Below are 144,179 nucleotides of genomic sequence, written 5' to 3' on the forward strand. Positions count from 1 at the left end.
TTGTTGCAAACTTCATTGTGCAAAGCTTTAACAAACAATCTCATAACCAGCGCGTTATCATTTTTTTAGTAAATGCTGATATAACATGTATATATTTGTAAAAACTCTATGTCAATCATAGGTTATTGTTATGCGCTTATGATCACATGAAAATAACAATAATCTTCCATAAGAATTCTGAAAGTAGTACATTAAGTGATTTTTTATATAAATAATAAAGTTATCTATTTCTTAATAACATTGAATAAGCTCATATCTGCATTTAAAATAAGAGAATGATACAACATACATCTAATACATACTGTTTATTAAAAACTAAATCAACTTAATAAATTTTCAATAACTTCGCTTTGATTGATATCTGCTCTTAAAAATACAATAAAAAATACTTTATATAAACATAACTTTTCCAAAATGAATACTGAAATTAACTATTTACTGATTGCATATGTCTTTTTACCTCAGTAATGTTTGACCAAGCTTCCGTTACAAATATTGTCTTTTCTATCTTTATGTTTTCCTTAGTTTATTGTTTTTCTTTTGTTTCCTTCCACTATATGCAGATTATGCTTATGCTATTTTTCTATGTCTCTATTGGGGACCAGTCGTTTATTATGTTTTTTTCTCAATATTATTTCTTTTTACTTCTTCATTTCTATGGAAATTTCATCTTTTGGTATCCCCATTTTTTTTTTCCAATTTTTGTTTGTATGTATAGACATCTTATGTCTTATTATAGAAACCAACTGGACATGTTTTAAAATAGAAACTAACTGGACAAGCACACGTAAATTTCATTTACATCACCCTCCACCTCATTACATGATTAAAATATGTACTTTAAATGTAAAAGGGATCAACAATAAAGAAAAACGAATGAAAACATTCAAATGGTTAGACGAAAAAAATATAGTATATGTTTATTACAAGAAAGTGACTTGACACATACTTTAGCACAAACCTTAAAAGATGAATGGAACGGAAACATCTATCTCAGTGGACAACACACTAATAAACAAGGCATTGCCTTTCTGATAAAAAATAATATAGGGATCACAGTCGATAACTTTAACAAACTAATGATTGGCATACAAGCAAGTATAGATATCAAAATACACGAAACACAATTAACATTAATCAACGTTTACGACCCTAACACAGATGATTCCATTTTTTACGAAACATTACAATCCTTTATAATTAATAACCAAGATAAAAACATTATAGTCGGTGGTGATTTCAATACTTCCTGAACCCATTATTAGATAAAAAGAATGGAAACCTTTATACTCATACTAAAAATAGAAACATTTTAAATAACATAATTGAAAACTACAATATGATAGACATCTGGCCTACAATATATCCAAACGAAAGCAAATTCACCTGGCACTCAAACACAAAACCAACTATATTCTGTAGATAAGACTTTTTTTTAATATCTGAGTCCCTTTGCAACATTATCGACACATGTAATATTAAACCAGGATTTATGATTGACCACTCTCTAGTTGAACTTAAACTACACAAAATACAACCTGAAAGAGGCCCAGGATACTTTAAAATAAATAACAGCATCCTATTAGATACACAATATCAAACGCAAATAAAACAAGAAATATTCAATACAGTTCAAAATAATAAAGATGCGAACTCAAACACATTATGGGATGTAATTAAAGGAAATATACGTAACAAAACAATTAGATACACATCATTTAAACAAAAAAAAACACACAAACATGAAACTGAAACTATCAAAATCATTGAAACACTCGAAAAACAATTACATGAAACACACACAAATGATAACAAAGTCATTGAAGATGAAATAACAACAAAAAACAAATATTAGAAGGAATTTATCATACACATCTCAATGGTATAATACTACGAGCACGTGCACAGCATGTTGAACACAACGAAAAAATAAAAAATACTTCGCAAACATCGAAAAACGTAGAAGTGAACAAAAAACTGTACACAAATTAGTAGTCAATGGCGAAGATATAACAAACAGAACTCAAATACTAGAAGAACAACGTTTATTTTTCGAAACCCTCTATAAACGAAAACCTGTTGAATATAACACTTTAAAAAAATACACATCATGCTTTAAATCAAGCGGAAAAAACTTATGTGCGACGGATTACTCAATGAATATGAATGTGGGTTAGCACTAAAAAAAATGCAATATAACAAAAGTCCAGGATCAGATGGCATCACAATCGAATTTTATAAAATATTCTGGAATGATATTAAAACACATTTAATTAACTCACTGAACTATTCATTTAACAACAAAAACTTAACTACACTACAAAACGAGGTATAATATCACTCATTCCATAACCTGTAAAAAACTTAGAATCCTTATCAGACTGGCGCCCAATTAGTTTACTGAACAATGATTATAAACTTGCAACAAAAAGTATATCAAACAGAATTAAAAAAATATTACCATCAATCATTTCAAGATCTCAATCTGGTTTCATTAAAGGACGTTACATTGGTGAAAACGTGCGTCTGATACAAGAATGCATATTTTTTTTTAACAGACCAAATAATTCTGGCCTAATTTCCTTTGCAGACTTCGAAAACGCTTTCGATTTACTAGACCATTCGTTTATGCTCTCTTGTTTAGGAAATAAGAATTTCGGTGAAAGTCTTATTAAATAAGTAAAACTTTTTTATACCGATATTAACAGTATAATTATAAACAATGGCTTTTTCTCGAACAGTTTTAACATCGAACGAGGCGTAAGGCAATGATGTCCACTTTCATCATCGCTATTCATTATATGCATCGAGTATCTATCACACTATATCCAATCAAATAAACATATACAGGGAATATCGCTTGAACCCGACGAAGAAATTAAACAGTCCCTATTTCCTGACGATGCAACTTATTTCTTAAATGACAGTAGTGACTCATTTAATCATCTTATAGAATCGCTAACCCTTTTTGGAATGGCATCGGGTCTAAAACTAAATACAAGTAAATGCACTGTTCTACGAGTAGGTAAATTTAAACAAAGTAATAATCATCTTAAAAAAGAAATGAAATTCAACTGGACATCAGATGAAGTAACAACGTTAGGAATAATCTTTCCAAACAATGAAAATGAAACAATTCTAAAAAACATATTGCCTTAATTACAAAATTAAAAAAATAAAAATAAAATCATGGCAGCATCGTAAACTTACACTTATCAGAAAAAACACTGTGCTGAAAACGTTTGCTCTTCCAAAATAAATTTATACACTAACAGTTCTCCCAAACCCACCAAATGACATAATTGAAGATATTAAATCAGAAATATTTAATTTCATATGGGACGGTAAACCTGATAAAATTGAGCGAACTCAATTAATTCAATCAGTAGAATATGGAGGTATCATACCTACGGATATAGATTCATTCCTGAATGCAATCAAATGCAGTTGGGTAAAAAGATATTTAGATAAAACCAAAACTAGTAAATGGAAATTATTCTACCAGAAAATTCTTAAAACATATGGTGACTCCTTACTTTTTGAATGTAATATCGACAATAATATTTTAGATGAAATTTCAACCAAAAAAATTTTTTCTATCGAATGTTCTATCGGCATGGTGTAAAGTAACTCATAATTTAGAAACCAATATAAACAGTAAAATCATTCTATGGAACAATAAAGACATAACAACTAACAATTAAACGTTTTTCTATAAACATTGGTTCTAACGAAACATAAAATATGTAGATCAATTGTACGACTACAGAATAAACGACTTCTATTCTTTTGACAACTTATGCTACATATTCGGCATACCTACAAGTAATTTCCTGATGTACTACGCATCAATCAAAAGTATACCCATACATATTAAATCTGCTTCCAATACAAATAACACACCATGTACTCAAAAAGCATTCAGTAGAAAATTTAATTGCAAAATAAATCAAAACGAACAAAATATTTTGCAATCTTCAAATTAAAAACCCTACCGAAATCTCTAAAGCTCAAACTAAATGGCAAAACCTTTTTGGAGAAAAAGAATTTAATTGGAAACAAATATTTGTCATGCCATATAAATCAGCTACCGATTGCACAGTAAGAAATTTTAATATAAATATATTCAGAGAATCATAGCTACAAATAAATATCTTTTCAAGTGCAACCTTTCCAACACAAATCTATGCGATATGTGTAGTGAACATATTGAAACAATAGAACACCTTTTCTGGGAGTGTAAACATATTCTATCTCTATGGAATCAATTGACAGCCTTTCTAGAGAAACAACAATTAAATGTTAAACTATCGCTCGCAGACATCAGTTTAGGGATAAATACCTTCAAAATACAAGAGGTTAATAACGTTGTGAATTGCATCATTATATTAATGAAATATTTTATATTCAGCATGAAATACAGAAAGCAAATACCTACAATTAACTGTTTTATCAATTATTTAAAACTGAAGATTCAAATTGAAAAAGAAATTGCCCTAAACAATGATACGCTTCATATACTTGAACAAAAATTGAAACACATTAAACTTTCATAACAAGTCCAGTATGGTTTCTACTCTCTTTATGAAAATCATCCTTATTCATAACTATTCTGTTGTCCTTCTTTTTTTCCACTTATCAAAAACAACAACAAAAATACATATTAACCTCTCCTTTTTTAATCTCAAGGAAACCACAATGTCAAAAAACGATATATTTGCATTTCATGTATAACATGTCTGGACATTATTGCCTCTACATGGTATCACTTTGTTTTATGATCATATACATGTATACATTATATGTCTTTTATTGAATAAAAAAAAGGATCTGTTTCAGCGATATGAATATTTGTAAGAAAGTGATAGCTTTTTGACGAGGCAATGACATTGTCAATGGTTAATTTATTTCGAAAATTTAAAATGTTACAGCGTTTTCAGAAGTAAATCTGCCATTAAGGATAAAGATATATATAGGATCTGGCATGAGTTGTCATATCATACCATATTTTATTAAACGAGTTCAGGAATTTTGTTAGAAAGCGAGCCTTTGACGAGCTTACTAACGAATTTCCTTGACGAGTTTAATAAAATATGGTATGATATGACAACGAGTGTCAGATCTTTTTTATCACATGCTTTTAAATAAGCAAATTAAATAAATATTTACGCAAACATAATGATAAATCCCGAATGTTGTTTACATTTCGTGACGTCATTTGACGGTGCAACGTCATTTCAGCAAAATAACAAAATGCGATTGGTCAATAAACGAAAACTTAGCCAATGAAAACGCTTAAAAAGTATATTACACATGTGTAAGATAAAAATATATGTAATGGTTATATTACATTGGAAACAGGGTATGGCATGTGATAATATTATTTTACATATATCGAGAAGCCTTAGTCCTTTGTATTGGTTCTGTGATCCATAGTGGTACGCATAAGTGGAATAGATAGTTGTTCAAGAGTTTTGTATTGGTTAAGATGGCTCTGCAAATCTTCGTCAATATTAAAAAGGTTATTTAAATGTGGATCTGAAATAATGGAATCTTTCATGTTTCCAACTCTGCTGTTAAAGTCCTTTTTGGATTGAGTGTCCCAGGGTCGTTGGATACTATTCGCTGGCGTCTGGGAATGAAAGGGAGCTCTTGGCGATATTTGGGCGTGGCTGCGTGTGTGGACTGCCGTTGTAGGATTGGGAGACACTGATTGTGACCTTCTAGAAACGTGATTAGCTCTAGACACCGGTGGAGGATCAACATTGAACAACCTTGTGAATAATGCCAGTGTTGGAAGCAAGTGTGCTGGGTGCTGAGCCACTGGAAGAAGGCCTGTCTTCCTTACATCTGATGTTTAGCGCTTGCTGTTCGTGGAGATTCCTATTGATGTAGGGTGATCATGGTGACTTTCCTTCGCGGATTACCGTCTCGAATTTGTTTAAATTTAGGCCAAAGGGTTTTCCGTGCTTGTGTTATTTCCTTTAGGAAGTCTTTATTGATGCTGAGGGATGAAATTCGTAGCCTGTTTGCGAGAGAAAGTATAAACACTGTGTTTTGGTAGTCTAGAAAGTTAACAATGATGCCTCGTGTGGCGCCCGTGTTGAATTTTCCTACTCGGTATGCACGCTGAATTTGAGGACATTGCATAATACTTAGTTGTTCAGCGAGGAATTGGGAAATGACATTTTGACGGTTTTCTTTCATCTCTGTGTTCACTGATGCCACTGAAAATGAGATTGTTCCTTCTGCTACGTGCCTCCATGTCAATTGATTTATATTCAAGCAGTTTAAGACGTGCGTTATGGGCTTTAACTGTTAGGGTCGGTTGTCGATCTTTTTATTGCAATTCATCGGTCATGACTACGGATACGACGAAAATAGCTTTTTACGGGGACAGCTACGTGGTTCGTTTGGGGAGATGGGGAGGGATTCCCGAAGTAAGTATATTAAAGTGCTTTTTTTTTATTGCAGTGGAGTCAATGATAGTATTTATTTATTAATACACGAAAGAATATATACATGCATATCATGACACATATAAACTTACTAACCTAGATACATATGAGGGAGTCCATATGTACGTGTATTTGAGAGTGCTTTCTTACTGGAGTGAAGTCATTAATTGCGTTTGTTTATTTGAACTCATGTATAGACATACATACCTAGACATACCCGCACATGCAAACATATGTACCTAGATGTATACACATATAACAATACATACATAAATTATTTTGATTTGTTGTCTGTTTTTAGGTGGCTGGTCATTATCGTTTTTGTTGGGCGTGGAGGGATGTTAACCTACTTTAAATTATACCTTGCAAGATCCATCATGTATTTGTAAATTTGGAGAGATATTTTCTGTTCCAGAATTAGGTCAAATACATTTGATGTTAACTGCTATGCCTCCTTAGCTCAATGGATAAGGCTCTTGCGTTAAAATCCAGAGGTCCCTGGTTCGATCCCGGGTCGGGGCACATACATGCCAGTCATGTTTCAGCGGAATGCTGACTGACAAATAAAGGCTTAGCTCGGCATTAAGACGTGTTTGTTTGTTTGTTAATTGCTATAGGATATCTGCCGAGTTATCCATATAAGAAGGTCATTAGTGCATTTTCTGAGAAAGTTGTTATGATTTTTTTCAAGGATATCTATGTTTTCGAAACCAAATATCTCTGAGCCATAGGTTAGGATTGGTAAGACAGTGTGGTCAAATAGTTTTAGGGTAAGGTCAATGGACATGTCTGCGTTGTTTGCACGTGTGTATAAAAGGTGCATTGCTTTATTTGCTTGTTCAGCTATATGTTTTCTGGCATAAGGAAGGAACCATTGCTAGATAGAGTTGTGCCTAGGTAGTTATAACGGTCGGTAATCTCGATAGGATTGTTACCTAGTTTAAATTAAAGTTCTGTAATTATCTAGCACCAAATATTATGAATTTATGTATGTTTAAATTTACTTTTAGATGCCAGTGATCACAGTAGTTATTGAAGATGTCTAGACAGTTTTGAAAAGCAGTCTATGAGTTTGAAAGGATCACTGCGTTGTCAACATAGAGAAGGACAAGAAGTTTAAGCCACAGGGATAGATCCATGGGAATTTGTTAACTCTGTGCCAATTTAGCCATTGAGATGCAAATTTGTTTGTAAGTCGTTTAAAAAGAGTGAAAAGAGTAAATGTGATAAATTTTCGCCTTGGCTAACGCCTATTTCAGAGATGAAGGGCTCGGATATATTATTATTTGCTGAAATGCTTGATTTGATATTGTTGTAAATAATTTGATTCAATTGCAGAAATTGTTCATTAATATTAAGTTTGAGTAGTTTATGCCATTAGCCAGCACGCCATACTTTGTTGAACGCTTGTGAAAAGTCCATGAATGCACAGGAAAGTTTTTGTTTTCTCTTTTTCAGAATTTCTATTAATGAATATAAAGTGAGTATATGGTCAGAGCATTAATAGGCTTTCCTGAACCGGCTTGATTTTTGTCTAAGCTGTTATTTTCATTTGAGAATAAAGTAAGCCTGTCATTTAGTATAGAAGTAAAGAGTTTTCCTAAGCAGCCAGCTGAGAATAGTAATAGGATCGATAGTTGTTTGGGTCTTTTGGATCACCTTTGTTTTTAAATATGTGGATAATTATGCCATTTAACCAACTTTGTAGGATAAAACCGGTTTCCAGGACACAATTAAATAGTTTAATGTAGACTGGCATTAAATGGTGTTAGGTAGACTTAATAAATTCGTTAAAGATATTGTCGAAATGGCTCAGTGTTTTTGAGTTTTTGAGTTTCTAAATGCATTTTTCTATTTCTGCGTTAGTTATTAGGTTGTTAAGTATATTGCTTGTGTTGGTTGGACAGCTTGAGTTTGTGTCATTGCATCGGTGGTCAATGATGGTCTTGGTGTTAATTTCTTTAAAATGATTGAAAAAATCTTGTAGTATTGGTGTGTTGTTTACCGTATTTTTAGTCTTAAGTTTGTTTAGAAAAGACCAGTATTGCTAGTTTTTTTTGTCATTTATGGCACGAAGTTATGTTTGCAAAGTTTTGTTAACTTCCGTTATGTAATAATTCATTGTGCGCTTATATTCTTTACTTGCGTTAGTCATTCTTAATTTGTTGTCTTGACTTTTATTTTTGTGTACTCATTTTGAGCGTACTGGTAGATAATGCGCGCTTTAAATTTTTTTTGGACCAAACCGAGATTTATTGTTTCCATGGCATATTTTATATATTTTTTTTTGTTTTCAGAGTATGTACTGGTGTAGGCCTGGTTGAAAATCGATTGGAGTTCGCCTTTGATATATTCTACCGTTTGCTGTGATTGGGGGTATGTATTCATTTGTGATAAGATATGGTTGATTTTATCGTGATTCATTCTGTTAACAAATTGATCAGCTAATTCGGGTTTCCATTTTGGCTTCTGCTTGATGTTTGTTTGGTTTGTGTCAGTTAAGTTTGGGGAATCTGTTTCTGGTATAGCTATGGACCAATTGAGTACGCAGGGACCATCTGACAGTAGTAGATCTGTTTCAGTGATATGACAATTTGAAAGACAGTGATAGCTTTTTGACGAGGCAATGACATAGTCAATGGTTGATTTATTTCGAAAGGTTAAAATTTCAGAAGCTTTTTCAGAAGGAAATCTGCCATTAAGGATAAGATGTTATTATTTTTACATATATCGATAAGGCATAGTCCATGTGTACTAGGTGTATTGGTTCTGTGATACATAGTGGTACGCATAAGTGGAATAGATAGTGTAATGTTGCTGATTTTATGATTATTTATGTCTAGACCTTAAAGGGATGGTTTAAAACACAAGACCAAAAGAGGGATAGATTTTACACACGTTTATTTACTACAGCTTCAAAGCGCAACTAACGGAATGGAATACAAGCATATAACATACAACCAGCTTCTATTGGCTGAGGCGGGGCTAATCACGCATGCATCGCTGACCATTACATCCTTCCTTTCTTTTAAGATTGAAGTTTAACAAAGTGCACATATATAGTGATACATGATATACATTCTTAGTTTGCTAAATTTCACATTATTTCAAATTTCAGATGATTACATTATTTATCAACACGTGGAGTTATACGATAATAATGAGATACGGTCATGAATTGCTTTATTTTTGATTAATTGAATTGTTGTTCAACGAAATTCAAATAAAAAGATTAAACATACAAACTATCATACAGTCATGACAACAATAACTGACAAACAAACTGTTTAAGTAGGCTAATATGTTCAAAATGTAATTCCCTCCCTAACTTCCTGGGAAAATGTTCATCTACCAGGTGTGCCTAATTTACAAATGTTTGTAAACGTGACAAATTTCTGATTGAAAATGCCGTGCCATTTCTCCCTCAATGAATGGACAAATGTTATGCAAGTTTATGGGCGCGGTGTTACAACATGTCTGTGATGCAGACTGACTCATTGACCGGAGTGCGTGCAGTTGTTTTCTCTGGAAACGCGGGTCATAATTTCATGTTAACTTTGACATTATAACGGGGTTGATTTCCTCTGGAAACGCGATTCATTAATTTCATGTGAAATAACACTGTTGAACTTTGGAAACATTATGGCCTAAGTCAATCTGATTTTAAAGCACTTTTCACAAAATAATTATTTTAATCGTTACCAAATATAATGCATTCATTTATCACACACATGCACTGAAAGTTTTCGGATATGTTGTGCTACGGTTATTCATAAGGAAGTTGCTCAGACCTTGTCGCATCTGTATTCCTTCCGTACCAGCCGTTTTCAATGCTTTCACAAGAGGCTTCATGAACGCTTTAATTAGACCGTAGGCTTGTGGGTGCAACGGTGTTATTCTGCGATGTTGAAATCCGTAAGTGTTCGCAAATTCTGTGAAATTTTGGCTGTTAAACGGTGCTCCGTTGTCCGACTTTTCTATGCTTGAAATCCCCATCATAGCTAATATTGTCACCAGTCGAGATATCACTGTATGCGCTGATATATTTCTGATAAGATCGACGATTGGGAATCGGCAGTAATCACATGAAACTACCATTGCGTAATCGCCATTCGCAAAAAGACCGCAAAAATCAATTGATACTTCATCCCATGGTCCCTTGGGTGGCGGACTTCATTTTACTGGTTCAGAGTTATTGTGGGGAGACGCTGATTTCACCTTTGGTAACTTAGAAATAGACATTGTGGTCACTGTTTTGAGTCCAAATACAACATCAAAGCCTGCGTCAGCGTCGGTACTGCTTCCGGTTTCGTTTTCGTGAATTTTGTGTTCTCTGGATTTAGAGCTTTTTAGTTTTCTGCACACATCTTTGAAGTTATTATATTTATGACAATATCTGCATTCCTTTCCTTGAGCAGGACACTGTGATTCGTGAGGATATATACCTCCGCAGTTTCTGCAAAAACTGTTAAATAAAAGATTTCGGTCCTGGCGTCCTGATTGTGACTTTGCTGTTGACATATACGTTCTTTGAGTACTACGATTCCGAGGCGTAAATCTTTTTTTTTATTCAATATCATACATACAATGTAAACATGTATATGATCATACAACATAGTGATTGTACAAAGCAATAAAGTTCAGACATGTTTTACAAGATATGCTAATATATATTTATTTTTTAGAGAGAAAAGAAAAGAACAACAGAGGAATAGTTATAAAAATGATGAGTTGTATAAAGTCGGAAGAAAGCATACTGGACTTGTGTGTTTTGTTGTATATTCACAATGATCTTGTCAGATTGAAAAAATAAAAAGTAGAAAATAAACAAAACTATTTTAGAGAGATAAACTAACATTAGAGTGAAATGTTTATAAGTGGACAAAACATTATGGGAATTTAATCCGATTCCATTTTTGTTTAACGATTTGTAATGTGTCATTACTGAGGGGGTATTTCTTTCTCAATCTGGATTTTTAGTTTAAGACTATGGACAAAGCAATTAAAATTTGGTACTTGTTTTTTGTACTTCATGTTTAAGATAAAATATTTCATCAATATAACCATAACATTCACAATATTATTACAGTCTATTGATTTCAATCAGTTAATTCCGAAACTTACATTTAAGAAAGATAGTTTAACGTTTAGTTGATGTTGTTCAAGAAAAGATATTAATTGATTCCAAATAGGCTGGATGTGTTTGCACTCCCCAAAAAGATGTTCTATAGTTTCAATGTTTTCACTGCAGAAGTCACACAGATTTGAGTTAGATAATTTGCATTTAAAGAGATATTTTTTGTAGCTATAATTCTATAGATGTATTTATATTGAAAATTTCTCAGTGTGCTTTCAATAGTTGCTTTATATGGCATGGTAAATATGTGTTTCCAATTAAGTTCATTTTCTCCAAAAAGAACTTGCCATTTATTTTGGATTTTGGAGTTTTATGTAGGGTTTTTAATTTGTAGTGTGTACAATATTTTATTTGTTTTGTTTTTTCTTCCAAGTATGTTTTCTACAAATGTTGTTTGAGTACATGGTGTATTATTTGTATTGATTTCAGATTTAATATGTTTGGGTATGCTTTTGATTAGTGTGTAGTACTTCAGAAAATTATTTGAAGGTATTCCGTATATGTAGCATATATTATCAAAAGAGTAGAAATCCTTAATTCTGTAGTCATATAATTTGTCGACATATTTAATGCTTCGTTCAAACCAGTCTTTATAGAAAAACGTCTTATTGTTTGAAGTTATGTCTTTATTGTTCCATAAAATTGTTTTACTGCTGGTTTGGGTTTCTTAGTTATGAGTGACATCACTCCACGCTTATAGAACATCAGACAGAAATATGTTTTCGTTTGCAATTTCATGTAAGATAGTATTGCTGATGTTACATTCAAAGATTAAGCAGTCACCATATTTTTTTAGGATTTTCTGGTAGAATAATTTCCATTTACTCGTATTGGTATTATCTAGGTATCTTTTAACCCAGCTGCATTTGATTGCATTCAAGAATGAGTCAATGTTCGTTAATTGGATACCTCCATTTTCTACAAATTGAATTAACTGAGTTCTTTTTATTTTATCAGGCTTACCGTCCCATATGAAATTAAATATTGCTGATTTTATATCGTTTATAACATCATTTGGTGGATTTGGGAGAACTGTTAAAACATATATTAATTTAGGAAGTGCAAACGTTTTCAATACTGTGTTTTTCCGATTAGTGTAAGTTTACGATGATGCCATGATTTTAAGCAGTTTTTAAAATTCTGTAATTTAGGTAGTATGTTTTTAAGAACTGTATCCTTTTCATTATTTGTGAAAGTAATTCCTAACGTTGTGGCTTCATTGGATGTCCAATTAAATTTCATTTCTTTTTTATATTGAACATTACTTTGTTTTAATTTACCTACTCGTAGCACAGTACATTTACTTTTGTTTAGTTTAAGACCCGATGTCATTCCGTAAAGGGTTAGCGACTCTATTAGGTTATGGAAAGAATCGTAATTGTCATTTAAAAAATAAGTTACATCGTCAGCAAATAGGTATTGTTTGATTTCTTCGTCAGGTTCTAGTGATATGCTGTTTATGTGTTTATTTGATTGGATGTGATGTGATAGATACTCGATGCAAATAATAAATAGCGATGATGAGAGTGGACATCCTTGTCGAATCCCTCGTTCGATGTTAAAACTGTTTGAAAAGAAGCCATTGTTTATGATTATACTGTTAATATCGGTATATAATAGTTTGACCCATTGAATGAGACTTTCACCAAAGTTCATATTTTCTAAGCAAGAGAACATAAATGAATGATCAAGCGAATCGAATGCCTTTTCATAGTCTGCAAAGAATATTAGACCAGGAGTATTTGAATTGTTGAAATAGTTCATGCATTCTTGGATAAGACGAACGTTTTCACCAATGTAACGTCCTTTTATGAAACCAGATTGAGATTTTGAAATGATTGATGGTTATATTTTTTTAATTCTGTTTGCTATATTTTTAGTTGCAATTTTATAATCATTGTTTAGTAAACTAATCGGGCGCCAGTTTGATAAGGATTTTAATATCCGGGTTTTGGAATGAGTGATATAATACCTTGTTTTTGTAGCGTAGTTAAGTTTTTGTTGTTATATGAATAGTTAAGTGAATTAATTAGAGGTGTTTTTATATCATTTCAGAATATTTTATAAAATTCGATTGTGATGCCATCAGATCCTAGGATTTTGTTATTTTGCATTTCTTTTAGGGCTAATCCACATTCATATTCATTAAGCAATCCGTCGCATAGTGGTTTTTCCTCCTGGTTTAAAGCGTGATGTGTATTTTTAAAAAGGGTGTTATTTTCAACATTTTTTCGTTTATAGAGGGTTTCGAAAAATAAACGTTGTTCTTCTAGTATTTGAGTTCTGTTTGTTATATCTTTGCCATTGACTACTTATTTGTGTACAGTTTTTTGTTCACTTCTACGTTTGTCAATGTTTGCGAAATATTTTGTATTTTTTCATTGTGTTCAACATGCTGTGCACGCACTCTTAGTATTATTCCATTGAGATGTGTATGATAGATTCAATCTAATATTTGTTTTTTTAATGTTATTTCATTTTTAATGTCGGTGGTATCATTTGTGTTTGTTTGATACAATTGTTTTTCAAGTGTTTCAATGGTTTTGATGGTTTCAGTTTCAAGTTTGTGTGTTTCTTTTTGTTTAAATGATGTGTATCTAATTGTTGTGTAACGTATATTTTCTTTAATTACTTCCCATAAGGTGTTTGAGTTTGCATCTTTATTATTTTGAACTGTATTTAATATTTCCTGTTTGATTTGTGTTTGATATTGTGTATCTAATAAGATGCTGTTGTTAATTTTAAAGTATCCTGGGCCTCTTTCAGGTTGTATATTGTTCAACTAGAGAGTGGTCAGTCATAAGTCCTGGTTTTATGTTACGTGTGTCAATTATGTTGCAAAGAGATTCAGATATTAAAAATAGTCTAATCTACAAAATATTGTTGGTTTTGTGTTTGAGTGCCAGGTGAATTTGCTTTCGTTTGGGTATATTGTTCGCCAGATATCTATCATATTGTAGTTTTCAATTATGTTATTTAAAATGTTTCTATTTTTAGTATGAGTATAAAGGTTTCCATTCTTTTTATCTAATAATGGGTTCAGGAAGTATTGAAATCACCACCGATTATAATATTTTTATATTGGTTATTAATTATAAAGGATTGTAATGTTTTGTAAAATGTGGAATCGTCTATGTTAGGGCCGTAGGCGTTGATTAATGTTATTTGTGTTTCGTGTATTTTGATATCTATACTTGCTTGTCTGCCAATTATTATTTCCTTAAAGTTATCGACTGTGACTCCTATATTATTTTTTATCAGAAAGGCAATGCATTGTTTATTAGTATGTTCTCCACTGAGATAGATTTCTCCGTCCCATTCATCTTTTAAGGTTTGTGCTAAAGTATGTGTCAAGTGACTTTCTTGTAAAAGGCATATACTATATTTTTTATCGTCTAACCATTTGAATCTTAAATCTTAATTTGATGACGCCGTCGTGATTTGGCGATTCTTTGTTCCCCAATACCTTTGACTGCCTCATTGCAATTTCCATGGTTCGAGCCATTGTTAGAACATCACTCAACAGCTTGTCGTCTTCAAGACATTTTAACCTTAATTTCTTTGATGTACAACCTTGTATAAGTTGACTTTTGATTTTACCATCTTTATCTCCAAATTCGCAATTTTCGGCTTTTTGCCTTAATATTGTTACAAATTGATCGATTGATTCGTTTTGTGTCTGCCGAATGCTATTAATTCATATCGTTCAAATTCTTTGTTTTTCTTCTGATTAAAATAGTTCGTCAATTGCTGTTTGATGTCGTTGTAATTTCTTCATCATCCGAAAGACCCAACGTTTGATAGATGTCGTAAACGTCGTCGACAGCGTAATGTAGAAGAAGAGCTTTTCGTCGCTTCTTGCTTTCGATGCTTAATCCGACGAATACATTTTCAAGTTAAGATAAGTATTTTGTCCGTCGTACACCGAGGGAACTTTCTTCACCGTACACGTCAAATTTTGGAAACGGAGTTAATCCAGTCATTTTTAAACTACACAAATGTATCCATATATCCTCGTCGCTAATGTTGCTTAATTTATGATTATTTATGTCTAGACTCTTAAAGGGATTGTTTAAAATACAAGACCCACAGAGGGATAGATTTTACACACGTTTATTTACTACAGTTATCAAAGCGCAACTAACTGAATGGAATACAAGCATATAACATACCGCCAGCTTCTATTGGCTGAGACGGGGCTAATCATGCATGCATCGCTGACCATTGCAGATAGTTGTTCAAGAGTTTTGTATTTGTCAAGATGGCTCTGCAAATCTTCGTCAATATTGAACAGGTCATTTAAGTCTGGATGTGAAATAATGAAATATTTCATGTTTTCAACTCTGCTGTTCAAAAACCTGCAAGAATAACATATTTCCATTCATTACATTTCTGGGATATTTCATTTTCGAGGGCCGTAAAATCATCCTAGTTAAAAAAAATCTTGAGTTTTAAGGTGGAATGTAGACAGCACCTATTAAAATATTTTCATTATGTTTTGTTATACTTTTACAAATGGAGACCCAGAGTAAATATTCAGTTTTTGATTCCATGATTTTAACAAAGGGAGTAAGTGTATCTTTAACGAAGATTCAAATGCCTCCAGATTTTCGCTTTATATTATTGTTCTCTGTGTTTAACAAGGAATTTATAATTTGTTAAATGTATTAAGTCATGGGTATCTGTATGGGTTTCTGAAAGGTAAAATATGTCGAAATTATTAACAAGTTCTACAAATTCTGGGTAATTTAGGCGTGTTTTTAATCCGCTAACATTAAATGCTCCTAAATGTATTTTATTTCGTCTCAGGTCAAATAGTGTGTCTATCCCCACTGGCCTAGTGGGAGTGATTGTTAGCCTCGTTGGTAATGTTCATATTGTTGGGCGGTAGGGAGCTCTTGTTTCCAGATTGAGCGTCATTTTTGGATTGAGAGTCCAAGGGTCGTTGGATACTATTCGCTGGCGTCTGGGAATGAAAGGGAGTTCTTGGCGATATTTGTGCGTGGCTGCGTGTGTGGACTGCCGTTGGAGGATTGGGAGACACTGATTGTGACGTTCTAGGAACGTGATTAACGCGAGACACCGGTGGAGGATCAACATTTAACAACCTTGTGAATAATGCCAGTGTTGGAAGCAAGTGTGCTGGGTGCTGAGCAATTGGAAGAAGGCCTGTCTTCCTTACATCTGATGTTTAGCGCTTGCTTTGCGTGGGGATTCCTATTGATGTAGGGTAATAAACTAACTTGGGCACTGTTTCCGTGAAGTATTGTGTTCCAGTCAGGAAAAGCATCTTCAATCACCTTTCTATCCATAACAATCTTTGCCGGGAAGATCATGGTGACTTTGCTTTGCGGATTGCCGTCTCGAATTTGTTTGAATTTAGGCCAAAGGGTTTTCAGTGCTTGTGTTATTTCCTTTGGCAAGTCTTTACTGATGCTGAGGAATGAAATTCGTAGCCTGTTTGGAGAGAAAGTATATACACTGTGTTTTAATAGTCTAGAAAGTTAACAATGATGCCTCGTGTGGCGCCCTTGTTGAATTTTCCTACTCGGTGTGCACGTTGAATTTGAGAACAGTGCATAATACTTAGTTGTTCAGCGAGGAATTGGGAAATGACATTTTGACAGTTTTCATCTCTGTGTTCACTGATGCCACTGAAAATGAGATTGTTCCTTCTGCTACGTGCCTCCATGTCAATTGATTTATATTCAAGCAGTTTAAGACGTGCGTTATGGTCAGTTAAGGTCCCTCCAATGGAATGAATTTTGATGTGCAATTGTAAGCTTCACAAACCTTATTTTCCATATGTCTCATTTGTTGGAACATAACTGACATTTTTGCACCCAAAGATAAAAGTTCAAAGTCGTATAGATTTGGTATTTCTTCACCGCTACTGCACTCACCAACTGTGTGTACTCTATTCCTTTTTCTGCTGTTGTCAGTTTTACATGAATTTCCCACCGATTGGATGACATAACGGTTTTGCGTGACAAAATGTTCCTCTTGAGTGTTCTCATTTGGGCAGCAGTCAAAGCTGTCTAGATGGTCCATGGATACTTATTTAACTTAACCACACCAGTTTCTCGAGGATGGCGTCATTCATTGAGAAACATGTGACTTCTAAGTTTCCAGTCGCCTCTATGATCTACATCAGGGAGGTTGGTACAAAAGGGCATTGGTATAGGGACGGGATTCTTCTGAGTAAGAAAGGGAGGGGGGTAGTGTTCCTTGATAAGTACCTCACAATAAATATCGGGTTATAAGTACTATGCAGTAAGAACCTTGCAATTAGAACCGTCCAATAAGTATGGGGCGATAGGAAATTTACAACAAGTGCTGCCCAAGAAGTATCGGGCGTTAAAACCATAAAGTTTGAATCTTGGAATATATGTATCCCGGAAAAGCAACATTTTTGGGGAAAAAAACACACTAAACTGCTGGTACAAATAAAGTTATAATCCTTTCAAAATCACAAACCGTATCACCGTTACTTTTATTAAAGTATGCTGTAATTAGTATATATAATGGACCAATGTTGTTTGTACCGATGGATTGGTGGGTTTTTCTAAACTCGTGCGGATTCCGGGATTAGTCTAATATTGTAATAACCCAGTGCATAGTACATTATTTAAGTGTGAATCTAAATTTACATTGAAACTTGTAACCTGAATTTCCTAGTCAACAGCATAATTGTTTTCATTGTTCATATATTTCATTTATGTTGCTTTTCCTAGCCTGGTCATATAATTAATAGTGCTGACCAAATATATATTACAGACCAGCCACTAATATCACATGTTTAGGCTAGAATTAGTTTTCCTTTATACTAACGATTTTTACTCCATTGTTATTGTCAAAATATTCCTACTTCCGGTTTGACATTTGTCCGTTAAAGTTAATATCATTATTTAAGAATTCATACAAAATAAGTGGCAGCTATCAAATGTTAGTCCTATTGTGCACATTTCTGCCAATTCTTAATAGTTAGAATTGTTTAAATCCATTGCTTTTTTACTTTAAATTGTCACATTTGTTTCTTAGAAATTAACGGCAGCCATCTTGATTTTTACCGTGCCCGTTACTAAGCAACTTCTGTCAAGCCGACTTTTAAAGTCCTTGAGAATCATTTCGTATTTAAAATAATGGTAAGAGTTCTGAAATGAATCCATTTCAAGACAGAAAACGTTCCTTTAAGGTATTATTATGTTGTTATATGTTGTTGCATATTTTAAAGTTGCTTTTATGTTACAAATTGTCCATATTTAAGAACATTCTATTTGAGCACCTGTTAAGAAGGCACATAGCATACTGTGTCGGGCACAATTTTTGTTGTTGCAGACACACTGTGTCATGTGTATGACACACTGCGTCATGTGCATGACACAGGGCACAGTGTGTCACTGGAAAATTATATATATCTAAGATTTTCTGTGCGAAGGATTCCAAGCCATTGATAGTACAACTCCATTCTGAATTTTTGTTAAGAACTATGGTGCCAAGTTTAATATTTTAACACATTGTAAGTAAATTTGCTCAGTACTACTTTACAGTAAATAATAAAGAATATATTTCATCATATATGTAACTCTTTTAAGTTCCTTGCTGGACAATAAATTACATTGAATAACTTAAGTCTGGGTTGACTTATTTTCATGGACAAAACAATAATTATATTTTAAAGCCACACTGCCATAACCGTTTACTGAAAGTGAGCTACTCATTATACCTGATATAAGACTTGCGCATACCTGATATAAGACTTGCGCCTGAAGCGGGGCACAACATTTGGTGGCAGCGGAGGGATTAGTATTAAAAATTAAAACTAATCCAGTGATTTGAACCAAACGCGTAATAAGTTAGTATAATCAAATAACATTATAAAATGAAGTGCTCTGTATCACAAATCCAATAAGAAAATAAATGACATTAATTTATTTTATGATAAAATTATACGCTACCAATGACTGTATTTAAAATGGGACTTTTTAAATGTGACCGTTTTAGTAAGTGTGCGTGACTGAGCGAGAAATCTAGATCTATAAGTTAGCAATTCAATTTAATAGTGTAACAAAATGTCTGAGCCAAATCCAAGTGATATTGACAGCGAAGTGTTCATTCGGCAAAGAACAAACGAAGAATACGAAGACAGCGACAATGATTCTGTTCAGCCCAGACCTGAAAATGTCACTTGAATACAATAACAGCAACCAAAAAGTAATGTTAACCAGCAAATAGGTTGCCTGATAGACTTGGTTGAAATTATGGCTAAAGATATTCAGGGTTTAAAGGAGTCAAAGAGGCCAGGAATAAGGGGTCATGACAACTTAAACGATAATCAATCCAGACGGTGCAACCTTGCTGAAGATGTGAATCACTGTTATTAACGCAATGTAACAGATCACAACAATGGGCTACAACAAGAATCACAGCAGGTCTTCAACTACTATGGTAGCACCGAATGTGAACAAGACTGGTGTGAACGACAACAAAATGTGGTGAACTCGAGAGAAATTCACAATAAAAGATACCAGCATAACAGTGTTAATAGACCTGAAAATCAGTACAGTGTGAACAACATCTGGAAACAACAGAACGAGGTTAATTCTGGAAACCAATACAGAGGTTCAGTATATGAAGGCCAGCAGTCAATAGCGAAAAACCAAAGGAGGCGAATGACGCCACATTACACAGAGTTCAGCTAACGTCAACCAAGAATACCCCATATCAGGATGCCACCCTTCACCGGAAAAGAGGGCTGTGAAACATGGCGAGCACAGTTTGAAGCCAAAGCAAATAGATATGGATGGGATGAAGAAGAACGGCTAAACCAACTTTTACCTCGACTTGAAGGCGCTGCTGCATAGTCTGTCTTTTCACAGCTCTCCCCCCCCCATGTGTTAAATCACTACCATGAACTTTTGAAGGAGATTGACAGTCGCTTAAGAGTCATTGAGACCCCAAGGACATTCGCAGCAAAATTTAGCTGGCGAAGCCAGCGTTCTGGTGAAACATTAGAAGAATTTGCAGCAGATCTAAAAAGACTGTATGACAAGGCACATAGAGGACGAGTCAGGCGAACAAGAGACGAAGATCTAGTTCGGCGCTTTCTCGATGGTATCTATGATGACGACATTAGGTTCGAAGTGGAGTTCAATAAAGAACCAAGAACAATCGAAGAAGCAGTCTACTTTGCTGTAAACTTGTTACAAATCAGAAATATGCATAAGGACTCTAAAAGGAATAGGTCTGGAGCCAGAAGAGTAAGTGATGATGGCGAATGCATGCAAGACACAAATATAGAAGAAAGCATAAGAAGGTCTTCCTATGATGTCAGTTACAAAACGCATCCTTTTAAATCAAAGGAGAAGAAAGAAGCAGAATCTAAAATTATATAAGATATGAAAGCAAGAATAGAGCAACTTGAAACACTGAGAATGAAGCCAAGAACCATAATAAAAAGAAAAGATGCAGAATGTTATAGCTGCCATGAAAAGGGACATTTTGCAAGGGAATGTCCAACAAAACAGAACAGAATAAGAGGCACCAACAGTCCAATAATAGATCCGACAAACAGCTCACCTTTAAACGCCAGGGGACCAGCTCTTGTGGCCAAAGGGAGGTCCGAGTAGAAAGTCAAGAAGAAAAAGGCCAATTAGAAGTAAACCTTAACATGAGAAGAGCACCAAAGGAGGTCGACATCGATAGAAGACTATGTGACCTTGGAGATGGGCTGTATGTGAAATGCTTTGTGAATGAGAAGCCAATCATATTTACCTTGGTTACAGGAGCTTCTAGAACAATTATCTCAACAAGGGTATACCAAAGATTACCAGAGAGAAGCAGACCCAGTCTTAGCAAGGGGGCAAGTTTGAAAGGGGCCTGTGGAGCTCCCATTACAGACATGGGAAAAGGCATGTTCGAACTTAGGCTTGGTAAGATGGAGAAACTTCAGGAGATTATTGTTGCTGAAATAGAAGATGATGCTCTTCTTGGATACGATGTTTTGGTGAACAAGAGTGGCAAACCAGCAGACCTTTTACTAAGTAGAGAAATTATCATGTTAGAAGGGTATGAAATACCATGTATCAGCAAAGCTAAATGTAGTGAAGCTAGAAGGGCCACAGTAGCAGAAGATATAAACATTCCAGGAAATTCTGAAGCCCTTGTTGATGTGTTTGTAAATAGAATAGAATGGGATGATGCTCTATCGGGTGACTTCTTAATTGAACCATACCAAGCATTCAAAGAGGGATACCAATTAATTATGACCGCAACTATGGTTGACATTTACCGTTCACCAACATGCAAGGTGAGGTTAATGAACCCATTTTCACAAGATGTGGATCTAAGAAGGGATGCAGAAATTGGTGTTGCAAAAAGAGTTGAAAGAGTTGTGAGTGTATTTGCGACAACAGAGAATAATCCAAACGAAAGTGAGCCAGTGAGTGTGAGAAGAATCCAATTAAATCAGGTGAACACAGTGCAGTCGTTGGAAGGTCATTTGATGAAGCTAGCAAGAATGAAGTACCAGGACATTTGAAAGACCTATATGCAAAGTCAACTGAAGGGAAAACTCTTAAAGAAAGGCGTGTTGTTGCAGGGCTACTGAAGAAGTATGGCAATACCTTTCCCCGGGATGAATAGGACATTGGGGTAACAAATGTAGCGTAACATACCATAGACACTGGTGATGCTAAACCTGTGAAACAGCATCCCCGTCGCGTACCATTAGCTTATGCAAGTGAAGAAAAGAAAGCCATTGAGGACCTTCTTCAGAAAGGTGTGATAAGACCAAGTACGTCTCCTTTGGCCTCACCTATTGTACTTGTCAAGAAGAAATCGGGTGCCGTGAGACCATGTGTGGACTATAGGCGGGTTAATGCGCTTGTCAAACCTATTGGCTTTGCAATCCCAAGGGTCCAGGATTGTCTTGATTCTGTTGCAGGGTCAGCCCTTTTCAGTAGTTTCGACCTTACAAGTGGGTATTTTCAAATACCATTGAAAGAGGATGATGTCCAGAAGAGCGCAATTGTTCGCAAGTTTGGCCACTTTGAAATGACACGCATGCATTTTGGTCTTCACAATTCTAGCAGTACTTTCCAACGGACCATGGAGCTGGTGGTACAAGGGTTACAGTGGGAGATCTGCTTGGTATATGTTGATGACATCATTGTGTTCGATGTCGACTTTCCGCAGCATCTCCAAAGAGTACACCTTGTCCTGGATCGCACCATATGAGCCGGCTTGAAACTACAACCAAGCAAATGTCACATGCTTCAAACTGAAGTGATAATTCTTGGTCATATAGTCACTAAAGATGGAGTTCTTCAAGACCCGACAAATGTGGCAAAAATAGCTGGCTGGCCAAGAACCACAGATGCGAAACAAGTCAAACAATTTGTTGCAACAGGATCATACTACAGGCGTTTCATAAAGAATTTCTCAAAGATAGCACGATCCTTGGTTGACCTGACCAAGAAAGATGCAAAGTTTGAAATATCTTCAAGCTGTAAGGATGCTTTCGCAAAGATCAAAGATATACTTATGGGTCCTGAGATAATGGGTTATCCAGTGAATGATGGTGGACCATTTACATTGGACACAGATACCTCAGGATCAGGAAAAGGTGCAGTCCTTTCCCAATTTCAGTCAGGACGAAACAAAGTGCTTTCCTATGGCAGTTGTAGTTTGAGCAAAGCTGATAAAAATTATTGTAAAATATCACGATGGTTGAAAATCTTGGCACCCTATGACTTTTAAGTAGTTTACAGACCTGGGAAAAGCCATGCGCATTTTGATGAGTTATCACGATGTCCTAATCCGCGAGACTTCCAATGCGACCAAGTTATAATGGATAAACCATTGAAATGTGGAATCTGCTTCAAATGCAGAAGAAGGGCAGAATTGATGATGTCAAGTGAACACTCAATGATTGAATCAGACCTGTCAAAAGGTAAGGAAATCGCAGCCTTGGACAAAACAGAAGAAAATAGTGGGGAAACCACAACAAATTGTCCAATACGGGAAATTGGGTCTTAAACGAAAAAGGAACAGAAAGCACCTGAGGCTGGAGGCTCAATCTCGGTATGCTTCAAGTCGTGGGCTGGAAAGTATGCACCAGAAGACATAGCGAAACTCCAAGAAGCAGACGCAGACATCAGCCTCATACGCAGATCAATACTTGAGGGGGTAAAACCAAAGTGCATGAAGGAAATGAGTGTAGCCGTGAGACTCGCCACTATTTGGTACTGTGGGACAATTTAAAGCTAGTCAATGGTTCCCTCTACCGCTTCTCAAGAAAGCTGATCAACAAGATGCATATCTGCAGTTAATTGTACCAAGAGTACTGCGAAAAGAAGTGATTCAGACGCACAGAACAGTGTCACTGCTGGACACATGGGCGTTAAGAGGACATTCAATCGTATCACCCAAAGCTCCTACTGGTTTGAAATGAAGGCAGACATTGCATTGTACATCAGAGGGTGAGAAAATGTGAATCAGATAAGAAGCCACAAAAGACGCCAAGAGCACCAATGGGTCAAATCAAAGCAGGCGCACCATTGGACAGTCTAGCAGTTGATTTTCTTGGCCCTTTACCAAGGACCAAAAGGGGCAATAAGTATGTGCTAGTGCTGACTGACCACTTCACCAAATATGTGGAGGTAATTGCAGTTCCTAGTCGAACAGCTGAAGAATGTGCAAACAAGATCTTCAATGAAGTGATCAACCGATGGAGAACACCTTTAGTTATTCAAAGTGTCCAAGGCTCAGCTTTTGAAGCAGAATTTTTGCAGAATTTTGCAATCTACTGCTATTAAGAAAACGCGATCCAGTCCTCGCAACCCAAGAGGTAATGGGCAAGTAGAGCGCTTTAACCGGACACTAATGAAGATGGTCAAGGCCTACCTGGTTGACGAATGCGATGACTGGGATTTATTCTAAGGATGCCTGGCTGGAGCATACAGAGCCACACCAAACCAGTCAACAGGAGTCACGCCAAATATGCTGACAATGGGGCGGGAAATCAGGCTCCCAGCTGTTGTGATATACGGTCATGTCAACAATTGTGAAGCAATTACTGACATGCAAGCACACATGCACAAGGCCCATGCAATAGCCCGAAAAAACCTAGACAGTGCTACCAATAGAAGCAAAGAAATATATGATACACGTCTTGCATTTCACCAATATGATGTTGGAGATTTAATTTGTTTACTGCATGAAAATAGAAAAGTTGGAGTGTGTACAAAACTAAAAAAAGCCTAAGATGGTCCTTTCCTTAACATAGAGAAGGTTTCAGAAGTTAATTTCACTGTCAAGTTGGATAAATCAGGCGTGAAGAAGTTGTTCCACCATAACAAGTTGAAGCCCTATTATGGAAATGCAGTTCCAAAGTGGTTCACAACTGTTCAAAAGCATTTGAAAATATTTAGCTGCAGTGAATCCGGTGATCTGGTCAGTGTTAAAATGACATCACAGCTTCTTGCCAGCCTACTGAACCTTTGCTCCAATGTGTCTGGAGAAGCTGTGGTTCCATCGACTCTTGCTGCCAACCTATCTTACACCCCGACAAGACCCGAATACCATAGGTGTGAAACAAGTACAGCGGTCACCGCGGAGCAAGACGACGCGGAACAGTTTGAATTGCTACAAGAGCTTTTCATTACGCCATATCCAGCCTCATCATCCCCCTGTTTAATACCCACATTTCCAGCCTATCAGCCTACACCAGTGTCTGCGAATACCACATCTGTGTCGGGAATGGGGTTTCCCAATTATGTGCCAACGCCAGTTTCATCTTCGATGGTAGGATGTCTGCCATCATTCCTGCTGTCCCAGTGTCCGTTTGCAGGCTGAACACGCCACTATTGGATGAGTCAAGGCGCCTACCTGTGACGACAGCAAGTACACAGACCGAGGCAGAACCACGCCGTGAACATAGTGTTCTTGCAACAGCGCTATTCCAAATAGAAATGACTCTTGAAAGCTCTATTGGGAAACTTATGTCTGCTGTTGAATGGAACAGTCGAGCAATAAAGAACTTGGAGACTACAGTGCGAAAGCAAGGCGAATCCAAACGAGGCAATGAAGATGGTTCTGCTGAAAAGGAAGCAAAACATGTTAAAAAATGAACATATATGTTTATTGGTAAACCCAGCCAACATAGTTGCCATAATCCGTTTGTTGAAACCCTTTTAGGACATTTGGCATATTGCTTAGTGAAAGTGTTCATTTTGTTGTTTATGTGTTCAACCGAAAGTGTTCCTAATGTTTATATATGACTGTTATTCTTTGTCTATTACTACAGTAGACTCTCTGTTAACCAGACGGTCGAGGGACTTTATATATAACATTGTCATTAAATTGCCAATATGCTATTTATTTGGCAACGGGAGTTTGCCATAAAAGACAGGAGGGTAATGTAACAACCCAGTGCATAGTACATTATTTAAGTGTGAATCTAAATTTACATTGAAACTTGTTACCTGAATTTCCTAGTAAACAGCATAATTGTTTTCATTGTTCATTGATTTCATTCATGTTGCTTTTCCTAGCCTGGTCATATAATTAATAGTGCTGACCAAGTATATATTACAGACCAGCCGCTAATATCACATGTTTAGGCTAGAATTAGTTTTCCTTTATACTTACGATTTTTACTCCATTTTTATTGTCAAACTTTTCCTACTTCCGGTTTGAAGATAGACATTTATCTCTTAAAGTTAATATCATTATTTAAGAATTCATACAAAATAAGTGGCAGCTATCAAATTTTAGTCCTATTATGCACATTTCTGCCAATTCTTAATAGTTAGAATTGTTAAATCCATTGCTTTTTGACTTTAAACTGGCACACTTGTTTCTTAGAAATTAATGGCAGCCATCTTGATTTTTACCGTGCCCGTTGCTAAGCAACGTCTGTCAAGCCGACTTTTAAAGTCCGTGAGAATCATTTCGTATTTAAAATAATGGTTAGAGTTCTGAAATGAATCCAATTCATGACAGAAAACGTTCCTTTAAGGTATTATTATGTTGTTATATGCTGTTGCATATTTTAAAGTTTCTTTTATGTTAACAATTGTCCATACTTAAGAACATTCTATTTGAGCACCTGTTAAGAAGGCACATAGCATACTGTGTCGGGCACAATTTTTGTTGTTGCAGACACACTGTGTCATGTGTATGACACACTGCATTATGTTCATGACACAGGGCACAGTGTGTCACTGGAAAAGTATATATACCTAAGATTTTCTGTGCCAAGGATTCCATTCCATTGATAGTACAACTCCATTCTGAATTTTTGTTAAGAACTCTGGTGCCAAGTTTAATATTTTAACACATTGTAAGTAAATTTGCTCAGTACTTCTTTACAGTAAATAATAGAGAACATATTTCATCATATATGTAACTCTTTTAAATTCCTTGCTGTAAATAAATAAATTACATTGAATAACTTAAGTCTGGGTTGACTTATTTTCATGGACAAAAATAACCATTATATTTTAAAGCCACACTGCCATAACCGTTTACTGAAAGTGAGCTACTCATTATACCTGATATAAGACTTGCGCATACCTGATATAAGACTTGCGCCTGAAGCGGGGCACAGCAATATTATATGTATCCCGAAAAAGCAACCTTTTGGACAAAACATAAATCATCTAATATACATGCAAGGTTAAACAAGTTTTAAAGTCATAGGGCTTTGTCGGACCGTATTTGGTACAAAAACGAATATGTACAAGTTTGTACCATATTCGGCCGAATATGGTACAACTGTCTAATTGTACCATATACGTATCTGCAGTTTTGGGGTAAAATGCCTGACCGAATATGGTACAAACTTGTACCATATTCGGATGAAAAATGTACCACATTCGTTCCGAATATGATACACACTCATCATCGTAATCATCATCATCATCATCATCGTTATCTCATCATCATCATCATCATCATCATCATCATCGTTATCTCATCATCATCATCATCATCATCATCATCATCATCATCATCATCACATCAATTATCAACACCCCAATGATCATCATCGTTGTTATCTTTACCAACACCACCATCATCATCACCATCAAAACCAACATCATCATATCCATTATCATGATCGTAATGGTGATCACAAAAGTTTTTTTTGTGATGATAATGACAGCGATGTTTTCGGTCGATAATGAGGATGTTGTGATGATGATGACGACGATGAGAATATCATCATCATCATCGGCCAATAAACATCGCCATCATCATCATCACAAATATTTTGTTATCATCATCATCATTATCATCATCGTCGGCCGATAAACATCGCCGTCATCATCATCTAAAAACTTATCATCATCATTATAACCATCATCATCGTCCGATAAACATCGCTGTCATCATCATCCCAAAACGTTTGTTATCATCATCATCATCATCATTATCATCATCATCATCATCATCACCACAATCATCAAACCCCAATCATCATAACCACTGTCATCATCATCACCACCACCATCATCATCACAATTTTTTTACCATCATCATCATCACAAATGTTTTGTCATCATCATCATCACATATTCATTTTACATTTTGTATTTTATAATTTGTTTCATTCAAGAGATTCAACAAACTTGTACTTTTTTCATTTATTGGTATACTGACAGGATTTTTCAAAGTAATATTGAAGAACATAGAACAGCATTTAAATTTTAATCCAACTGTAGCATTTTGACAAGACATAATATACATATATACATTCATTTTAGTAGCAGCCAAAATATCCCAAATGTGCTTCGTAAAAAGTTACCAGTAAATGAGCAAATGACAACAAATTTCCGGTAGAAGAACATAATCATCAATCACAAAAATAACATAACAGGTTTCCAAACACCGATATACATGTATATTTCACCTGTAATGTCTGTACATGACATCTATGATATCATACCAACCGATTCCACTAACACGCAAACGCAGCCATGCGTTTGCCCATTTTGGCCCCTTGATGATTTCTTTTATTGCCGAAATAAGACCGCTGTTTCTGCCCGCTCTTGTTAATAGGAAACGAACGCTAACAGGATTTCTGTTACTAGTATCTAGTCCAATATCCGGCCGAATGTAAATTCTAGGTGTTTGCAAACTCATTGACCTTATTAAATCTCTAAAGGGTTTGCCGACCTTCGCCAACACAAACTGGATTGACGGGTTTGATTGTATGCAGAACTTAAAAATTTCAACTTGAATGTGAAGTGGTAACATCAGAAATGGAAAAGTCGTTCGCTTCTGTGCCCTCCTATTGTTTATCATATCTTGAAGCTCTTTCAGGGCTGAACACACAGAGACGTCACCGTTGTCGCCAGAGTCACCGTTGTCGCCGGAGTCACCGTTGTCGCCAGACGCAGCGTTGTCGCCGGAGTCACCGTTGTCGCCGGAGTCACCGTTGTCGCTGGAGTCACCGTTGTCGCCGGAGTCACCGTTGTCGCAAGAGTCACCGTTGTCGCCAGACGCAGCGTTGTCGCCAGATGCAGTGTTGTCGCCAGACGCAGCGTTGTCGCCGGAGTCACCGTTGTCGCCAGACGCAGCGTTGTCGCCGGAGTCACCGTTGTCGCCGGAGTCACCGTTGTCGCTGGAGTCACCGTTGTCGCCGGAGTCACCGTTGTCGCAAGAGTCACCGTTGTCGCCAGACGCAGCGTTGTCGCCAGATGCAGTGTTGTCGCCAGACGCAGCGGTGTCGCCGGAGTCACCGTTGTCGCCAGAGTCACCGTTGTCGCCAGACGCAGCGTTGTCGCCTGACGCAGCGTTGTCGCCAGACGCAGCGCTGTCGCCAGAGTCACCGTTGTCATACGACTGTTCTAAGCGTGATATTATGTCCTTGTACACGCGTTGATTGATACGGATACTAACGTAATGCATGCCAAATCCTTCTGGGAAATACCCCAATGCAATTGTTCCAACATCACCATCGAACTTTCCATCTGCTGACACAATTGATGAGTGTTCTAGTCCTCGGGTAGAAACTACCAGGCACTGCAAATTATATTCTCTCATAAGTGCAATGAGCGTGAGGTTGTCGCCGTATGTCCCATTCTTAGACATATTCTTAACGTATTCATCAAATGTTTCATCATAGACAAAAGTTTCATAGAAATATCTGTTTTCTACAATGTGATGGACTGCTTCCTTACGTGAAGCATCTACGTCTTTGTATATACCAATTTTACCAAGTTGATGCGATATAGCAGCAAATTGACAATTTCCATCCGGATTTGGGTCCATGGCAATATTCACCCCATCCAACAACTGCAGATTTTCATGGTGTGTTAAAACATGATAGTACTTAGTTCTGTGATTTTGTTTCTCTGAGCGGTTCTGTTTTAATGAATGTTTTTTAATTTTTCGTTGTTTCTCTAACGCAACAGTTAGGCTAGTCATGTTTTCGACCCCAACCGATTTGCTTACGAATCCAAGTTCGGGTTTGTTCGGTACTTGAAATGACACGATATAAACACCATTTCGTTTTACTTTTTCTACCTTGCCTTCGATAACATATATTTTGGTTGGCACCCTGGATTTTCGAAAGGGATAGCGAATTAATACTGTCTCTCCTACTTTGTACTTGCTTGGGGAAGTTGCGTTTTTCAACAGCGACCTGTAAGCCTTTTTATTTGCTCGCCGTATGGTTTTCTTTATTTCACGAGAACTATGACGTTCTTTGGTAAAAACATGACTTCTTCCGTAGTAGGCTTCAAAGGGCGTGAGACCCCCAAGAACTCGTTTGAAACTTGTGTTTATGGCATAGGCTAAATCTTGAAGCCCTTCGACCCAGTTAAATCCACGTTTACTTTTTGTTGCAAATAGAATCTTGGCCTTTATAACACTGTTTGACCTTTCACACTTGCCCTGTGATTGAGGATGATACGGCCTACTATTGATCATTTTGATGTTGTACTTGTTCAACAAAAGTTTCATACTAGGGCCTTTAAATTCCAGTCCGTTGTCACATTGGATGATGTCAGGGGCAAGGTTAACCATCAACACGTCCTCTAATGCCTTTGCAACTTCACGCGAACTCTTCGTTTTCAGGGGTTTTGGCATAACGTACCTAGAATAAACGTCCACGACTTGTAGAATATAACTGTATGTGGACCCCTTGTAGCTAACACTTTGATTTTTCATGTTAATTATGTCAATCTGCCATCTTTTGCCTGGTTCCTCTTCTGTAATCGTCTTTGGCTTTGGCTTGTTTGTAAATCTCGGATACTTCTCATGGTAATACTTGCTATTGTACAGTATTTCAAGGATAGCTTGTTCCGAGAACCCCGTGTAATTTACTTTCAGTTTGTTGTAAATAACCCTTGCTCCACATCCTTTGTTTTCCATGAACATCTTCTCAACAAATCTAGGAAGATCTTCTTTCACAAGGACTTGCTTTCCGCCACACAATAAAGAACCCCGGTCACCAAGCTCGAAGTCCTTACGTTTTCTAATCATGGCCAAACAATTATTCTCTTCAGGTGTCCGTTTCTTCACAGGGACATCGAACGATCCGTTTAAACATCTGACAATAATGTCGTACTTCGACCTGGGCAAGCACCCTAATTGCTTCCTTTTTCTCCTAATTGCTTCCTTCATCTGAAATAATATAATAAGTTATTATACATTTATACTTCATTAGTTAATAGAGCTTGTATTGAACACCGCGTGTCGAAAACGAATGTCTCACGACATGAGCTGAGCTAAAATCACTCGTCTGATAGCTCCGCTAAAATTTACAATCCGAACTTCCGGGCAATATGCGCAATGAAAGTAGCAAGTACTTCATGTAAAGTTTCATTGAAATCCAACCGAATTCAAATTCAGGGGAAAAATAGCGGGCAAACTTATGGCGGTCAACGGACAAACGGTCTGTAGAAACCAATGCTACGTGGATGGAAGGGATATAAAGAAGGGGCCCTGGGGGCCTAGGTCGCTCACCAGAAGTCACGACTAGGCAGGGTTCGAAGGTCAAAGACCTATAAACTCCATAAAATTTAAAATGTTCAAATCTACAGATTACAGGAGCTCGATCTGATTTTGGTGGAAAATACACTTTCGAAAAAATGACTGTAGCTTAAATATTTTAGCAGTTTAGGAGTTACGCACCCGGAAGGAATGCCACGGACAATTGGATAGACGGACGGACAACTGCAAATGCACTCTGAGGGGGGGGGGGGCATAAAACATAAAAATCAATGCATGTTAAAACATCAATGCATATTAAGACAACTGAAAATTAAAATTATGTACAGTACTTACTGTCAAGAATTCTTTTGAAGTTTGAAGAAAGTTTGGATTTCAATTCTTTCTAGTCGAAAATCACAACTTTTCTTGCCGACCGCCAAGTCAAATATGGTTACTGACTTCTGAGTAAGACTCGTGTGCAAAATTCCCGCCTTTTTAAAGCGGCACGTTATCAAAGAAAAAATCGGAAACTTCAAAGCTTTGTCGGCTTCTCAGCAATATGACGTCGGAACGACAAATCAACTTTACAAAGTAATGTTTAGGAATACAGTCACACCTGTCTAAAGCAGCCAGTCAAACATCCTTATTTTTGGAGAGATATATTCATTTAAAAGAGCTCAAAATCTCTTAAATCGGATTTTGGTGAAAATACACTTTCGAAAAAAAAAGTTTTAAAAATTTGAAAATTGCTATTAATGATCTCCACGAAAGTATCTGGCCCGCCCGGGAATCGAACCCCTGCGTGCCAATCTGACGCGCAACCGACTGAGCTAGCCGGCGAAACAGTTACACAACCAGCAAAATCCATGTAAAGTGTGGTTAGGTTAGCTGTTTCTGTTACTGCTTGTTACGACGACGACGACGACGACGACGACGACGACGATGATGATGATGATGATGATGATGATGATGATGATGATGATGATACTTTTGTCACTTCCAATATTAGGTTAATACAATGTATTTGAGTTTGAAAAAAAGTTTACACATCGGCAGACTATTTCATTTATTCAGAAATACATAATTTATGTACCATATACGTAGGCCATTTTCATTTTTATGAGTTTTTTTGGTATGTACCAAATACGTTTTGGCGAGCATAGAAAAACTTATTCCAACCGAATATGGTACAATGTTTGTACCATATTCGGTCGAAAATTGTACCATCTTCGGTCCGAGTATGGTACATTTGTACCATATTCGGCCGAATATGGTACAAATGTACCATATTCGTTTTTGTACCAAATACGGTCCGACAGGGCTTCCGTATAAAACTTCATATTTTCGGAATTAAGTTGTAATGAAAATGCTTTGATATAACTGTTGATAAGTATACATTATAATTGATTATGTTGTTTTTCTAAAATGTTTCTTAGCGTCTTGATAAATGGTACGTCTTTTTGATTATACAAATAATGCAATACACATTCGTTAGTATGCTTGATACGATCTTCCTTTTGTATTTTTCAATCACGGTAAATAAGCAAGTGTTTACGCTATCTGACGAATGGTGATACAAATACATGTACAAATTATGCTAAAAAGTGAAATTGATAGGCTAGTTTCGCCTCGCGATAATTGAAAACAACACCCGGAACGTTTCGAGACAGTTTTAAAGAATGCGAATAATTTTTCCAGAACAGCGAGTTTTAACCTTTGGTTATGTTTCAACAATTTCATTTCAGGTACATGTACTTATATTTAATGATATATTATTTTAAGCTGGAATATAAAAAAATATCGTCAATTTTCAAATATTTGATGCATCAGCTTAAAAGGTTCCGTTTGGCATGCATTGAAGCATGTCATTAAATGCTTTATAATGATAAATTTAAACATTTGAACTAAAAATCTCCAGTAAAAAACAAGAATACAATTTTAAAAAAGGAAAAAAAGTAACCCTCAACAGGGCTCGAACCACTGACCCCTGGAGTCCTGGAGTACAAAGTCTCCCGCCAAGACCACTCGACCGTCCGTGCTCATGCTTAGAGCGGATGTATTGTTTACCTATATAAGCAATCCTCGTCGTTTCCCAAAATATAAGGACAACAACAGAACTTTCCAAATTATTCAATCGTTTCGCGTCGCACGACGATTTATAATTTTCAGGTTTTCAAATCGTCAAAAGATGCATATAATAGATATTTAAGAGCATGGTAAATGGTCAGTATTACTATTTCCTCAAAAATATCAGAACTAAAACGAAAATTTGCGAATCTGAAACAACTTTTTTAATTTTGTCAATTTACCAAAACGTGAAATCTGTTAAACGGCCCCTTTAAATGTTTAATCAATACACACATCTCTTTCTTATTGTGTTGAAAATGATTCACTTGGGTTTACCTGATCAATATAGGTCAAATATGTATACTCAAATTTTATTTGCACTATTTATTGTAATTCAATATAACAATATATTATACCCGTGTGCAATTCGCATACTGCTGTATCAACTGACATGAATTATGGGTGAATAAGGAAGTTTTCCGATTAATTTATTATAGCGTCGAGAGTAGCATATCAAGTTTATACATCATTATGAGGGATAAAATAAGACTAAAATATTTGACAAAGCTGCTGGCGGTTTTTTACTCGTCGGACCATGAAATGATATAGTACGAGTCGATTGAATCCCCAAAACCGAATGGCGGTTATTATTTTCAACTTCCTCATGCGACCCATTATTATAGCGGACGAAGTACGTGTTACTTGATGTCGAGGCGCATTTCTTCCGTGACTCGAAAAATTGGACGTTCATTCATATTGTAGGACACTAGGTCTTTGTACAAAGACCGCAAGGCGAACATGTGTAACGGGATGCTGATTTGGATTCTAAAGCTGTGTTGTATTCACCAGGCCTTCATAGGTAGGAGCATTTTTATTGTACAACTCAGATTACAGAATCATTCGGCGGAAACAGATGTGTGGATGAGGTGAAGCCCGCCTTCGCTTAAAGACACAAAATGCACTATACATGTTTTCAGTTTATCATATCCATGTAGTTTTATACAGTTGTTTTATGTCGATAATCTTTACATCAAATTAATTTTTTCAATATACAGTACAGCTCACGCAAAACCAACAAAGTCCGCGGCTACGCCGCGAACAGATTCTTCTGTTAACGTATTTTCGCCGCGTATTTACTCGGCATGATGCCGAGGCACTCGGCGAAATTTCGCGGAGTGACGCCGCGTCTGTTTTTGCCTCGGCATCGATTCGCGGAGTAACGCCGCGTAGATGCGGCGATTCGCCGAGTATAACTATTTACAAATATTGATTGTATACTAATCTATAACACATGTTATCGAAATATAGAAACATACACAGAAAATACGCTGTGCGATTGTTAACATTTCTCTATATCTGCATACATTTAATTAAATTATCAATCGGACGTCATCTGTCAAAACAATTATTGTGTATGTCGATAACTAGATCTATATTGAGTTAAAGTTAACACAGTTAAATCCCGTAGATTATTTCGGAAACGAGACTTGCTTTAAACGTCTGTCATGTCGCCAAAATTGTTGCTCAATAATTTAAAGAAAATAAATGTAGTATTAGATACACATTTTACAACATGTACATGATTCTAGGCTTGTTATTCTTTAGCAAGGCAACCAAAATTCTAAAGATGGCTGCCAGTGCAGCAACCATCTGCGAAAAACGAGAGACATATTGTTGTTGCTTTGTCTAAGTTATCTCTATAACATTAATATGAGGATAAACAGTGCACCCACATCTCAACCTGTGCTTTGCGACACACTCTTTATAAATTTGAATGGGTTGTGTGCATTTCAAACTTGCGGTATAAAAAGCTATAACATAATTTTGAAAACTAAGATTATGCAATAGCGAACAACTTCAGTGCCTTCAGCGATTTGATATAATGTTTTTTTTGACCGTACGATTATTAAACCTTTAACATAACATATTTTTATAAATCTTAAACTTGTAAAAATTCCAAAGTATGTATGTTATGTTCAAATACCCGTTATAATATAAAAATGGAGCTTGCACACTGGTATATATTGTTGGGACGCATTGGCCATGGCATGTATTACTAGTATGTATTTGTCTATTGTTGAAGATCGTGTACCTTAAACATGATGAACGGGAGGGCTTGTGCGCTTGATATTTCGTTAATGTTAATACACCCAATATTTATAAGACCCATGGCGAACGCCTCATAAGTTTAAATTGTACTTGTGAAATCTGATACGGCTTTGGAAAATCCCGGTCTGTTGCAATCGATACCCCTGCAAAGCTTGTTTTTGTATATGATAAAATAGGTTTGCAAGTACGTCCTTTTATTTTGGGCTAGCTGTCTTAAGATTTTGTGAAATGGGAAGAACATATTTGCAATGCCAATTATTTTCAATGAATAACTTAAGTCGGGCAGACATAGCTGATATCTTATTAACTACTTTTATGTATAAAACTTCCGTGTGTAACGCAAATGCTTGATATATATTTGTTATTCAAATTTTCGGAACTGGACTTACCGATCGTTAAACTGATACTAGATTTGCACACTCTTAAATAAAGAAAAGAAAATTCCCCTTCAAGCTGGCCATTATTTACGTTATTGATAATACACTTAAAGTTTTTAGATGTGTATTTATATTCTTTTCCTACGAGACATGGTTTACTGGGATATACACGTAATAGGATGAGTTATTTTATTAAGTGCGATCAGTTATCATTTTCTGTTTGAAACAAGCATCATAAAATCGATTAATTGTATAAAAGAAACACATAACATATTTTTATTATATATATTTATGGTTTTGAATTCATGTTGCATTTTATTATGTTTGTTTTTTTAATTAAAAAAGTGTATATCCTATGTACTGCAAATGACATTAAGTCTCGTCTTATTATCTACCATGTTGTACTTTATATAATCGTCTTTTCCATAAACTCATTATAAGTATTATGGATATGTGAATAATAAAGCACAAAAATATAGTACCACATATAAATTGGGGACACACCTTCATATATTGGCAATACACCTCATTCGTTTTCTTATTTCATTCAAAAGTGTAAGCTCCCTTTAACAGGCCTACTTTTATCCCCGCATCATATTACAAGCTTAATGTTTACAGCACACAGCGGTAACATGTTACGAAACTGCAACTAAATTGCATGTTAAAACCCTCTTAAAAATGCAATAATTTATGTCAAGGCCTCAATTTCATTGTGGAAAATTATACCGTACTTAAGCATGGCTTACGTGCATGTTAGCGCTGAAAACATGACAGTGCGCCGTTAGTTTTCAAACAAACATTTGAATACGTATTGTATCTTTGCAATCTGATACAACGCCCGGGAATGGCGGTCTGATAAAATCAATATCCCAGCCAAGCCTGCTCTACAATGCTTTACATTCACCGTTCCAATGAGCTGTGCCAACTTTAATCACGTTACTAGTGTTTCGTTTGATGAATTTCTTCGTCCGCATTGCACGCTTGCCTCATCTAAAATCCGGATGTTCATAGAAACTTTATTTGATAGTCGCCGTGGCAAAGCTTCTTTCTTTTATATTACTTTGCGTATAATAGTTTGAAGAAAAACTAACATTGGTTCACAAATAAATGATGTATCTCGACATTTACTCCAAACATGCTAAAACAGAAAGGAAAATAAACTATTTTACACTGAATAAATTTGTTATTTGATCCTTTTTTAACACAGTCAACCGCATCATACAAACATATTTATAGGCTATTAACTGTGACACGGAAATAAATTGTCTGAATCCTACGGTTTCATATTCGCATCATTGTGAAAGTAATGCTACTACCATTTAACTCATCTTCGCCGCATATTTGTTGAAGTTTAAGCATATTTAGCAGCCTTTTCTTCCTATTTAGCCCTTTTACAAGTCTATTACATAGGTTTAAAACATGCATCCTATTTAGCCTGTTTAGCCTATTTAGCACCATTTTCTGCCTATTTAGCCTTTTTAACAAAACTAGTACATAGCTTGACACAGGCATCCTATTTAGCCTATTTAGTACCCTTTTAGCCTATATAGCCTATTTAGCAAGTTAAGTGCAAAAAAAGGTTGACACATGCACAATATTGAGCCTATTTAGCTTATTTGGCATCCTTTTCAGCCTATTTAGCCTATTTATAAAGTTAAGTACATACCGGTAGATTGGAACATGCATCCTATTTAGCCTATGTAGTGCCCTTTTCAGCATATTTAGCCTATTTAGCAAGTTAAGTACAAAGGTTGACACATGCATCATAATGAGCCTATTTAGCTTATTTGGCACCCTATTCAGCCTATTTAGCCTATTTAACAAGTTTAGTACATAGGTTGAAACATGATCCTATTTAGCCTTTTAGCCAATTTAACACCATTTTCAGCCTATTTGCCTATTTAACAAGTCTAGTACATAGGTTGAAACATGCATCCTATTTAGTCTATATAGCCAATTTAGAGGCGTTTTCAGCCTAGTTAGCCTATTTAACAAGTTCAGTACATAGGTTGGAAAATTCATCATACTAAGCATATTTAGCATATTAAGCAGCCTTTTCAGCCTATTTAGCCTATTTAGCAAGTTTGGTACATATGTTGAAAAATACGTTCTTATTAGCATATTTAGCAGTATGTTTCGCCTATAAAGCCAATATTGCAAGTTAAGTACATTTATTTAAACATACATCCTTTTTAGCCTCTTAAGCCTATAAAGTTAAGTATTCTTTTTAGAAAACCATGTAAATCCCATGGTAAAATGTCCGGAACCAATGCCCCTTTCTATCTCAAGTCAGTCATCCGTCTGCTCTCATAAAACTCACTGAAACACATAAAACATAATACTAACATCAACACACAAACAGAGCAAACAAATATAAAACGATTTAAATCAAGTCTTCGCTCTACCCTGTTTGCCTGTCGAATGACTAAACCTACAAATCTGTGCACGAGGAAATATAGATTTCCGCACCATTGGACATGTATCACCTTCAAAAACCTGTATAACCAGTTTATTTATTCATACAACGATAGTAAATACATATATTGGACGGTTACGTGGTACATGTAAAGAATGCCGATTTGATGAATTTATTGGATATAGAATAATAAAAAATATCATACGAGTTTTACCTTGTGGATTGTTCATACTTCTATATCTATCAGGTCAGTTCATTAAAGCGAGCGTTGCATACAATCGGTGTTTAATCGTGACGTGGACTAAAAAATAGCCAGCGACAAAGCGACTGGGGGGGTTTGTCACCATTGGTTCGTTTTTGCTCGAGTCGATGGAGCACGAACACCGATTACGGATATTACTGATAACTTCCTCATTCGACGAACTATATAAGCGAACGACTTAAACTGTGCGTCAATTATAGTTGCGGCGTGTTGCTTCTATGGCACGAAACATAAGACGCTGCTGCACTTAATCGAGAGATTACTTAACATCTCAGATTCTTTAATTCGCTCCAAGCGCTTCAGAAAATAGACGTATTTAAATGTATTTTTTTACAAATTTAATAGAGTTTAGTGCCATGAACCTAATTTTCCGTCATAAGAATTGATTCCATTTTAGTACGAAGTGTATTACTATAGACGGGTAGTGACTTACATAATTATATTATCACTACAGCGTTATGGTATCCTCGTTCTTTTGTTAACAAATACGTTAACTATTTATCTTTAGCGCGACGCATATTCGCGCACAGGGATATGAGCATAGTATACAATCTCTTGCACGACGGTTACATGACATTCATGTATGTGAGAGCAAAAAACGACAACTCTGCATGGAGATTGCATAGTTTATAGAACTGCACAGATTAAAGCTTTATACTAACATATGTATTTTCATGTCCCCCAGTCTATACTGGGGGGACATATTTTTTGCCCTGCCTGTTTGTTTGTTGGTTTGTTTGTTGGTTTGTTTGCGTCAAACTTTAACATTGGCCATAACTTTTGCAATATTGAAGATAGCAACTTGTAGTTGGCATACATGTGTATCTCATGGAGCTGCACATTTTGAGTGGTGAAAAGTCAAGGTCATCCTTCAATGTCAAAGGTCAAATATATGGGGTTTCACAAACACATCTTGTTTAACACTTGCTTTAAAGCGGTACGTAATTACTTTGTTATTGGTCGTATTGCAATTCTTTTGTAATGATGTTACGTTTCTGTTTACGTAAAATGTGTGCATAATTAGTGAAAAAGAGGCATAGTTAACTAATGCAAGATAAACAAGACGTGTTTGTGAAACACTATGTCCCCCATATATTTGACCCTTTACCTTGAAGGATGACCTTGATCTTGACCTTTTATCACTCAAAATGTGCAACTCCATGAGATACACATGCACGTCAAATATCAAGTTGCTATCTTCAATATTGCAAAAGTTATGGCCAATGTTAAAGTTTGACGCAAACAAACCAACAAACAAACCAACAAACAGACAGGGCAAAAACAATATATCCACCAGTATAGACTGGGGACATAAAAATAGGTTTTTTAAGTATTCAGAAATATTTAAACAGTGAGTAATGTATTTTAACATATACAATTATATGTTGACTATTCTTTCAAACGAAAAAAACTTTATTAGTTAGTCAGTTAAACATTCTGTAAGTTTGTCTGTCTGAAAATAATAATAAAAGATACCGACAAAAGAGTCCATTCTCATACAGTCTGTTGACAAGGAAGTAAAAAGGAAAAGCAAACGCCTACGAGTGATTCCTGATTGCAATAAATCGTTAAAGAAAATCTTGAGTATGTGCTACTAGCATTTGATTGCTTGAAGTAATTTTGAATAGGGGTATACGTAAGGGAATGCAATTTCATTAGAAAATCAAAATGCTGAGAGCATTAAAAGACCGTTATCGGGAAAAGATATAAGAAGGTGAATTGTGAGTGCATTTTGTGATCTTAGTTATTATTTCAAACACATATTTTGATAGATAGACTCAGTACAGCATAGGTAGCACAGTATGGGTCACTTAAAACAAATCAATAAATAATTACATAAAATTACAATACATTTTATCGTTAACAAATAAAGTAAATGAGTTAAACCTTATTTTGGAATAATGCCAACAACGCCATGTTTCTTAATACTTAAAACAAAGTGTGTATTGTAATTGGAAATAAAAACACGAAATAACAAAAAACAGGAAATAACACTTTCATCTTTTATATTGACCGTCACAATTTCAAGAATGGGACGCTATGGAGAGGGTTTGAATTAAACCCCAAAGCAGGAGTATTATCAGCAATTTACGGTTAAAGCATAGCGATTGTAAAAACGCGTAATATATACAATTTAAAAGCATAAGTCATCTTTAATAATCAATTTTCAAGACATCGAATAGTTATTTTGTTATGCTTTGAAGGAAAACCATTTCAGATTTCAATTTACTGCCTCATTGTGTACAAGGGAATAAATAGTCTTCCGGGAAACTGGTTCTGGATGTAAACTCCTTTGTATTTAGTAAAGGAAAACATGATGATGTACACGATGATTCAACACATACGGATATAATTTAACCACATCCTGAACCGCAATGGTCAAGTCCTTCAACGGTAAAGTTTTGCTGATTCACGCAAATATAAACACCGATATAAACACCGTCGGATAACAAATATATGTATATTTTTTCACATACTGTTAATATAACGTTTGTTTTTTAAAGAAAAGAACATGGTTTCTGTTGAAATAATTCGAGATGGAAAGAGCTTTTTTAATCAAACTTCGTACGTAGATACGTTATATCATAAGCTCGCTTTAAGTGTGAGTGGGTTAGCACAGGCCACTGCAACTACATATCCATTTTATCCTTTATCCCTTATATCAACGGCTCGTTATCATGTGGGATTGTTTGGGTAAAGGTATGCTTTTTTCTTTATCACTCACTAACAAAAATAGCTAGTCTCATGAAACTTTATACTGGGACATAGAAACCTCTTAGTGGGCTTGGGATTGCGAATGGAGTTGGTGGGGTCAAGGTCGCTTTTGAAAAGTATGGAAAACATGTCTTAGTACAATGAGAAAATGTTTTTGCTGTAAAGAAATTTTATTGATTGATAGATTTAATCAAGGCCTCATTTTGAATTACATGGCACTCATGTTTGTTTCGTGTTTCGTATCCAATAAATAACTTCTGTTTAGTACCAAGATAATTGGGAATCTATCGTTTGTGGTGCACTATCAACCTTCTGTAATATGTAGATGCCTACACGAACCGGTATTTTGATTAAATACTTTATATCTACAAGCAATCAAACATGCACATGTTTTATTATTGCTGGCGTATGTTGGAAAGGGTGTTTGTTTAGCTAAAACGTTTTTCTGAAAAAGCGAGCAAAAGATAATATAACTCCAGTTTAGTTTGGCTCCAGTGTGAAACTAATCCACAACAATAATCTTACACAAAAATACACTATTACAACTCGATCCAGCTTATGCACCATTCTGTACTCTGACTATTAAAATATATAATGAATGCGCAATTTCGCTTTTGTTTAAGGTTACGTTCGTTTTCAGGGCAAATTTTTCTCACCGTTTCGAAAGGAATGTGTACTAGTATTTGAAATAGTTCTGTCATAAAAAAATGGAATATTATTATTTTTTCATTATCCTATTCATTCTGTCTTTTCTATTACCGATAACAATTAGAAGTGTTAACCAAAAGAAGTTTGCTAACAATTAACTATTTGACTTGCTATCTACATCAATTATGGCATCTTTACGCCGGCCATTTAAATCTTGTGCGAACATTGTCCGTATGTAAAACGCATTTTCAATATGTCGCATTCAACAAATGTTGTAGGGGAGTTTGAATTTCTTATAGTTATGCCCCCCTTCGAAGAAGAGGGGGTATATTGCTTTGCACATGTCGGTCTGTCGGTCGGTCTGTCGGTCTGTCGGTCGGTTCGTCCACCAGGTGGTTTCCGGATGATAACTCAAGAACGCCTGGGCCTGGGCCTAGGATCATGAAACTTCATAGGTACATTGATCATGACTCGCAGATGACCCCTATTGATTTTGAGGTCACTAGGTCAAAGGTCAAGGTCACGGTGACCCGAAATGGTAAAATGGTTTCCGGATGATGACTTAAGAACGCATACGCGGCCAACAGGGCGAACTCTGAACTATATAACTGAAGCAACTGGTCTGAAATCCTAAATCTATAATTATCAGTCCAATGAAACATCATCATTTGAGTAAAATAAAGTGGATCAGTAAAAATATTATCAGAATTTGGGATTTGTTTGTATATTTTGTATATTAAATATTGTGTTTATGTTTAATTTTGTTGATTATTATAAATATAAGCAGGACAGGGGAGGTAATACACTATTATATCTTTCTTATATACAGGGGAAACAAATGCAATAAGTTTAAATTTCATGTTTAATAAATAGAGGATATTTGTTCATGTCAGTGTGAGATCATTTGTTATTTTTTTCATTGTCCCTTGACATATTGCTTTTATATTTTGCATACTTGTTTACCAACATCACCCCAACCTATATTTCCCCCCCCCCAACCTCACCCCCAATTGTTTTTTCAACATCGTCTAATAAATTACCACACCCCACATTATATCCCCTCTAACCCCACCCCCTACCCCCCCCTACCACCCCTACCCCCCCAATTTTTTTAAACATGTTATAAATTACCAATCCCCACATTATTACCCCCTCTCACTCCCCCCTATCCCCCCTACCCCCCCACCCCCCAATTTTTTTAAACATCTAATAAATTATCTCACCCCACATTATACCCCCCTCTCACTCCCCCCTACCCCCCCTACCCCCCACCCCCCATTTTTTTTTAAAAACATCTAATAAATTACCACAACCCACATTATACCCCCCTCTCAACCCCCAATCCCCCTACAACCCCCCTCCCCCAAAAAAAAAAAAAAATATATTTTTAAACATCTAATAAATTACCAAACCCCACATTATACCCCCCTCTCACGCCCACCCCCCCTACCCCCCCAACCCCCCAAAAAATATATTTTTTTAAACATCTAATAAATTACCACAACCCCACATTATACCCCCCTTTCACTCCCCCCTACCCCCCTACCCCCCCCACTCCCCCCCATTTTTTTTAAAAACATCTAATAAATTACCACACCCCACATTAAACCCCCCTCACTCCCCCCTACCCCCCTACCCCCACCCCCCCTAATTTTTTTTAAAACATCTCATAAATTACCACACCCCACATTATACCCCCCTTTCACCCCCCCTACCCCCCCCACCCCCCACCCAAAATGTTTTTTTTAAACATCTTATAAATTACCACACCCCACATAATACCCCCCTCTCACTCCCCCCTACCCCCACCCCCCCATTTTTTAAACATCTTATAAATAACCATATTCCACATTATACCGCCCTCTCACCACTACCCCCCCCCCACCCAACCCCCCCCCCCAAAAAAAAAAATTCCTTTTTTTTATTTCTGAACGATCGTCTACTAAATTATTGAATATGAACAATTTCCCCATGATGGCTTACATTATACTGTCAAGCACTCGAATAGTCGAGCGCGCTGTCCTCTGACAGCTCTTGTTAGGTCACAAGGTCAAAGGTCAAGGTCACAGTGTCTCGAAATAGTAAAATGGTTTCCGGATGATAACCCAAGAATGCGTACGCCTAGGATCATGAAAATTCATAGGTACATTGATCATGACTGGCAGATGACCCCTATTGATTTTCAGGTCACTAGGTCAAAGGTCAAGGTCACATTGACTCGAAAGAGTTCAATGGTTTCCGGATGATATCTTACATTAGGTCAAAGGTCAAGGTCACAGTGACATTAAACGTATTCACACAATGGCTGCCACTACAACTGACAGCCCATATTGGGGGCATGCATGTTTTACAAGCAGCCCTTGTTGATATATCCTTTTATCTGAGTAAAGGAATGTTCGATCTGTAAGCATCCATGGTAACGACATTCCATAGGATGATCTTCCTGCGACGAGGAAGTTTAAAACTGAGGTTGTTAAACTTTCGCAACATAGAAGAGACCTTAGTTTTAATTGTTAATGCAAACCGCAACTGCATTTTTTTAGGAAAATCAATGCTACAATATTTCGTCAGCATCCGTTTTTATTTTACCGCACACGTGAAACTTGTACTATAAGGAATTAAACCAAATACATTTGTTATCGACCAACCCATCATCATTTTCTTGAATACAATTAATGCATAGTTAATGCCTTTCTTATTATTGGAAAGATTTCATTTGGAGCTTTTTAAATCAGCCAATGTGTTTTATGCACATATAAAGTGCACTGTCCTTCTGAAACACTGATTGTCTCAACGTCTGTGTGAAAGGTCCGATCTCAGCCGTATCTTGATCGATCTTGACACAATCATAACGGCATGTCACGTGTATAACCCGTTCTCCCTACCTCAAAGGTCAAGGTCACACTTTCATATCAAATGTCAAATTTGAAGCTTGAATGTAAAGCTGGTAAAAATAAAAGGAAGCTTTATGCACAAAAAGGTAGTTAAGATGAAAACTTCGCCGTAATACCTCAACGGAACTGCATACGTATACAGGAATTTACACAGGCTATTTATCCCATCCCTTTTAATCACGTCTGTTTTTGTGTGATTATTTTTGGCTTCAAAACATAGTTTTTTACTTGTATGTAATAAGAAAACAAAAGAAAAACAACTCCAAATAGAAAAACAAATGAAAGTACTTTTTGAAACTGTCTTATACGACATGCAATTATTTTCAGGAAAAAGTTGGTCAGCTATTGTTGAATTGATATACCATTTTAACCTTAACTCATTTAAATTTTAGATCTGTTCAATGGTCTTATTTGAAAATGAAAACAAAAGGCAACGTTAAGGGTTTTAAACAAAATACTTGAGAAAGTTTTTTACAAGTAACAAAACATCCATTTATAAAATGCCAAAACAAATAGTAGTTATCCGTTTACTTCATCCAGCGTCTAAATGTACTTGTACATGTTGCACTTCGAGCCTCGTATGGTTTCAAAATAAACTGAAAATGAATATTTAAAAAGTCGTAAATAGTATTTACATACGGCGTGTCATACTTAGTAATCGAAGTTACTCTTGACATTTCAAATGTTCTTACTACATTTTTATAACATTATAAATCATTTAGATATCACTTCTATGAAATTGTTTGAACATGATTAGCATGATATCAAACGAAAAATTAAGTTGAGTCGCTGATTTAGTGAGCAATACTGTCAGAAAAAGGTTTGGTAGCCTGATTACATGACATCAAGCTCTCTTTATATCTTTGGTCTCAGCTAACCACAATGATAATTTAAACAGTCATACTCGCTAAAACAATCTGTGCATTATATAACAACGAGCAAAATAACAATCCTAACTGGAGAACATGATACAAATAGTGTTTCTTTATGCATAAGCATTAATCGAAAATGGATTTTCATCGCTGACTGTATTAAGACGTGTGTTACCGACATAGAATTGACATTACCCGCTCAAACAAAAGTTTGCGTTCTGTAGTGGTAGCCAGTAAGCTTCTGCTTTCTTGTATATTCCAATTTTATGACTTCTGTGTACATTGTCCTAGTTGCAAATTCATGCCTATTTGTGGCATAATATCGTGCATGCAGCATTGACTTATTCTCAGAGGATAGCGATGATTGGAAGAGTTAGAACTATGCATGACACTGAACAAATTCATCGATAGAAGTATTTACCGATCGAGATACGAGGAAGTCACTGACAAAAACCTACTTCATGTACTTATGAATTTATAAATATAAACAGTATGTCACTTTAAAATGACATACACGATAAAGTCGTGAGTAACCTCTTTTAGCATATACAATGTACTTAATAATGATGTATTTCAAAGTGAGGGCATGCGTGCATGTACGTACCAAATTGATTTGTTATCATCCATTATGTATACATGTATTATGTGTTTGATTACCTCAGATACAATTGTTTGTACCATTGTTTGTATAACTGGTAATGACATTTTTACAAGCCCCACAACTCGTTATGATCTTACACATTTAGCAACAACACTAGTTATTTATTTGTGAATATGTACAATAATTTGCTCATTTACAGTAACGAAGCAAAAATCTTCCCTATTATCGTCCTTATAACCAATTTCATTATTTTAACCAAAATTTTAACTACCATTGTTTTTTGACTGAGATAAATATTTTCTGATTTTGCCAGTTAGGGAAAGAAAATGGATACAACATTTACTGAACTGTCAAAAAGAATGAGCTTCTGAAGAGGTTTCATGGGGTCCAAATTAAAAAAAACACCAAGATTTGATTTTTCAAATGCGTTTTGGCATCTTTAAGGAACTTTATTCCACTATTGACACCGCTTCTAAATGTCATAGTTACAACTAAGCTCAATTCGTAATTTGTATGTACGGTTTATGTTGCTTATAACCTTGACCTCTCACGCAATTTCCATTAACGTTATTAACGTTCTTTTAATTTAATGTTAAATCAAACGCATCTCACGTATACATTCTTTGATCCTCTCTTCCACATATTTAACATTTTATCAATTAGACAGAACAAAAATAAGTGTATAAACCGTTTGGAGCACATTTAGAAGATGAAACAGAAACGATATGATGATCTGCACACTTAATATACTACTCAAAATTTGCTTAGGATCACTTTTTATTTTTACATTATCTTCAATATAATTCAATTTAATTTAAATTGTTCTTTTGCAGGTTTGATATTAGAATGTGTGTTTTTAATTTTATTTTTAAAAGAATACGGATATCCGGATATATTCGGATAGCGGATACGGTTATCCAGATACCGATTTCGGATACGATTCCCATCCCTAATTATTATGTATTGATTTATAATTGATGCGTGACGCTGGCTGAATCTAGCTAGGGGTGAACTTCAAATAACACATACTATAAAAAGTGATCCTTTGCAAATTTTGAGTAGTATAATTCTTAACGCCAGCCGGTTTTGCACAGAAGTGTGGAAACATCCGTTTTTAGCTCATCTATTTTTTGAAAAAAAATATGTGCTATTGTCATCACCTTGGCGTCGGCGTCGGCGTCCGGTTAAGTTTTGCGTTTAGGTACACTTTTCTCAGAAAGTATCAATGCTATTGCATTCAAACTTGGTACACTTGGTACATCATGAGGGGACTGGGCAGGCAGAGTTAGATAACTCTGGCGTGCATTTTGACAGAATTATGTCAAATGTCCTATCCTTTTAACGATTTATTATCAAGAGCAAACGAACAAACCAAAACATAATGTGTATTTGTCGATAAGATGTTTGGAAAATTATCTTTGAAATTTCTCCTCAAATGTGTATCATACAAAGCCACGCGCAAATAGTCTTGTTTCGCTGAGAAATAACGTCTTAAAGAAGTTTTGTACTTAAGATTTCACACAAAATACTATCCCACTGTTTATTTACAATCTAGTTGACCAATCTATGTTTGTACAAGAGTCGCGGCGTGAGTACCCGAAGGCGGACCATTTGTGTATATTTGGGTATGTCATGGTAAGTAAATATCTGCTATAAGCGAAACCCGATGATTATCAAATACGAAAGTGTTTCGCTTTCGACTACATGTATAATATTAATATGTCATACATATACACTCCGTACATGTCTGATTAAAAACAAAGACCGATTATTTTAGATTGCGAAACTGGTCCGCTTGTAAGTAAATGTATGCTGTTAATGTGTCATAAATATGCGCTCCTTAATTATTATTTAATAGTACACAGGTTTTGATAATTTTCATCAGTACAATCAGCCTATTCATAAATTCAATATGTTGAAAACACGACACTTTTCAGAAACATGAATGAACTCATTCTAAACCCATAAAATGGTTGTTGTATACCAATAGTTTTCGTTGTGCGATAGCTGGGGAGGCGTCGGGAATACGTTAGGTTGCAACAATTTTCGGTCGTATGAAATGTCAATAATAGCCGTCCACTTAGGCAATGGAAAATCTCTAAATGTATTTACTTATTGAGCGGTTTGATCCATGATTAAATATAATTAATCAACGTTATTTTTTTTAAGTAGAATGTATGAACAGATTATTTATAAAGAAACGTTATTTACTCGTTCCAGGAACACGTCATGCCCAAAAAACCGCTTACTCCTTAAACGATGAATCGAAAGAATATTGGAAACTCTAAAGATTAACGGAACCCCGGTTAAGACATTAAAACCCGCGCTTTTTTACAATATTCTATGTTTTATTTAAGCGGAAAAGAGGAATACAGTCTTTTTTAAATATTCATCTGATATGTACATGAGATGTCATAGGTCTGATATGTACATTTGAGTATTCATCTGATATGTACATGAGATGTCATAGGTCTGATATGTACATTTGAATATTCATCTGATATGTACATGAGATGGCATAGGTCTGATATGTACATTTGAATATTCATCTGATATGTACATGAGATGTCATAGGTCCTCTAATCGGTCGAACATGTTGGATTACTTTATATCTTATTTTTAAAATTGTTTTCAACACGTATTCAATTTCATAATCGAAAGCTGCGAATATACACGATAGAATGCAAAAACTACGACTGGTTAAACAAGGTCTTAGAGCTGTAATGCACTTCGTGTATATTCACCTTATTTAGTGCATGATTGTCACTCCGAAAGTTGTGCGAGTATGTGCTTAAATGTACGAAAATGTTGACAAAATCAAAATAATATAGCAGTCTTATATGCGAGGAGCCATTGTTGAAAGCGCCCATGGTGTAGAGGTAGAGTATTACAAGAGGTCCCCGCTTCCGGTTTCCGCAGCAGTAATAGTATATCATTCAGCGTTTTATTATTTTCTTGCTATTTTAATTGATTGTTTATTAATTCCAAAAATGAAAGAATTAGGAATAAATATATGAAAGTACAAGTCTAAAAAATACGAAAAAGTACGTGAAGTCACTTTCTTTTCCCTATCAAAATTTGTCCAGTCTTAAAGAAAAAATAAAATCGCAATGTCGTTTTCATACCGTTGACATCGAGAAAATAATATTTCAGCCGCTTAAGTCAGTCTCCCTCTATTTATTAAGAATGTATACATGCATTTTTCTTTAGTCTAAGTCTTTGTTCTCCTGAAGAAAATGATTAACTTGCTATTTTTAATACGGACTCTTACTTACGTTTCTGTTGCAGGCGCCCGTGGCGGGAACGAGGAGTTTGAACTTCACCCCCAAGATGGCTGGTTCAACAATCTCATACATCCGGACTGGGGAGCGATAGGTGAGTGCGATTATCAGGCTTGTTAACGGATATGCTTTAATAATAAGCGGTCTGTGAAACTGCAACTCTTTCTACAAGTAATCAGTTATCAGAAAATATTGTCTTCTTAAGTTTAGCACTCAGCACATACACAAATAGTCAGTGGCTAAAAGTAAAATGAGTTCGATTCATCGAATTAGTGGGTATATTTTATAGTGCTCTCAACATCCGGTTATTTATTAATTTTTTAATTGTTTACTTTTTTCAAAATTCTTACATAGGTTTTCCTTTTTTTCAAACTGCTTAAACTTATTGTAAAGGTCAACAAATCCTTTTACATACCAAGATAAGCCTGTTACAATTGTAACTAGCTTATGCAAAAATGACAAGACACGGAGGAAAGTGGGATAAAATTTGGGTCCCGGTTGCCCAAAAAGCAAGGTCACTAGGTCAAATCTAAGCAAAACAGCCCTAAAAGCCACATTTATGAATATCCCCTCATGAAACTTTGTCAGTATGTATTTCTTGTCAATATCTCAAGTAATGAACGATTTTGTGTCCAGTAGGGTCAAAACCCACAAAATACAGCCCGAAAGACTTAGAGGCCCAGGATACTTTAAAATTAATAACAGCATATTATAAGATACAAACTATCAAACACAAATAAAACAGGAAATATTAAACGCCGTTCAAAATAATAAAGTTGCAAACCCAAACACCTTATGGGAAGTAATTAAAGGAAATATACGTAACACAACAATAAGATACACATCATTTAAACAAAAAGAAACTCACAAACTTGAAACTGAAACCATCAAAACCATTAAAACACTTGAGAAACAATTACATGAAACAAACACAAATGATATCACAGCCATTGAAAATGACATAACATCAAACAAACAAATATTAGAAGGAATATATCGTACACAACTCAATGGAATAATACTACGAGCGCGTGCACAGCATGTTGAACACAATGAAAAAAATACAAAATACTTCGCAAACATTGAAAACCGTAGAAGTGAACAAAAAGCTGCTGTACACAAATAAGTAGTTAATGGCGAAGATATAACAAACAAAACTCAAATACTAGAAGAACAACGTTTATTTTTTGAAACCCTCTATACACGAAAACATGTTGAAAATAACATCCTCTTTAAAAATACACATCATGCTTTAAATCATGGGGAAAAATTATTGTGACGGATTACCTAATGAATATGAATGTGGACTAGCACTAAAAGAAATGCAAAATAACAAAAGTCCAGGATTTGGGCATCACAATCGAATTTTATAAAATATTCGGGAATGATATTAAAACACATTTAATTAATTCACTTAACTATTCATTTAACAACGAAAACTTAACTACGCTACAAAAACAAGGTATAATATCACTCATTCCAAAACCAGGAAAAAACTTAGAATCCTTATCAAACTGGCCACCGATAAGTTTACTGAACAATGATTATAAAATTGCAACTAAAAGTATATCAAACAGAATTAAAAAAATATTAGCATCAATCATTTCAAGATCTCAATCTGGCTTCATTAAAGGACGTTACATTGGTTAAAAATGTACGTCTGATACAAGAACGCATAAATTATTTCAACCAACCAAACAATTCTGGCCTCATTTTCTTTGCAGACTTCGAAAAGGCTTTCGATTCCCTAGACCATTCGTTTATGTTCTCTTGCTTAGAAAATATGAATTTCGGTGAAAGTCTAATAAAATGGGTTAAACTATTTTATACCGATATTAACAGCATAATTATCAACAATGGCTTCTTCTCAAACAGTTTAAACATCGAAAGAGGAGTAAGACAAGGATATCCGCTTTCATCCTCGGTATTTTTTTATGCATCGAGTATCTATCACACTATATCCAATCAAATAAACATATAAAGGAAATATCGCTAGAACCTGACGAAGAAATTAAACAGTCCCTATTTGCTGACGATGCAACTTATTTTGTAAATGACAGTAATGACTCATTCGATAATCTTATAGAATCGCTAACCATTTTTGGAATTACAAAAATTTAAACATTGTTTAAAATCATGGCAGCATCGTAAACTAACACTAATCGGAAAAAACACCGTGTTGAAAACGTCTCTCTCTAAATTAATGTACCCACTAACAGTTCTCCCAAACCCACCAAATGATATTATTGAAGATATAAAATCAGAAATATTAAGCGAACTCAATTAATTCAACCAGTAGAACATGGAGGTATCAGACTAACGGACATAGATTCATTCCTGAATGCAGTCAAATGCAGTTGGGTTAAAAGATATTTAGATATACCAATACGAGTAAATGGAAATTATTCTACCAGAAAATTCTAAAACCATATGGTGACTCCTTACGTTTTGAATGTAATATCGACAATAATATATTAGATGAAATATCAACCAAAAACATATTTCTATTAAATGTTCTATCAGCATGGTGATAAGTTACTCATAATCTAGAAACCAAACAAAACAGTAAAATCATTTTATGGAACAATAAAGATATAACAACTAACAATACAACGCTTTTCTATAAACCTTGGTTTGAACAAAACATAAAATATGTAAATCAATTGTACAACTACAGAATAAAAGACTTCTATTCTTTTGAAAACTACATATACGGAATACCTACAAGTAATTTCCTGATGAACTACACATTGATCAAAAGTATACCCATACATATTAAAGCTGCTCTCAATACAAATAACACACCATGTACTCAAAAAACATTCGTAGAAAACATAACTGCAAAACAAAACAAAACGAACAAAATATTTTACGCACTTCAAATTAAAAACCCTGCCGAAATCTCCAAAGCTCAAACTAAATGGCAAAACCTTCTTAGAGAAAAAGAATTTAATTGGAAACAAATATTTGTCATGCCATATTAATCAACTACTGATAGCACACTGAGAAATTTTCAATACAAATACATCCAGAGAATCATAGCTACAAATAAATGTCTTTTTAAGTGCAACCTATCCGGCACAAATCTATGTGATATGTGAAGTGAACATATTGAAACTATAGAACACCTTTTTTGGGGGTGTAAACATATTCAATCTCTATGGAATCAATTGACAACCTTTCTATAGAAACAACAAATAAATGTTAAACTATCTCTCTTACACATCAGTTTAGGGGTAAATACCTTCAAAATACAAGAGGTTAATAACGCTGTGAATTACATAATTATATAAATGACATATTTTATATTCAACATGAAATACAGAAAACAAAAACCTACAATGAACTGTTTTATCAATTATTTAAAACTGAAGATTTAAATTGAAAAAGACAGAGCCTTAAACAATGATACATTTCATATATTTGAACAAAAACGGAAACACATTAAACTTTCATAAGTCCAGTATGCTTTTTACCCACTTTATGCAACTCAGCCTTATTCATAATTATTATGTTGTTTTTCTTTTTCAAAAAATCACAAACGACCAAAGAAAACAATACATATTAACCTTTTTTGTTTAATCAAAAGGAAACCATAAGGTCAAAAAATTATGTATTAGCATATCTTGTATAACATGTTTGATCATTATTGCTGCTACATGGTATCTCTTTGTTTTATGATCATATACATGTATACATTGTATGTCTTATAAAAAAGGGTTAAAATCCTGGTAACCAGATAATATTGAAAAAGGATCGTAAGCAATATGTTTAAGAAATGCTTAATTCCGCCATACATAAATTGGTCTATTTAACGCATTGTGTATGTAACACATGCAATGTTTCCTCAGGTGAGCGGTATTGGACAATCACGGTCATCTTGTTTGCAGGTTGTGCACAATATTACGCAATAGCGAATAACTACAAGTACCATAAGTGCACTTATTACTATCTATTACTGAGAACTTCACTTCATGTGTACAATAAACGCCGTCAGACCGAATTGGCGTCCTTATGTCAACACCAACATGTTTTAATTTTTTTTTAATTAAATGGCGAAATTGAAGCAGTAGTTAAAATGCCTGTTTGTTCAAAAGCCGTTTTTTTCAAAACAAAAAACACATATTATTTTATGCCTCAATTGCACAGGAAGAGTATGCATTTTTACCAGCATCATAGTTCTTATGCCATTGATCACTTCTCATCAAACAAAAAAAAAAACAGACATCTGAGGCATAATTTATCATGACATGAAAAACGTCTTGTTTTTTAAAAGTTCCATTTCTTAGTGGGATGTAATCGTATGCAAAACTAGCGCTATAAGGAAGTCATTTTACAATAAGTTCAAGAAAAGAAAAAAAGCAAGTCGATCATAAGAAATGATTGAATGGGTGTGTAACATTGCATCTTCTTATCTTAATGGCACTTATGCTCTATGAAGTACACACAACCATGTCTCTTCGTAATCGTTAAGCGATAAAATCCACTCATGAGTGCTATACAATGAGACAAATATATTTTGCTATTTGAACTTCAAATGTACATGCATTTTCGTTCTTTCATTTTTATAATCTTATTTAAGTCTCTTTTGACACAATGCATAGATTAACAAACACGCGTTGCTTTTATTGTTAGGTAAAATTCACTTGAGATTATTTGCGCTGTGCTTTATATTAAAAGCTCATTAAATATCGTTGCAAGACAGTTCCGTTTCAGATTCAAATAAGTTTCCGTCTGTAGTGATAGTTTTTTTGATAAAAATGATGTAGTCCATGAAGCCGGCTTACATTAATTTGATTGATAAGGCTTCCATTGGTGTCAATAATTATCATCTAAAAAGCCAGAAAACGGACATTTAGTATCCTTTTTTTTATATAAAAAGTTAATCTTTTACGAACCGAACCGAAAACCCCCATTTACTTCTTCAAGATTATTAATTTTTTGAAAACTATTCACTTGAATGGGCTCTGCAACAGTGATATATCTTGTTTTCTTGAATCTTGATGTTGTCGTTGTTGTTGTTAAAAAATATGCACGTTCTATTGCTTTTAATTGTTAAGTAGTTGCATCGAAAGAACAAAAACGGGAACATGTGAGTTGTAGCTTTTTTGATAAGCAGGCATTGCATTAATCAAGGTAAATAATAAACGTTTTAAGCAGACCTTGAATTGATCAAGTCTTTATAAAGACTGTATTGTCATAAATCAAGACTTAATAAGCAGACATTGCATGAATCAAGGCATTATTGTCATTAATCAAGGTTCAATAAGCATAGATTGCATCAATCAAGGCTTAATTGCCATTAACATTAATAGTTTCATATGTACAGGTGGTGACTCAAGTACATGTAAATTAAATGTGTGTGACTTTACTTTACAGTTGATTTCGGTTACACGTAACACTGATAAATTCTGCATACACACCCGTGCATGTGTTTATTAATACCAATCGAAACATTTCATCGGTAATTAGTTGTTCTGTTTACTCTAGATTTTTATTATTACTTCAATCGGCTCTTATTGAAAATAAAATATCGCAAATATACCCTTTAATATTTGTATATAAGACATTAGTGTTTTATGTGCTAATATATGCAGTAAAACAAACTACAATGTATACAATATAAAATATGTATTCAATCAAAGCCCTGAAGGCACTGAAGTTGTTCGCTATTGCATAACTTAAGACGCAACTCATTTTTTCAAAATTAATCGCAAGTTTAAAATGAACACACGCCATTCAAATTAATAAAGAGTGTGTCATAACGCACGGGTCGACATTTGTGTGCCCTTTTTATCATCCTATTTATTTCTTAGAGATAACTAAGACAAAATAACAATAACATGGTCCTTTTTGGACGTTCTGAAAGCAAAGAAAGTATGATGAAAATGGTAATGAGACCTGAATATAAAGACAATATTGTTGGAATATCGTATACCTATCTCATTGAGAATATAATTTCTCTGATTAAAATCCCCTGTACAAAACTTTTAAGTTTTGTCACCATATACACATTCAAAATATACAATAAGATAATTGATGAAAATAAATACCGGTAGATAATAAATCTGCGAGCAATACTATTTACACACGAATTAGGTAGTCATAAAGACAGCTCTGTTGACCCGTACTTTGTTGTTTATGCATTACTTGTTACCTTAGCAGTCCACACAGTGTCAACAGTTCTGACCTAAACGTTGATATAGAGCACTAATGCGCTTTTTCGGCATAGCTGTTTTACCCAGCTTTTCACCTTAAATGACTTTTACATAACGCAAGCAGACACGCATGAATATTTTCAAATATTTCATAGGCTGACTCGAGTAAAAACCTCTGAATTTTGGCTACATCACTGTGTCTGTGCTCAGTGTAAAGAATGTAGCACTGTTCAGTGTAAGGAATTCCGGACTACTCTCTGTATGTTCAAACGACACAAATTGTGGCCCAGTTACAATTACGCGTTAAAATCCATCTCGCAGAATTTCAGGGTCAGTACCCGCTCACTAAATCGTCCGGGGAATATATAATTGACTATCGATAAACACAGTTATTCTTTTAAGATGAGAAAACAACCATTACCGAAATAGTATATTGTCACGATAAGAGGAAAATCGTTTAACAAATAGTTTGTCGTACTCGGTCAGCACGTCTGAAAATCGTTCCTGAACGCCTGGATAGGCTGCCCTTATTTACAAGTTTGCTTGCATTCAATTTTGTATTGAAATGCATTGTGCTACAATGTGCCATTTGCAATTCGCAATGAGATTTTAATGACCCTCGTCATGCGAAAATGGGTCTTATTCCATATGCGCCCATTATATATATATATATATATATATATATATATATATATATATATATATATATATATATATATATATATATATATATATAGCCCACTCAGCCTGCGCATCTCTCAGTTGGATCAGGAGATACATAATGATACCATAACACATTGCGTGATTTTATAGCGAACAGCATAGCCTCTGACCAGACTTCGCAACTGCACATGTTGGGTTAAAGATACGCTGGCCGAAACGCATAAGACCCGTTTTCGCATGACGGGGTGATGAAAGTGTGATTTAAATGTGTCGAAAGAAAACTGCGTTTAAATCGAATATTAACATACGATATATTTCGATAGTGAAGAAATATACTCATAATAAGGCATGTGAGGACACATATGATGTGCACTCCCGTAGTATAATTGTTATCTTCTTACACTAATGTGTGGGTTGACAATGATAACACACATTTCAGGCGGTGAATATGCGACTTACAAGTGAAAAAACAACCCACAATAGTTATACTTTTGTTTTCAATTTATTTATTTAGAAACGTAAATTGCAAACTTTATTTCAATGTCAGCATTTACGCCGACTACCTTTCTAAAAATATATTTCTTATTATATGTAGTTGTTTTTAAATATTCGGTTTAAGCGATTATCAAGCATTTTGAGGATTGTTTATAGTAATTGGGGAACTTATGTTCAACGTTTTATAAATTGAGCACTGTGAATATAAACAAGCTCCACCTTCTACTGTTGCGTTGTTAGCACCCGTAAATACAAAAGATCGCCGCTATCTGTTGTGAACCAAAGAACGTTTCCCAGAAATATCAAATTTAACCCCGCTGTATAAGCGTTAACGGGGTTACGAAACAGATAATTCGTGTTATATTTAATTGTTTGTTATTCGATTTTAGCGATTATGAAGCATTTTTGTTGTTTTCTATCGTATCCCTGAAGTTATTGTTGAACTCATGTTCAACGTTTTATAAATTGAGAATATAAACAAGCGTAACCTTATACTATTGCGTTGTATTCTCGAACCTATTAATAGCCTCAAATTATGAATGACCTGTACTACGTCATTAAGACGCAGCAGATAGTGGACATTTTTATTATTCATAAACAAATTCTTCCGCGACACGTATAATACAAAAATTGTCTATTGATTCTTTTCTATATAAGCTCCGTTCAAAAATATTCCATTTAACAAGATATTCCCATAATGTTTCCATTTGTGAATGAATATAGTTGAAGAACTCAAACCTCTTGCATAAATTATACAACTCACTCTCGCGCGGATACGGCATATGCAGCAGATGTGGCGGGTATTAAGCTTTCCGTAGATAACAGCGAACTGACATGAAATTTTCGGCAATGACATATTAAGCTGTTCGCGTAGCGAACAACTAAAACTGTATAATGTGTTCAAGTCTTTTTGAATATTTTAAACTTGCTTATTGTATGTTAAAAAGTGAAAAAAAAACTTACATATCCTTTAAAATTTTACTTTGATACTTGAATGTAATGAACGTTAATATTTAAGTTCATTAAGGAAAATAAAAGTACATTTTCATATAAATATAATATATTTGTGCTAGATATAGCACATGTAGCTTAATGCCTCGATGCGAGTTTTCCATCATTTCAGAAATAAATATTATTACATATTATGCTATGTTCTTATTTTTAGCTCATCTATTTTTTGAAAACAAAATGAGCTATTGTCATCACCTTGGCGTCGGCGTCGGCGTTGGCGTCCGGTTAAGTTCTGCGTTTAGGTCCACTTTTCTTAGAAAGTATCAATGCTATTGCATTCAAACTTGGTACACTTACTTACTATCATAACGGGACTGGGCAGGCAAAGTTAGATAACTCTGGCGTGCATTTTGACATAATTATGTGCCCTTTTTATACTTAGAAAATTGAAAATTTTGGTTAAGTTTTGTGTTTAGGTTCATTTTATTCCTTAAGTATCAAAGCTATTGCTTTCATACGTGCAACACTTACAAACTATCATAAGGGGACTGTGCAGGCAAAGTTATGTAACTCTGACTGGCATTTTGACAGAATTATGTGCCCTTTTTACACTTAGAAAATTGAAAATTTTGTTAAGTTTTGTGTTTAGGTCCACTTAATTCCTACAGTATCAAAGCTATTGCTTTCATACTTGCAACACTTATTAACTATCATAAGGGGACTGTGCAGGCAAAGTTATGTAACTCTGACTGGCATTTGGACGGAATTATGGGCCCTGTATACTTAGAAAATTGAAATTTGGTTAAGTTTTTTTGTTTTCGTCCACTTTACCCATAAAGTATCATAGATATTGCTTTCATACTTGGAACACTCGCAAACTATCATAAGGGGACAGTAAATGAACGAGTTGCATAACTCTGGTTGTCATTTTTACGGAATTATGGCCCTTTTTTGACTTAATAACTTTGAATATATGGTTAAATTTTGTGTTTCGGTCCACTTTACTTCTAAAGTATCAAGGCTATTGCTTTCAAACTTCAAATACTTTCATGCTATCATGAGGTTACTGTACCTGGCAAGTTGAATTTTACCTTGACCTTTGAATGACCTTGACTCTCAAGGTAAAATTATTAAATTTTGCTAAAATTGCCATAACTTCTTCATTTATGATTAGATTTGATTGATACTTTGACACAACTACTCTTACCTGACATACCACAATAGACTCCACCCAAACCATCCCCCGTCCCCTCCCCCCCCGAATCCCCCCACCCTAATTTTTTTTTAAGATCATCTCACAAATGACCACCATACCCTCACACTATACCCCCACCCCACCCCGCCAATTTTTTTTAAACGGTTAAAAACACAAATATTTATTTTTATTATTTTATTTTTGAAATACCGTCCTACCATCGCACCCAAGAATCCCCGCCCCCCCCCCACCCCCTAATTTTTTTTAATATATTATTTTTTATTTTTAAGATCATCTCACAAATGACCACCACACCCTCACACTATTATACCCCACCCCCACCCCACCCACCCCAATTTTTTTTTTGAAACAGTTAAAAAACACAAATATTTATTTTGATTATTTTATTTTGGAAATACCGTTCAACCATCGCACCCAAGAATCCCCTCCCCCCCCCCCCGAAAAAAACAATTTTTTTTTGCATTTTTTTTTCGCATTTTTGGAAGAGATAATGTAATAAATGTCCACACCCCCACATATACACCCCTCCTCTTCACTCCACCTCTCCCTCCTTTGTGATTTAAATTGAGAGTCCCTTCACCTTTAAAAAGAAAATAGATGAGCGGTCTGCACCCGCAAGGCGGTGCTTTTGATACTTATACCCTAAACGCCACAGTAGCCTCTCACAGAAACATTTTACAATAATGAAGGAACTATTAAATCGTTGTAGTTTTTAATTTATTTATTTTAACAAAACACATAGGCGATTCCATCTTTCTTGTTATGAAACCATGGCGCACCGATGCGGAATATTTGTATTGCATGTTGATTCCACCTTATTTTCCTTCCTTACCCATTTTCCAATGTATTAAAGTGCAGTAACATCTGAATTTATAATCACAATAGCCTTCCCTCCACATTCAACTCCAGAGAGTCTGACGACGAAACATACCTTAACTATTTAACAAGCGTGTACATGTATTTTCATATGAATTTGAATTTGAGTCATCATGTCATGGCAGGATCTCAGAGATGAAAAAGACATACAACGTAGAAAACTGGGGCTTGTGGTCGCAAAGGAAATTTGAGATTAAGATTTAAGTGGCTAGATCTTAGAAAAAAAACTTTGGAATTAAAGCAGCGCCACTACATCCCCAACACCGATACTATGTGAGCTTCGTCATACGAAAATGGGTCTCATGCCACATGCGGTCAGCGGATCTCAAGACCAGCATGCACATTCGCACACCGTGGCCAGGTCCGCTATAAAGTCAGGAAAGGTTTCGTGGCCTCATTAGTAAACTTGTTTGATCCTGATCAGACTGCGAGAATGCTTCTCTGGTCGTGTATGGTATAAGACACATTTTCGCATGACGCGGATCATTTAATATCAAACGACCCTTTTACATTACGATACTCATTTTGTAGCGGCGTTCACGCTTTAGCAACTTAATATTTAACAACTTAAGTTCCGTAATTTTATTTATTTATTTTGGTGTCTACCACATATCTTTATTATTCTTTAATAAAATCATAAAAAACGTAATTGTGTAAACTACACAATTGTTTAGCAATCAAAATTAATTTTTGTTGGCCTTTTTGATGAGACAAGACACAGAGGGTTTCTTTATGCGAATGTCAATCTGTCGAAAGCGTTAAGGGGGATTTTAATTCGCATTTTGTTTTACATAAAGCCGTACAGGCTTTAACGCTTTTAAAAGAATGCAGTGCCGTAAACCTTTAGGGGCTGATATCGGTTATCAAATGACGTAGTGCCGTAAGACTTTAGACTTAATATAGGTTATCAAATGACGTAGTGCCTTAAGACTTTAGACTTAATATCGGTTATCAAATGACGTAGTGCCTTTAGACTTTAGACTTAATATCGGTTATCAAATGACGTGGTGCCTTAAAACTTTAGACTTAATATCGGTTATCAAAAAACGAAGTGCCGTAAGCCTTAAGGGGCTAATATATCGTTTATCAAAAGACGTAGTGCCGTACGCCTTTAGGGGCTGATAACGGTTATCAAAAGACTAAGTGCCGTAAGCTTTTAGGGACTGATATCGGCAATCAAAAGTCGTAGTGCCGTAGGACTTTAGGGGCTAATATTTGATATCAAGTAACTTTCTACCGTAAAACTTTAGTTTGTCAACGATTATCAAAGGACTTAGTGCCGAAAAACTTTAGGGATGTATTTCTGTTATCGAAGGACATCATACTTATGGCGTAGATCGGTTATCGAAGGACGTAATAGCGTAAGGCTGAGGGCGTAGATCGATTATCGAAGGACGTAGTGGCGTAAGACTGAGGGCGTAGATCGATTATCGAAGGACGTAGTAGCGTAAGACTGAGGGCGTAGATCGGTTATCGAAGGACGTAGTGGCGTTAGACTAAGGGCTTATAATTCTTATCAAAGGACGTAGTTCATTACAACCTGTATCTGATATCAAAGGACATGCTCCATTTTATCTTTATTATCTCACATCGGTTATCTAATTATGTAGTGCCGTAAGACTATGGGTCCGTAAATGATATCGCTTATCTAGGACGTATTTGCATGCTTATATCGCTTATTAAATGACATGAATCCCTACAACTCAAGGGCATGTTTTGGTTATCAAAGGGCATTTTTTCAGTACAACTGAATTGTTACGTCAAAAACATATCCTATCGAAAACCTTTAGGGGATTATCTCGTTGATTAAAAGACATGATGCAATTACACTTTATAATAAATATTGTTGAAAGAATTAACTTGTTTATATCGTGCAGCAAACGATCTTATAAGGTATACTTTAGACGATAACACTTTTCAGCAAACGTCAAGCAACCGAAAGACGTAAACAGCTTAGAAATTAAAAAAAAGGTTATTGTGTCATTGAGCACCTGGTGTTAAATACATACAAATGACAAGTGGATTTAGTTAAAATGAGTTGCACATTGCAGATACCTAAAACTTTAGAATATGTTACCTTTCCAAACTCATCGTTCGATATATCGGCTTTTACACATTTTCCAGATGGGCAACTTCTACGAAAGAGTCCGGTGGCGTACAGTGACGGGGTATACATGCCCTCGGGCCAGGACCGGCCTAACCCATTTGAGATCAGCAGAGCGGGTCACAAGGGTCCCCCGGGACTCGGTTCCCTTCGAAACAGGACGGCATTCCTCGTCTTCTTTGGTGAGTTCAGGGTTTAACAAAAATATATATATAATTTTATAGAGTCACCAGTTTTTCACTGCTGAGTATTTTATATTTGAAGTATTGAAAACGCGTTTATATATGTTCACATAATCAAGGGTAATTTAAACACACATAAATGTGCCTATTGTTGTTAACTAGGTAATAAATAACATAGAAGCACGTGTGAACGGAACATTCTAATTACAAAGTCTAGAATGCCATCCGCGTTTCACAAATATGTATAAGTTTTATGAGAAATGATTTTTATATAAAAACATTTTACATTTCTAGTGTCACAATTAAATTGTTAAATCGCAACGGTTGCAATTTCAGTTTTGTTCAAAACAATGCTAATTTGTATATATGCATGTTTAAAAAAAAATCAACATTTAATATTTTCTATTTTCAACCCTGTTCTACAGGTCAACAAGTGGTGGAGGAAATACTGGACGCCCAGACGCCCGGATGTCCCCGAGAGTTCTTCAACATACCCGTGAAGAGCTCGGTAACTCCGCAGTTCGACCCTGAAAACAAGGGCAACGTCGAGATGCCTGTTTTTCGCTCTCGATATGATCAGCGCACGGGACTCTCGCCCAATAACCCCCGGCAACAGGTGATTGAAGTTTAGTTTTAAATAGTCGGTAAATTAAGAAATATACTGGCATCATGAAACTACTTCTTTATTGTGAATGTTATTTTAAGCTTAGAGATTGAGGAATTAAATCGTAACGCTCGTGTAAGTTGAAGACTTCAGTGGAGCTTATTGTTATCAGCACAGCCTTCTTTGGAAAGAAGCCAACAATTTGATGCTAATGTATCCCAGTAGTCCAGTGTGCTTCACATCACCAAGGAAACCGTATTAAGGCTTGACATTTTACACGCAAAAGTTAAAATTCATATGCTTCTTTTCTTTTTACGCTGTCATCGTTGTGATTGATAATGCCATTGATTTTCATAAGGTTCTGTATACTGTATCTAGGATATATATTGCATAGTGAAGTCTCTTGAAGAATTTATGTACATGTTTTATCAAGACAGTTTATTTTCATGCTCTTGCGGTGGAATGTTTGACATTCATTTTTTCGGGTGTGGATAGTTTGAATAACTTATGTTAAATCAACCAGACATACACCCCATCACGACGTAAGGAGCGGATCACCATTAATTGTAAAAAGCAGATACCCGACAGACCGTTATATCAATAAAGATGTCCACATTTATATGAGCCGGGCTCTGTGAAAAGGGGGTTAAATGCGTGTACATAATAAATGGGCTGTGCTCTGTGAAAATGAGGTTTAATGCATGTGCAGTCCACACAGGCTAATCGGGGAAACACTTTCAACCTTAACTGGATATTTGCGATGAAGAGATTTTCTTTAAAAGAAAATTATAATAATATCGGATATCTTCTTCCTTTATTAGCCTGTGCAAAGGCTAACCTGGGACAAAACTATACCCACATGCATTAAACCCCCTTTTCACATAGCACGGCCAATTTATAGTATATTCTACATCTATTTATGGCAAGACACGCCAATGATTTGATAAAGACGCATTACATGTACTAACTAACATGTAATTGAGTTAAATAATCATCTGTTTAAAACTTGCACAAAATATATATGCCAAAAGTGATTCAACTCTCAAATGACGTAGTATTGATAAAACAGTTGAACGAAATCACGCCATACATCGACGGCACGCTCATGTACGGTCCCGGCAAAGCTTGGACAGACGCCATCCGGGAACTTAGCGAGACACATAAGGGACGTTTGAAGGCTCTCGATCCCTCAGTTCCGGTGAAGGACAGTTTTCCGGCGCTTAATGATCTTCGTCTTCCGTTCGCAAATCCGCCTCCACCTCGAGAGCACAACTTGAAGCCCGTAAAACGCTTTTGGAGTGAGTATAATATTGCGTGTAATTAATAGGAATTTAACATTTCATCTACAACATGTTCAAAATCTTTTATTTACTATTAATTACTCATCATTCGTTATATATTTTAGATAGGGGGTAGCTTGTATTATTCATGTTACAATTGCAATGAATACATTATACCCCCCCCCCCTCAAGTAAGCACCACTTTTTCTTACTAAAAAGTCACGAGGTAAAGAACAAATCACCAATCAGGATGTAATTTTTTGAACTGAGATATTTCCTCTATATTTGATAATGAATTTGTTAGGGAAATACGTTGGTTGTTTGCCGGTATTTGTCAATTATTTGACATTGGCATGATGTGTCCAGTGGTAAATATCCAAACCAAGTGTTTACCACCTATAGGCGCGACATTATCCGAAGATAAATTGAATCAGTGGGTTCTTTTGAAAGCATACCGGCATCTAAGTGTACAGATATTGAAACAGTTTGAATGACGCGATTTTGTAAAAATGAGTTCGATAAAAAACGTAGCTTTTGTCCTAAGAAGGAAGAAATGATATGGTATAATTTTATCTTTAACGCTTGTCTACTTTATCCAATATCTACGTGAACAGTCATAATTATGTAAATAGCCACATTGTTTCGCAATCATGTCAAAAAAAGATAACTGCCAAGGGCAGTTCATATCAATTTGACACGGTTAGCATCGGTCATTTTATTAAAGAGACACTTGTTTTAATGAATAAATAAAGTGAACGTTTTATTAAAAGGAAGTTAATTTCTTTAAAAAAAATGATAATTACGAAGGAGCACTTTAGAAATAAAGCTTATATTTTTGTTTATCGTTTTTAAGAAGACATTTATTGTATATGCAAGTCATCATCATTAACAATGTTATGTTTGCACACGCATTTTCTTTCCTATTTACGAAAGACATTTGATAACTCGGTGTCCAAAACGGAATATCAACCATTTTCTCCACAGTAATTTTTCTCCAACAACTTATACGTAACACTATCCCTATTGATATTATTTTAACTTAATTTTTATAAGCTCAGTTGAATTATCCGAAGGGATATTAAATAATTATAACTCTCTGATTATACTCCTTTAATGACGTTTCGGCATAATGCCTTTATCAAAACATTGGAAATTATATGTTAACTACATTTTTACGTCTTTTGCCTGCACAATTTAAATAACAAAGAAAAATGTTTTTAAACGTCAAATGACGTTGTACATGATGACGTCATAAATGGCGTTACATAAAATGGCGCCAAAAAATGTAAAAATTCGCCAAAAATGAAATGACGTTAAACACTTACATATTGTGTCTTAATCTTATGTTAAATGTGTGCTTTATATATTTAATAAATTGATATTTTACAATAAAACAATCATCATCATATGTAATTATTATCTACCTAAACTTTTTATCATAAATTAAATAGGGTAAACTTAATTAATGACTCTAATTATTTCAATCCATATCTATGTAAAATATTATAATGATATTTGATTAAATAATCATATATACTTGCTATTCTATATATCATATACACATTATGGACAAGATAAAATTCATAAATTACTATTATTTTTACATTCATTTATGTTGATGATTAATATAAAATGTTTTTCACATATATTTTTTACAAAATAGTTTCCCGTAGTAGGACATCAAGTTGATTTTTTGTATTTAGTCCATTTGGTGATTGCGTTTGAAACTTCTTTATGAATTCCAATTCTTTAATAAGTCTGTAATAATGGGAACTGTCTCTTATTTGTGATAACACGGATACACCCATATCCTGCACTCTGTGGCCAGCACCATTGAAATGTTCTGAGATTGGTTTCTCTCTTCGAAGCCGCACGTCAGCCTCGTGTTCTTTGGCACGTTCCTTTAATGATCTGCTTGTCTCTCCGACGTATACCATCTTTTGGCATTTAATACAAAATATACCATACACCAAGTTATAAATGTTACAGTTCTGTTTTATTGCTTCGTTTGGAATTTCACTTTTTGGGTTGTTATGAAAACCTTTTTTCAACATTTTACAGACTATACAATTAGTCTTACACGATTGTGGTATTAGTTGAAAACGTTTGTTTATTTCTTTATTTGTTTTTCCATGAACTTAAATGTCACCGATATTCCTATCTCTTCTGTATGCAACTATTGGTACGTCTGGAAATACATTTTTCATTCTGTCTGATTTATATAGTTTGTCAGTATGTTTTCGAATTATTGAGTGGATATTTGGAAGGTTGTTAGAATAAGTAATAGCTAGTGGTACTCTCTTGTTGGCTGTTTTATTTGTTTCTTTCTTCTTAAGTAAGTCTTTCCTATTTAAATTATCAACTCGGGATAATTCATGGTTTACAAATTTATTTGGATATCCTCTTTTCTGTAGATTCTGTTTTAGTTCTTTTTTCCGATGTCTGTATTTGTTTTCGTCAGAACATATTCTTTTTAAACGTATTCCTAAACCATAGGGTATTGCTTTCTTCACATTTGTTGGATGGTCTGAGTCATATCGGACATATTGATGTTTATCGGTTGGCTTTGAGTATAAATCAGTTGTTATTTTATTATCTTCTAGTTGAATTTTTGTGTCTAAGAAGTCTATCTGTGTTGTGTTCCATCTCAACTCTACTTTGATGTTTTCATGTATTTTGTTAGCATAGTCGAAAAATTTCATGAGTTCGTCAATTCCATGTGTCCATAGTCCAAACCCATCATCTATGAAACGTTTATAGAATATTGGTTGTTTATTGTATTCAGATAATTGTTCATCCCATTTTCTCATATAACAACAGGCATAATTTCTCCCAAGTTTCGATCCAATAGCTACTCCCTCTTTTTGTCTGTATTCTTGTCCACAAAATTCGATCACATTATTTTCTAAAACAGTTTCAATCATTTCAATCACCGCTTCAGTGTTGATGGTCTTAGTACAGCGTTCATTTAAAGCTTGTTTGCACGCCTCTAGGCCCTCTTTCTTAAAATAATTTTTTGAACTGAGATATTTCCTCTATATTTGATAATGAATTTGTTAGGGAAATACGTTGGTTGTTTGCCGGTATTTGTCAATTATTTGACATTGGCATGATGTGTCCAGTGATAAATATCCAAACCAAGTGTTTACCACCTATAGGCGAGACATTATCCGAAGATAAACTGAATCAGTGGGTTCTTTTGAAAGCATACCGGCATCTGAGTGTACAGATATTGAAACAGTTTGAATGACGCGATCTTGTAAAAAAAACGTAGCTTTTGTCCTAAGAAGGAAGAAATTATATGGTATAATTTTATTTTTAACGCTTGTCTACTTTATCCAATATCTACGTGAACAGTCATAATTATGTAAATAGCCACATTGTTTCGCAATCATGCCAAAAAAAGATAACTGCCAAGGGCAGTTCATATCAATTTGACACGGTTAGCATCAATCATTTTATTAAAGAGACACCTGTTTTAATGAATATATAAAGTGAACGTTTTATTTAAAGGAAGTTAATTTCGTTAAAAAAATGATAATTACGAAGGAGCACTTTGGAAATAAAGCTTATATTTTTGTTTATCGTTTTTAAGAAGACATTTATTGTATATGCAAGTCATCATCATTAACAATGTTATGTTTGCACACGCATTTTCTTTCCTATTTACGAAAGACATTTGATAACTCAGTGTCCAAAACGGAATATCAACCATTTTCTCCACAGTAATTTTTCTCCAACAACTTATACGTAACACTATCCCTATTGATATTATTTTAACTTAATTTTTATAACCAGTGATTGGCAACCCTCGTGGAAATGAAAACCCATTCCTCTTGGCGTTCGGCATACTTTGGTTCCGTTACCATAACCACGTTGCAGACGAGATCTCCAAACAATATCCGGCACTCAACGACGAACAGGTTTTCAATTTGGCGCGGAAAAAGGTTATTGCGACACACCAGGTACTTTCAATACTAGGTCCACTCTTTCTAATGATAAGAATAAAATAATAATTAAAATAAAATAGCAGTCATAGGTGTACCACTACTTCTTCTGCAACTGCTTCGATTACCACTTTAACTGCGCCCGCCGCCGCCAACACCGCTCCCTCCATCCACAACCACCACCAGCGCCACCACCACCATCACCACAAATACAATAACAAATACAACTTCACTGATCCTTAATCTTCTATATTTGATCAAATTATTACTGCTGCTGCTGTTGCTGCTGTTGTTGCTGCTGAAAATTCTTGTTACACTATTCACATTTTATTTAGATGCCCCAAGTTTTATTGATATTGATTTATATACATCTTATACACACCCTTGATTAAGAAGTCCCGTAACCCGACATGTGCGGTTGTAAAATTTACCAAATTAGTTACCTTTTCTTATCGGATGTACGTCAGCAAAAAAAAATACAAACTCTTTTAAACATAAATACTGACTTACGGCATAGTTAATTCAAAAACAATGTAAGTGTTCAATATCAGTTGATACGTGCAAACTTGGTGTAAAAACTGTGAATCATTATTGAAAAATGTCGGTTTTTGTTCGACAGTGCGGCACAGAGCATATACAATAACTTAATAATATTTCTTTAGTTTTTACGATTATCGAATCTGTACATGCTAGTATTATCATTAAAGCTATTATACTATTGAGGAACCACTGACTGGTTACCGCTGTGTGCTACGTTGTTGCCACATACCTGTGTGCCTATTGTACATTCTAGAATATCGTGCTGTATGAATGGTTACCGATGTGGCTACAAGTCAACTCGACCATGGTGTCGTCCCAGGTCGTCCCGCCATACAGTAAGTTTAAATGCAGTTTTAAGTATTGTGGAATCCCTACAAAATGAATGACAAATATTAGAACAGATTGATTTAATATGGACAGAGAGACGGTTCTGACACAACAATGCTCGAAGCTTATATGCGGCATATTTTGTTTCATATGATTTTCATTGCGTGAAATCTATCTTCTTAGGGTCTAGGTATACAAGTTTTTGAGTTCGACAGTTACATGTATCTTCTATAATGTTTTGTGTGAATGGTTCATTAATGGCTCAAACTCTATTGTTGCTGCAAAAAAGTGAATTATTAGAGTATTTTCGTTTTGAATATATACAAGCCGCTGCCTATTGTAAATTAACAAACCAAGTTTAAATCGATTTCAATTTATAATCATACATTGAATGTCTACTGCTATTGCATCTATAAATATGAAATACGTTTTCCTGCAACAATTCAACGCCTCACGACATGCTGAAGATTGCTTTTGTTCATGCGATGTTAATATGTCCAGACGTAAAAAAAGTTTGACATATATTTTTAAGCAGCGCCATGCGAACCGCGTCTTGTCATATGCGGCTAGCGTTACTCCAGAGCAGCATTTCCTGAGCAGTTTGGTCAGGAGCTGGCCTGCCCCACGAATGAGATCAAAATTGTGCTTTATTTCATTACGGAAAGGGTAGTCCCTGACCAGATTGCGTAATGCGCAGGCTGTTCTGGAACTTCTATGGTCGCATTTTCCATAAGGACCCATTTCGCATGACGCGGCTCATTTCGCACTATGCAATATACGTCTTGTTTATTCCAACTGAAATTAAACCTGTCATAGCGTACACTTACTGAAGGCGAAAGAAAAGAACAAAAGGTGAAGGTATATCACGATTTAAATGGAAATAACACATGTCTTTGAATATATTTTGATTTCACAAAAAGCTTTGGTATACACAATACGTGTTTATACAATCTGTAAATGAATACTTAAATGTAGTGTAAGTGTCGTGTTATTCTGATCTTGAGAAAAAAATCTAAATTGATTGTAACGAAAAATTTGCCACACGCTTCCAATGCTCGACGTGGCATTTGTTAAAGCCCATCGGAATTTATCAATGACATAACCATGTGATACGAATCAGTTAAAACAAAATGTAATCTAGAACGCTTTTGCAGGTGGGTATAATCCGAACATACATCCGGGCATCGCGCAGGAGTTTCAGTCTGCGGCATTCAGATTTGGACATACCCTTGTGACCCCCGGGACCTGGATTAGGTACGTGTCCCCCGACGTCACTCACGTGTTAATGACGTCATTTACATTAGAATGTTACTTAAGTTAAAATTAAAAGGATGATATCACGTTTCAAATATTGACGTCAGACAAGTTTCAGATTCGTCATTTACGTGAAGGATATGAAAATCACGAACTTAGGATGTAACACAGTTTACCGTTTGGAACGCTCGTTACATTGACGTCATATACGTTACATTGGTATCATGCTTTACATTTAATGAAACACCATTGTGCAACATGACCATAGTGAAAGATACGTAATCACCCCGGTTAAAGTCCTTGAATAAAAACAAGGATCAGCTGTCAAAGCTTGAGATCGTATTGCTTGAAACGGTCTGATTCACACATTTTGTCTAAAAATATCACAAGATGCATTCACTTGATAAATTAAAAGGAATCAGATTTCATACATTAATTAACATAATTGTAACTTGAAGAAGATCAAAAACATGTTGGCCCTATCTTGTCTCTACCAGGATCGCCTGGATATACATCCTACTACTATGTCCTTTCGCCAAGCCTGACAGCTGTATACGCTATGAGCATGTACGCCATGCACTTATTGAAACACATGTTAACGTAAACCACAGAATCACTCCAAATCATTTCGCGTTTGTAACGCTTTACAATTTTATTTATTTCAAACGATGTTTTTTTCTCTGACGCACACGGATTTAATTGCATGTCTATATTAGTAATGTTTTTTGTTCTTTTGTGAACACGTTTGTTAGGGGACAATGACAACACAGGGAAATTCGGCATGTAGCCAATATGTGATGACTTTTCTTTAAATTGCGATGGCATTTTCAGGAAAGCGAATGACCCTACATGTACGTTTGAGAAGTTGAACATTGAGATGGGTGGAGGATCCTCTGGTCAGGCGCATGCGCTGAGGCTCTGTAACGCCTTCTGGAACCCACAGGTACGCCCCCTTTTTAATTCATGCAGTTGATTTATTTTGCAATGCTGCATGACACATCACAATGATGTTCAAAATGTAATGAAAACATCATAATTATGATTTTTTTTGTATTTAGGAATATTATTTTCAAAATAGTATGTATTTCTTTTAAGCCACTGTAAACTGGTGAATTACTTTTAGGTTTAGGTAGGTATGAATTTCACGTTTAATCACACCAAATCTCATAAAATCTGATACAATAACATGAACTTGTACGACGACAGTACTAAAATTCATTAAAACCATCACTTGAATGTTGAGTTACCTATGAATAGTACGAATCTCTTTCCGTTCTGTGGTATATTTTATAAATATAAAATACCGCATGTTTCCCGTGATAAATACAAAAGGGCGAATTTCAATAAAACGGGTTAAACAGAATGCAAGTATTCGTCTACAATTGTCAAATATGGATCGCAAGCTGGTCTTATTGATACCACGTTTAAACCAAGGTCTTGATACAATTGTATTAATTTCATTAATATGCACACACAAATAAAACAATAAAAAATACGTTAAATAATATCAAATAAATGAAACACTTTAATACTAGATCACATTTAAAGGATTTTAATATTTGCTGCAAAAGACAGACACATGAAAAGACTAAAACTACGAAAATTCAAGAAAAGAACAGAAAAAGCACATTGATTCACACACACACACACACACACACACACACACACACACACACACACACACACACACACACACACACACACACACACACACACACACACACACACACACACACACACACACACACACACACACACACACACACACACACACACACACACACACACACACACACACACACACACACACACACACACACACACACACACACACACACACACACACACACACACACACACACACACACACACACACACACACACACACACACACACACACACACACACACACACACACACACACACACACACACACACACACACACACACACACACACACACACACACACACACACACACACACGTCTTGGACGACACCGTATCAATATCAATTTCATCTTAATATTATTTAGAAACTGATGTGTTATTGATATATGTAACTTTCGCGCAGGAATTATTGGACTCATATCCTCAATAGACAACGCGCGAGATGTGTGCCTAATTTTGTAGTCGTCACAAAAAATCGTCGTCACAAAAGACTGACCACAAAGTGAACTTGTTATTTGAAACGACTTTTTTTCGAACGTGCAGGAATTTCTAGACGGTAAAAAGGCATCAATAGACAACCTGCTGTCCGGACTCGCCGTAACGCTAGCTGAGCGAGAGGACCATATTGTAGTGCCTGACCTCCGAGGTAATGTCTCACCGTTTCCAGTAATACACTAATAGACTATGACAACCTATTAGTATTTATTTATTTCAACGTTACAACTTAAACCATTGAAATAAAATTTACCAAAAATATTTTTGATCCTGAAACAAACTGCAAAATATATATATTTGTTTATTGTAATTTTATCTCTGTCTGGATACATTTGACCCGCTCCATGCGAAAATGTCTACAGACCAGCCCGCATAATCTACCCTGTCGATATACTGTAACAATAGAATAAGTATAGGTTTCGTGGTCTAATAAGCAGACATGGAAGCTCCTGACCAGACTGCAAGAATGCGCAGACCGGTCTGGATCTTCACTTGCCGCATATGCCATTAGACCCATTTGTGGATGACGCGGCTCTTTGATTGAGTATTAGTATGCACCTTTTAAAGGAGAAGACATAGCATAAAACATGGTTAAACATAAAACATGGTTAAACATAAAACAAAACAGTACTTTACTTGAACGTTATAAAGTGTTAGTGTAAGGTAACGTTGCATAACTCAGAATTTTAACGTAAAAGAGTGGTCTCCCTCTTTAACAGAGCACCTATTTGGTCCACTGGAGTTTTCGAGGCGTGACCTTATAGCTATAAATATCCAGCGTGCACGTGACCACGGACTTCCGGATTACAACAGTGTGCGCGAGGCGTACGGATTGGAACGGAGGAAGTCATGGGAAGATATAAACACGTACAATATTTCGGAAAAAGATCCACAATACAACGACACGGAAAATATGTATCCGAATGGCATGTACATGAGCGGTGTACGTATAAGATCACCTGTATTTATGTAATTACTGTATGTACGGAAAGATTTAGTGCGAAAATAAGTTTGCTATGCTCTGCGTCCGTTTTCCATCTAAACAACCCTACCACGCCGGCCAAAAAAGACTAAATCTCAATATATTTATATTAAATTAACATGCAATCACATATGGATTGACATTTGATTCTTTAAAACCTTTATGAAACTATACCCCTCACAACACGTGTTTGAGCATCGTTTGTACCAAATTATGTAAACAAACTGGCCCGTTTAGTAGCGCAGTCGATCGTTTCGATCTTAAATCTCACATGTAATCGTTTCCTTTATAATAAAGTATATTTTCAGCAGTTTAGTAAGATATTGCTGATATCTTGTTTTAATCGATATAGAGTATTATATTCTGATATGAACTGTGTATCATTGAAGTTTTCTGAGATATAATAAAGTAAATTAAATAAAGTATGATTTCGGATTAAAAAATAATTTTATTTTCAGCCGATTGCGAATCTTAAAAAGCTGTATGGGAACACGTCGGCTCCCGACAATTTAGACTTGTTTAGCGGCGGGTTGCTCGAAACAACGCCCGATGGCCTCGGGGAGCTCTTTCGGACAATCATACGCGACCAGTTCACGCGCATCCGGGACGGCGATAGGTTCTGGTTCGAAAACGAGAAAAATGGGTAGTTATTTTTGTTGACAAAATGCGTATGACATGTCATTACGGACATCAGAAACATTTTCGTAAAGTCGTGTTTAAATTGCTACATTTCACAAGACTTCGTTTTCACAGTAACTGCTCGCTGTTTTTGTGACATGTATAAATGTATTTTTCACTCAAAATCTGTTCTTAACGTTTCATTAGGAGAATGCTTAAACCATCGAATGAAAATCATGTTCACGAAAGAACCATTCCCGTAATTATGCAATTCGTATTGAACTTTGTAGATACATTAAGACAAAATGTTTTTTTTATTCCAGATTATTCAACACAAGTGAAATAGATGAAATACGGAATATATCTATCCGTGATGTAGTTTTGCTTGTCACAAATATAAAAAGTGAACATTTCAACAAAAACCCATTCATTTTCCAGCAAGGTGCGTATACAAAATGTTGCCGTAAGTCGTTACTATGTACTAATTTTATTACATAAATAAAAAAATAAAATCGTTTTCCGGTTGTATTTATTATCCCCACGCTTTTAAAAGCGTGGGGATATTGTTTTGATCTCCGCTTGCTGTCCGTCTGTCCTGGCCACTATCTCCTCCTACACTATTAGCACTAGAACCTTGAAACTTACACACATAGAAGCTATGAGCATATGTGCGACGGTGTACTATTGGAATTTTGATCTGATCCCTGGGTCAAAAGTTATGGGTAAATACATGGGTAAAATGGGTACAAAACAACAACTCATTTAACTAACAACATGCGACGCACATGATAATAACTTTTTACCTATGTGTCAGATCAAAATTCCAAATAGTGCACCGTCGCACATATGCTCATAGCTACCATGTGTGTAAGTGTCAAGGTTTTAGTGCTAATAGTGTAGGAGGGGATGGTGGACAACCACGCCCACCTAAAATTTTGTTTTAACATAATTTCTCCATTTATTCACCAATTGACTTCAAATTAACATCTCTAATGACAACACGGTGTATCTCGACCATCCATGTCCACATTACCCACCCAAGGGCCATTGATAAAGGTAAAGGCAGCTTGGTTCCCGTCCTCTTTCAGATTTATCGAGAGGTCCACGGGTACTTCTTCCTCGTACCCCCCCCCCCCCATTTTTTCCGTACTCAAATGTTTTTTGTTCCCACAATTGTTTCTTCGTACCCACTCGTTTTCGTACCCAAATGTTTTTCGTACCCACATTTTTTTCGCACCCGATTTTTTTTCGTACCCACTTTTTTTTCGTTCCAATTTTTTTTTCTACTCAATTTTTTTTTCGTTGCCAACTTTTTTCGTACCCAAATTTTATTTCCTACCCAATTTTTTCTTACCCAAATATTTTTCGTATTACACATTTTTTTGCATAATTATTTCGTACCCAAAATGTTCGTACCCACATGTTTTTTCGTACCCAAAATTTTATTTAACATTACTTCTTCATTTATTCACCAATTGACTTCAAATTAATACTGAACATCTCTTAGGGTAACACAGTCTCTCTCGACCATCCATGTCCACATTACCCACCCCGAGGCCCTACCAACATAGGCCTTTCCCACCCAAATTTGCCTTTAAATATATCATCTTTGCGGCGTGGGGATTCGCGTCGGCCTATGCCGCGCCACTTCTAGTTATTGTAGGGTATTTGTTTTTCTGTTGGGTATTGGCCAAATGCCAAAGTTCCTATTTGAATTCATAAACTGAATATTGTTTATACTCTCACGGGCTAATCTGGGACGACACTTTCAGGTTTTAGGGTATTTTTCGTTTAAAGGAACTTTCTTCTCAGCGAAGATCCAGTTTAGGCGAAGAGTGTCGTCCCAGATTAGCCTGTACGGACTGGACAGGCTTATCTGCGATGAAACTTAAGGTACATGCATTAAGCCCAGTTTTCCCAGAACGAGGCCCATTTTATAGGAGATCCGTGCCCCCAGCCACAGCAGCTTAGGGCCGATACTAACGACACACTCAATAACAGCCCCGATGGAGTAGCGGTGATCGAGCAATGCACAGGGGTGAAACATTACGACTACTTCTCCGGTAGCGAGTACTCGTTCGCTCTATCATACCTCGCACTGGCACTATGCATTCCTGGTACGTCATTTCCGTTTCGTATTTTAGTGGTGTGTAAACGCGTTTTCATTAAATGTATTTACCCAAATTAAGTTTTCAAACAATGTTTGTTCCGATTCGAGTTTTCATAATATGTATATACCCAATCGTGTTTTCATCAAATGTATATACCATATCATAATTTAAAAAATAGATATACCCAAACTTGTTTTGTTATAACATTACACCCAGTGTAATTAAATTTGCCATCGAACTGGTTGAAGTACTTTTTTTCTATTGTTTTTCTGTTATATGTACTTATTTCAACAGGAACAATCGGGATCATGATCTTGATGGCAAAACACAAACAAAGACGCATGGCGGAACAGCGCCAAAAAGAGGCGCCCAAACGGAATGTTGAGCCAGACGTGTACATAGGTAACATTGAAATTAAGCTGTATTTTGAAACCATTTATTAAACTTCGGTTCTGATAATACAGAATATTGTTGAAATTATTTTCACAACGTTGTTAATGCATAATTGTACTTAGTTATCACGATAACACAATTTTAGTGTTCTCCGATTGGATGGATTCAAATTATTTATGAATAACGTGACGTTGATACTGAATTTCTAGAATCAATTATAGTCTATATTTTAATGTAAAAATATTAAGTTTTGGCCACCTTCATTTGTCTTAATCTTTCTGGTTTTTTTTTTCAATTTCGAGTTGAAAAATTAAATGCCACATGATTCGTAGTGCATGCAGTCCTTTGATACAGTAAAATGTATTGGCACAAAAAGTAACATGGTATATTTGGTTTTTTCAAATATGTTTTTAGCCCTTTGATTTACGATACTTATTTATGATTCCATAGAACGTTAAATACTTATTCTAAGTGATTAAACCCATGACGCTGTTTTATTACCTCAGCTTCTGAATGGATGGGTCCTCAGGAAGGCGAGCGAAACGTTAAAGTGAAGTTTGACATTGATCGCAAGAAAATTCACGTGACAGACCGTGGACGGCGTCCGCTACGTATGATCGACTTACGTTACGTAAACAAAAAGATCCACTTCCGGGTTTGTGAACCGTCTAACTTTATCTCCGTGAGAGTTCCGGATGAGATTGATCTTGTAAGTAAAACTTCCCATGGTGTGCGTGTGCACCTTCTTATGTTCGTCTGAGCGAAAGCAATTTATGTTAATAGTTATAACACGTGAGAATAAATGATGGTTAACCATGCATCACGCAATGTCGTCCTTGATGTAATGCAAATTATACAATGCATATTATTCAATTTAACCGTGCGATAGCTTGCTTGGAGTGCATTGGCATGCGTCAAAAAGGTCTTTTTAAAAAGGATAACACAATTCTTTCATGGAATGTAACAAACACTGATCTATTGCAAAATGCCTCTTTTTAAGTTTTTTTTTTACTATAAAATGCATCAAATTATGCCTCTTAGTAAGCGTGGTCTTTTTAATATTGAAACCACAATATCTTTCTTAAAGATAATAAAACATTGAGTTACTAAAATAACAATGTCATCATTAAACACACGTATTTTTTTGTTTTGTGACACACCTATTATATGATATAAGTCATACGCGTGTATAACTGAAGTAAAAGAATACTACCACGACCATCTTATACAACACCAACTTACCGTCCTGTTTTCAGGTGCTGCGCTTCGCTACCGGCGAGTTCCTCACTGAATTCATCCGGAAGTTGGAGGAATTTCTGCGCACGTTGAAGCTGGAGCGTGACCGCCAGGACTGGACTGAACCGCTCATCATGAAGAACGCTACCACGAAGGCCATGCGGAAGCAGACACTCGACAAGTTCATCCGGGTCGCCTGCCTGCAGGTATACATTCAAAGAAATCTGATGATAGCGTACATTCACCCATCAGGAAATTCAGATGGCGGCCCGGTTATGATATTTCTTTTAAATCTGGAATCTTTAAAAATTATATAAATATTTCAGCCAAACATGTAGCTCCTTTCATGAAGCATGATCATGTATGTTTTGCTTGTTTTATAAGCATCTTGTCGAATTTGGTATATGTACAAAAAGAAAACGTCCTATCTTCGCTGTTCTTTGAAAACCGCGTAAGTCAAATTTGGCGCAAATTGTTATTAGTTTTTTTAAGAACGGCGGGTTCACGGGTCATTTTCTGCGAAAATACTGGATTTAATATCCAATTGGAAGGCATAGTTATGAGCATGTGAGAAAATCCTGAACACTCATTGGTGCACTAATGGTTTCTGCAAAAACTGCGTAAGTCAATTTTTCCAACTTTTAAAAAAACATTTTAAAAATATTTTTTGAAGTTTTAAAATATATTAATTTAGATAGTCTATGTCAAAATGGGCATCCTTTTTATTTATGAAAATATAAAGGCCTGTAGTTGTCATTTAAATTCTTAAAATGGACTTACGCAGTTTTCTCTTTAATATTTTGTTCCGGTTTGGACTATCTAAATTATTATATTTTAAATTTGTTTTCTTTGCCTATTGAAAAGTTGTAAAAATTGACTTACGCGGTTTTCGAAGAACAGCGACGATATAAATAAAAGTAGTTCAAACTGTTTTATTGACACGAACGTTTCATAAAGTTGTATAAAGTATCTTTGGTAACAATTTAAATATTTCTTAACAATATATAATATTTTCGCCTTTTGATATCACCATGTGTCGCTTTCACTTTTAAAACAACGAAAGTCAGACTTAATTACATTTCCAGAAGGTCACCTTTTGAGAGCCCTTAGATTACATATAAAGCGTTTTTAACATTTTGTTGGCAATAGAAGAGTAAAACAAATTTGTTATCAAACACAAACTTATTGACTCGTGGTTTGATTTCGGAAAATTATGATTTGACCACCTCATTTATCGTCCTGTTAATGTGTTATTTGCCCGAAACATCAGACATTAAGGCGAATATGTTGTGCCGTTTCTACGGAATCACACTGATGACTCCAATCAATGGATATGTATAAATAGTTTTAGAAAAATATAATAAGTTTCTGAAAAATACAATGAATATGAAAATATTAATGTTTACAGTCTTAATAAAATTATTTATTAAATGCCAAATGCACGTCCCATTATGTGATATTTATTTTAATATTTTGATAGGTTAAAGACGTAAGAAATCGTCCGCTTTTGATTCATAAAATTACGGTGTTACTACAATGTTCGCACTGCACGTAGCGCATATATGGGCAGTGCTTTGGAAAAACCTGCTCTTCAAAAAGTATCGCCACAGATTATCTTATGCAGTCCGTTTACACTTTTACGGAATTTATGGAATATTTCGTTGAAAGAAAGTCTCTTCTAAATGAAAATCTAAGCGGAAAGTGTCAAATTGCTATGCATTAAGCCCAGTTTTCTCAGAGCGCGACTCATGTGTAAATAGATATTTTTCCCTTATTACAATTCCCGTTGTACAATTCTCCTGGTAACACACATATGTTTTCCCCTGGATTCCTCGATCCAAATTGCACACATGTAATCGTGTATCGTTTAAAACATGCACATTTCCAATGAAACTGATACCAACTGTATTACAATAACGATAGCTTTAATTGATTTAATCCAACAAGAGAAAATTTAACCCATTTATGCCTAGTGGACTCTCCAATCCTTCTAAATTGGATCAATTTATTTCCAAAATTACGGATGTCTAGTATACGTATTTCTATATTTATAATATTTATTACTGAAAATCCTTTTAGCAAACAGCGCAGACCCAAATGAGACGCCGCTGTTTGCAATGTCCTTTTTTCAGGACGCTAGGCATAAATGGGTTGATTAAATAACCAAATATATTGCGCAGACATTTTCCTTGTTCAGGACAATTTTAAAAATACCTTATTGTCTTATATGTGATAATGTTACATCTGCTATGAACAAAAACGACAAAATTGTGATTTTTGATATTTTCGACCTTTTAAGTCTTGACAAATCGCAGGTTTTGTCTAAACGTATATTTCCCCTATCAGTATCTAGTTCAAAATTTCATACTCGCAGAGATTCACATTAGTATAACTTAGACAGTATATGAAGGCTTCGTCAAATGACGTTTGAGCTATATTAGTTATATTATGTGGTAGCGCACTCTCGGTTGTATGTGTATCGTTTATGATATCTAACAAAGCTGTTTGTCATTTTAAAATGTGTAAAGATTTAAAATACTAGTTATCTAATAACTGTGTAAACACGTACGTCCGCGAATGTATCATATACTGTAATATAATGCCAGCGAAAAACAACGGTGCATACGTTTAAATGGGAACAAAACAGGTACGTTTTTCAGGAAAAAAGTCCCCCCCCCCCCCCGCCCAAACGGGATTATACACTTCCGACCACACCACATAACACACCAGGTCCTTTGCTAGTGGGTCTATGATGCAAAATGTTCATCATAGAAAATAGTTCCATACATTCATAAACCCAACCAAACCATCCAATAAGTCAGTGTTACATGCGGTTCTGTCTGAGTGGGTTGTGGGAGATCTGTAAAGAAATCGGGGTGTCGATGACGGGGCAGATTTTTTTAGCTCATCTATTTAAAAAAAAATGAGCTATTGTCATCACCTTGGCGTCGGCGTCTGCGTCGGCGTCTGCGTCGGCGTCCGGTTAAGTTTTGCGTTTAGGTCCACTTTTCTCAGAAAGTATCAATGCTATTGCATTTAAACTTGGTACACTTACTTCCTATCATTAGGGGATTGGGCAGGCAACGTAAGATAACTCTGGCGTGCATTTTGACAGAATTATGTGCCCTTTTTATACTTAGAAAATTGAAAATTTGGTTAAGTTTTGTGTTTATGTCCACTCTATTCCTACAGTATCAAAGCTGTTGCTTTCATACTTGCAACACTTATTAACTATCATAAGGGGACTGTGCAGGCAAAGTGATGTAACTCTGACTGGCATTTGGACGGAATTATGGGCCCTTTATACTTAGAAAATTGAAAATTTGGTTAAGTTTTGTGTTTTGGTCCACTGTACCCCTAAAGTATCATAAATATTGCTTTCATACTTGGAACTCTCGCAAACTATCATAAGGGGACAATAAAAGGACAAGTTGCATAACTCTGGTTGTCATTTTTACAGAATTATGGCCCTTTTTTGACTTTTTTAAATTTTGTGTTTCGATCCACTTTACTTCTAAAGTATCAAGGCTATTGCTTTCAAACTTCAAATACTTTCATGCTATCATGAAGTTACTGTACCTGGCAAGTTGAATTTTACCTTGATCTTTGAATGACCATGACTCTCAAGGTCAAATTATTAAATTTTGCTAAACTTGCCATAACTTCTTTTATTTATGATTAGATTTGATTGATACTTTGACAAAACAACTCTTACCTGACATACCACAATAGACTCCACCCAAACCATCCCCCACGCCCTCTCCCCCCGGAATCCCCCCCCATTTTTTAAAGATCATCTCACAAATGACCACCACACCCTCACACTATACCCCCCCACCCACCCCATCGCCCCCCCCCCAATTTTATTTTTGAAGCGGTTAAACAAACACAAATACCGGTATTTATTTATTTTATTTTATTTTTGAAATACCGTTCAACCATCGCACCCAAGAATCCCCTCCCCCCACCCCCACCCCCACCCCCGAATTTTTTTTTGGCATTTTTTTTCCGCATTTTTGGAAGATAATGTAATAAATGACCACACCCCCACACTATACACCCCTCTTCACTCCACCCCTCCCTCCTTTGTGATTGAAATTGAGAGTCCCTTCACCTTTAAAAAGAAAATAGATGAGCGGTCTTCACCCGCAAGGCGGTGCTCTTGTTTAATGATTACGCTGCCTTACTTTGGATGATACATATGCATAATTGCCCTTTAGCAAATACTTTTTAACGAGCGACACAAGGTCTAACAAATTTAACAGTTCAAAGTATAGTTGTTTAGTTAAGAGGTTTATAACTACGCTAACAAACTGCATCATTTCAAATTCTGATTAATATTTTTATTAGTTATCATCCCTCTGGCCACAACACGTTTATGGTTACGTGTGATATAACAATTTGATGAAAGGACAAGGTTATTTTTTCTGAACCACTCCTTTTATCTTTAAAGTTAGACCAAACACTTAAACAGAGGCAACTTGAAAAGGTCTAAACCGTTGCCGTTCTATTTCATGAGCAAAAGGGTCACCTAAAATCGAATATATGATGTTCTTCGTCCGAGCATGCCTACGTTTAAAGACCCCGTCCTATCAGTAATATATAATCATCGACATGTATCTAGAAATAGTTCCTGTTCATCCCGTATAGTTTTGAAATATGTTGTGGTTCTCTCACAGGCGTTCAAAACGGATACAGACATCAAGGACATCAGCAATATGGATGGGACGACCGCAAATTCAATCTTCAAGATCCAGTTGACCCGCACGGAGTTTGCCGAGGCTCTCGGGCTCACGCCCACCTCAATGTTTGTTCGCAACATGTTCCTCATGGTGGACAAGGACAAGAACGGCCTCGTCAGCTTCCACGAATTCATGCAGATGTTCAACATTGTAGCCAAAGGTTAGTATAATTCTAATGATAAGTTCATTTCGTTAAAGGTAAATCCACGCAAAAGGAAAATGCAAAACTTGTGAAAGGACACACTGAACGGCTTCATGTTTATATGCATGTGTACACAATCAAAATGTGTTTTTTTAAAACGTTTGTTTGAAGCGCGTTTAGTACAACCACGCAATTTCATTTAACAGTTACGCAATAAAACACACACTTTTTAGAATACAATATATGGACTTTGCTTATCTAACATATGTTCTTTTTTAAGTTATTATGTATACGTTACTTTCTTTGTTGGAAATGTTTTATTCAATACAACATAGTTTTCCTTGCATGCGCGTTTGTTGCTAGGTAATGCCGGTGACAAGGCGGAGATGTTCTTCAACATGTTTGACCTAAAGAGGCGTGGCTGCCTGAGTCGTGATCAGTTTTCAAAGATGATTAAGTAAGTACTTCACGTTGAATGTCAGACATGTTCAGATTATAATAAAAATCGTGTAGTTTGCTTTGCCGTTCTGTATAAACCTAATTATTAAAACTGAAAATACCTATAAGTAGTTTGTGCATGGGTAAATCGATTGGTTATGCAGTCATGTGCTTTGTTACCTCTGCAATTCTGATGTACGGGCCTAGAGGTCAACGCTGTGATTTACTGACAATTTATAAGTTATTTATTAACTTTCGGCGATTGTTCTTTCAAGGTCAATGCTTGACCTCTCGAATACCGGACTAGACGACGACGACTTCAAGGTGCTTGTAGACTCGCTGTACCAGAAGGCAGGGCTTCAGCCGTCAAAGGACATAACTATTGGGGAATTTAAGAAGATATTTGCATCCGGAGAATATGAACATACATTAGAACAGGCCACGTTACAACTCGCTGGTAAGTTTGACACTCCCAACTTGGGGTTAATGCTCTAGTGCTTGAGATAAATCTTAAAGAGTAGAGCTTGGTTGCTAAAACTGAAACAGCCAGTAAAGGTATTAGTTAACTTCAACTCAAACAAAAAGTCTCTACAATTAATTTAAAAGGAATGGTTGTTCAAACATGTTTTATTGTTGATGAGCAAACCAATTTGTTACCAAGTAATACATACATGAAACAGGCTGTTAACATGTTGAGCAATTAACAACAACAACAACAACAACAGCTACTACTACTACTACTACTACTATACTACTACTGCTACTACTACTACTACACTACTACGACGACGTACACGATACTATTACGACGACGACGACTACTACTACGACGACGACTACACACTAAACTACTACGACTATACGAGACTACTACACTACACTGACTACTACGACACTACTACTACTAACTACTACTACGATACTACGCTACTCTACACTACTACGACTACATACGACTACGATACTACTACTACTACTACTACTACTACTACTACTACTACTACTACTACTACTACTACTACTACTACTACTACTACTACTACTACTACTACTACTACTACTACTACTACTACTACTACTACTACTACTACTACTACTACTACTACTACTACTACTACTACTACTACTACTACTACTACTACTACTACTACTACTACTACTACTACTACTACTACTACTACTACTACTACTACTACTACTATACTACTACTACTACTACTACTATACTACTACTACTACTACTACTACTACTACTTCTACTACTACTACTACTACTTAAATTTTATTAAATAAGCGTCTTTTTCTAATTTCAGGTGCAAAGGCACAGTGTAAGTGAACGCCATCTTAAAGAAAGTTACAGGTGGTTTACTTGGTCGCATAAGAAAAGTGAAAAAAAAAACAACTTAAATTTTAATAAAACAACATGAAATGGGTTTTAAAGATATTAGAGAGTTAACAGTTTATGAAATATTATCGGCAATTCATACAATTATTTAATAGGGATATCTTTATTTTATTAAACTCCGCGATTTTGAATTAATTCCCGCAATGCTTAAAATATAACTTTCTAACGACATTTTTATTTTTTTAACGCCTGTTGTTCTTACACTTATCTTGTACTTGCACACGAACTGCAGTAAAATCACTGCAGCTATTTACATCTGCAGCAATTCTCGCCCAGTGCTAAACAGGTATCTTGATAATGTTGTGAAATCATGTTGGATTTCAGGGCAGGGCAAGGGTCGGGCAGTGGAGCAGTCCTTCAGGTGCCGCAGAAAAACATTTATCGATTCCTTTGGGTAGGTTGCGCTCTGACGGCGCTTAAAAGTTCGATGTCGTCTCATAGTAGTAGTTACTGTAGTATTTTTTTGTACGTTTTTTTGTAGTATCATTTGTTTTAGAAATTAAAACTGCTTTTAAAATAATCCGTGTGTGGACGCTATACATAGGCATATACAGTTTTCATTAAGTAATAATACTAATACTGATCGAATTAACGATAATAAAAAAATAAATAATATACCGGGTAATAACTATTATTAGATGTATAATGATGATGGTGATGATAATGGTGATTATGATCAGAATACATCAACATACATCAGAATATGTAAGTTTATCTTCGAAAGACTTCACCACTTGCCAAGTCATCCTAATTATTGTTCGCCTTTTATCCTAGCGAATCAGCGGCGACCGATGGAGGCGCTCCCAGGCAGCAGCGCCCGAAGTCACACCTTCGGGGCGAAGTAGTGAAGAAAAGCCGTCCCCCACCCACGGGCTTCTGGAAACACTGGAACAGCTTCACGAAATACGTGGAGAACTACCGCCGCCAGATCTTCTGGGTGTCACTCTACATTCTAATCACCATTGGCATCTTCGCGGAACGCGCCTTCTGTAAATCGAAAATTATATACGTACATTTGTATATGTTATATGTCGTTATGGGTGACATTTCAGAATTACATCAATCTTCTGTATTGGTGTTCAAGTTCATAATGACAAACCCAATCATCCATCAACTAATTTTAAATTAAAAGTGCTTGTTACCTAATTGCAAATTCAGTCAAAACACGGTGGATGACTCTGTGTTTTAATTTCATTTGTTTCACAAAGTATATATTATACTATTAAGTCGATGTAGAAAATTTACGAAAACATAGATCTTTAATTTAGAAAAAGAATCATACAAACTGCCATCAATTTATTGCTCTGTTTTGATAGAAATTTTTTATAAACGCACTGTGTATACGAGATGTTTTCTCTCCACATGGAAGTAAATTAAAATAAGTAATAATCCATGTATGTGCATATATGTAACCCTTAATAATGAGCAGTAAATAAAGTTACCACTTTTTTAGTATGTGTGTTCATATTAATATGGATATTCTTAACAATTCGATAATCACATATTTGATGGTGACGATCTTCCCCAATTAGTTTCCTGCAAATCCTTCATTTGAACGCATGTAGGTAACGACTAGTGAAGATTTTCGCCCATTGTATTACTACACACTATTCATTTGAGCGCTTTTAGAAGATTCTGACGATTTGTATTTCCATTATGTTCATGCAGGCTGTACTTTTAAGCTCATCTAGATAACAAGTAATGAAGATTTTTTTCCCCATTCTATAGATGAAGTGAAGATTTTATCACACTCTATTTATGCGGATAATGATATGAGCGCATCTAAATTAAAACTTAAGATGATTTTCTTCCATTCTGTTCACGCAGACTATTCGTGTGAGCGCACATAGATACTGCTTGTGAAATTTTCTTCCATTCTATTCATGCAGGCTATTCATTTGAATGCATCTTGATACTGCTTGTGAAATTTTCTTCCATTCTATTCATGCAGGTTATTCATTTGAACGCATCTAGATACCGCTTGTGAAATGTTTTTCCATTCTATTCATGCAGAATATTCATTTGAGCGCACCTAAATACCAATTGTGAAATTTTCTTCCATTATATTCATGCAGGCTATTCATTTGAACGCATCTAGATAAAAACTAGTTGTGAATATCTTTTTTCCATTCTATTCGTTCAGACTAATATTTTATTTTTATGCATCTAGATAACACAAACTGAAGATCCCCCCCCCCCATTTATTGTATGTAGACTATTCATTTGCGCGAAACAAGACAGCAACGATTGAAGTTTTTCTCCCATTATAATCACACAGACTATTCCATTATGCACTTTGGGCTCCGCCGCTTGGCCGGATATGGCGTCTCAGTGACGAGAGGCGCCGCAAGCGGCATGATGTGGACGTTCTCGTGCCTGCTGCTTACTATGAGCCGCAATACAATCACGTTCCTGAGAGAGACGTTCCTGCACAGGTTCATCCCCTTTGATAGCTTCCACGCCTTCCACAAACTCATCGCTTATATGGCGCTCATCTTTACAGGTACTACAATTTATTGTTGTTTCGTCGCCTTACAAGAGGCCTGTTTACAGTTTCGGCTTGACGAAGCAATACTATGACCACATAACTTACATGTAATGAATAAATTCGAACAATAATCAATTAACCGATGAAATCATGTGTTTGCAGTGATGCACGTATTTGGTCACGGTATAAACCTGTATCACATCTCCACGTGGGCTTCTGGAGACCTCAACTGTGTCTTCAGGGAGTACTTCCGGGCGTGAGTAGACACAAACACAAATTTGACAAGATTTCCGGAAAACCTATTGGCGGCCAATTTGATCACGTTTTTTAATTCTAACTTTCAAACACAAGAAATGTGCCTGAAAAAAAGCATTGGAATAGATTCTGCAAGGATGAATAAATGTTAAAATTGATTGGGGTGGTCTTTTTTCTAACAGAAATATTCCTTTTTGGAAGCATATCCCACACATCGCTATTTATTTTTAAGATTAAAAAAGGAAGCAATTTTCTGATTGGCCGACTGGAAAGTTGTACCATGAATGCCAGACTCTGATTGGCCAACTTAAGGTTGTACTATGACAGTCAGACTTTGATTGGTCGACTGTGAGGTTGTGCCATGAAAGCCAGACTCTGAATGGGCGACTTAAAAGTTGTACCATGAAAGCAAGGCTCTGATTGGCCGACTGAAAAGTTGTGCCACCGAAGCAAGGCTCTGATTGGCCGATTAAAAGGTTGTCATGAAAGCAAGACTCTGATTGGTCGACTAAAGGTTATACCATGAAAGCAAGATTTTGAATGGTCGACTGAAAGGAGGCGCCATGAAAGCACGGCTCTGATTGGCTGACTGAAAGGTTAACAATTAAGCCAGAGTCTGTTTGGCCTAATGAAAGACTGTACAATGAAAAAACGGCTCGGATTGGACGCAAAATGGCTGCACTAATTAAATATTATTCTTAATGCCCTCAGATCAAAATATTGATGTTTTCTTTGGTTGTATTGATCCATGCATGTCGTATATAGACTATCATAGATCAGTTTGATGCATGAGCTTAGATTAATTTTATATGAAGGTCTAAACAACATTTAACAAAAGAGGAAATGTAATCTATATTAATTTTCAAATAAAAAAGATAATTACATGTATTATTATGTGTCTTTGGTCGCTGCTAAATGTATCACACGGTCATCGTGCATGCTGTATAAATGGTAACTTAATGTATTTGTTATCGCTTTCAGCACGGACAAATTTGCTTCCTTCCATTACTGGGCATGGACGACCATTACGGGTATGTGCATACGTGTGTGTACTTAGTAGCTCCAAATGCAAACGACAGAAACAAGGCTAGAGACAAGAGATTAGAATTTCACGACGAATAAACGACATAAACATAAAAAGTGTTTTCAAACACACGTTTACTAATTAGTTATTATCAATTGATTCTTCAGTATCAGAACAACACGGAACTACTTATTGTCAAATGCTTTCCTTTCACAAAAGCTTTTAAATTTAATAACTATTATTCAAACTGGTGTATAAGGAGGAACCTACTGTTAATTTCTACGGGCAATACATTGTTTACACTATTTATCAGGACTGACTGGAATAGCGCTGACGCTCATAGTCATCGTAATGTACGTGTTTGCGACGCCGTACGCGCGCCGGAACCTCTTCAGCGCCTTCTGGACGACGCATTTGCTCTACATCGGCCTTTACGGCTTCATGCTCATGCACGGATGGGGCCGTCTAGTGCAGGCACCGCTCACGCAGAACTTCCTGTACGGTCCACTGTTTGTTTATGTCGTAGACAAGCTGATCAGTATCAGCCGGAAGAAAGTTGAGATTGCGGTACAGAAGGCAGAGCTGCTGCCATCTGGTAAGTTCTTTGAACTATGTGTCCATACCAACGGGATTCTTATACTGAACACGTGGTATATTGGTACCGCTCTGGCATCGGAACTTATAGGTCGTGACGTATGATATCTTTTATTAAAAAAAAATCTCTTCTTATAACAGAATCCAGTTAAGACGGAAAATGTCGTCCCTGATTAACCTGTGAGGACTTCACAGGCTAATCTAGGACGACACTTTACGCACATGCATTAAACTACCTTTTCACAGAGCGAGACTCAGTTAATCCGAAGTCTGCACAGGCTTATCAGGGAAGACACTTTTCGCTCTATTCTATCTTTTATGTAAAGATAGTCTCTTATTAGCAAAAATCCTATTATTAAACAACCTTTTAACAGAGCGAGACTCAATTAATTCGCACCACTCGTTTAGCAGTCAGTTTTCCTGCTATTGATGCTACTTTCCATGAATGCTCGTCTATGCCAGCAAACAGATCCGTCGTAAACCATAAAACACAATCATAATGATCCATTACTTTCACAAAATAGTTACATTCCTGTTTTTGTTATGTATCATTACAGATAAAAGATATCTAAATAAATTAATACTCACAAATCCCTTGCTTCTCTTAAGTTTACTTCTCGACACCAATCTGTCTACACTATCAGCGTGTGTATTGTCATGTTTTATTTAAATCAAGTTCACTCTTACAGTAATGTGTGGCATAAGTGTATGTAGTGAATTGATTTTATAAAGGATATCAAGGGCTGATGCTACTTGGTATCACTGGAAGTGCATGAATTGATCTTCATTATCTCCTCAGATGTGCTGGGGCTGACCTTTAAGCGTCCGTCCAACTTTGACTACAAGTCCGGCCAGTGGGTCCGTATCGCTTGTCTGGAGCTGGGCACGAGCGAGTACCATCCTTTCACACTAACTTCCGCTCCCCACGAGGAGCACCTTAGCCTCCACATCCGGGCTGTGGGCCCGTGGACAATGAACATGCGCAAAACGTATGACGCCAACAACAGGGATGACAAGCCTTTCCCCAAGGTGAAGCATGTTTCTGGTGCTAGTAAAACCACTTGCTGTCGATATATTAGTTTATTAATAAATAAGTTATTTGATTGATTGCTAGACTGACTGATGGAACAATTGTTTCGTCGATTGATTGATTGATTCCAGCTGTACCTGGACGGCCCGTTCGGCGAGGGACACCAGGACTGGTACCGCTACAAAGTGTCCGTGCTTGTGGGCGGTGGCATAGGCGTGACGCCCTTCGCCTCCATTCTCAAGGACATCGTGTTCAAGTCGCGCACTTCCACCGTGCGCTTCCCGTGCGAGAAAGTCTACTTCCTGTGGGTGACGCGCACGCAGAAGCAGTTCGAGTGGCTCACCGACATCATTCGCGAGGTAAGTTACACAGAGCGCTTTTACATACTAACATAAGCTAATGACGTGGTTTTTTTTCTTCTTTTATTGTAGAGGCCGGTAGAAGACATCAATCACTTAGAATCAGAAAAAATCATTAAGTTTTCTCTTTAATTAAAAGCCTGTTACCCCAGGTACGTTCGCCCTCGTATTATGAACAGCTTTACACATAATACCATTCTTAACTCTTTATTGCAACAATAAGGGGAAACTAACCCATTATAACAGTTGAAAAGCCCCTCTGCACTTAAAATTAAGTACGCATTGCTTGTTGGGTAAAGGACTATCAAATTATGGAGTTTGTTCTTATATCTTAAAAGACCTATCTATCTCTATATTTTAGAGTTATTGTTTTATGTTTGAAATTGAACCTATTTGTTTAAAAATGAATGCAATTGCGTATGGTTTAGTTACATTTGTTTGGCCTGAATCAAAGAACATTCATGTCGAGATTTGTTTTGACTAGAAGCATAATTTCCAAAAAGTAGAAATATAATTAAATAAAATATAGTTAAAGGATCGCTCAATTTAAAGATGTAAATTTAAGGTTCCGTTTTTGTATTTCAATTATAAGGTTGAAAACAACGACCCTAACAATCTCGTGAACGTTCACATCTTCATTACCCAGTTCCAACAGAAGTTCGACCTCCGTACTACCATGCTGGTGAGTGGCACGTTATACTGAAAGAGGAGTAGACGTGTTAGTGGATTAAACCGTCTTAAAAACTCGCTTAATTGAAGTATGCGCACTATAATGTCTATATTTTGAGTTTCATTCAAAAAAGGTGAACTTCGTTGTTCATTTGCTTAACTGGTTTGTAAATGTATGTGTCGATCCTACTTAAAGCGTCCTTATATTTTTCCGGAACCAGAATCATGCACGGCAATATGAATTTTGTGTAAAACGTAATGTGTTAGAAGTAGAAGAGGACATCTTGTATTTTAAACTGAAACCGTGAAAACTCTTTTTTGATTCCAGTATATCTGCGATCGAAAGTTTATGAACAATTGTTTAAAAAAATCTGTATTAAGATAATTCCTATAAAAACTGCGCATTTTGCACTGATCAAACTCCTGGCTGTTTTCAGTACATCTGCGAGCGACATTTCCAAAAGGTTTGTGGCAAAAGCCTCTTCACCGGGCTAGAGGCCACAACGCATTTCGGTAGACCGGAGTTCGAGGAGTTCTTTAAGTCCATCCACTACGAGCACCCCAAGGTAAAGTTAGGCGCTCGGTTCATCAGAGTGCAATCTGTTTGGTTAAGTATATTTTATCGTTAAATTACGACTTCTCTATGGTTACATAGAAAGTTAGGGACATCTGTGTTTTAGCCCTTAATATTAATATTATAATATTCGTGAACCCCGATGCAACCTATTGTAACGTGTATATCGTTTCTTCGGGATATATACAATGGCAACAAACACCAGTGGTATTTTTCAACACACGGACTTCCCTGGGGCTTTCCTTAGCCGTTTGCTTAAATACTCAACTTCCTCAATTTAAACTGGAATCAATGAATATTTACACTAGTAATGATTTATAATTATTTTATCATTCGAATAATGAACGTTTAATCACTCTACAAGCCGGTTTCATATGCCAGGTGTGACTTGGGTTGACTTGGGTTGACTTGGGTCGACTTGGGTCGACTTGGGTTTACTTTGGTAGACAAGGGTGTCTTGGGTTGACTTGGGTTGACTTGGGTTAACTTTGGTCGACTTGGGTTAACTTGGTTCGACTAAGGTGTCTTGGATTGACTTGGGTTGACTTGGGTCGACTTGGGTTGACTTGGGATGTCTTGGGTTAAATTGGGTCGACTTGGGTCGACTCGGGTGTCTTAGGTGACTTGGGTCATCTCGGGTGTATAACACCTATAGCAACGAGTCTGCAGTATCCCCTATTTGCGTTTTGCAAGGAAGACAATCGGCCAGTGTAGTACAAGCGACACTAAGTAGCTTGACTCAGGCTGACCTACGAGACCTGACACGTGCACTTACTTATATTTCCGATGGAAACCTGTGACCCGGACTAGTATATGAGTCTCTAGGCTACCTAGCAAGCTATTGTATGCTATGCGCAAAGTTGCCTGGGTCACCGCCACTCAAAAGGCATCCAAAGTCACAGAAATGTCCCTGGCTTATGCTGACCTAAGAGACCAGACACGTGCACTGTCTTATATTAACAAAGGAGACCTGTGACCCGGACTAATATGTGAGTCTCAAGCTTACCCAGCAAGCAATGGTATGTTATGCGCAAGGTTGCCTGGGTTACCCCACTAATAAGGCATCCAAAGTCACAGATTCTTCCAATGCTATATGGTCTCTAATTACTGCAACGTTGTGATCTGTTCGGCAATCGAACGTGGACTGCCTGCTCCCAGTAGAGCAGCGCTTTATATACTGATAGTTCACGTGACCAACTTGCTAAAGACATCACCCTACTATTTCATTTCATAAAAACACAACCCTACCGTTTCAAACAATAATTGTATAATACTGTGACTATATTATGTTATACATATTGTGCATCTTTAACACCGACTTGTATTATTAAATCATTAAATTGTGTACATGAAAATACAATTATCAATTCAAAATGCAGACGCTATTTGCGTTGAACTTACGACAAGTCATGTACATGAACGCGGGAAAAGTACTTTCGTTTTAATGTAAATAATAGGAATGAACTCAAATAATAATGAACCTAACGGATAAAGTACCGGCAAAATTCGTCACACTATCTCCGAAATGGGACATATACAAACATGAACTAAGACACATAAGAGTTCTCCCCCGTGTATGATATTGACTTTTTACAATAGGAGCATACCGCGGGCATTTATTACGAAATATGTCTCCTTTTCATCATATTAAATGTTTATTCTGAAATTATATTACGTTGCCTAGGTAATATGAGGCAAAAAGCATTTCACATTATAAGCAGCATAAAAATCTGTCTTTTATGCACTATTTGAAATTCTTAAAAAAAGCAGCACTTACCGGTGTGTTTACTTCCATTAACGTTCAATTGGGAACCCAACAAAGTCACGTGATCCTGCACCCTGTTAATTATAGCGACACTCTATGAACACCACATGGTAAACACGACTCTGGGTAAATTAATGTGCTCGCCATTTAATTATAATGCTTAATTAATAGGCTTAACTATTTGCAATACAACGTTTGGGAGTTCAGTGAAACTTATTGACATTAATAATGCTGTTTACATTATAAAACATCCTTGTACCTGAGTTGCTCTTCTCTTAACCTTAGCAATTCAGCATTTCATTCGTTCATCTGCGCATGTATTCCCCCCCCCCCCCCGCCTACTTAGAACAAGCAAGGAAACCTTCTTTTTCGCCCATTCGTCCATTATAACAAAATCATTCCGTAACAAAAACTAAAATGACGCGTGGAGTTTGTCAATGTCAGACTGTATACATATACAATTGCTTAGAAAGGCCTAAGCTTGGATCTGGCAATGAAAGTCATGAACCTTTTCTATAAATCAGTCAGTCATGGACACTATTCGATGCATACAATTTGAAGTGAATTGCAGAGGATTGTATGTCTTTAAACGATCTTAACGCAATATTGCAGGTTCAGCAAGTGGGCGTATTTAGCTGCGGTCCGCCCCCTATGACCCTGAATGTGGAACACGCATGCGCGGCAATGAACAAATACACGGACTTCCCAAGCTACATTCACCACTTTGAAAACTTCTAACGCATGCGCACTTTGCATATGGAAAAACTTACAAATGACGGAATCTCTTTTATAACTGTGCCATATTTTTCTACAATGTGCTTAACTTAAGCTTCCTTCTACAACGGAAGACGATATATATGTAATGTTGCAAATGGGAATAAGCATGGGTGTCAATGGTTGTAAATAACATGTATGCTTTCATACAATTGCTAAGATTGATGCCGTTCTTTTGTCACAGTCTATATGTACATATATCATGATGTTTTTCTCCTTCCATATATATGTAACCGATTTGTTTTCATGAAGACAGTAACCCTGCAAACAACTCCAAATGATTTGTAATTTGATAAAGATTAAACCAAAAAAAAAGTAATTCATCAGTCTTTTCATTTCGTAGAAATGTTCAGCATTTTGTTTCAAGGGACTGAATTAGTATCGATTCTAGTCTAAATGAATATTCCTGCCATTGATTTGTTTCATATTCATACATTTCATTCACGGTTGATAGTATTAATTCCTCCTGGTATTGTTTTCTCAAACTATTAAAGTCTTAATTTACATCAGAACAAACACTGATAGAAATAACTGAATAATACTATACATTTATGATCATGCCCCTCACAACTTACGTGTTTAGCAATAAGAAATAGTTGTTTACGTAGATTTCATTTTAAAATAAATTTTAGTATAAAATATATAATTATTTAACTTATTATGGTTGCATGAATTACTGAAAAGCACTTCTGCATATTAAAGTTTAATTCAAATAACAATATTTATGTTTTTGTGTTACATATTTCATTTTTGTCGTCTATAATTTTTACCGCTTCAAGTAGAAATATTTGGTTCTTTCCATTTGACCGCTGATTGCCACTTTAAGTAATTGTTTTATCCCAGTTGATCCCAGTAAGCTTCCACGTCCTTTTTAACACAATAATTAAAAATAAATGGTTACATAAACGTTGTGGAACTTTATGAGATAATTGTGTACAAGTAAGTTTAACAAGACAGTTGTCGCGCCACGTATTATATCTTTTAACAAAATTGTCTTTTGAGAAAAATCGCGTTAAATGATGAGCAAATAGTTTTCTTTATTTATAATAATGTTCTTTAACATATTAAGTATTCAATACCGCATTTAAACATAATTATGAATATGTGTACTTCTCTGTCTAACAATAGTACGTATATGTTCGATTTTTATATCATATCAAGTTTAACATGCTTCCATATAAACGCTTAGACATATGGGTGATGTAATTAATGTAATTTAAATGTTACTTTTTTTCCTTTTAAATCAATATATGTTATTGAATTTTGTTCCATTTAAATAAAATCGGCACGTCACTTCATTCACTTTTTCCTGTTATAATTGCATCATTCAAACCCTTTGGTGTCAATGTTTCTAAGCTTTATTGTAATCTTGTATTGAGTCAAATCAATTGCTTTATTTAGGGAAGTATTGACAATCTGCTTTTTTCTGTTTTCGTTTATAACTTTCATTGGTGCGAATACATGCTTAATTCAATAAATATTTATGCAATTATTATGATCAATTCATTTTTCACTCCGGTACGCGAACATACTACTATTTCCGTCAAAAAACTGTAAAAAAAGTGTTTTTATTTCATATGTTAGCATGCTATCAAGTAGAACAAGTTAACGCATAACGCACGTGTCGGTTTCATGGAATTGTAACTATAATGATTAATTGGTTTAATAAAATTTCGCAAATTTGTGCTTTGAATTGTGCATTAAAGCTAATTCACTTTTTGTAAAATGACAAAATCATTAAATTATGCCACAGCTTTATTTGCATTTTTCGTTGTCTTTATAAAAGAACATATAAGTTGTTGTGAAAAATAAAATAAATAAAAAGACAACCACGATGCCTAACAGTGCTTGTTGAAGATCATACATAGGCGAAGACCCGACTGTGATTGAACGCTTCAACAAAGGATGGATTTCTTGCTCTTGAACAAAGGTTTGATTTCTTGCTCTTGTTATGTAGCTTGAACAAACGTTTTTTTTATCTCTTGTGCCGTAGCTTGAAAAAAGGTTGAATTTCATTTTATACACAGACATGCGGTTTTACTCATTCAAAATAGAGTTTAGAATTTATTTCAACATACATTAGGCTTTAAGCCCATGCGTACACACATATTACAAAACAAATATATACCCAAATGGCCAATGACGTACAGAATTGTTAACATAACTTAGATCAAAATCTGAACAAAACAAATTTGTATGCACTTTATCGTATTTTGTATTCTTATATTAAAGGTCAATTTTAACACTTTTGGAAACTTTATAACATGAAAGATAATTGTTTGAGATGCGGAATAAAACTATTTGCAACAATTAAGCGTTACGCCTTATGCCATAAATCACCAGGTAAATCTTCCAATAACGCGCCGTTTTCTAAAAGATGGACTGACTTACCTTCCGTTGCTGTGAGGTCAGAGCTGTACATCCGCTATTTTTAACAGCGTTATTTATGCCGAGACGATCAACTGCATTGCTATTGCATCAATACTTTAATGGACTTTTCTGACGAATATGATCATTAGGAAGATGAACTGCATGAAATTAGACCGTATATGTACAGTACACACCATTTTATCGATTTAAAAAATACCAATTAGACAAGACTCCTTTTTCCCGAAATGGCATGAAAAAGCCGTAAAATGTTCGTTATTAGATTGTTTATCATTTATCTAAATTATTGTATTTTTTGTAAATAAATGCAAGTGAACGAAATCGTATAACTGTAACACATAATTTAACTTATAACAATAATTCTAATCATTTGCACCCATCGATGTAATTACACCGATGCTCTAACTGTTCATCTCGCATGTTTGGTCTAGTTCGTAATCTTTTCCACTTAAATGCATAGTGCAAATGTAAAGTTCAATAAAATTTCAGAGGACAGAAAACACACTACCGTATTTTTCGGGGGTAAAGACGCGACTTTTTTCCGAAGCGTCTTATTAATGGACGAAAATGAAAAACATAATATCCTATTTTTTGCGAAAATCCTTATGTGTACTCCTCCACGATAAAATTGTAGTCAGTTAGATCTACTGATGATAGCAACCGGGTGTAATCCTCCTGGAAATCGTGCTTTTCACGCATTATATTATCAAAATAGTTTTTCGACACGGATAGATTTTTACAAATTTATATTTAATTCATTACACATATATTACTTATATAAATGTTTTGTTGAATTCCCCAATAAAAATACACATTTGTAATCCGAAACACACTTCTGATTGTCTTTTCTTAGCGCGCCGTTTACAAATTCAAGCGTCAAATAAACATTCGGGATTGTTAGCAGATATATACAGAATATGTCTTATTTTCCAAATTTCAATGTTGTTAGCCTTTTTAGTCGCCGATGCTTAAAGGAAACCGTGCTCGCACCTAGCGGTAGGCTCCCGCAATGAATTAGTAATAATTTCGTGTTGTTTATGCTTTTCGCAGTTTGTACACGGAGTGTCTATTCTCATCTCGAGTCCGTGGTTTGTAGCCACGACGAACCCATAATTGATTTTTAATAATTACACCATATATGTCTACATGTCGAATTTTATATTAAAAAATTAGGCTGCAACCATTTTAATTTGTCGGCATTTTGTTTCATTTCAGACTCCATGCAGTTCTCAAATCATAATCTCTGTGATTTATTACTCTAACTTGTTAGTTTCTGACCACGCGTGCTACTGAAAAAAGCCAGCGGGATTGTGTTTTATGGCACAAAGAAGCACACAATGGCTTCGACCAGTGTTTTTTTGATCCCTAAATGTAAGATAAGCAGGTGCAATATCAAATATTATGTTGGTCAGTACAAACGTTCTACCGAAAACCGCAGACCGCGTTTTTTTATATTGCCCAATAATGCCCTGAACATCCAAAAGCCTGTGTATTACGACACACAAACTTTAGATAAGCACGTGCCGTCTGTCAAAACAATGATTTTTATAGATCAGTAAAAATATCGAAGTAACTCACACAGTGACTTCCCATATATGACCTCGGAAACGAGACTTGCTTAAAACGTTTAAAATAACGATATTTATTGTCAAAATATTTCTATTAACAAATGAGAACCATCCAACATACATCATACACAGGCCAAACAAAGTATAAATAATTTTGACAATTTGAATACAAACATTGAATTCTATACGATGATTTTTTGTGCGATCAGTATACAGTACAATACAAATGTTTGCAATTGGATGTTATTTTTCAATAATGAACGAACTAAAAGAGTGTAACGATAACGATACAGCGTGTTTGATTTTTATTTTATTCAAAGGAATTGTCAATGGCAAATAATTCGCGAGATACTCCGGTACTTAAGTTGAAATTCACTACGAAACTTTTAATCGAAATTTCATCAAATCTTTAAAAAGAAACATATGCCGAAATTCGTTTGATACTTTGGAAAAAATAGAGAAAGTTTGTGTTTAGGAATTTGAGCACTGTTTCTTCAATATTCACCAGAATTTAATGTGAAAAACGGAAATCGGCCATATACGGAATTATCATTGTTTTGACAGTTGACATCCGATGGTTATTGTATGAAGTATGAAGAGAAGCTGACGAAATGTTAGCACAATCGCGCAGAAGTAAATATATCAGCGTATTATCTGTATCTGTTTCTAATTTTCGCTAATTTTAAAATTATTTAACATTTGCTATAGTATACAATAAATATTTGTAAATATTTTTACTCGGGTAATCGCCGTGTGTACAGACGCGGCGTGATTCTGTGGATCGATGCCGAGGCAGAAACAGACGCGGCTGTTTTTTATTTGGAAAAAACAGTTTGTGTTTGGAAACATGGCTAGCACGATTGTGGTGCACCAAATCTTTTTCAGTTTTTTGTCGTTCGGAAACTGGAAAAAAATCACATTATCTTTTCCAGAACGTGAGTTACAGCGAAAGGCCGCACAGATAACCATTTTCCCTATTTCTGTGAAAACAATTTCACGAAAAATATCAATACAAACAGAAAAAATAAAACCCGAATTCTGATCTATCGCTTATTTTCTAAGCGGGCGCGAAAATGCTTGTTCAGCTCTGACGTCACACAACAGGGGAAAACAGGGGAGATAAGCGATCAACGCTTTGCGAGTTACGATCATAAAAGTCAACAAAATCATCTTTTTCAGGTTAAACACAACACGCAAACGTTATTTTCCCGATAATTTAATCATATTTCAATGTGAATAGCGTTTAATATATTGACTTTGGATTTTCTTAAAATTGACTTTTAAGTAGATAGATAAATGTTAGTACATAGAGAGAAACTATTGATAACATAAGTCAGATATCAATTCAAAAGCTTTAAAAAATGGATAGAAGTCGATTAATTAACTCACACGTCCCAGTTCCCCATAAACGACATTTTTTTGTTTTGCAACCTCACACCTCACACTTGTTTACAGTATCGTATGCATGTATTCTTTTAATCGGAACACTTTTATTAAACGCCCATACTTCACAACCATAGTTCAGAATAGGTTCAATTACTTTATTAACATGTTTAAGTCAATGATTAACTAATATATCTGGGTATTTTACTAAATATGTTGTCATCTTGTATTTTGCTATAAGAGTTTGTCATGAGAGTGCGTCATATGTTAATAAAAAAACAGTGGCAAATAATATACCTTACGGAATCAAGATAGGGCCAAGTTGATTGTCGCGTGTCGACCTTCGAGGTCGACGCACGACATTCAAGTGACGCACGATATGTCACTCGACTTTTGAAGTCGACATGCAACAATCAAGATTTGAGTGTCGCATATCAGCGCGATTTTTAGAAAAAAACATATTGAAGAAAATCTTGACTGTCGACTGAATTGTCGACTGTCGCGATGAATGTCGAGTGTCGCTTCGCATGTCGACTTTAATGGTCGTGTGTTGACATTCGAGCGCGACACTCGACATTTGAGCGACGCACGAAGCGACGCGCGACATGCGATATGACACTCGACACTATACATGTACATAGCAAATGTCGCGAAAATGTCCTGAAGCTTGATGAGGTAAACCTCTTTCCACTCTGTTGGAATTTCTTCTCCTTCCAATACCTTGCTTAAGAGATGGTGTAGTAGCTCCACACTGGTCTCCACATCAGCCGTAAGCGCTTCTGCAGATTTGCCGTTCTTCCATCTCTTGATGGCGCTGCTGATCTCCTCATTTGAGGGAGTACAACAATTGATTGGCAGATCGATTGTAGCTGGTAGAATCTCCGGTGGGTTCCCAGCAGCTGGCCTGTTGAGAAGCTCCTGGAAGTGCTCAATCCACCTCTTCTTCTGCCATTCGTCATCTGTTATTACTCCTCCATTTTTGTCCCTTACTGGCCTCTAAGGCTAGGCAAACTTTCCTGTTAATTTCTTGGTGATGGAGTATAGATCTTTAGTTCTGTTCTGATAGGCTGCCTCTTCCACGTCTGTTGCAAGCGTCTTTAGATAGTTCCGCTTGTCTGCTCTAATACTTTGCTTGACATTCCTATTTGCTTCGATGTACTCTTCTTGTGCTTTCACTTTTGCGGCTCGTGTTCTGCTGTTGTTTACACTTGCCTTCTGTACTCGTCTTTCCGCAACTTTCTGAAGCGTCTCTGCTGAAGTCCAGTCCTTGTGGGTGTAAGACTTGGAGCCCAGTACATCTTGGCATGTTGAAGTCACTGCTACTTTCACGTTCTGACACTTCTGCTCTATCGTCTCTTCTTCAAGCAGCTCCTCTTGGACCTGGAACTTGTTGGAGAGAGTGATCTTGAACTCTTCTTGTTTCCAGGTGTCTTTCAGTGTGGCAGTGTTGTAACGTTGGCGTTAGATTGGGCCCCTGTCCAACTCTTCTTCAGGTTTAGTTTCAATCGGGCGACAATGGGATTATGGTCCGAAGCCACGTCTGCTCCTCACTTGACACGTACATCCTGAAGAGAGCGACGAAACTTCCTTGTGATGCATAAGTGGTCAATCTAGTTCTGCGTTGACAGGTCTGATGACACCCAAGTTGCCTTGTGTATTCGTCTGTGAAGGAAAACACTTCCTTCGATGACGAGGTAACTTGTGGCGCAAGGTCAGCGAATCTCTCCCTGTTGTCGTTCATCTCGCCTAACCCATGCTTCCCCATGATCTCATCATATCCTCGGTTGTCACTGCCGATATTGGCGTTGAAGTCACCTATTAGAATGATGATGTTTCTCTAGGGAATGTCTTGTATGATGGTCGACAGTCTATTGTAAAAGTTTTCCTTTTCATCCTCTTTACTGTAATTCGTTGGGGCGTAGCACTGGATTATGTCTACATTGATCCTCTTCTTTATTGTCAGGAAAGAGGTCGTCATGATCCATGGTCCGTGTGTCTCCCACCCGATGAGCGCTGTCTGTGCCGACTTTGAAAGCATGTGGGCTTCTCCCTGGGTGTGTGTTGCATCCTCCTGCTCATCCCCCAAGAACAATAGTAACTCTCCGGAAGTCATGCACTTCTGCCCAGAACCAGTCCATCTTGATTCACTGAGCCCTTGGGTGGTGAGGTTGAACTTCCTCATCTCTGTGGCCACTTGTGCTGTCTTCCCGGTCTAGTACATGGTTCGGACATTCCATGTACCGATGGTGGTTGTGGTCCTGGTGGAGATGATGGTCTGCGGCCTGAAGGCTTCCAGTTGACAATGGCTTTCACCATCCGGCGTTATACGTCCTCCAGCTGGAGGTCCACCATCCCCCAGGTCCGTGATGTCTGTTGTTATTATGTTTGGCGTTTCTGCAGCAATAAGGTTTCAACAGGGTAGGGTAGCTGTCCCTACGCCTAACCCTCCTCCTTTTTCAACGCGGGCCTTGAACCGCCCTTCGCTCCAAGTCCCTGAAAAACAACCTTTATAAAACATTTTTTAAACAGTATATTTAATATCGTCAGAAAGTGTTCATTTGTAACACCGTGTTTAAGAAACTCGTTTAACACGTAATCGGGACCAGCAGATTTTCCTTTTTTTATAGATCTACATGCCTGCTTAATTTGGTGTTGTGATATTCAATATGTAAATGACCAAACATTGCCTAAAATGTCTCATTAAAGCGAGATTATACGATTTTGTCAAATATTTATTTATTTATATAAAATGTGTAAAACACATATTATACATATATTTAAATATAAACTCAAATAAAAGTTAAGAAGAACATGTGTCGAAAAATGCGAAATACGCCAGATATTTAATTCTGATATCGATAAAGGCTGTACAGTCGAATTCGCCAGCATGTAAATCATGCATGTACGATGTGAATATAAAAGTTTAACGGTTCATTTTAAATTCCTGCAACGATATATATTCATACGAACCACGAACACTAACATGGTGCATGAACATGTGTTGAATATTTTGTCCCACAGAAAAACAAATCAAAGCGCTGAAGGCACCGAAGTTGTTCGCTATTGCATAATCTCATTGCATAATACGCATTTTTCAAAATTATGTTATAGCTTTTTAAATCGCAAGTTTGAAATGAACACAACCCATTCAAATTTATGTAGAGTGTGTCTTAACGCACAAGTCTAGATGTGTGTTTGTGTGTTTACCATCCTATTTATGTTAAAGAGATAACTTAGACAAAATATCAACAACCTGTCTCGTTTTTGACGTTCTGCAAGCATTAAAAATATGATGAAAATGGTACAATGAGAACCAGTTAATTTAAAATAAAATTTGCAATCACCATCATAATAAATGAATATAATTGGAATTTCGAATCACGCTAAGAATATAATTTCATGATGGAAATTCCCTTTACAAAACGTTTTTTTAACACATTATACAATTAAAAATATACAATAAGATAATTGATGAAAATAAAAATAATCTGAGGTGAAGAACTTTTTACTCACGAATAAGGTAGTCGTAAAGAAAGTGCTGTTTACCCTTACTTTGTTGTTGATGCATAACTTGTTACCCTAGTAGTTAACACCGTGTCAACCTGTCTCTTACCTTAACATCCGGAAAGACCTCTCGTGCGCTTTTTCGGCATAGCTGTTTTACCCAGCTTTTCACCTTCAATGACCTCTACATAACGCCAGCATGCACGAATGAATACATTCGAACATTTTAAAGACTGATTCGAGAGAAATCCCCTGAAATTTGGCTGCATAACTGTGTCTGTGCATGTTCAAACGACACATAGACACAAATTGTGGCCCTGTTACAAATTCGCGTTAATATCCATCTCGCATAATTTCAGGGTCTGAACTCGGTCACTAAATCGACAAAGGAAGACATAATTGACAATCGATAAACACATTTTTGTTTTCAAGATGAGAAAAAATCTACGGTAATAGTATAGTGTCACGTTAAGAGAAAATCGTTTAATTGTCTAACCATACATGTTTGCTGCACTCGGTCAGCACGTCTGGAAATCGTTCCTGAACTCCTGGACTGGCTTCCCTTATTTGCCAGTTTATTGTAATTGCTTTTTTTAATTCAATTTAGTATCGAAATGCATTGTGCTAAAATATGCCATTAACATCTCGCAATGAGATTTAAAAAGACCCGCGTAATGCGAAAATGGGTCTTATGCCATATGCGCCCATCATAGCTATAGCCAATCCAATCTGCGCATCTCTCCGTCTGGTCAGAAGATACATAATGAGACCATAAAACCCTGAGTGATTTTATAGCGGACAGCATCGCCTCTGACCAGACTACGCAGGCTGGGCATGAACTACGCTGGCCGAAACACCATAATACCCATTTTCGCATGACGCGGCTATGAATGTTTGATTTGAATGTTTCGAAAGAAAACTGTGTGATAAATATTAACATACGAGATATTTCGATGGTGGAGAAATAGACTCATAATAAGCTATGTGAGGACATATATGATTTGAACTCCCGTACTATAATTTGTTTCTGCTAACCCTTATGTGTGCTTTGACTATAATAACACACATTTCATTCGGTGAATATGTGACCAACAAGTTAAAATACACACACAATAGTTTAACTCGTGTTTTCATTTAATTATTAAGAAACGTAAATTACAAACTTTATTTCAAAGTCAGCATTTTCGCATCTCATGTTAAACGTTTTATAAAATGAGAACTGTGAATACAAACATGCTTAACCAATGGAGAATACATGAGATATCGCTGCTACCTGTGGACAACAAAAGAACGTTTCCCAGACATATCAACTTTAACCCCGTTGTAGTAGCAAGAACTATCAACCAGGTTACGCAACGGACGCGTGATAGTGTACTGGAATCTCGATATGTTGATAAGCAGTACTTTTATTTTCCCGCATATATTAATAGCCTCAGATTATGAATGACCTGTGCTGAGCAAAAAACCACGTGATTAAGATAGATAGTGGACTATTTTAATCATTCATAAACATTATTTTCCGCGACACGTATAATACTACCGTTGTTTATTGATTCTTTGCTATATACGCTCCGTTAAAACATATTCCATTTAACACGATATTCACATTATGTTTCCATTTGTGAATGAATATAGTTAAAGAACTCAAACCTCTCGTAAAAATTATACAACTATTTCTCGGCGCGGATTCGGCAGATGCGGCAGTTATCAGGTTTATCGTAATTGCGAAAAACTGGCTTGAAAAGCGTGGCACTAGCATTAGTTGTTCAAAAGCGAACAACTAAAAATAACATGTTGTATCTTGGTAAATCTATGTTACCAGACCACATCAAGCTTTGCAATTTTGGCTATTGCTAAAAAGAATACTGATTTTCACCTCGGCTTAGAGAGTTTAGGGAACACTTAGACACACTTTTATTAAGCGAATCTTTATTTAACAATAAAATCCACTTAAGGGCGTAGTTTTAAATGCATAGCCAAATAAGGTAGATTTGGGATATTTCGTTAAAGCGATGGGAATCACATTGGTAAAATGTTTAAGTGCGAATAATAGTTATGATGCATAGATGTTTAAATCGATAAATAAAACCGAATGGTAGAATCCACGTTATAAATTCTGATGGTAGAAACCATGTTGTATTGTTTTACATACAATGTATAAATATGAGCATGACTTGTTGTTGTTGTTGTTGCGTTGTTTGTTGCTCTTTTGCTTGAAATATATGACTTTTTAATGAATGCCATTTAAATTTTCGTATTTCATGTATCATAAGGGACATGACGATGCTACTTAATTTTCATTTAAGTTACAAAATAAATATTTAATATAGTGAATAATATTTCTTATACGTTTGTAAATGTATGTTCGAAAAAATGTTATGCTTTTATATATTCTCTTTACAGATGCAGAGATTTAAATTATTCTTGAAAGTGTAATAATAGGAATTAAACATGATGTCGTCAGCAATAAACAATATATCATTATGTATGTATATTTATAAGGAACACAATAATGGAATAACCAACTTGAGAATTTGGTATTTTCCTCGTTCTTGTCATTGACTTTTTAGAGTAGATCAGCAGGCATTTCCCAATGTCCGTGAAGCACAGGGAAGACCCTTCGCATGCATTTACATGTGTGTTCAGCACAATAAGTAACGCAAAAAAGAAGTGGGCGATAAGAAATTGTCGAATAATACCTTAGCATAAGTAACTGACAAAAATGACAAAAATAAGTGTGCACTAAGAACCTTGCAATTGGTCCCGCACAACAAGTTGCGGACAAATGTAGTGTGCAATAAGAACCGTGCAATAAGTCTCGCACAAAAAGTAGTGTGAAATATCATCCTTGCCATTAAATCCGACAATTATTACTGCACCAAAGGTTTGTGCATTGAGAACGTTGCAATTTTTCACGCACAATAAGTAGCGGACAAAAAGTACTGTACAATATGAACATTTCAAATAGTCCCGCACAACAGTGTGCAATAAGAACCTTGCAATTAGTCCTCTGCGAGTAAGTATCTGCCATTTAGTACCTTGAAATGAGAACCTTGAATAATTAACTCGTGTGTGTGTATGTCAGAGTTTATTTACAGGTCATCGCTGAGTCTACACGACTACCTTATGTGCTGACCTAACCCTGTGACCTATCAGGGGAAAATATTTTAATTACTGTTAAGCCAAATTAGGTCAAATTTACCCCGGCTTTCCAGGTTTTTGCCGAAAAAAAAATTATTATTTGTTTTAGTACAAATACACCAGTGCACGGTGGCCAATGAGACCTTAATGTTCACTCGAAGTCATCATTATCATCACCATCATCGCTATCAGTACCATCATCAACATCATCATTATTATTCTCCGTACTGCCACCATCACCATTATTAGTATTATTATCATTACCACCGTTATCATATGTTTTAATGATTGTTTATAGTTTCTTGATCAAACTGTGGGTGTTCTTACTGTGCTCTCCGCCCCAGGAGAGGTGTTAGTGGGGGATCGAGCGGGATAGAGGGAACGCCCCAATTCCAGAGGCGTCACTGATTTTTTAAGTGCCCGGTGTAGAGCACCGACACACTGCACCCGTGTAATAACCCTCACGAAAGACAGGTTAGTTAGTTAGGATAGTATTTACAGAATTAGTTAAACCAATGCACACAACAACAAAAAACAACTGTATATATATATATGAGCAGTGAACGAAAATTTAGTTATAAATACTTGCATGATGAGACTAAGGAATTATTAGTAAGTAGTAGTTATTAGTAGTCTCTCAGTAGTTAGAGGAATGGAGTATAATTGCTGCCCGTCAATTAAATTTTACTGCTTATTCATCACCCATGTAACAAATATCATGAACTGTACACCAAATGCTAAAGAGAAAAGTACGAGAGAGCATGCGATAGACAAGAGTAAACCGCAACCATTTTTATATATTTTTTAAAATATAATTTTGAATATTAAGTGGTCTATGTCATCAGGAACCAAGCGCGCGGGCGTGATGGAAATTCGCCAGAGGCGCGCCGCTAGCGTCGCTGACATGTTCTACCGAATATATTATAATACATATAATTACATTTTGAATATAACATAAATCAGTCATATTTAGATAAAACATAAATTACACTTTCTGTGCGCGTAGTATTTGTTAGGGGAGCACAGTGGGTAGATGAGGTGGACCCATGTCCGCACTTATTGCATCTTACACCGATGGATGCAAGTGTGTTAGTCGGTAGCTGGTTACAGCTAAGGAGAGGGAAATTAAGAGGGTCTCGCGGAAGTCACGTTTTGTAATATAAAGCGTTTTTATTAAAGTTTGACCTTAGTGGTCATTCGGCCTAACGATATGTGTATTGTGAGAACCCTTCCGTCGTTAAATTGTGTGAGTTTTGCTATGCGTTATATCAGCCTGTCTCCGGCCATTACCATTGATGTGTAAGCAGAGCAGCGACACAGGGGCTTATAGGTAATCCCTTTCAGCTCGTCGTCGGCGTCCTGCTTAGTTGTTATCGTTATAGGTATTAAGTGTGTGACAGACATAGAAAACTGGGCTTTTGGGTATTCTCTTTCAGCCAGTCATCACTTGTTTGTTTAGTCCTGATTAAAGTCAGAGAATAGTTGAGGATAATTACAGGTTATTGTTCGGGGTACGTAGGCAAGGCATTCATAGGTGGGGTTATGTGTATGATTAGTATTCATCCCATTCTCGTTGTACATATTTTTACTTCATGATTATTTTAGATATGTACCCATTGGTTTAATAAAGTCTTATGGGAACGATCGGTACGGGCACGTGTTTCGTGGTATTGAGTGTGTAACAGACATTGACAAGTTGGCTTATGGTATTCCCTTTCAGCCCGTCAATACTGTCTTGTTTAGTGCTTATTATAATCAGAGAATAGTTAAGGATATTGACGTGTTATGGTTCGGGGTACGTAGGCAATGCATAGATAGCTGGGGTTATGCGTATGACTAGAATTCAGCCTATTGTACATCTTTTTGCTACACGGTAATATTAGACATGTACTCATTGGTTCAATGAGGTCTTAAGGGAACGATCGGCACACCGAAGATGTGCGGTGTAGCATTTAGTTTTTCACACGGCGTTTATCCATATTATTTTCCAGAAATATAGTTGTTTGTTTTGGAATATCGATAGTTTCAATTCTAGTTTTTAACCAAGGAACTTAAAATCCTAGAGGAAGGATGGTTGCGTAACGGATTTGACCATGTGGCTATTGTTGGTGATTTTTCAATTCACAATCATTTATCGAGCGTGGTTAAAGCAAGTGTGCGCCAGTACACACGAAGTCACGAGGTAAGCGTGTTCATCTACAACGTACGTCGGCGCAATCACACTTGATTATTACGCGACGGGTGGTGCTATGTCAAGAGAAAGATATGAAATGATAGGATAGATAGAAGAGATTTGATAGCTAAAAGTATAGAGATAGTGAAAAGTTTAGCCAGCTTTGTTTTCACTTCTTCAAACCAAACCTGTCTGGTTACGGTGGCCGCGACCGGTACAGCAATGGGAATCACTAGGGGTTACTTGGAGCTAAGCACCTAACAATGATTAGAAGGTGAGTAAGGAAAGCCCCTGCTTGAAGGATACCAAGTCAGGGGCCTCTGCAACTGTCGCAATGGAGGTGGTTCCAAACGGATATAGTGCGTGGGAAAAATGAATTATTGAAATAGGATGTTCATGTAGATGGCTGGTGGTACTTCTTGTTATGATCCTTTTGGCGACTTGGGGCTTGTATAAGGTAATGGTTTGCTGGGATATCTACCAGGTCATTGATGATTTTTATACAGCATGGTGAGTTACGCTTTGGTCCGTCGTGATTCAAGCGTCTCCTACCCCAAGTGCTCGATCATGGAGAATACGCTGCTAGTGTTGTGATATCTGTTGGTAACATATCTACCAGCCCTCCTCTGTACCATCCCAATCTTGTATACCATGTCCTTTGTAAAGGGTTCCACACTGCGGAGCAATACTCAAGACCTGGCCGGACAAGAGAGCTGCATGCCGTGGTCTTAACCTTCTCATTGCTGACGCGTAGATTGCGAGGAAGCCGAGTGTGCTATTTCCCTTTTTTACTGTTATGTCCACATGGTGGTTCCATGAAAGGTTTTTGGGACAATGTCTCTTTCAGGTACTAGTGCTAGTCGAGTCAGTCTCGAGAATGTGATTTTTCAGGGAGTAACGGCACATGATTGGGTTCCTCTTTCTGTGAACACGGAGAATAGTGCACTTCCCTGGGTGAAAATCCATATCCCATTGTTTCTCCCATTTGGCAAGCATTATCAGGTCGTTTTGTAGGATCTGGCAATCTTCTTCCGAGTTGATTTCCCGATACGAGACACAGTCATCTCCAAATACCCTTACTCTGCATGTGACATGAAGTGGCAAGTCGTTGATGAAGACAAGAAATCAAATAAGTCGATGACGGGTGCTGGCTCGGATGTTGCTCCATCAACGACTACCCTCTGTGTGCGGTCTGTCAGAAAGGTTGCAATCCACTTTAAGGTGTTGCCCCTGATGCTATAGTGACTGAGTTTGGTGAGCAGGCGACTATGTGGAACACGATAAAAGGCCTTGCTGAAATCAAGTGCAGCAATGTCATGTTGTTTATGGCGGGCCATGGAATGAACGAGCTCATTGGTCAGCGTCAGCAGCTGGGTTTCGCAGCTCCGTCTTCTCCTGAAACCGTGTTGACAGTCCGTGAGTATGGCATGTCTATCAAGGTGGCCCATTATGTTGCTTACAATAATGTGTTCCCAGATCTTACATGCTATACATGTCAGTGAAACCGGCCTGTAGTTGCTGGCTTGGAATATTTCCCCTTTCTTGTAAATTGCCGACATATTGGTTGTCGTCCACACGTCTGGTATACTGCCATTTGATAGAAACTTACTGTATATGATATTCAGGAAAGGATCACACTGGTTTGCCATCTCTGTGTAGATGCGTGCAGGAACTAAGTCTGGCCCGGTTGCTTTTTGTTCATTAAGTTTCCTGAGAAGGGCACGTATACCTTCTGTGGTGATTTCTATGTCTGGCATGATAGGTGATTGTTCACTCTCAGGTATTGGGATGCTGGAACTGTCCTCCTTGGGGAAGACTGAGTGGTACTGTCGGTAGGATGTTGGCATTTTCAGTTGGATAATCATGCAGTTTTCCTTCATCCTTCAGTGGAGCTGACCCGCATTTATTTTTCCTTAAGGATTTGATGTAATTCCAAAAAAATCTGTTTCGAATGTTGTTCTGTGTTGGTACGATCAACTTCAATTAGATTTCTAATATATCTCCAATATTCTTGTCTTTCCTGTTTCTTGTTTTCTTTTTTAGGTTGGAGGTATCGGCGTCTATCCTTAAGATAACAAATAGATTTAAATTTGGACTGAAGTTTGTTCCTTTCGATGGAGGGACTTGATTGTTTTTGTGATCTATGGTTTTTGGACTTTGTTCACTGAGAGGGTCTTTGTTGGGATGTTATTGCTGATTAGCGACTCCAATTTGTTCTCGAAAACCTTCCAAGTGTGGTCGACTGAGATGTTGGCAGTTTCTTCAGTGAACTATGGTAGGTAGGCAGACAGTTCATCTCTGAGCCTGTTAAAGTCGGCTTTCTTGTACAGGTGCACTTTCCATGGAGGCTTACGCACTCTCATTGGGCGAAGACTGGACTCTATAAAGATTGCACCATGATCTGCTATGCCGAGTAGTACTTCGCAGCGGTTTACAAGTGATTGGTTCTTGGAAAAGAAGAGATCAAGCATGTTTTCTGTGTACTCGGTGGTTCTTGTGGGTTTATCAACAGTCTGGACAAGGAAAGCGCGTTTTTGGAAATGTCAAGGAGCTGATGGCGCACTGCTTCATATTTGTGGCCTGTGTCTTTGGACACTCCTTTTCCCAATCAATGTCCGCGAGATTGAAGTCGCCGCCCAGCCATAAGTGAGCTCCTCTTGGTATTCTGGAGAGGCAGGTGTCCAGTAAATCAAGGTATTCAGGGGCTGTATTGGATGGAGGCTTGTAGAAAGCTCCAAAATATAAGTCATGGGCTCCCTTGACCTTAATCTTGCACCAAACCACCTCACAGTCGCCTGTGAGATTCACTTCTGCTGGCTCATCGCTTACATATTTGTTGGACACAAGGAGGAATACACCACCACCCTGGGAATCATTTTATCGATCTCGTCGATATGACTAAGTGGGGTGGGAAGACCTCAGATGAGTTGACGCTGCTGTCTAGCCAGGATTCAGTCCCGATTACTACATCAGCTTGTGTTGAGGTAATCATGTTCTCCAGTTGTGCTTTCTTACACGGACTCTTGATGGACTGGCAGTTGATTACAAGGACTAGTGTGGCATGCAGGACCCTTTGTTTTACCCATGAGTAGTTTCGTGCAGGTGATTTACTATATTGGTAAACTGATGGCAGGCCTGTCTTGTACGAGCAAGGGCATTGTCGAAGGTATGTTCCCTGTGTGGCATGGTAATTTGGTACACTTACAGACAAGAGACAATTTGGTGACCTTACAGACAAGAAGGACAGATGCAATAATAAATGGATAGTGTCTAAACATGATTACCATTCGGGGTGAAAACTCTAATGATTGTTTATATTTGACCGCTAGGAATCATAAGAAAAACAAAATGGCGGACTTTTTAAGCTTTTATAGATACAACAATGAGAAGTCTGAAAAATGATGTGGATGGATAATACTAGGGAAACAAACCTGACCAAACTATTAAGATAGTATTTATAAAACAAAAATAATAAGAAATTCCATGCTAGAACAGCGTTGTCTGCAGAAATAAATAAGTTTAGTGTAGAGCGAGAACAGGAAGCGACCTTTTTGCACCACCGGAAGCGTAAATTGTTGTCAGTGTTGACAATACAAAGGCAATATACGGCAGGTTGAGAAGGTAATTACAGTTTAGCTTAGCTTAACACTTACAGACAGATAATAGAAATACAGTTATAAATTTGTTGACGATATATGCCGGTCGAGCATGCATTGAAGTGTCTTTTTATGCCCCCGGTAGGGTGGCATATAGCATTTGAACTGTCTGTCCGTCCGTCCGTCAGTCCGTCCGAAAACTTTAACATTGGCCATAACTTTTGTAATATATTTTGATATTATATATATATATATATTATTATATATATTTTTATATATTGATATATGGCATGCATGCGTATCTCATGGAGCTGCACATTTTGAGTGGCGAAAGGTCAATGTCATCCTTCAAGGTCAAAAGTAAAAAATACAATCCAAGGGAAGTAATAAGTTTTAAAAGGGAGATAATTTCTCAACCTGCTAAATGATATATTGACATTTTATTTCAAAGGGTTAAGCGGCGCAAAAGGGGACATTGTGTTTCTGACAAACACAGCTCTTGTTTATAGAGTTACATGTGTCAGAAAGAGTAAAAGGGTTTGTTTTGGAGGTTTGACCAAATAAACATTGTTACATTAGTGGAGTTGGGCAGAAACAATAATCTACAATAATTTACAAACATAGACATATATATAGTAAACAATGTACATGCACATAATTGACATGTCAAACAAGCATGTACATAAAAAGCATAATGATTTCATTGATAATTTTCAATTCAAGCTTAAACATTTCAAGCTTGTTCGTCAAATCATTTAGGATAACATATATTATAAAGGAATTAACCCGGTAATTACTCCGTATATACATGTAAATGTGTGTGTACAAAAGGCATCATAAGCTAGAGCTCAACAATAATTTGCAATTAAATACATAGGGTTCTAAATAATATTTATAAATTAACATTCACTACACTGACTTGACTTGTTGGTTTGTATTGTGATGTATTGTGCTGTTTTATACTGTTTGGGCAATCGGTCACTTGCCTTAAATAAAGGACCAACTAATTGTTTTTAATGAACATTCAATACTGCTCCAGCAGCTGGAGTTTCACTTCTTTATATTGTACTCATATCTATTTATTGTTAGGGACTGCCACTGTAGTAAGCGCCTGTCGTCTGGTGATAGTAAAATATTTTCTGATAATGCAAAAATTACTGAGGTATTGTACTCACAGTCAATGTCGGTATTGTGAATAGAATGTTTAAATTATATTCAATATATAATTGGTGTTAGTATATCATACAAAATTGTATTTGCACAAGGCTAAATAGGGTATTTGAAATAACTACAGACATTACAATTCATTTGGTGTTAGACATAGTAACAACAACAACAACGACAAACATTTATTTAATACATCATCAAGTAAAAATTGGATGGCTGGAGGCATTGTTGAAATCAAAAATGTAGTTATAGACTAGTCTTGAATTGACTAAAGATAAAACAAATAAATGGGCATGTGTTTTTAAGTATATGATTGGAATCGGACGATGAAAATGTGTTGAGATTTGCTTCATGCAATTCAAGCCCCAAGAATTGTTCTCTTTCAGGGTTAAAGACAGCGCAGTTTAGAAGATAGTGATGTTCAGATCCAACTTGACCAGAGTTATACAGTGTACACGTTCGTTCATTAAATGGGGTTCCATCGTATCTGCCAGTTTCAACTGGTAACCAGTGGTTAGTTGTTCGGTCTTTAAAGAGATGTGTGTATTCAGATTTGGTGAGTTTTATCAGATATTTTTTTAAGGATGGGGTTTGTTTGAAACGTTTATATATTTGTCCTTTGTTTGATTGTTGTAGTTGAGTGTGCCATTGTGTTTGAAATTGGATAAGAAGTTTAGATTTAGCTAGGTGTGTTATATTGTTATGTGTTGTAAAAAAATGGTTTTCCCATAGGTCATTTAAGTCTACTGAGGTGAAAATTTCCTTAATTTTGTTAGCCCACTTAAATTAGAGCTTGACAGATCCATCATGTTTTTGTAAATTTGGAGAGATATTTTCTGTTTTTTCCTAGTTAATGTCTGTTCCAGAATGAGATCAAATTACATTTGATGTTAATTGCTATAGAATATCTGCCGAGTTATCCATATAAGAAGGCCATTGGGGTTGATTTTCTAGCATTAGTGAATTTTCTGAGAAAGTTGTTATGACTTATTTCAAGGATATCTATGTTTTCAAAGCCAAATATCTCTGAGCCATAGGTTAGGATAGGTAAGACAGTGTGGTCAAATAGTTCTAGTGTAAGGTCAATGGACAGGTCTGCGTTGTTTGCACGTGTGCATAAAAGGTGCATTGCTTTATTTGCTTGTTCAGCTATATGTTTTCTGGCATTAAGGAATGAACCATTGCTAGATAGAGTTGTGCCTAGGTAGTGATCACGGTCGGTAATCTCGATAGGATTGTTTAAAATCACTTTAAAATTAAAGTTCTGTTATTATCTAGCACCAAATATTATGATTTTAAATGATGTTTAAATTAACTTTTAGATGCCACTGATCACAGAAGTTATTTAAGATATCTAGACTGTTTTGAAAAGAGTTCGAACGGATCACTGCGCCGTCAGCATAGAGAAGGACAAGTAGTTTAAGCCACAGGGATAGATCCAGGGGATTTGTTAACTCTTTGCCAGTTGAGCTATTGAGATGCAAATTTGTTTGTAAGTCGTTTAAAAAGAGTGAAAAGAGTAAATGTGATAAATTTTCGCCTTGTGTAACGCCTATTTCTGAGATGAAGGGCTCGGATATATTACCATTTGATGAAATGCTTGATTTTATATTGTTGTAAATATTTTGAATCAATTGCAGAAATTGTCCATTAATATTAGGTTTGAGTAGTTTATGTCATAAGCCAGCACGCCATACTTTGTCGAACGGTTGTGAAAAGTCTATGATTGCACAGAAAAGTTTTTGTTTTCTCCTTTTCAGAAATTCTATTAATGAATATGAAGTGAATATATGGTCAGAGCATGGTCATTTAGCATAGAAGTAAAAAGTTTTCCTTAGCAGCCAGCTGAGAATAGTTATACGCCGATAGTTGGTTGGGTCTTTTGGATCACCTTTGTTTTTAAACATTGGAATAATTATTCCATTTAACCAACTTTGTGCGATAAAGCCGGTTTCCATGACACAATTGAATAGTTTAATGTAGACTGGCATTAAAATGTGTTTTGAGAAGCTTTTTCAGAAGAAAATCTGCCATTCAGGATAAAGATATTATTATTTTTACACATATCGATAAGTCTAAGTCCATGTGTATTGGGTGTATTGGTTATGTGATACATAGTGGTACGCATAAGTGGAATAGATAGTGTAATGTTGCTTATTTTATGATTATTAATATCTCGACCCTTAAAGGGATGGTTTAAAACACAAGACCCAAATAGGGATAGATTTTACTCACGTTTATTTACTCCAGTTATCAAAGCGCAACTAACAGAATGGACTTCAAGCATATCACATACCGCCTGCTTCTATTAGCTCAGGCGGGGCTAATCATGCATGCATCGCTGACCATTACACTACTCATCGCTGACCATTACACTACTCATTGCCGACCATTACACTACTCATCGCTGACCATTACATCCCTCCTTTTTTTTTAGATTTAAGTTTAACAAAGTGCACATATATAGTGATACATGATATACATTCTTAGTTTGCTTAATTTAACATTATTTCAAATTTCAGATGATTACATTATTTATCAACACGTGGAGTAATACGATCATTATGAGATACGGCCATGAATTGCTTTATTTTTGATTAATTGAATTGTAGTTCAACGACATTCAAATAAAAAGATTAAACGTACAAACTATCATACAGTCATGACAACATTAACTGACAAACAAACTGTTCAAGCAGGCTAATTGTTCAAAATGTCATTTCCTCCCTAACTTCCTGGGAAAATGTTCATCTACCAGGTGTGCCTAATTTACAAATGTTTGTAAACGTGACAAATTTCTGATTGGAAATGCCGTGCCATTTCTCCCGCAATGAATGGGAAAATGTTATGCAAGTTTATGGGCGCGGTGTAACAACATGTCTGTGATGCAGACTGACTCATTGACCGGAGTGCGTGCAGTTGTTTTCTCTGTAAACGCGAGCCATTACTTTCAGGTTAACGTTGACATTATAACGGGGTTGATTTCCTCTGGAAACGCAATTCATTAATTTCATGTGAAATAACACTATTTAACTTTGGAAATATTATGGCCTCAGTCAAACTGATTTCAAGCATTTTTCACAAAATAATTATCTTAATCGTTACCAAATATAATGCATTCACACACATGCACTGAAAGTTTTCGGATGTGTTGTGCTACGTTTATTCATAAGGAAGTTGCTCAGACCTTGTCGCATCTGTATTCCTTTCGTACCGGCCGTTTTCAATGCTTTCACAAGAGGCTTCATGAACGCTTCAACTAGACCGTTGGCTTGTGGGTGCAACGGTGTTACTCTGCAATGTTGAAATCCGTATCTGTTCGCAAATTCGGTGAAATTTTGGCTGTTAAACGGTGCTCCGTTGTCCGACTTTTCTATGCTTGGAATCCCCATCATAGCGAATATTGTCTCCAGTCGAGATATCACTGTATGCGCTGATATAAGTCTGATAAGTTCGACGATTGGGAATCGGCAGTAATCACATAAAACCACCATTGCGTAATCGCCATTCGGAAAAGGACCGCAAAAACAATTGATACTTCATCCCATGGTCCCTTGGGTAAGGGGACTTGATTTAACTGGTTCAGAGTTATTGTGCGGAGACGTTGATTTCACCTGTGGTAACTTAGAACTAGACATTGTGGTCACTGTTTTGAGTCCATATACAACATCAAAGCCTGCGTCAGCACCACTTCCGGTTTCGTTTTCGTGAATTTCGTGTACTCTGGATTTAGATCTTTTTAGTTTTCTGCACACTACTCATCGCTGACCATTACTCTACTCATCGCTGACCATTACAGATAGTTGTTCCAGAGTTTTGTATTGGTCAAGATGGCTCTGCAAATCTTCGTCAATATTGAAAATGTCATTTAAGGTTGTATGTTAAATAATGAAATATTTCATGTTTCCAACTCTGCTGTTACAAAACCTGCAAGAAAAAAATATTTCCATTCATTAATTTCTGGGATTTTTCATTTTCGAGGGCCGTAAAATCATCCTAGTCACAAAATCTTGAGTTTTAAGGTGGAATGTGGACAGCACCTATTTAAATATTTTCATCATGTTTTGTTTTACTATTAGAAATGGAGACCCAGAGTATATATTCAGTTTTTGATTCCATGATTTTAACAAAGGGAGTAAGTGTATCTTTAACAAAGATTCCAATGCCTCCAGATTTTTGCTTATATTCTTGTTTTCTGTGTTTAACAAGGAATTTATAATTTGTTAAATTTATTTAGTCATGGGTATCTATATCGGTTTCTGAAAGGTAAAATATGTCGAAAATTATTAACAATTTCTACAAAATCTGGGTAATTTAGGCGTTTTTTAATCCGCTAACATTTAATGCTCCTAACTCTATTTTATTTCGTTTCAGGTCAAGTAGTGTGTCTACCCACACTGGCATAGTGCGAGTGATTGTTAGCCTCGTTGGTGACGTTCATTTTGTTGGGCGGTAGGGAGCTCTTGTTTCCAGATTGAGCGTCATTTTTGGATTCAGTGTCCCAGGGTCTTTGGATACTTTTCGCTGGCGTCTGGAAATGAAAGGGAGTTCTTGGTGGTATTTGTGCGTGGCTGCGTGTGTGGACTGCCGTTGGAGGATTGGGAGACACTGATTGTGACCTTCTAGGAACGTGATTAGCGCTAGACACCGGTGGAGGATCAACATTGAACAACCTTGTCAATAATGCCAGTGTTGGAAGCAAGTGTGCTGGGTGCTGAGCTTTTGGAAGAAGGCCTGTCTTCCTTACATCTGATGTTTAGCGCTTGCTGTGCGTGGGGATTCCTATTGCTGTTAGTTGATGAACTAACTTCGGAACTGTTTCCGTTAAGTATTGTGTTCCAGTCAGGTAAAGCATCTTCAATCACCTTGCCATCGATAACAATCTTTGCCGGGAAGATCATGGTGACTTTGCTTCGCGGATTACCGTCTCGAATTTGTTTGAATTTAGGCCAAAGGGTTTTCCGTGCTTGTGTTATTTCCTTTGGGAAGTCTTTATTGATGCTGAGAGATGAAATTCGAAGCCTGTTTGGAGAGAAAGTATATACACTGTGCTTTGGTAGTCTAGACAGTTAACAATGATGCCTCGTGTGGCGCCCTTGTTGAATTTTCCTACTCGATGTGCACGTTGAAATTGAGGACATTGCATAATACTTAGTTGATCAGCGAGGAATTGGGGAAAGACATTTTAACAGTTTTCATCTCTGTGTTCACTGATTCCACTGAAAATGAGATTGTTCCTTCTGCTACGTGCCTCCATGTCAATTGATTTATATTCAAGCAGTTTAAGACGTGCGTTATGGTCAGTTAAGGTCTCTTCAATGGAATGAATTTTGGTGTGCAATTGTAAGCATTCATCAACCTTGTTTTCCATATGTATCATTTGTTTGAACATAACTGACATTTTTGCATCCAAAGATAAAAGTTCAAAGTCGTATTGATTTGGTATTTCTTCACCGCTACTGCACTCACCAGCTGTGTTTACTCTAGTCCTTTTTATGTTGTTGTCAGTTTTACGTGAGTTTCCCACCGATTGGATGTCATCAGTTTGCCGCTTTTTAGGTGTTTATTAAATCAGTGCAAATGGGGTAGTTACTTTGTTAATTAAAGGGAGGTTTATCACAAGTTTGCAAGGCAGCGTGTTTTAAGTGGTGATATTAAAATATATTATCAATTTATTTGAAAACGTCGGTTTTAAGTTATCAATTGAAAGGAAATCGAAAAAGGTGATATAACTGTTGGGGTCGGGTGTCGTTCTTTTTATTGCAATTCATCGGTCATGACTAAGAATACGACGAAAACAGCTTTTTTACGGGGACAGCTACGTGTATCGTTTGAGGAGATGGGGAGAGATTCCCGAAGAAAGTATATTAAAGTGCTTTTTTATTGCAGTGGAGTCAATTATAGTATTTATGTATTAATACATGAAAGAATATATATATGCATATCAAGACACATATATACTTACTTACCTAGATACATATGAGGGAGTCCATATGTACGTGTATTTGAGAATGTTTTCTTACTGGAGTGAAGTCATTAATTGCGTTTGTTTATTTGAACCCATGTATAGACATACATACCTAGACATACCCGCACATGCAAACATATGTACCTAGATACATACACATATAAAAATACATACATAAATGATTTTGATTTGTTGTCTGTTTTAAGGTGGCTGGTCATTATCGTTTTTATGGGCGTGGAGGGATGCGGGTGTTGCATTATAGAGAGTAGTTGTTATAAGAAATGCTGCGGTGGGGACCGGATGTGGTGATTTTGTGTTTTGGGGGCGGGGGTAATGAAATTTCAACTGTGTTGAAGCGACGACAATATGATTTGGAATTATGAATCTCTGTCGGAGGATAGTGGACGGGGGTGTTGCAACAGTGATTGTTTCTGGAATTTGTAAGCGATAGGCGTTTTATGACGCCTCTCTGAACCACACCAGTTTCTCGAGGATGGCGTCAATCATTGAGAAACATGTGACTACTAAGTTTCTAGTCGCCTCTATGATCTACGTCAGGGAGGTTGGTATAGGGACGGGGTTCATCTGATTAAGAAAGGGGCGGGGGGTAGTGTTCCATGATAAGTACCTCACAATAAATATCGGGTTATAAGTACTATGCAGTAAGAACCTTGCAATTAGAATCGTCCAATAAGCATGGGGCGAAAGGAAATTACAACTAGTGCCGCGCAAGAAGTATCGGGCGTTAATACCATGAATTATGAATCTTGGAATATATGTATCCCGGAAAAGCAACCTTTTTCGGGGAAAAAAACATACTCATCTGCTGGTACAAATAAAGATATAATCCTTTCAAAATCACAAACCGTATCACCGTTTTTTTTTTTTAAAGTATGCTATAATTGGTATATATAATGGACCAGCGTTGTTTGTACCGATGGATTCGTGGGTTTTTCTAAACTCGTGCGGATTCCGGAATTAGTCTAATATTATGTGTCCCGAAAAAGCAACCTTTTGGACAAAACACAAATCATCTAATATACATGCAAAGTTAAACAAGTTTTAAAGTCTTTTTCTAAAATGTTTCTTAGCGTCTTGATAAATGGTACGTCTTTTTGATTATTAAAATATTGCAATACACATTCGTTAGTATGCTTATTCATATTTTGTGTTTATGTTGGTTTGTATTGTACTGTATCGTGCTGTTTTGTACTGTTTGGGCAATCGGTCACTTGCCTTAAATAAAGGACCTACTAATTGTTTTTAATGAAAATTAAATACTGCTCCAGCAGCTGGAGTTTCACTTCTTTATATTGATACGAGCTTCCTTTTGCATTTCTCAATCACGGTAAATAAGCAAGTGTTTACACTATTTGACGGATGGTGAGACAAATACATGTACAAATTATGCTAAAAAGTGAAATTAATAGGCTAGTTTCGCCTCGCGATAATTGAAAACAACACCCGGAACGTTTCGAAACATTTTTTTTAAAGAATGCGTTTAATTTTTCCAAAGAATGCGTTTAATTTTTACCTTTGGTAATGTTTCAACAATTTCATTTCAGGTACATGTACTTATATTTAATGATATATTATTTTAAGCTGGAATATAAAAACAATCGTCAATTTTCAAATATTTGATGCATCAGCGTAAAAGGTGCCGTTTAACGGATTTTGGCATGTATTGAAGCATGTCGTTAAATGCTTTATAATGATAAATTTAAACATTTGAACTAATAATCTCCAGTAAAAAACAAGAAAACAATTTTAAAAAAGGAAAAAAAGTAACCCTCAACAGGGCTCGAACCACTGACTCCTGGAGTCCTGGAGTAAAATGTCTCCCGCCAAGACCACTCGACCGTCCGTGCTCATGCTTAGAGCGGATGTATTGTTTACCTATATAAGCAATCCTCGTCGTTTCCCAAAATATAAGGACAACAACAGAACTTTCCAAATTATTCAATCGTTTCGCGTCGCACGACGCTTTATAATTTTCAGGTTTTCAAATCGTCAAATGATGCTTATAATAGATATTTAAGAGCATGGTAAATGGTCAGTATTACTATTTCCTCAAAATTATCAGAACTAAAACGAAAATTTGCGAATCTGAAACAACTTTTTTTAATTTTGTCAATTTACCAAAAGGTGAAATCTGTTAAACGGCCCCTTTAAATGTTTAAACAGTTCACACATCTCTTTCTTATTGTGGTGAAAATGATTCACTTGGGTTTACCTGATCATTATAGGTCAAATATGTATACTCAAATTTTATTTGCACTATTTTTTGCAATTCAATATAACAATACATTATACCCGTGTGCAATTCGCATACTGCTATATCAACGGACATAAATTATGGGTGAATACAGAAGTTTTCAGATAAATTTATTATAGCGTCGAGAGTAGCATACCAAGTTGTCATGTAACAGCTTATAACATATCGTTTATTCTTATGAGTTTATCCTTATGATGGAAGTTAATAGGGATATTATGTATATTTCAATAATATGTATATGCGATGTTAAGATGAAGTTTGAGAATTTAATAATACATCTTGGGAGGTATTTGCATAAACTAAGACCTGATTTAAGATTTATTTCAAGTAAGAACGCAAGTACGTTTACACCCAAGGTGGGGTATAATTGGAATCAATAAAATGGAAAGTCAGACCTGATTTAAGATTAAATCCAAATAAGAACATAAATACGTTTACACCCAGGGTGGGATAATTGGGATTAATAATAATAGAAAGTCAATCAGACAAAAGAATCAAAGGTCATATACTTAACAATGAGTCCAGAGTCAGCATATAGATACGAGATTATAAGTAACACGCATGGTCAACAAACAGCACAGATGAAAGGGTCACCTATTTTCTGGGATACAAAAGTTATGGTACTGACGGATGTAACGGAATTACTCTATACCAATATAAATTGATTAGTACCAGTATAAATTGATTAGATTTTAGTATATTCGCCAAGCAAGTAAATACATGAAAAATTGTTCCTTCTAGAATATTCTGACGAATCAACCAATCCGTAATAAGCCCGGACCTTGGTGACCAATGGAAATTACAAGTTGATTTTATGTAAATTAACCTGGGGATAAAATGCAGTGTTTTAGTTAGTAGAGATGGATCTGCGGTTAGATTTGAAAAGAACTTGGAGATTTGTCACGTCTTCTTGACGTGGCAGCCATGTTGGCTGCCGCGCTGTAAAATTGTATTTCGTGTACATTAGCAAGCGTTGTTTGAAAAGAAATATTCGACAGAAATAAATCTCGATGAAATCAGAAATGAACTTTGGTTGTTACTGTGTGTTATCAACGAACAATGTGTAATGACGTGACACAGTACATTTTATTGGCAAAGTTGATACATCATTATGAGTGATAAAATAAGACTAAAATATTTGACAAAGCTGCTGGCGGTTTTTTACTCGTCGGTCCATGAAATGATATAGTTCGAGGCGATTGAATTCCCAAAACCGAATTGCGGTTATTATTGACAACTTCCTCATGCGACCCATTATTATAGCGGACGAATGAATGTACGTGTTACTTGATGTCGAGGCGCATCTCTTACGTGACTCGAAAAATTGGACGTTCTTTCATATTGTAAGACACTATGTCTTTGTACAAAAACCGCAAGGCGAACATGTGTAACGGGATGCTGATTTGGATTCTGAAGCTGTGTTGTATTCATCAGGCCATCATAGGTAGGAGCATTTTTATTGTACAACTCAGATTACAGAATCATTCGGCGGAAACAGATGTGTGCATGAGGTGAAGCCCGCCTTCGCTTAAAGACCCAAAATGCACTAAGCATGTTTTCAGTTTATCATATCCATGTAGTTTTATACAGTTGTTTTATTTCGATAATCTTTACATCAAATTTATTTTTAAATATACAAACGAAATGTTTTTTTAACTAATTAAATTTAAATATACCAGTTCAGCATTTGCGAAAATCTAAAACAGAGAACAAAAAGACGTGTTTGTGTTTATGTTTTATTTATGTCCAATCAATACTGTTCAAATAATTATAAACATCATAAAATAAGAAGAAACAACATGTGAACTCTGTTACATTATTATAAGAGATTTTTATGACATAAAATGCCTATTTATTTTCTACCTACCTTAGATGTTTGACTTGAAACCTAAACATATTTATGCGATTTATGTCTGATAAAAACAACAAAGGATGTCGACAAAACGCTCGTTCTCTTATACAATTTCCTGAATGCTGACGAGGAAGTAAACAGGAACAATCGGGCAGAAGTGTTCATTCTGTATCCAAACTGTTTGTGAAATAAGACCAATTTTCTTTTAACAACATTGAACGTTACAATGTTTAAAGAACTCGCTGACCAGCTATATGTCACGGTTGGAAGATTGGTTAAAATCATTGTTGAACATAAACCAAAATAAAAACATTTGAAACCAATACTTATATAACTAACAATGAAAAGCAAACAACTTAATTTTAGAACTGAAACTGAAACGTTGTATTTGATGAAACGCCTATTTCTATAAAAATATTCAATGGCGTTGTACAATGATAAATGATACAATACAGCACTTAATAACAATACTAACACTAATAAAACTTATTTCAACAATTTGCAATGTTAAATTAAAGATCGTCAGGATAATTAAAACAAAATTCAACTTATATGACTAGAACAAATAACCTTTTCCAACAGATAATTGTTACTAAAAATCAATTGACAATGACTTAGATAAAAAAAGATATTATACTAAGGGATATATAAAAGATATTATATTAAAGATATTATATAATATTATATTAAATGATATATAAAATATATTATATTAAAGATATTACACAATATTTACAGCATAATAGTTATCAATATATCTAAAACTTAAATGATAGTATTTATAATTTAAAAGCTAAAGATGTAATCAGAGTCATGTTTTGTGCGTAGACATACTAATATATTTTACATTGTCGTTTAGAATAGTGCGTAGAAGTCTCTGAAATACCATGTATTCAGTTTCCGTTTACTAATTTCGATTGTTTTTGATTTCCTTATGTCCAGGGGAATTTCATTCCACAGGCGTGGTCCGACATGAACAAATCATTTGCATAATATTTTCTATAACAGAACAACAACTTTAAACATATCACGATTAAAACTGGGATCACAGAAACCTGATATTACATGCCAATGATTCACTTTATTGCGCAGATTACATTTTTGGACCGCAAGAAGAAAACAAACTTTTACTAGATGATGTAGTGCGATAATACAAGAACTATGGTTCATGTTTTACTGCTTCATATTTCTCGGAAACTCCACATTCTGGCGTCAACAAATCCGTGTTCGAATACATATCGGGAGTTCAAATATGGCGGACAAAGCATTATTTTGATAGTTAAATGTTAATTTAATCTTAATGCACTTTGTTTTAGTTTCATAAACAGATATTCTTACGATCATTTGTGAATTCATAACTGTGTGTGTCATGTGCCGCCTAATATTTGTTTTCAAAAATATAAAAACTAGTGACATTGCAAGTTAGATCGGCAGAAGACAACTTATATGATTGGGGCACTTAATTCGTTCTTCGGTACATACAAAATATATATAATCTTATGACTACACGTTTTTATGATTCGATGTTAGGCAAGCCATCAGCGTAGTTTAAACCCTCAATACTTTACATTCACCGTTCCAATGAGCTGTGCCAACTTTAATCACTTTACTAGTGTTTCGTTTGATGAATTTCTTCGTCCGCATTGCACGCTTGCCTCATCTAAAATCTGGATGTTCATAGGAACTTTATTTTATAGTCGCCGTGGCAAAGCTTCTTTCTTTTATATTACTTTGCGTATAATAGTTTGGAAAAAAAACTAACATTGGTTCACAAATAAATGATGTATCTCGACATTTACCCCAAACATGCTAAAACAGAAAGGAAAATAAACTATTTTACACTGAATATGTATGTATGTATTTATTTGTATGTATTTATTTTGACCTTGCGGTCAAGGATAACCCATGAAAGTGCAAGCACTTATTTCCAATGGGGTCCTTTGGTTTTGCTGAAGAGACAGCAAGCAGAAGAGACAGTATTGGGATACAAGGAATCCGGGTTCGATACCCTAGCTCTTTGCGAATAGATTCCTTGGTTCTTTTACGTGTCCTTTTAAGTGTATAGCACCGATACACGCGAGAATTACCTGGGTTTCATACCAGTACATATCTAGTTGGGTGGGAAACACTTGAAGCATTTCTGAAATTTCCAGTGCCCCGGCCGGGATTTGAACCGGGGACCTCTGGAATGGTAGACCAGAGTGTTACCACTCGACCACCGCACCACCCCAAATAAATTTGTTATTTGATCCTTTTAAAACAGTCAACCGCATCATACAAACATATTTATAGGCTATTAACTGTGACACGGAAATAAATTGTCTGAATCCTACGGTTTCATATTCGCATCATTGTGAAAGTAATGCTACTACCATTTAACTCATCTTCGCCGCATATTTGTTTAAGTTGTTGTGTAAGGGGTATATTACGTTTGCAATAAAACGTATTTGCATTTGATGTATACTGATTTGCATGAAAAATCATTATTTGAATAAAATTGAAAGTGTATTAAATTTGATACAGTAAATACTTGAATACCCTTCATATTTAATATCATACGAAACTACACACGTTGTTTTGGGACCTTTATAAGGTCGCACGTGCATGCATCAGACGTCTCTTTTTTTGATGAAAATTGATAGCAATCAAAATGAGCTTTTTTTAAATTGCAGAAACACCTTATTGATAATTTGGACGGGATCTATTGTTGCACCTGCATTTTAGCCATCATTACTACCTACACATTCTCAGTTTGCTAAAGTGTTCTGGTTATATACTGTATTATCTTACCTCTTACAGAAAACGCGTTTTACATTGACTTAACAAGGTCACATGGCTGCTAACAATGTATTTTTGATAAAAGTTCAGTAGAACATGTACTTCATATAAGGTTAGAAACGTTAATTGACTTTACGGGACTAAACAAGACGACGTTATAAAATACAATTTGCCTACTTTTTTCCTATTCTTACGTTTCAAACTTCAGAAACAACGGTGAACATGAACAAGGTTTCTAAGGATGTGATACTGGGTCAAAAATGTATACGCTCTCGCCCAGTGGTAATGTTCCGAAACTTTAAAACACATACCGGGAAAGTAAGAAACCATGTTACCGATATTATTCATCTGTCAAATCTTGTAAAATAATTAACTGGGTTTACATTTCAAGTGTATGGTTTTTACTTAAAAGGCCACTTAATTGTGCACACACGCTTATCTTAAACGCACACCGTTTCTTGTATCATATACAATGGTGCGCTAAAATAGCACGGAAGTTTAGAGTTCACAAATAATATCCTTGCATTTAGGGACCATCAATTCATTCAGTGCAAATAACGAAGCTCAAATTTGTCAATTTGCATCCATCCATATATAGGGCTAAAACCAGAATTTTGAAATTCATGTAGAGTGAAAATTTTAGTGGTTGCTTAGCTTCCTGATACTAGTTTTGCACAGTCGGTGAACAACAACAAAATACAAGACCGAAACCGGAAACGGGTTTAAAAAGGAGACAAAACAAGTTGATTAACTGCGTGTGCAAAGGAAATACACGCGTAACGAATCGCTTAACATCTTTAATTAAAGCTAAACAGAAGGTAAGGTAAAACTTTGACATATTATTTTTACGTAGGTAAACGATATTTTCAATTAATACACACGTGTTTCGGAACCAAAATCAAATGCTCTAAATGAACACCTTTATGCAAACATTTCGTCGCCTCTTTTTTATATGGTGTAAATGAATCTTACAAAAACTGTTTCCGTATTATAATGAAATTCCATCTTAATGAATTATTAAAATGAAAATTCCCGAATATTTATACTTGTCCAACACTATATCGATGAACCATTGGATTTCCAGTCAATCTGATACTAACTCAGTCACGAATTGTTGCTGCTTCATGCAGCAGACCTTGCATGAACATTCCTTCATCCTCAAATTTATTTGAGCTGTTTTCATATTGATAAGTCATAGTCCCTTTTTCTGGCATATCCCATGTAAATTAATTTGAAAACACACCCATTTATTGCGTAAATATTATGTATACTGTATTTGTTAACAAAAATATGATTAAACTAGTAGAGCAACACAAACTGCTGCCGCCACAGAAAACATGGTTGCAACACGTTAAAGCCTTTCTTATCTTCAAAGATTACGTTACAAAAATATGTAATACAGCTTTTTTAAAGATAATTTAATGTATGCTGATTATACACATCTTTGTTTGATTAATACTCAAGAATAAACGAACTAGCAGAAGTGGCTTTCGTGTTCGATTAAGATGCTTTATGTTTCTTTACTGCTGCAATATTATAACATCCCTTAGTTTTACAGTTGTCATGTAAACAATATGGAATTGTTACTTGTAATTCTCAAAGAAAGTTAATTGTCTCGCTAAAAGTGATTTAGTTAGCACTTTTAGAGTATTAGATATTTACGGAATGTTTCTTGTAAAATCCTGCAAATATATTCGGCTTGTTTCTCTGGCAGTGAATGAGAATTTCATTAGCGATAATCTCCTAAGAATACGGAGGGAAAGTGGTAAGCTACGTCAAACGCAAAGGGAAATCGGTAACATCGGTTGTTTCCAGTATATAAAGGCTTTCAAATTTACAAGTCATGTCAACCAGGTCAGCACCTAAGGTAGTCGTGAAGACTAAGCGATGACGTGTGAATAAACCCTGACATACACACACAAGTTAGGTGACTTTTGCGGATGCGAGCGGGATAACATCTGAAGAAAAGGTACGGTGCTCTAAAGAACTGGTCTCTTGAGCATTTCGGGTAATTAAGTTGAATTCTAACGGAGCTGCCCGGGCTGCTGAGTTCCTGTTGCATCTAGAGAAGGTCTTCAGAGGGTTCGAGTCTACGGAAGTCATACAAGGGAGTGACGGGAGCTTCACAGAGGGCTTGGTGAAGGGTAACAGCTTAATTAAAGTTGGAAGTAATTTAGAGACGAAGCTTTGTGTAGGCAAAGTTTCCATGTTTGTCGCATTGTTCATATGCGTGGCGACTCGATAGTTTGTTAGTTTTCTAATCAAAAGGCAGGCTTCCTTAGGAAAAGCATTTATTATATTGTATTTAATGGGTAAATGGTCTTCCGATGGCTTCGGAAGGCACATCTGGTTTTTGAGGTCGCGCACATAGCGCTCGGTGGCGGTGTCAGCAAGTCGGCCGCTCGCGTTACTCTCTACTTTATTTAAACGTTAACTTTTTGAGTGATGCTTTAAGCGATAGGCGCTTCTTTTTTTAAAAACTATTGTGTTTAGTAAGCTTGCGTTAGCGTTGGTCATTTCACTTGATGTCGAAGAATGTTGTCGCTTTTTTCCATGCGAGCACGTTGCTGGCCGGGTTTTGCGGATTTTTTGTTTCGACACACATACGTATGTTATATAGTTAAATGTTTAAAGAATTAACAAATTCTAATCTTACGGTTCTTGTTGCAGGTGCCCGTGGCGGGAACGAGGAGTTTGAACTTCATCCCCAAGATGGCTGGTTCAACAATCTCATACATCCGGACTGGGGAGCAGTAGGTGGGTGCACCTAATAGAACCTATTTTAGGGAAGAGAATTTGTTTCAGGCTCCGCCTTACAAAGTGTTAAAACTACGTAACATAATAAAGACCGACACATTGGGAACCTCATAAAGGCACGTGATCCTGCAAGCTGATTAGTTAGGATGCTAAACCCGACGCACGTACTCGGTGACTGATTGTTTAATAGATTGTGTCATAGAACCTTCGGTATTATTAATGTGGCTAGTTTCAAGTGGTATTGGTACTTAAATCAGCTTATATGGAAAACACATTTCAGTAAACGAGTTGTAAAGATGAAGAGGGTTTTAATGCATACTGACTTATGAAATATAATTTTAATTTTTCGCAAACACCATGGCATTGCAAAGTCACACAGACATGCGATATCAGGTTTTAATTGTTTCAAATACGCACTTTCTTCGTAAAAGTCCAGTTGCGTACAGTGACGGGGTGCACATGCCCTCGGGTCAGGACCGTCCTAACCCATTCGAGATCAGCAGGGAGGGGCACCATGGCCCCGCGGGACTGGGCTCACTCAGGAACCGGACGGCGTTCATGGTCTTCTTTGGTAAGGTGATAAGTAAAGTCTTTAGTTATTCATAATATTGTTGCCGGGTGGTGAAAAGTGTGCGGCAAGTCCGGGACTCGAACCCGGGACACATCGCTTACAGGGCGAGTGCTCCCCTGCCAAGTTGGAATTCGTACTCGAATTCGAGTAACATGGAACAGAGAAATACTGATCCCGACAAATCCACGGACAAATTATATGGGGAACTGTACCCGCCACATTGTTACCGGGTGGTGAAAAGTTTGCGGCCAGTCCGGGACTCGAACTCGGAACACCTACAGGGCGAGTGTTCTCCCGACTGAGCTAACCGGACCGCCACACATCCTGTCACCAATCCCGCTTAAGTTCGGTACCGTGACAATATGATTGTATTTTGGACATATTCACTATCTATATACTCAATATTAAGTTTTGAGGTGTTTAGTAAGCTTTTGAATATGATACAATTTACACTGAATCATCATTAAACACGTCATGTTGCTCACTCTCACTCTCCAAAAAAATAAATATTTAATGCCTTGTTTCACAATTATAAAACAGTTGTTCATATATATTTCAAGGCATTGTTCGGGGGTTATGTTATCCGTTTTCTAGTAGATTTCAAAATATCGATATATGTTTCATTTAAAAAAAAACAACATATTTTAAACCCTGTTCTACAGGTCAACAAGTGGTGGATGAGATATTGGATGCTCAGACGCCCGGATGTCCCCGCGAGTTCTTCAAAATCCCCGTGAAGAGCTCGGTCACTCCGCAGTTCGACCCGGAAGACAAGGACACCGTCGAGGTACCGGTGTTTTGCTCCCGATACGATCAACGCACGGGACATTCTCCTAATAACCCCCAGCAACAGGTGATTGTTTCAATAATTGTTTTTTACATTGTTCGCCGTTTTTAACAGTATTACAGTCATATCACGAAGATCATTTTACAAACTCACACAAACTCTCTTTTAAATGGTTTTCCAATAGAAAGTTCACATACTTACATGTATGTCCTTGACAACTGCTCTATTTGAATCAAACGGTGTGTGAAGAGGGGGGGGGAGGTCGTACGCATCATTTGATTACCAAATACCACACAAGTTGTTCGGAATCGAACTCGCGAACCTTGCAGGTGAAGTCTATCCCTTCACCACTCTACCATCCTCACCTCACTAACAGTTGCTCGTTGACTCTGTGCGCGCAATGGTAGTAGAACCCATTTGCTTATTTTTCCTCATAAAGTCTGTTAACGCTGTCAGCGTTTTCATTGATAATTTCACGAGTCTTGCATTCTTTTGCGCATTGAAGTACTGTTATCATAAACCTAATTCTAAAACAAATAAAGTGCATTTAACAAGGCCAATGCATGCAAACAGTTTGATAGAGACGCACCACTCATCTAGTATAACTAATTGATCAAAAGGTTCAAGAACCGGTTCGAAAAGTATTCTCAAAGTTTATGACAGCAACTTGTCTAAAGTGATTAAACTCTCAAAATGACGTTGTATGTTTAAAACAGTTGAATGGAATTACGCCATACATCGACGGCACGCTCATGTACGGTACCAGAAAAGCATGGACAGACGCCATCCGGGAACTTAGCGAGAAGAACAAGGGGCGGTTGAAAGCGCTCGACCCCTCAGTTCCGGTTAAGGATAGTTTTCCGGCGCTCAATACTATCCGTCTGCCGTTTGCTAACCCGCCGCCTCCCCGGGAGCACGTTCTGAAGCCCGTAGAACGTTTCTGGAATGAGTATAATGTTGAATAGTACATTCTCTTTTTTAATATTTTCATTTCAACCGACCTCAGTTTCGTCCGTTTCTTTCGTGCGACAACCTTGTATTTTTTGTCACCGAACGAATGTGAAATACCCTAAATACTTTCCGCACATTCCGCTTATCGCCGTTGTTAATTATTACCGACAGCAATGAAATTATGGTATAAGTCCACTTAACAAGTTATATTTCTTGGAGATATCATATTAAAAAAATCCTTTACTGAGCTTAACCCTTACATTATACCGCTGAAGTAGGTTTTCTAATAAAAAACACACTATGTAATCATTCGTTCGTTACCTGTGTCATACGCTCACTGAAGAGTAGATCTTCGTGAATCGTGTATTTGAATTGCAGGTCATATCATTTCATCAATTTAGTTTTACTTGAGTTTATTTAGAATAAACAATTAACACGACGCCTTGATATATATATTCATTGTGTACCTGATATGTCCACAATACCGGTATGTCCGGGTAATAAGACATTGTTCAGTCAGCTAGCTCAGCAAAAATATTAAAGATTATGGTCAGTTGTAAATTATCTTCACTGAAGGAGAACGCTGTCCTTACACTAGACAGAGTTATGAGTTTACAGCAAAAGCGCGTTTAAATCTGCAAACTCTCATCAGAATTGATATGTCCATAAGCATTGTCGATTTGCTACCGATAATTGCTTAGTTAGACTTGAAGTAACATTAATACTAAAAATCAACGAATATTTCGCAAAATATTTCGTAAAAAGTAACCCATAAAAACAGTGTTCCTTTTAACCATAGCAAAAAGTTCAACGTTAAATGTGATTTGATAACATAGATTTAACCAGATAAAATGCGCGTTTTTAGTATATTTGCGTTTACGCAAATATACTTTAATAATACCGTATTTCAAAAACACTGCGCAAATCGGTTGGCCTTTTTGATGCCTTACCAGATTTTGGGCAGACGGAATATACATTTAACATAGCATTTTGTAATTCTTACAATTTTTCACTTAAAAGCGTTTTTCTACCATTTTCCTCCAAAAATATTGCATACACCATTTTCAGCGAATTTTTCTGAGACCGTTTTAAGTGAAAAAACGTTATTAGAAACTGAAACAAATTTTGTTCGTAAAATAATTTTAGAACTACGGGCTGGAAGTAACCCGCCCACGTGATACCAAAAATGGCCGCGCCCATGAGAGAATGTCATAAATCGGCTTGTTTAGCTATTTAGAAACTGTTATTTTCGATATATGAGTTATGTATTCACTAAATATCGCTAATGACTACAATGGATGGAATTCGAAGGATATGTTCGATGTGAATGAAGGACTTTCTGGATCTTGACAGCTTGACACGGCAAAACTGGCATACTGGTATTTTTAGTTATCAATTTAAATCACATTTTGCTGTATAGATTTTATTCGAGCATTTATTGAATGACTATGATACCCGATATCAACATATCATATGGGATTTGCAGACCACCAAGCTGTCCTGAAATTCAACATTGATTACAAACCCGTTACTGGTTTGTATTCTTTCTTCTTTCTATTTTTACAGTAAAATGAACTGTGCCACAGTAAAAGACACATTAAGGCGATTGTGGCCAGTTTGGATCCAGATCAGCCTGCGGTCGCTGGAAAGCTGTTTGCTTAAAAGCGGTTTTCTGACAATAACACATAGTTTAATTGGATACCGATTTGACTGCGTTTTTTGTGACCTGGCTCAAATAATAGAATTGTCATTAATCAAATGATTTTATTTCGAACATTAATCAAGTGCTTTTTTCTGGTCCCTCGGGATCAATGACTCCAGCGCTTTCGTGTTGATAATTGAATACTGCTTAAGGCGCTGATAGGGGGCATGAGAGATGTTGCACCTTCCATTATCTCTCATGAACCGACTCAATAAAACCGAGTCGACAATATATGACTTAAGTTTTGGTTTGGTTGCTCTCGAGGGAATAAAGTATAAAATTTCCTTTTGGTGGAAATGTTCAATTTGAAATCGGGTCCCATTCTAAGTAAGTCTATATGAATATATTCTATTGGCAAACTTCCCACTTGACAACCTCTTCTTCGTAAACGCAACTGCAGACGACGATTCATTGAACCAAGTAAAAATTTTAATATTTAACCAGATAAATGAGTGGTTAATTCAGTTAAATCATTATACGTCATCAAAAATGTTTTGATTTATAAGATTCTAACAATATGAGCGTTGTTTTCATCCCCCTTTAAGGCTTTTTACTACCTTTCACTTTGTTTACAACTGTCAAAATAGGCGATTACATCATTGACCTTGCCCTGTGTTCTATTTTTATCTTGATGGATTAGGTTGCAAATAACTAAGTTGTTTTATGGTAAATTCGTACTAAAGCCAACTCGTAACTTGGTAACATTCTGCTTTCAACCACTTGTATTAAGAATAATTTTATTCATAAATATAATACATCTATTTAGATGTTTTTATTATTTCTTTTTAAAAATGACACGAAGCAAATCTTATAAATACTCAGTGCTGTACAAGCAGCAGTTAGAGAAGTCATGTTTGTTCAAAGTATATATAAGTATCTTTCGATTGAATGAACAAAATATATAAGTAATGATTATCCACGTCAGTTGCTAAGTAAATAAATTTATTTTACCAGTTTATGTATGGGTATGCAAACGTCTGATGGCTTTCTTTAGTGAACGTTCAATAATTGGTTCCAAACGGGTTGCAAAATGTAAACAGAACCAACTTTATTTGACCAACGGTAAGGTCGAGTTATTTACGCTTGTTTTCTTTACATTTTATTGTTTCAGAAAGAGTAGTCTTTTACCTGAAATATCAGCTTAAATTAATTTTAAAACATGAAACAGTTTGAAAAATTAAATAAAATCGGCAAAAAATCGTTCGAGAATTGGTACCTTGAGGCTAACATTTACTTCAGCAGCAACTTTTCTCTATCTTGCAAATATACTTTCAACACCATCGGCGCTCTCGTTATTCATTAGAGCTACGTCATGCTTCCGAAGCTGCCCGAAGCCAGTCTGGCGTTCGCTCGTTAATGTTCGGATATCGTAGCCGGAGATTCACATGAAATATATTATGACAAAAAATATATATAAATAAGCATTTTGTATCGCGTTAAATCTATGTTAGCAGACCACATCAAAGCGTTGAAAGTTTGGATATTGCTTTAAGGAACATTAATTGTTACGTGTTTTATTTTTCGAATTAGTGTACGAAATATTCGTTGATTTTGAGTATGTATGTGTTGTAAAGAAAAATGATATTCTTTCATAAATTCAGCTCTATGAGCACTAAATATCTTACAAAACAACTATTCGAGTACAGACAAGCGCTATTTAATATCCGAGGCGAATCTTCACCGAATGGGGTTATACCAGACACATAAGTACTTATTGAAAGTATAACCTTGTGAACTTGTATACAGTTTATAGAGAATACTAGGTTAGCGTTGAATACAGAGAAGTTTATGTTGCGAGGCTTAGAACGCCGGGAGCGCGAGCCTTGGCGAGCGCTTTCGGTGTTCGAGCCGAGCAACATAAACTTCTCTGTATTCAACGCTAATCCTAGTATTCTATTTAACCCATTTGATTTTTTTCAACGTGAAATTTAACATAAATAGATCTAATAACCTTAACAATAATTTTAATTCAGTCTTAAAAGCGCTTAAAATCTAACGAATGTAACCATGCGTAGTGATATAAATGTATTTGTTCTGGTACGCAAAATAGTCTTTAAAAAATTCACACACAAACTGTAAAACAAGTAAAAATATCACCATATGCCTCGATTCAATTTTACGCAGTATCCAAATTGTAACACATTACGACCGCAAAAATAATTTTACTTTACTATAATCCATTTATTTTCGAAAGAAAATGATCAAAATCCAATATGGCGGCGATTGCTTCCTGACAAAATGATGTCGATGTCAACATACATGTACACCGTCGACGACCTTGACAATTTCGACGAGTAAACAGACAATTGCAGCGACTGACACTTTATTTGACCTAATATACAGGGCAATACGTTTTCCGACTTCGGACGACGAATTTAAGTACGCGCAGAAAGTGTTTTTTATGCAATGTTATGGGTATGCCGTGTGTGATCAGATGCATCGATGGCGTCCATGTTAAAATCATTTTCCCGAGAACAGGGAACGACAAAAGAACAAGAAAAAGCAAAACACGTTCGAACTAGTATCTTACCTTTATTTATCCTTTAAAATCCATCTAATAATCCATTTAACTCAATAATTGACGATTTTGCATCTAGGGTCTTTAATAATTCTTTTAGCATAGTTAAATAAAGACCCTTATGCCATCCTATCACTATATTCAAATGAGTTTACGAACTCAATAAACTTTCTTCTTCGTTACACGCTACGTCATGTACTCTACATTACTGCTGTTAAAATGAACCGGAGCAGTTTATCAAATAATAGCCGTTGGTAAACTCGGTTGCATTTGCAGATTTCTGCATACAAACATAATTATGTTTAAACTTGCAAACTTTTTTATTTGTCTATGGTAAATGCGTTTATTGCAATCGTAACACTTCGTCCATCTCCGGATTCTCCGTACAGAGTAGACTCGTACCTAACTACCAGCCATCTTGGCTTTGATACACCCAACGCGTGATCCGCCTGCGTTATAAGGCGATATACTACGCATAAAAATAGTGATGCAATACATAGAGGGTAAACGCATTATTACCATTCCAAATCATTTTCTTTTTATTTTTTTATGCAAAAACAAGCAATTGAATTATATATAATTACATAATAAATGATAAGTTGACTTTTACGGCAAACGGTATATTGCATGGTATTGTTTACATTTCAGAGTTAAAATGGATTTCAAGTCTGATCTAGAATATGCGACGAGCAAGCTGAAGATAGAGTTTAGTTTTAGCGACTACCAATTGAAAGCCCTAAAGAGTCTTTATGATTTGAAAGATACGATCGCAGTTCTTCTAACTGGCTCAGGAAAAAGCATTATTTTTCAGGTAGTAAGATGTTTTCGCGATCTTTACCACAATTGTTATTTTGTGTTGATTGACAATAAACAATTTGCTAATTCCACACCTAGCGATTATTCATAAATATATCTGACTGTTTATTATTCATAGATTTCTGAGTAACTATGGACACATTCCTAGTTTACAGAATGAAAAAAGTTGAATTTTCTGATTGCATTTTCCAGTTCATTCAAAAACCGTGTTATAAAATAAATTAAATATGGATTGCTGGAATTACGACAGAACAACATCATATTTGTAATGTGTCTTGTTTTTACAGGGGTTCAGATTTCTGCAAAGCGTTTAACAGACTTGGAGACCTGACATGTTTGTTTCCCAAAATACCTCACTTGGCACTTACAGCGACAGCAACACCAAATGCTATAGAAAACCTTATTGAAAGCCTCCAATTCAAGAACACGACAAAAGTATTAGCCAACCCTGACTGCCCTAATATTTTTTGGGGAAAAATAAGAAAGAATGCCAAATATTCACAAATGCTGCCTGAATTAAAAGACCAACATATTGAGATTATAGTCACCATAAATTATGTACTGTGATAATTTGGAATCTCTAGGCTATTGCTTTCAACTACTTTGCTATGAACTAGGAAAACATGCATATTGTCCTGAATCCAGTACACAACCAGAAGATTGAATTGTAGCACAATTTCTCAAAAACTACAAGGACAGAATGAAAGCTCACATTATTTCTGAGCTTAGAAAGAAAAATCCAAAAGTTTGTTAAGTGCTTGAAACAGTTGCCTGAGTTATGGGTCTAAACGCGCCTTCGATTGCAAGAGTTATTCATATGCAACCACCTACAACACTTGAAAAGTACATGCAAGAAATCGGTAGAGCAGGTTGCAACGGTAAACCTGCAAGTGCCTTGACTGTGTTATTATAACAACGGTGACATTTTGAAAAACAGGAAAGGAATGGAGATGGAAATGTTCTGATACATTCAAAACAATTCCACATGCTTGCGCTTACATTTGGTTAATCATTTTGGCTACAGTAACAGAAGTGTCTTGTTTTCAGGGAACCAAAATAGTTGTTGTAGTAATTGTATGGCTGGTTAAATAACTGAAAGATGCCAATTAGAACCATTTTCCCTCTGAACCATGAAAGAATTTACTCACAACTATGTTAAAAGTACTTGTTTGTTTTTATTCACTTTTGCATACATTATATAAACATGCAATTTAAAGTATATAATAAGAACAGGGACTATACAAACAGGTATGTATAGGTCCCTGCTAGAATTGGGCAACATCTTTCAATCAAGTACATGCTATGTTTTATCCTTAAACATGACACAGTTTCTTGACCTTTCACATTTGATCAATCCAAAATTAATTAACTTGAAATTAAAATAAGAAATACTAGATGTTTCCTTGTCACGTTTTGTGAAATTAGTCTAAAAAAGATGTATTTTAATGCGAAAGACAATGTCATTTTTATTGGAGTATTTAAAAACTATAAAAATTTTGACGGATTTCAGCTAATCGCATTTTAATGTTTTTTTTGCAATCAGGTCAATATCAAGGTGTTTATAGTGTATTCTTAATGTTTATGTTGGGTACTAATCAGTTCTGATTATGGTGACTTCCTTAATGCATACATATGTGTTACACTATGTGTAGTCCAACTAATTTAGGTCAAAAGTGGACAATGTTATTCAATTTTGCAACTATCAATATCGCTCCTTCTTTATCCATTGCAAGAAAATAAATGCCTGGTAAAAACATGACATTTATATTTAATATCTTTGCAATTTTATATTGCATATTATTTAAGAAATGCTATTATCACACTATATGTATATTGAAAATCGTTACAATAACAATAAACAGCTCTATGCAACTGGATTTGCTTGTTTTACTCATAAATGTAGCACTATATTTTGACATTTTTCTGATAATATTTTTTAATATATACTGGTATGTGCTTATAGAATGACTAAATATAATATAAAAATTAATATCTCTTAAAGTAGAACAGTTTTATAGTGCTTTCTTTCTGTATTATTTAAGTTTTAATTACCATACTTTTTGGGCTTAAATGAACATAACCATCAAAGCGCAATGTCTGTCTATATTGTTCCAATGAAGCAATAAATGCAAACGGTAAATATAAATGTTACTTATTCACAATTATCACAGAAATCATTACTAACAAAAATATACACCGGCAATTGTGTGTTAGATTAAATACAGGACTTACATCATCAAGAAACTCATACATGTTGAAATGATAATCACTTTGTATTAAAAACTTCAATGATTAAAATTTCCAGTATCCGAGATCATACTTAGATTTAAATGTTTCAACAGTACATAAAAAATATGTTTTTTTTACAAAGGAACACATTTTAATGGTTAGCCCATAAACGTAATTAATACCTGTAAATTTTGTGAGTACCTGGGCTGGTTTTGTAGAATCTTCTAACATAAATGTAAAACTAAATTTGACTTAGATGGACATTTTATATCAATTTACTGTGCCAAATTCAACAGTTTATGCTCTCAAAATGAAAAATTCACTTCAATGCATAGAATATTATTTACAGTTGCACAAACAATGCCAGAATTATGTACATTGATATGAAACGAATTGGTGATTTTCTTAGATAAAATTGTTAATTACATATTCAGAATGTATTATTGTAATATTCATTCGTTTTTTTAGTACCAAAGCGCGTTTATCTTTCTTTATTATTTATAGTTATTGCATATTTTATCATTTTGATTGCATTTATAAACTGTTTCATTTTTTGAGTATTTACAAAATCAAATTTAACAATTAGTTTTGATGTAAAATCAGTTTTTATATGCAAGGTTCTATTTCACTTTTAAATTATAACAGCATATTATACATTATTGAAAAGATTATTCCAAGCTTGATGTCATATTCCAACTTTGCATTGTGTATTTAATTGAACATTGTATTGAATCTATTGTATCTATCTATCTATCTATCTATCTATCTATCTATCTATCTATCTATCTATCTATCTATCTATCTATCTATCTATCTATCTATCTATCTATCTATCTATCTATCTATCTATCTATCTATCTATCTATCTATCTATCTATCTATCTATCTATCTATCTATCTATCTATCTATCTATCTATCTATCTATCTATCTATCTATCTATCTATCTATCTATCTATCTATCTATCTATCTATCTATCTATCTATCTATCTATCTATCTATCTATCTATCTATCTATCTATCTATCTATCTATCTATCTATCTATCTATCTATCTATCTATCTATCTATCTATCTATCTATCTATCTATCTATCTATCTATCTATCTATCTATCTATCTATCTATCTATCTATCTATCTATCTATCTATCTATCTATCTATCTATCTATCTATCTATCTATCTATCTATCTATCTATCTATCTATCTATCTATCTATCTATCTATCTATCTATCTATCTATCTATCTATCTATCTATCTATCTATCTATCTATCTATCGATCTATCTATCTATCTATCTATCTATCTATCTATCTATCTATCTATCTATCTATCTATCTATCTATCTATCTATCTATCTATCTATCTATCTATCTATCTATCTATCTATCTATCTATCTATCTATCATCTATCTATCTATCTATCTATCTATCTATCTATCTAGCTATCTATCTATCTATCTATCTATCTATCTATCTATCGATCTATCTATCTATCTATCTATCTATCTATCTATCTATCTATCTATCTATCTATCTATCTATCTATCTATCTATCTATCTATCTATCTATCTATCTATCTATCTATCTATCTATCTATCTATCTATCTATCTATCTATCTATCTATCTATCTATCTATCTATCTATCTATCTATCTATCTATCTATCTATCTATACTGTCTAACTCCCCTTTCGGGTATTATTGTGACGATTTTTGCCGGTACGTTCTCCTTTAGGTTCATTATTCTTTGAGTTCTTTCCTATTATTTACACCAAAACGAAAGTACATTTCCCGCGAACAAACATTCGACTATTCGGTATGTTCCACGCAAATAGCGTGTGTATTTTGGATTGATCATTGTATTTTTATGTACATAATATGATGATTTAATAATACAAGTCGGTTATTAAGATGCACAATATGTATTTCATAATATAGCCACAGCATTATACAATTACTGTTTGAAACGGTAGGGTTGTGTTTACATGAAATAGTAGGGTGATGTCTTTAGCAAGCGGGTCACGTGGTATATATATCATTATATAAAGCGCTGCTCTTATGGGGAGCGAGCAGTCTGCGTTCGATCGTCGAACAGTTCACAACGTTAAATACGTTAGATACCATATACCATTGGAAGTATCTGTGGCTTTTGATACTTTTGAGTGGGGGTGACCCAAGCAACTTTACGCATAACATACCATAGCTTGCTGGGTAAGCTTGAGACTCATACTAGTCCGGGCACAGATCTCCTTTGGTAATATAAGACAGTGCACGTTTCTGGTCTCTAAGGTCAGCCTGAGCAAGGGACATCTCTGTGACTTTGGATGCTGTTTGAGTGGGGGTGACCCAAGCAACTTTACGCATAACATACCATAGCTTGCTGGGTAGCTTGAGACTCATACATAAGTCCGGATCACAGGTTTTCATTCCAGTTAGTACACGTGTCAGGTCTCGTAGGTCAGCCTGAGTCTGTCAAGCTACTGATTGTCGCTTGTACAACACTGATCGATTGTCTTCCTTGCATAACGCAGAGGGGGGTCATTGATGGTCTTCCTTGCGTAAGGCAGAGGGGAGACACTGCAGACTCGTTGCTATAGGTATAAGACACCCGAGGTGACCCAAGTCACCCAAGACGACCCAAGTCGAACCAAGTCAACCCAAGTCGACCCAAGACACACCAAGTCGACCCAAGTCAACCCAAGTCGACCCAAGACACACCAAGTCGACCCAAGTCAACCCAAGTCGACCTAAGTCGACCCAAGTCGACCCAAGTCAACCCAAGTCTACCCAAGTGGACCCAAGTCAACCCAAGTCAACCCAAGTCGACCCAAGTCAACCCAAGTGATCAAAGCAATCCAAGTCGCACAGGGCATTCGGAACCGGCTTATATAGAGGCAAATTATATTATTTGTTTATCAAATCACACGGCTAAGGAAAGCCCAAGGAAAAGCCATTATATATATATCCCGAAGGAACGGTAGACACGTTACAAAAAATTGGTGGCAGCGGTGGGATATATTGGGACGACCTTTAAAGCATCCCGACTCAGCCTCACGATGGCTTCACATCAAGAACAAAGCGACTTGGATAGGATAAGAGCCGAACTTGAGCATGTCAAGCTAGAAAATGCTAGACTAAAACTTGAATCCGAGATCACTGGTATTGAAAGGGAATTGGATAGCGACCCCGAAGTTGGTGTAGAGGAAGAACCTTGCATAGATTTTAACGTAGGAAGAATAATCAGGAAACGGACGGCGCCAGAACCAGTCATGGCTCCTAAGAAGCCGCATCTGACCGTGGAGAAGGCATGCAGCTCCTGCATGGGAAACGAGGTCAGCTGTGATCGCCCACTTGAAACTGCCGCTCCAGACCATAGTTCGATGAGAAGACAGGTCCCCACGGTGGTTTGCTGTAACGTACAGACCCAGACAGACGAACCTAGGGTAAACAAATGCGATGTGTGCGATATCACCTTCGGCAACCAGGCCATGATGTTCGTACACAAGGGTTGCCATTGTTTCGACAATCCTATGAGATGTAATGTCTGCGGTGAAACATGCCATGACGCGATGGGTTTCTATATCCACATAACCATGGGGCATACTGCCAAATGACTGAGACACATTTAGAACTGTTAGAGTTAGCTGTATAGTTTATTGTTACTGTTTCGTGTTCATTGTTTCATCAGGTCACATTCATGTTGTTTTGATCATTTTACTCAACAGGATACTAGTCATTTTTGAACTTAAAATCTCATGTTTTTGTTGTGTACGATTGTTTCTGTATTACTACTGGAAGTAGTACGTGGTTCGTCAATTAAAGATGTTATTGACACATTTGTTTTACTTTTAGATATAAAGTATTGTAAGTGGGACGCTTGAAATCGGAGGCGTGGGTAGTGTGACGATTTTTGCCGGTACTTTCTCCTTTAGGTTCATTATTCTTTGAGTTCTTTCCTATTATTTACACCAAAACGAAAGTACATTTCCCGCGAACAAGCATTCGACTATTCGGTACGTTCCACGCAAATAGCGTGTGTATTTTGGATTGATCATTGTATTTTTATGTACATAATTTGATGATTTAATAATACAAGTCGGTTATTAAGATGCACAATATGTATTTCATAACATAGCCACAGTATTATACAATTACTGTTTGAAACGGTAGGGTTGTGTTAACATGAAATAGTAGGGTGATGTCTTTAGCAAGCGGGTCACGTGGTATATATATCATTATATAAAGCGCTGCTCTTATGGGGAGCGAGCAGTCTGCGTTCGATCGTCGAACAGAACACAACGTTTAATACGTTAGAGACCAAATACCATTGGAAGTATCTGTGACTTTGGATGCCTATTGAGTGGGGGTGACCCAGGCAAGCTTGAGACTCATATATTAGTCCGGGCACAGGTCTCCTTTGGTAATATAAGACAGTACACGTTTCTGGTCTCTTAGGTCAGCCTGAGCAAGGGACATCTCTGTGACTTTGGATGCTGTTTGAGTGGGGGTGGCCCAATCAACTTTACGCATAACATACCATAGCTTGCTGGGTAGCTTGAGACTCATACATAAGTCCGGATCACAAGTTTTCATTCCAGTTAGTACACGTGTCAGGTCTCGTAGGTCAGCCTGAGTCTGTCAAGCTACTGATTGTCGCTTGTACAACACTGACCGATTGTCTTCCTTGCATAACGCAGAGGGGGGACATTGATTGTCTTCCTTGCGTAACGCAGAGGGGAGACACTGCAGACTCGTTGCTATAGGTGTACGACACCCGAGGTGACCCAAGTCACCCAAGACGACCCAAGTCGACCCAAGTCAACCCAAGTCGACCCAAGACACACCAAGTCGACCCAAGTCAACCCAAGTCGACCCAAGTTGACCCAAGTCAACCCAAGTCGACCCAAGTCAACCCAAGTCGACCCAAGACACACCAAGCCGACCCAAGTCAACCGAATTCGACCTAAGTCGACCCAAGTCAACCCAAGTCTACCCAAGTGGACCCAAGTCAACCCAAGTCAACCCAAGTCAACCCAAGTCAACCCAAGTCAACCCAAGTCAACCCGAGTCGACCCAAGTCGACCCAAGTCAACCCAAGTGATCAAAGCAATCCAAGTCGCACAGGGCATACGGAACCGGCTTATATAGAGGCAAATTATATTATGTGTTTATCAAATCACACGGCTAAGGAAAGCCCAAGGAAAAGCCATTATATATATATCCCGAAGGAACGGTAGACACGTTACATTATCGACAGGTGTGTTGTATTATACAAAATGCATTATTTCTACCACAAGAATACCATATTAGGCCTATTGCTACTCATTAGGTACTGTATAAATTTTATTAACTATTATTTATATTAAATTCAAGTTTTTAAGGCTTCATCTCCATTCGTTAGATACTGATGGGCAGCAAACAGCATAAAACCAGAACAGACTGTGAGTTACTCGCAAGCTGTTCTGGTTTTATGTTGTTTTCACATAGCAATTTCCACTTTAGCTCTGAGTGGGAAAGGGTTAACATACTGATTTCCTAGTAAAGTGTATTTGTGATGATAAAAAATATACTAGAAGATTATTAATGCTGGAAAATGCTGAAAAAATACATTCTTTCTGTTAAAAGTGTGTCTTGTCTCCATTTTTAAGTGTATTGAACGCACACTAAATGCAGAAAAATACAATGCAATTACTGTTTTATGAAATGTGCATTAAATGCACTTTTTCTTTTAATTATATGCTTAAAACAGTATCCAGATTAAGTTTGCAAATCCAGATTATTTGCAAACTTATTTTTTTTCATTTATTGAACAATTGTTATGAAATTTTGCATATTTGTAGGGGACAATGAGTACATACATATATTTGAAAAAAAAAGAGTTAAAATGTTTTTGGAAAAAAGAGTTATTT

The 144,179-nt window shown here is 36.1% G+C and overlaps 2 protein-coding genes and 1 long non-coding RNA gene across 4 annotated transcripts; all 3 read left to right on the forward strand.

Moving 5' to 3' along the window:
* The first annotated feature begins 34,328 nt into the window (after positions 1–34,328).
* On the forward strand, positions 34,329–95,901 carry LOC127879739 (dual oxidase 2-like). Of its 2 annotated transcripts, XM_052426760.1 has the most exons (32): positions 34,330–34,468; positions 49,792–49,878; positions 62,268–62,429; positions 62,855–63,045; positions 64,103–64,331; positions 68,112–68,278; positions 69,054–69,135; positions 70,282–70,381; positions 71,213–71,324; positions 72,593–72,695; positions 73,264–73,487; positions 73,985–74,169; positions 74,468–74,586; positions 76,085–76,261; positions 76,550–76,657; positions 77,155–77,357; positions 77,905–78,090; positions 82,564–82,786; positions 83,132–83,225; positions 83,482–83,663; positions 84,520–84,534; positions 84,936–85,005; positions 85,386–85,600; positions 86,890–87,114; positions 87,262–87,355; positions 88,336–88,385; positions 88,692–88,973; positions 89,772–90,001; positions 90,134–90,361; positions 90,954–91,043; positions 91,468–91,596; positions 93,982–95,901. In XM_052426760.1, the coding sequence occupies exons 1-32, from the start codon at positions 34,408–34,410 to the stop codon at positions 94,105–94,107; spliced, it is 4,749 nt and encodes a 1,582-aa protein (XP_052282720.1). In that variant the 5' UTR covers positions 34,330–34,407; the 3' UTR covers positions 94,108–95,901. The 2 variants fall into 2 exon arrangements, with proteins under 2 accessions (XP_052282721.1, XP_052282720.1); XM_052426761.1 differs by lacking the exon at positions 90,954–91,043 and having other exon boundaries at positions 34,329–34,468.
* A 39,716-nt stretch (positions 95,902–135,617) lies between these two features.
* On the forward strand, positions 135,618–136,524 carry LOC127879744 (uncharacterized). Its single transcript, XR_008049228.1, has 3 exons — positions 135,618–135,725; positions 135,871–136,033; positions 136,326–136,524. It is a non-coding gene; the product is annotated as an uncharacterized LOC127879744 (long non-coding RNA).
* A 4,802-nt stretch (positions 136,525–141,326) lies between these two features.
* LOC127878505 (zinc finger protein Pegasus-like) lies at positions 141,327–141,884 on the forward strand. The gene has a single exon (XM_052425034.1). The coding sequence runs from the start codon at positions 141,327–141,329 to the stop codon at positions 141,882–141,884; it is 558 nt and encodes a 185-aa protein (XP_052280994.1).
* Positions 141,885–144,179: the final 2,295 nt, after the last annotated feature.

The sequence above is a fragment of the Dreissena polymorpha genome, chromosome 4 (assembly GCF_020536995.1).
Source record: "Dreissena polymorpha isolate Duluth1 chromosome 4, UMN_Dpol_1.0, whole genome shotgun sequence".
Taxonomy (NCBI): Eukaryota; Metazoa; Mollusca; class Bivalvia; order Myida; family Dreissenidae; genus Dreissena; species Dreissena polymorpha.

Excerpts from the sequence above, each read along its gene's own strand:
- LOC127878505 (XM_052425034.1), top strand. The coding sequence starts at position 141,327 with ATGGCTTCACATCAAGAACAAAGCGACTTGGATAGGATAAGAGCCGAA.
- LOC127879739 (XM_052426760.1), top strand. The coding sequence starts at position 34,408 with ATGTGTAACGGGATGCTGATTTGGATTCTAAAGCTGTGTTGTATTCAC. Across the intron at positions 69,136-70,281 it reads CCAGGTCGTCCCGCCATACA|GTGGGTATAATCCGAACATA; the intron begins GTAAGTTTAAAT and ends ACGCTTTTGCAG. Across the intron at positions 77,358-77,904 it reads TTCCGGATGAGATTGATCTT|GTGCTGCGCTTCGCTACCGG; the intron begins GTAAGTAAAACT and ends TCCTGTTTTCAG.